The sequence below is a fragment of the Lygodium microphyllum genome, chromosome 21 (assembly GCF_053477565.2).
Source record: "Lygodium microphyllum isolate KBCC chromosome 21, Lygodium_microphyllum_v1.1.10, whole genome shotgun sequence".
NCBI classification, from domain to species: Eukaryota; Viridiplantae; Streptophyta; class Polypodiopsida; order Schizaeales; family Lygodiaceae; genus Lygodium; species Lygodium microphyllum.
In genome coordinates this window covers 99,517,540-99,661,718 of record NC_141155.1, presented here as the reverse complement: position 1 = coordinate 99,661,718, position 144,179 = coordinate 99,517,540, and the positions used below count along the sequence as shown (strand labels likewise).

The window sequence follows — 144,179 nt, the reverse complement described above, 5'->3', positions numbered from 1 at the left end:
CTAGTCACACTGACAGAGGTATAAAAGGTGCAAGAGACCTAGTTTAGGGTATCTAGGTATAATCAAGAACTAACTCTTTAGTTTATGCTTCAGCTCCCATGGCTTTCTCCTTCCTTCCCTCTCCTTTCCTATCTTTCTCTCTCCTCTCCTAGTCTTTCTCTCTCTTTTGCTTCCCCTCATTCTCTCTCTTCTTCTCATTCTCTCTCTTGTTCTTTACAATTGGTATTAGAGCATTAGGATTTGGTCCTTTCTCTCTTTGTCTTTTCCCAATCTAGCTTCCTTTTCAAATCTAAAATCCTAGTTACTCAAGCAACATGTATAAGTGTAGCAAGGAGTACTACATTTAGTGGCAACTTTCTTGAAGATAAGCAGGAGCCATGGCTAGAGCTTTTGACATATGTGGAGGTAAAATGGTTAATTTAGCAAGTCGACACTCTTTCCTATGCAACATGTAGGGGGTTACAGGACAAATATAGAGGCTTAGGAGTTAGAGAAGGAGCAAAACTCTAGTAACTTTTTACTTTTAAAGACCCTCTCCCTCTCTTCCTATGCAAGCTGCCATGGATGCCAAGAGCAAGAAATCTCACGATCTCTTTCCCCACTTACCTAGGACATCAACAACCTCTAGCACTTGATCCCTTATATCATTAGCTTTACATTGAGCAATAGCTTGATTAGTGTTTCCCTCTAGATAGCCCATGCAAATTGCAGTGCAATTTGTGCAAGTTGTTTTTGCTTGTCTAGCTTCCATCAGCAACTCCCTGAAGCTCTTGCAAGCCCTAGCTTGACTATTGGGCACCCATTTAGTACTTCGCCCCCCCTTGATGCTTCTTGCTTCTAGAGAAAACCTTGAAAGATTAGTAGCCGTTTGATAGTTGGGGTAGCCATGGATTTTTCATGTGAGATCTCTTCTACTGAAAGGCTTTAGCTCCCTAGCACTAGGTTCATTCCCCTACAAGCTCCCTTTATTAGTGAAGCATTGGAGGCTGATTCGAAGGATTGGCACAAGAATGTAAGGGGTTTTTCTATAGCAGCCATGAAAACTCCACATAAAGCTTTCAAATCTTGAAGGGCAAGTATGCGAGTTTCCACCATCAGACCATGTATCAATTACTTGAAGATTCCAACCCATTGAAGGTGTCTTGCTTCCTCGAGCTGAACTAATGGACAATTTGAGCTTCATTGATCGGTCAAGTCTCATTCATCTACTCCAATCATTAACAAGGTGTATTGATTAGAATTTAATATCTCATTTAGTCCATTTAATTAGCTTAATCCTCTTGTTGGAGAGATCTAAGGTTGTATATTGCCTTATACTTAGAGTCCTTCATTGAATGCATGATGTTCAATTGAATTAGTAGCTTGCTTAATTTCTCTACTACATTAGAATTTCAATAAAAAATGGGAACTCTATTCAATTGGTTAATGTTGACCCTAACACTTCCCTTGTTATGTGTGTACTGATTTGATCCCAAGAGAGTAATAAACCATTGTAAAAGGGTAAGTGGTAGCCATGAGTCACTGGACTACCAAGGTAAGCCCTCCATCCAAGCTGTTGTCCAATTCTTGCAATTCATAAAAGACCCAATGTTTACTTTCCCACATGCATCTCATGATGGCTGAGCAATTAAAAATATTTTCCATGTATACTCCCATCGAGGAAAAAGGCCAATGCCAGGCGATGTGGTAAGCCAAAAGAGAGGTGACCCTCCCTTACCATTTAAGACCTTGAAGGGGTGCACAACCCAGACCGAGGGGAACTTTGCCCATCTCCTGGTGATTTGGAGGGCCTAGAAATTGGTATGGAGGTGTAGGTATACTCTATGATCACCCCATTTCTGATGATATACCCCTAATATGAGGCACATTCATTGATCAAGATACCCATATATGGCACTTGACATGTATGTAGTCAATGCAATTTATATGGCACTAAGGCTTCCATATACAGTGTTGATAGAGTAAACTAATGATTAAATGTGCTTGGGATCATGCTCAATATGCTATGTATATTGATTACCATGATACTTAGGCTCCTTAGCCCTTGAGCCACAAATACAATGTGAATTTGGACCAGGATAGGTAGTGTTTTAGTTGCAAGAATATCAGGAATAGTCATAAAAAGCTTGCTATAGTAAATTTTGTATTGAATTTGGGAGGAAGCCCTATATATCTCACTTCGAAGAGGGCATCATCTCCTTTTATTTGAATAACAAACTCCCTGATTGGAGTTATGGTATAAAAGATATAGCCATTTTTGTACACCGAGGTCACTATGGACAGGGTGTAGACTAGATGGCCATAGAGATTCACTTGCAAAAATCTTAGATCATTTTCTATCACAAGGCTTAACAGCTCATCTTGAAGAGGGGTTTGTTACCTTTGACTTGAATAAAAAATATCTACAATCAAAATTCCCTACTAGAAGCTACATCTGTTTTACTAACATTGGGTCCTATGGAGGACTGTACTCATATGACAAGGCAGAAAGGCAAGAGTAAGGCCCATAATGAGGTCTAGAGGGAGATTAGAGACTCCACGACCTCAATGAATGAGGAACCCAGCTCAACAAAAGATTATAATGGTGACATGCACGAGGAGGTGCTCGATATGGATCCCTACAGTATACTCAATGACACCCTTTGTCGGCATGAGCTTTGGTCGTCACATGGAAAGGCACAATGATATGGATGCTAATCATTATTAGGTAGTACTATCAAAAATTAATCTTGTGATCAAGATAATGGCCCTCTTCAATGCTCCAACTCAATAGACCTTAGAGCACCCCACCACTCTTGTAGCCCAATTAGCCACCACGACCTCGGCACAAGATAATGCAAACAAGTCCAAGTGCAAATCATGATGCCCCCACCATTGGAATTGCTTTATGCCATAGGGTATTCGTAGAGCTAAGGGCATTCCCCCTACTACCATATATGAGGTCGGCAAGCCTTCTCATGTTCATGAGGTTGACGAGCCTCTCTTGAGCTCTTCCATCATCCATGTAGCCAAAACCCCCCTCCCCCCATGAGACCCCCGCCCACCATGGGAAAAAGCTCCCTCACTCTCCCTAGGAGCCCCAATGGCACTCATATGGCTTAGCCCAATAATGGACATCATCGTATTACTGGCCAGCATGGTAGCATGGTACATAGAGGCTGCATGGGTATCATGGGCAGCATGGGGTAAATGCACAACATAGCATGTATGGACATCATGGTATGTATGGGCAGCATTGTATATATGGGCATCAAGGCTATCATGGGCAGCAAGGCCCAATGATCTTTGTGACAAGATCATTCTTACCAAGTAAACAAGTAATCACCATCCCCTTCGGATTTGAAAGAACGGGCCTCTAAATTGGAGTCATACTTTAATATTTACATGTACACCGATGATCATAAAATTCTCTCTGCCTCTCTCTATCTAGAGGGATTTGTCCACACATTGTAGTTCTACGTCAATCGTGAGAATCGTCAGTTTCTCGGTTGGGAAGACTTTAAGATGCATATGCTTCAAGTTTTTGTATTCTTGGTGGAAAAAGAGCAGTTGCAAGATGATGGTATTAGCTTGACCAATGCAATCTCACACTGAGGGAGGATACAAATCAGTTTATGAACTTGACCAAGTATATTGAGAGTGTTACTGATGATGCAAAATTGTGTAAGTACACCTATGGGTTAGAGCCTAGCTTGTTGGTTGATATAATGGCTCAAAATCCTTCTACGTTATTTGATGCAATTGAATTGGCTATAAGATATATAAGGAAGTACTGTAAAAATGAGAGTTTTCAACAAGGTTTTGGACAACCTTGCATCCCAATTAGGCCAGATTGATGGTGTTTTTAGAGGCAATCCCACATCTAATAGCAGCCCCAAAATCCCTTTTTATCTCCTTGTAACGTATCCGCCTTTATCACGTGACGAGTAACGTTTTAGTAGTCACTTAAAGTTTACCTTCCAGCCATCGCCATCTGTACTCTAATCAAAATGATCGGATTTTGTCCGGCTCTATAACCCTAGGTCTAGCCCGCAAGGGTTGCATCCTGCTGTTACCCATGGAGGACCGTACTTGAAGGTCCCTAATTGACCTAACAGTCACCTATCAACAACTAGCTCACATTTAGAGGTGTCCTTTGAGAGGCTTCTCATTCGGAAGGAGCGACTGCCATTACCCTTGGTTTATGGAGTACAACACTTTTTTCCAGTAGCAAACTAAGGATTTATGAAATCCCTCATAGTGCTTTGGCATAGCCGCTGTACCTTTCCCTTAAGATAATTTACAGTTCGGGTTTTGAGACCAAACCCTAGGTAAGCCAGTGAATTGATCATTCCTAGAGTTTCTTCCTAGTGTTTATTTTTTGGGAAACCTCTCGGCTAACCAAGACCACCTTGCCATAGGACTTGATTCATCGGGAATCCATCCACTCACTTTCCTCTATGGAAGTTCTTAGGTATCTAATTACCTATCACATTACGTGAAACATATAAAAACAACTTCATTAATTAAAAAGAATCATTTTATGTAGAGTTGTTCGTTTGCATAATTTACTCACGGACATACAATCAGAATAAAACAAATTCATTGATTATATTCCATAATGTGTGTTCTCCCGCCTATACAGGAGAAAAATTACAATTTCATGTACTGTCTCATCCGACGCTTCTGCACATCACCAAGATCAAATCCACCTATAGCTAGCATTTTTAGGTGTCCCAAGTAGAACTTAGGCCATATAGGGGACCAAATAGTTCCTAGGTGCATAAAGGATTTACTAGCCAGAGCCCCCCTGGCACCTTAACCACCTCCTACTTAATACGATCCCTATTGGGAGACCTCTTGCCATCAGAGTCGGTCCATGCTTCCATGGCAGTAAAAACATCCCCTCTTGGTATGGGGGTTCAACACCTATCCTTGGGGGAGGTATAGGGCTCCTCAATTTATATTTGGTTCAATACTTAATTCAATCAAGATCTAATCTAGAAAATCACAAACATGATTGAGGTCTTCAAGTAATTATGACTTCAATCAATCATGCAACTTTCAAGTGATGATAAATTTATTAGCAATTGATACTTGAATTTCACATAATGAAATCTTCCCCTTGGAATTTAACTAAGGGCATCTAGATTTTGGGGTCTCTAACTTTCCAATTTAAGGTTTATTATTGTTACCAAGTTTCTTGGCCTTAAGTCAATTTCTTTAACTTAGAGACATTTTTAATCTTAAAATCTTCTATCAAAGCTTCTAGATTAAACTATATCCTTGACTAATTTCTTCAAGGTTCGTTCTTAATAAATTCGTCTTGAAAAATTCCTCATGATTTCTCTCGAGTTCTAGAATTTTGTAGTTTCTCTAACACTTTCTAGCCTATAAGATGTTCTAATAATTTACCAAGTGAATACTCTAAGATCATAGTATTTCTTAAGAGACTTATCTTATTTCTATTGAATTTGGATAGAAATTTTTAGAAAACAAGTGGTATCAAAATTGGTAAAGGGTTGTTATCCGCGCCCATGATTCCATTAATGACCCCCGTGCTTGCAACTCCAACTGTTGATTCCACGTTAGTAGGGTCATTCGCGATTTTCGCTTTTGAATTCTTTTTCTTTGGGGCCATGATGGAAATATGATTCATAGAAGAAGAAGAGCACGACAGTCATATTGGTTGATAAGGGTGTAAGACTCTCGATGATGATGATGGTTATTACTCGATTCAATGAGGTAGGCCTCACGGATGGTTTTTCTTGCCTTGTGGAGAGCAATACTTCTCTCTCACTAGTAGATGGAATAGGGATGAGAGTAGAGGTATGACTTCTAATCGGATCGATAGAATAGAATAAAGTACTTTAGTGTCTTCTGTTCTCGGATTAAAGTAGAAGAGGATGAGAGACCTTCAGCGTATCCATTTCTTTGGGGTTGAATGTAATGATGTCTCTTCGTCTCATGGAATAGAGTGTCTTCCTTCCGATCGATGTCTCGTCCTCGTCAAGATTGCTCTTATCCCCCTTCCTAGTCATCGCCAATGCCTCAATTTATAGTTTGCAGGGGGGTAAAAGAGAGGACGCTTGCTTTTTAGCGTTTTTCGATGATATCATCGATGCCAAAAAGAGAACACTTTCTTTTAGTACTTCTAATGACATCAGAGAGGGAGCTCCATTTTTGTAGCATGAAGATAAAAATTTACAAACATGTGGTGAGCACTGCGTGGCTCAGGCAGCTGTCACTCTAAGGCTTACAACCAAGGCGATGACCAAGGCATAGACCTTGGCATCTTGGCCTTGGCATACTTGGCAATAGGCTATGAAGGGTTCATTGGCGTCATTGGTTGCGCGCAAGAAGCTCCCACTAGCTTGTAGGAAAATCTTCCCGGGAGATCACCCATCTCAACAGCGTTGTCAACCAAGTGCACTGTGACTATCCACTAGGCTAGTTCTTTTTGTTATTCTATACTACAAACATAGTTTTAATAAGCTAGTCTTGGGAGGGTCTCCCAAGTCTTTCTTCCATGAATTGGCATATAATACCTCATTAATAATAATAATAATCTTCATAATGAGAGTCAGTTTCATAATTAGAGCTAGTTTTTTTTAAAAATGTGCAACATAAATCAATTTTCTTTGAAATGTATACACACATTAAAATAAACTAAGTAATGGGAACATCACACTCCCCTAACATGGCAGTTTTGGGACAACACTTAACCCTAATAGTGAGGGTAAAGATGCTGAAAACAAGCCCTGAATTGCATTATCTTTGAGTGGTCCCAATAGCCAAAAATTCATTTCCCCACATGTTGTGAAGGATAAGAAAGAAGAAGGCTTATGTTTTAAGTGTGGTAATAAGTACACAACAACCATGCCTCCAAATGCCCCTGCAAGATAGCAAAGGTCAAAGCTCATAGCATATATGTAATGGAGGATTGGCAAAATGATGATGAGAAATTACATTGCTTGAATGTTGTAAATAACCATGTTGAAAATGAGGATCATAGAGAGGACTTGGACCAGGACGGTTCTGTGATCCAAAGGATGGGTTTTGCTTTGGCCTTAGTGGCTGCCCACCTCATGATATGGGTTTGATCACCTCTAGTACACCCCTCTCAACTACCACTTCTCTTTGCTCTATCTCCATGGATGCATGGACTAGCTCTAGAAGCCCCATCACTTTGCACATCCAAGGAAGCATTAAAGGAAAGCATGTATTTATCCTAGTGGATAGTGGTCGTACAGACAATTTTGTCAATAAATCAACCATTGATCGATTGAAATGTATCCCTATGGAATTATATCACCCGCTAAAATTTCAAGTAGTAAACAATGATGAAGAAATTAGCACACATGTATGCTCCAAGGATTCCCTATGCTTGGCTAAAAGCTATGTAACATTAGTTGATCTAATTCTATTAGACATGGGCCCCATTGATGTTGTCTTGGGTTGTGACTAACTGAAACACTTTGGTAAAATTACTATGGACTTCTCTCATCTCTACATGGAGTTTGTTATGCATGGATAGCTCATTCACTTAGAGAGAGTGATAATGCTGATTTTCAACTAATTGCAGCCAAGAAACTCAAAAGGGAGTTTAAGAAATGCTCATAGCTCTTTGTTTGCACGTGAATAAGAAAACTGACCAATAAACTCTTCTAAAAAGATATATCTTAATGTCAAAGATTACACATTTCAAAGGGTTTTATGATATATTTTTGTGAGAGGAGTATACCTAAGGTAACACAACAAATTATAATTTAGAATATAATATTAAAACTAAAAGACTACAATGGAAATGTAGGCCTTAGTTTTTTATATGATTTAAAATGCTTAATTATTACATCAAATAGGTTAGATTAGTGCATGACATATCTTGTTACACCAACACATGTGCACACATATAAATTTCATTATCGAAGGACTTGTTATCCTCTCAATATGTACTTGTGTTCCTCTTAGACTCTCTTAAACTTTTTTGCATGATTAGACATATATCTTCAAGGATATATACCTTATTGTATCAACTCACATTTCATACATGTTTTTAGTAATAAATACAAGATTTTATCACAATTTTTTTTCTAAAAATCCCATTTCATACACTAATTACTAAACTAGCATAAATTGTGGAATTAGAGAGAAAGCCCACAACATTGATCTAAGGAAAAGAGAGGGTATTATGTACCAGCACCATCATGTTAGAAAGCCATAGTGTTTACTTTGACAAATTATAACAAAAATATTAGTTTCCTTATTGTGTTTTTATAGTTTTACATGTCTTTTCATTAATGGTGTGAGATTCACATGCAAATAAGGTTTCCTCTCACTTTCTCATACTGGATGTAATATCCTTAGGTATCACTTGTAAAATGAGATAAGCTATAATAGTGTCACACACACACACACACACACACACACACACACACACACACACACACACACACAAGAGTATGTTTTTTTTGGAAACCTCTATCTATTCTATTAATGCTATGTGGCAAGAGCACCGAATTAATCTAAAACCTTTGATTTTTAGATTTTCCAATGAGTAGACTTCTAGTAAATGGAGATTGAATGTCTTACACACCAAACATGTTCTATAACTCATATCGCATAACATGGATATTCTCCTCCTTAGAGGTTAGCAATATCCAAAATGGCCATCATTCTAATACTTTGTACCTAATATATACTATAAAGAAGTCCATGTACAATCAACTCCAAACGTCTTCTAGTTAAGAATACCCACCAATAGGATAAATATGGATTCCAAAAGGACCTCATAAGGAAATGATAAAAAAACCTTAACTTTGGACTAGACCCTTGAGTATGGTCATAATTTCATGCATTTTTGTCCCTTGGACCCTCTACATTCCTAGGCTTCACCCTACTTTTATGGTGGACCTGACCCCAAAAGAAGGTGATCTCCCTTTCTTTTCACCCAAGCAACAACCCTTTTCATCCTCCAAGATGGTATCCACCACTCTTCCAATAGTGTCATATCAGCAACTCAAATTTATTTTTTCCCCAAATAATGACTAGTTTTATTTTTTCAGAAAAAGGTTTTCTTTATCTTAAAAGGTATCCAATCATATTGCAAGTTGAAATACCATTTTAATATTTTATTTTACAATTAAGATTCCTCCAAATCAATTTAACTTTGTAAAACTCAACATATGTGGTGCTTGGGATCCTCTAGAGGTAGCTACATAAGTATTTTATACCCCACTACTTCCTTTGAGTACCACATCAATAAGATAGGTTAATTTTGGCCCCAAAAATGGACTTTTTTGTCCTAAAAATTTATTCTTTTTCATTTGTAAAGGTGCTTAACCATATTATATGTTCATTTAAGCAAATTTCACTCTTTATTTTGCCTTTTGGTTCTTATAAACCAATACTACACCAAGAAAATCAATTTTTACAAGTTCCTCTCCTAGCTTGCATTTCTTAATGGAACTTCTTAGAGACATAAGCCACCATAAGAGGAAAGTGAATTTCCATATTTGTGTGGATGAGGAGTATGCCCTGATAAATACCTCTTAGAGTAAGTGTAGCCTAGATGCAACAACAACTTCCCAATGTCATGCATAAGAAAAGAAAAATATTGATATTTGGGTTGAGGGTTCCTTGTATCCAAATGACCCTTATACTAACCTAAATTCTCCTTTTAATTTTGTATCTTCATTACTCACTTATGTTGGGAATGGTAAACATGGTCTATTAGGTTATTGCAAACAATCAATATTATATAACACTCATCAGTATTTCTTATTGTCACAAGGTTCTTTGAATGAATTTCAAGAAGCCTTGCATGACCAAGAAAATAAAGTGCTTGAGTTAGAAGAAGAAATGAAGCAATATAAATAAGCGTCTAGCATAAGGAACAAGCAATGATAGAGAAGGTGCAAAGAAAATCATCCATGGAGGAGAAGTGTATACCAATGTTATCTCTATCAATGAATACTGAAACTCGAAGAGACACACGAAAGCTTTGAGGATAGTAATATCCCATTAGTAGACTATCTTGATTTACTATATACCTTGACGTTGTCTATATTTCTTTTTTAGAAACTTTGTTGATGATATTGGAGGCCAAGATGAGACTCAATAGTTCAAGCTTTTAAAGGCATTCTTGAAACACAAATATATTATTGTAATTTCAAGAGACCCTCAACATCAAGCACTCCCCCTTACTGCATTGAATGAGGGTATTCTAGATGCCCTTAATAGTTTATTCGTGGAAGAAGTTCAAATAGCATGTGATATAGCTAGGTTTAGTTGGCAAGCCTACATGGTAATGTACATTATAATAGAAAATACATTGGCTCATAGAAAAATAGAGCATATGATTTTGCATAATCCATTTTGGTTTAGAGCTATGAGCATGAGTATGATGAGTTCAATAAGATTATTTTTAACCTAGTTAAGTTACAATATGCCATGGCTTGTTTCTACAAGGTGCAATGCTCAAAATGATGCCAGGAGGCAAATTCCACGGTGGATTCCGTGAGGTTTTACGGTGGATTCCGTAAACTTAGATGACCGGGGCTCATACACAAAGAGGATTCTTTGTGCGAGAAGTTGATGGGGACGCCTGTCCTTTTCGGGCGTTTCATTAATTTAGTGTGTACATGGGTGATTCCATAGCGGGTGATTCTGCAAAATGCATATTAAATTAATAAACGTTTATGAGTTTAGAGTGCGCACTCGTAATAAATTAAGGTTAGGATTTATTTCTAACCAGTTGATTTATTTATGTAGCTGAAGACTGCTAGGTATTCACTTTTGTGGGTTTAATTGTATTATTTTACTAACGATTGTGAATGCTTCAGTTGATGTGTAGAGATAGCAGCAGTGGCGGAGGAAAGCATTGGAGTCTAGCGAGTATTCGACCTTTGGATTATATTTTGATAGGCGCTACGCCTATATTTTGTTATGTCTATTGAGACATCGATAATTGATTATTATTTTGTATGCGCCTATGCGCACAGATATGTTATTTCTATTTTGGACATTGAGATTGGGCGTGCCAGACTCTATGGGCACCGTCCATTAGCTTTATTTCCTATTTTTGTAGAAAGCAAACTCAAAAGCTAAAAGCTTGTCATATTTTTGTAAATTGGGCTATTATTGAGCATGAAGATTGAAATATACATAAAATACATGCTTTGTGAAGCGCTCACACAAGGCATGGGCGGAGATTGAACCCAATTGGTCTCTTGCTTCTTGTCGTTCATGCTTTTACATTGTTTTTTGTGCAAAAAGGTAGAGTTCATTGTTCTTGGGGACCTTCCGGGATTCACTATGTGAGCATTCTGCGACCAATCTGCGCACCAGTGGTATCAGAGCGGAGCTGAGATCAAGAGCTTCCAATCGCTATCCATCTCGAGCAAAGGCGGAGCTCCAGGAACGATCGGGCTCTACAGTCAATCTCATCGCGAACCGTCGATATAGGCAGACTTCTGGCGATCAAGAACCCCTGTTTCTACTCTCAGATCGCGAAGGACCAGGCTGTGCAGGCGGAGGACCACGCATCCATCTCCTTCATCAAGTCGTGGTTATACAGTAAGAAGTTCATATCTATTTTCTTCAAAAGCTTAGTCATAAAGCTTAAAAGCTTAAGGAAATTCCACAAATCCTCATCGAGCAGCAAGACGGCCTTCCGAAAATCACGCGGCGTGGAGAAAAGCCCCCCCCCCCCCCACGAAATCTGACGACTGAGTTAGATTAAGCTTCTCAAGCTTAATCACTTAAGTCAAAGCTAAATCACTGCAGTCACACAGGGCAACAAAGTCACCAAACTCCGGGTCCTGCGCATCAGAAGTCAAGTTCTGCAAGTTGATTGGAATCAAGTCCTGCAAGTTCATCAAGTCGGCTAAGTCTGCAACTCTGCAAGTCAGACTAGTCAGCTGGAGTTAGAACTGACTAGTGCTCAAAACTCCTAGAAGGGCTGTTCCTATGCAAAAACTCTGAATTGGAAAGTTGTTCGTGACAAAGTATTCCACCTATCTACAGGTTCGTTGAAGTATTTTCAGCAAATGAAGAAGGAAATATTGCAGATTTTTTGAAAATTGAGAAAGAAATACCCACAAATACATAGCCTTGTAACCCCAAATTTGAGCTACGCTCATCCCGCTAACCTGATTTTGAGTGAGAAAGGTTTATTGAGTTTTACAGGATGACGACTCCACATATGGATGATCCTATGGCTGAAGACGACTTACCTGAGCCTACCATGGAACAAAAGATGGATCTAATCATGCTGCAATTGGAAGAAGAACGAAGGGCTAGGCAAGCATTGCAAGCGCAATTGATAAAATTACAAAGAGCATCCACCGACAAAGAAGAACCTCAAGCTGAAGATTTGATTTGACGTACCATCGACGCCACTCTTGAAGCACAAACCATTCGTAAGGAATCAAAGATAAGTAAACGAAGTTTCAAATTTCGCACTTTCAATGGCATACGAGAAGGAAAGACTGTTTTATCATTCATTAGCCAGTTTGATGACTATTTCCATGAGGAAACTTATCCAGAAAAAGATAAAATCAAGTGTGTTACTAATCATTTGGTAGACAGAGCATCACTTTGGTGGACTGTAGTACGCAAGAGCATAGAATGTCCTACTACTTGGGAAGATTTCAAGAAGAAGTTCATGCAGAATTTCCTTCCACCGCAATTTCATGAGAAGGCTATCAAGCAATGGGATTTACTTCAATAACGGGATCGTGAGCCTATTCCACAGTATACAGAGCGTTTTTGGAATGCACTCCTACAGTTACGCATGCTTGAAGACGTACCAGAGACGACACATAAGCGGAAGTATATGTCTGGACTCCTTGGACATTACTACGCTGAAGTGAACATGTTCAAGCCTGCTACCCTTGAAGACGCCATCTCCCTAGCTCACGACACTGAAGATAAGTTACGCGGAAGGGACAGACAACCACAGCAATTCCAAGCCAATGGTAATTATGGATCTAAACAATTCAATTCCAATTTTAGAAGGTTTAATCCAGGTCGTTTCTCTTCACCATCTTTCCGCAAGAATTGGGCTAAACCACCTGCATTACCATCCAATGTCAATCCAAATCCTAAGCCTATTCCACAAGCAAATCCAAATGTACCCAGACTTCTAGCCATTGCAAATAATGTAACCAAAGCCAAGCCAATAGTATGCTATAAATGTCACCAGCTGGGGCATCTCGCAGCAAATTGTCATTCAAAGAAGCCACCAGTACATATCAACTATCTTGGAGCCATGGACGAAGACGAGCATGAGGATATGCCTGATTTCACTGAAGATGAGGATGATACTACTACTACTTCCGACACTTTACCAGGTATGCCTACTTCACATTCATTATTGACTATGAAATGTTTGGTGCATGGAAAGGAAAGAACTATCTTGCATGATGACGGTAGTACTCATGACTTTATTTCAGCAAAATTGGTAAAGGAATTGAAATTACAGACTGTACCTACGCATTATCGCATAAAAGCTGCATTTTTAGGCACTAGGTACAATGGCACACAAGAAGTACAAGATTTAAAAATTCAAATTGGTTCATACATTGAAAGAAGAAATTTCTTAGTTGTCCCATTACAGTCAAGTGACATTATTCTAGGAATGCCTTGGAGAAACCAGCATAACCCAAATATAGATTATTCCACGCACACAATGAATATTAATTTTCAAGGAAAATCTATTACATTATATGGTATGCATGCATCTAATATTTTTACACTGCTTTCGCATACTCAAGCAAAACGTGCATTACGAAAGAGTACTAAATCATATCTCATTTGGGTGAATGAATTGCAAGCAAAGGAAAATCATATGCACCCTAGGCATAAGGAATTTCTTGCATATTTTAAAGACTGCTTTGCAGAAGACCTACCACCAGGTTTACCACCTTCACGACCAGAAGACCATAAGATTGATTTAATCCCTGGCACACAACCACCTTGCAAAGCACCATATAGGCACAATCAAATAGAGCAAAAAGAAATCCAGAATCAAGTTGAAGAATTACTAAATAGAGGCTTAATTCGACCTAGCAGTTCTCCATTCGATGCACCTGTACTCTTAGTTAAGAAAAAGAATAATACCTATCGTATGTGTATTGACTACTGAGCTTTAAATAAGATCACTGTAAAGAATAGGTATCCTATACCTAGAGTTGATGACCTTATGGACAAACTACAAGGATCTTCTATATTTAGTAAAATTGACCTTAAGTCTGGATATCATCAGGTGAGGCTAGATAAATCTGACATATTTAAGACTGCATTCAGAACACAGTTTGGCCATTACGAATTCTTAGTCATGCCATTCGGATTGACTAATGCACCTGCCACTTTCAGTAGAATGATGAACCGTATCTTTCTGAAATATCAATATTGTGTAATTGTTTTCTTTGATGATATTTTGGTGTTTAGTCAAAGTAAAAAAGATCATTATGAGCATTTATCATTAGTTTTTCAATTACTGAAAGAAAATCAATTGTTTGCAAATCCTGAAAAGAGTGAATTCTTTAAGACAAAAATTGAGTATTTAGGTCATATTGTATCAAAAGAAGGAATTAAAGTTGATCCTAAGAAAATTGATGCAATATTGTATTGGCCTATTCCTAAAAACATGCATGAGTTACGCTCATTCCTTGGTCTTGCTAGTTTCTATAGGAAGTTTGTACGTAATTTTTCATTACTTGCTTTACCATTAACTAAACTTCTTAAGAAAGGAATTGTTTATCAATGGACTGAAACTCAGCAGAAATCTTTTGACTTACTGAAACGTGCATTAACAAATGCCCCTGTTCTACAGTTGCCTGACTTTAATAGACCATTCTTTTTAGTTGTGACCGATGCTAGCGGATCAGGAATAGGAGCTGTACTAATGCAAGACAATCATCCAATAGCATATTCTAGTTCTAAGCTGAAACCCTCTGAGCTGAAATATTCCACTTATGACAAAGAACTATTAGCAGTTGTACAAGCATTAAAACAGTGGAAACACTACTTAATGGGTTCAGAATTCATGATAAAGACCAACCAGCAAAGCATTAGACATCTACTTAGCCAACCCCAAATTTCTGACCGTCATATCAAATGGCCTTCCTTCATTCAAAGTTTTCATCCTATCATTCAATACCAACCTGGAAAAGAAAACGTAGTTGCTGATGCATTGAGTAGAAGACCTGCAATTCATAATATTTCTGTCATATCTTTTGATTCTTTGATTGCTATGAAAGATACATATCACCAGGATATTACTTTTCATTCTGATTGGCAAAAATTAGTTCAAAATAATTTCATTCCTGTTGATTCATTGTCATATAATGATGGATTTATGTTTTTTGAAAAGAGACTATGTGTTACTATTCAATTCCGATCTTTTGTTTTGAATGAAATTCATTGTCCCCCATATCAAGGTCATAGAGGTATCATATCTACATTACGCATGTTAACTGAAGATTTTTATTGGCCGCATATGGATGCAGATGTATCTAATTTCGTTTCTGAATGTTTGATTTGTCAAAGAATAAAGAGACATCATGGTAAACAGTATGGATTACTAATGCCTTTGTCTATTCCATCTAAACCTTGGGAACATATTTCTATGGATTTCATTACTGGTTTACCAAATACTAAATCTAACCATGACATGATTTGGACAATTGTAGATAGATTTAGTAAGCAAGCTTATTTCATTCCATGTAAGAAAACTTTAACAGTATCACAAGCAGCACAGTTATTTTTGAAAACTGTTTTTACTAACCATGGATTGCCAAAAGTGATTATTTCAGATCGTGATTCTAGATTTTGTAATAATTTTTGGATTACATTGTTTGCAAATCTAGGCACAAAGATTGATTTCTCATTTGTATTTCATCCAGAAACAAATGGACAAACGGAAGCCACAAACAGCACCATTCTAGATCTTTTACGTGCATATACTATCTCCAAACCTCAAACATGGGATACTCATTTGCATTTATTACAGTTTACATATAACAATACACCGCACACATCTACAAAGAAAGCACCTTTTGAAGTCATTTATGGATATAGATTATCTACACCTGTTGCATCTTTGTCTAATAGAATTCAGAGTGCTGATGATATTGCTACTATGCATAATAGTATTTTTGATGAGGTTAAGGATATGATTGCTAAAGCCCAACAATCATATAACAAACAAGCCAACAAGAAAAGACAAGCCATGAATTTCAAAATTGATGATTATGTTTGGCTAAGAATAGAAAAACGTAGACTGCAAAGTGTAGATAGACATCCAGTTGTCAAATTAGCTCCTAGATTTTATGGACCATTTAGAATCATTCATAAGATTAATGATAATGCATTCAAGTTAGAATTACCATCTCATTGGAAAATTCACAATACATTTCACATTAGTTTATTGAGACCATTTAGAGGCCAATTACCTATCCACCCTGTTTATGAAAACCCACCTTTATTAGAGGAAGAGACTGAAATACTTGAACCAGAAGCCATCATAGACACTGACTACATGACCACTAGAACTGGTCGAAGGTATTCTAGATATCTAGTAAAATTTAAGAATCATCCTGTAGAGAAAGCACAATGGATGCACGCTAGAGACTTAAATGCTTTCCCCACTCTGTTAGCTCCACATTGAGCTAATAGCAATTGAGGTCAATTGCTATCCCACCCCGGGGGTATGATGCCAGGAGGCATATTCCACGGTGGATTCCGTGAGGTTTTACGGTGGATTCCGTAAACTTAGATGACCGGGGCTCATACACAAAGAGGATTCTTTGTGCGAGAAGTTGATGGGGACGCCTGTCCTTTTCGAGCGTTTCGTTAATTTAGTGTGTACATGGGTGATTCCATAGCGGGTGATTCCGCAAAATGCATATTAAATTAATAAACGTTTATGAGTTTAGAGTGCGCACTCGTAATAAATTAAGGTTAGGATTTATTTCTAACCAGTTGATTTATTTATGTAGCTGAAGACTGCTAGGTATTCACTTTTGTCGGTTAAATTGTATTATTTTACTAACGATTGTGAATGCTTCGGTTGATGTGTAGAGATAGCAGCAGTGGCGGAGGAAAGCATTGGAGTCTAGCGAGTATTCGACCTTTGGATTATATTTTGATAGGCGCCACGCCTATATTTTGTTATGTCTATTGAGACATCGATTATTGATTATTATTTTGTATGCGCCTATGCACACGGATATGTTATTTCTATTTTGGACATTGAGATTGGGCGTGCCAGACTCTATGGGCACCGTCCATTAGCTTTATTTCCTATTTTTGTAGAAAGCAAACTCAAAAGCTAAAAGCTTGTCATATTTTTGTAAATTGGGCTATTATTGAGCATGAAGATTGAAATATACATAAAATACATGCTTTGTGAAGCGCTCACACAAGGCATGGGGGGAGATTGAACCCAATTGGTCTCTTTCTTCTTGTCGTTCATGCTTTTATATTGTTTTTTGTGCAAAAAGGTAGAGTTCATTGTTCTTGGGGACCTTCCGGGATTCACTACGTGAGCATTCTGCGACCGATCTGCGCACCACAAAATCTATTGACTTGTTATAATATATAGTTATGATTTAATATTATACATTTATTTCTAGTAAGTTTATACAAACTATACTTGCCAAGTGCCATTTCAACTATACAATTATTTCTAGTAAGTTTGTGCCAACTATACTTGCTAGGCGCTATTTCAACTTTAGAGTTTATTGTTAGCTTGATCATAAGGGATGCAAGTTGGAGAGAGTGGTTTTACAATGATGAACTAGACAATGCCTATGCAAAGATAAGACACTTGTTACATGCTATCCAAAAGGGAAATTTGGTGGCTAGTAGCAATTGAAATGCCTAAGGCCGACCCATAATGTTCTCTCTTGAGTTTCCAATGAATTCCATATCTAGCTATAATTTCTAAGCAAGCAAGTGGCAAGAAGCTTTGTGGAAGGATTTTGAGAATTAAATATTAATTAGCACTTGGATGAAAATCTTAAGACATTGAAGTGTATGTTTAATTATGATACTAAAGTATTACCATCATTGCCTTGTCCATTCTTCATGAAAGTAAACAATTCTTCGAAGGCCTCACATGATGTCATATGGAATGGAGGAGCATTGGCCGCCAATAGAAAGGCACTACCAAATAGGTAATGTATGATAATAATTGGAAAGCCACATATTTCTAGTTGACATTGAGAATGTCCATTTTTACACTTTGCAATTTCCACACACATATTTGACAAGATAGTGAAATTGTATGATGCTTATATGTACACAATAAAGCCTTCATCTAGATAAAAAGTACTATTGAGAAGCTTGAGGAGCTATTAAATTCATTAGATATAGGAAGGGTTAAGATTCAAAAGGTCTAGAAAAAACATAACTTATAATGTAGCATAGAAAATATCAATGAGTGGGACAAAGACAAATAGATTCCCTTCATCTAGTTAAAAAGTACTATTGAGAAGCTTGAGGAGCTATTAAATTCATTAGATATAGGAAGAGTTAAGATTCAAAAGGTCTAGAAAAAACATAACTTACAATGTAGCATAAAAAATATCAATGAGTGGGACAAAGACAAAGAGATTCCTATTGGCAAGCCATCAAAGTTAAAATGGGACTTGTAGAAAGATTTGTGAAAATATAGTATAGATTTGGGAAGAGATCCCAAACTTAAGAATGCTCATGCCAAAGTTTGGCATTCTTTTGATAAGCTGGTGTGTATAATGCTAAAAATATCGACAAATCATTCAACTCAAGCTAAACTTTGTAAATTAGTCGATAATTTTATAAAGCAAGTTATTAATGCATGAGGACAAAACAACATCACCCACTACATGGTATGTTTTCAACTTTACTACTTACGTATTCAAATTTACTACATGAGGACCATACTTTGACATCACATATTATATGGTCATGGATCATATTTTTTAGAGAAATATGGGTCTTTGGAAATACGGAGCACCCAAGATATGAAGGAGTCTCATTACCACATGCTTATGGTGCATATTTCAAGAACACTGTTCATGGAGGTGCTCGCATTAAGGGAAGCTACCTCACAGAAATGTTCAATTGGTTTACAAATGTACCTTTGACTAGTCCATCACATTGAAGAATGTGAAGGCTAACACATTGACTAAATCTCTTAAGCAAGAAATTCAAGTATATAACAAAGAAAGGTGGTGAAACACATATTTTGTGAATACACATATAATATGGCATATGACAAGGTGAAGAGAAGGGTCAAAATGAGCCCTATCCAAGCAAATCGGATGACGACATCCGCTACCAGGCCAAAACCCAGGGAAAGGATTCACTAGTGCAATATTTATAGGAAAGGAGATCCCCAAATTTACCCAATAGACCGACTTCAATATCATAAATTTCTCATCTAGTCATCTCCCTCCCCTCATTGAACCAATGGCTTGAAGACTCTCCCTCAATCAACCTTGGAGACTTTGAAAATAGCTCATGAGTAAGAAGACTCTTTTGAAGATAAAAAAGTAAGCCACAATGAGGAGGGTGACAATAACAAAAACTAGCAAGATAGTGGCGAGGGCAACATATCTACTAATGAGGAAGGTAACAATGATGATGGTGAGGGCAACAATACTAGTTTGGGCAATAATAGTGGTGAGGGAAAAAATGGTAGTGGAGGTGAAGATAGGGAGGAAGAGGACCATGATATTGATAGGCCTCTGAGAAAGATAGATATGCATGAGGCAAATGCAAAAATAACTAGAGGGCACTCCATAGGTGGCAAGGGCCTTATGTGGCATCCCAATTTGCAAATCGAGTGACCTAGAGAACTTCCTCTTTTCTATATTTCCTCCCACAACCTAGGTATCTATATGCATATTTGAGATAGGGCCATCTTGTTGCACAATAGAAAGATCATTTATGTGTTGAATCTCTTCTCTCTTTTTGGTATAGTTTGCCATAAAATGGGCTTAATTTCCACAAGTGAAGTGATGTCCCACAAAAGCTCCCCATTTGAGACTAAAGTGTAGGGAATTCATACTAAGAGAATTCACACACAACCAAATGGGACGCTTTTGTGAAGTATCCTAGAGGATGCACATTCCATTTCTAGTGTTAGGTCGAGTACTAGGAGGAACCAACACTTTGTCAATCTTAGCCATGTCATCAAACAAAAGAGGCAAATACATAACTGGGCAACCCTCCACTTCCATCCAAACTAGGAATTCTTGCTTGAGAGTTTCATTAAATCTACCATTGGCCTCCCTGGAACATCATGCACCAACTTGCGCTCATAAAACAATGGCACCTTGCCTAAAAGTACATCGAGGTGATGAGAATATTTGAGAATGACCTCATAAAACCCGCTTGGGCTTACAAATATGTCCTCAACATAGTGCTCTTACACGATAGCCTCAACAACACCATGAAACATCATAGAAATTTAGGGAGTAAAACATAAGTTGACCTCTTTTTCACAAAAGGAGGAAAATGAGTGCATCTCTTTCTTCATATCCACATTAGTATCAAGAACATCATTTGCATCGTTTGGATGATTATTTTGATTATGTTGCACATGTTTCTTAAGGAATGCATTTGAAAAATCCAAAAGGCTCACGATCAAAGTCCGGGGAATCATCTAATTGCCTAGTTGCTTTAGCATAATCTTTGACCAATTGCTTGAACATAAGATAATGTTTGAGTTTACACTAAAGATAATGCATTTTTACAACTCAGTATCTTTGGACTACTTTACGAGCTCAAGATGTTTAGAATTAGAGTTTGGAACCATTTCATCCTCACCCATATTAGGGTCCAAGGCTTTGACTACCTCATCAATGAAAGTTGTATTTAGCTTAGATATAGAGATATCAGATTGATCACCAAAAATTGTGCCAATTACTGGCAAAACGAAACCCTACTGATTGCATAAAAAGGCATGTTACCATGCAAACTATGAATATGCCTTATGTCCTTGTCTACAGGGCCTCCATCTAAGTTTGTTGTAGTTCACTTTAGTTCCCTAGAATGTGCTTGCAAATTCATTAACCTTTCTCTTTGTTTGAGAGTGTCTATATGGAATACTAGGTTGTTTTACATGGATGAAAGCCACCACCTAGTGGTTGCACTCACTAGACAAAAGGGTAGAAAGAATACTTCTACACATGCAACAAGTTGTTGGCACTAGTAGGATGAGTCCCAATTAGATTGTTTGTCTTTCCATGTTTACCCTATCCATGTCATGTTTACTTTAGTTCTCTATCATGTCATGTCTCTGTCTATCATTGCATGTGCCATTTTCTTGAACTATTGTGCAAAGACCTAAATTGTATCTTGTCTCATGGACACTCTCAACTAAATTGCCATGTCCAATTAACTCCTTTGGGTTGCATGTAGGAGTCTTCCAACCTATGGCTCTCCAAGTAGCTATGTGTGTGTGTGTGTGTGTGTATACATGCTACAAATGTGTATTGGAGAGACATGGATCTAAATATTGAAGGACACACACTGTATCAGATAGAAAAACATGCAAGTATGGACTCTATCCTACACAAAAACATGTATGTAATATTCTTTTAACAACGCCATGCACTTGCAAGTAATGTGGCTCACTTAAATAGTCTTCTATGTGTATTCTTGCTTCCTCTATATCCATCCTTCAAACCATCATGTAAAGAACACAAACATCAAAATGAAAATCATCATCTAAATGGGAAATGATAAGCACCCTAAGCATACTGGAGCCTACTCTAATGCACAGTGTCAAGTGTTTTTGCGAAAACTGGAAACCCCTAGTAACATTGTAGATAGGTTTGATTTTTGTTAGCTTAGTTGTCTGCGTGATTGTTTGCTTTGTTGTTTTGTAGTTGGATTTTCTGTGTTTGTCTAGCTTAATAAATGTTTTGTCATTTTGTTTGGATATTTTTGGTGTAGAAACTTGATAGCCTTTGTTGAGTTTGGTATTTTTGGACAGGTTGAGCTAGAGTTTGCTAGTAGCTGTCAAACATCATGGAACATGTAAGATTTCTTGCCGAGAGTCTTGCACAATCATGAGGATTATGGGTTCATGAGCACTTCATATTACACTTGTTTGATGCACTACACTCCGAGATCGTCTCCTAATCTTATCAAATACTTCCATGCCATGGGTTGGGTTAATGCATGTTTTGCACCATCGTTGAGCACTAGCATGGCATGAGGTATGTTGTAGCTATATACAGTAAATCTTTAGGTGCACACATACTTGAGAGAGCACCATTCAATGAGCACACACTGTTTCTTGCACACACGAGAGTTGGGATATTCATAACTGAGTTAGGAACCTCTAGTTGAGTGGGAAAGGTGGTTGGCTAAGTTCGAGGGTCATGTAGAAGGCCGCTAGTTGTGAGATGGGTTGTTTTCTTGGTCAACATCTTGAGGACCATCATTTTACTTGAGCGACAGAGATATTTTGGGTAGGTGGAGTGGAGTATGACATTTTATTTTCTGAGTGCTGAGAGGTGAGGATAAGGATCTTAAATAGGACACATTGCATAAACAAAACTAGGTACATATGAATAAAATATAAGTCTTTGAAGACTTAGGGGGTGTGAGGACGAATTGGAAAGATTCACGTTTCTAGATAGTATAAAAAAGGAGAATGGTCAGAAGGTTAAGGGCATTGACCACATAGACTTCCTTGAATACACCGTTAGTCAAGGGATTGGTGTTGTTTCTCCTAGCAAGTCAAGGCAGAGTTTTATGGTGATGCAAAGATGGATCAAGTAATATGGATTGCAACAAGTGATGCAGTCTATGTAGAATGGGACGTGTTTTAGCTTGGGTAAGCTACTCAGAATATATGTGTGCATCACGTGAGTTCAAAAAATGGTATTTTTTGGTGCGCAGATCGGTCGCAGAATGCTCACGTAGTGAATCCCGAAAGGTCCCCAAGAACAATGAACTCTACATTTTTGCACAAAAAACAATGTAAAAGCATGAACGACAAGAGGCAAGAGACCAATTGGGTTCAATCTCCCCCCATGCCTTGTGTGAGCGCTTCACAAAGCATGTATTTTATGTATATTTCCATCTTCATGCTCAATAATAGCCCAATTTACAAAAATATGACAAGCTTTTAGCTTTTGAGTTTGCTTTCTACAAAAATAGGAAAGTAAAGCTAATGGACGGTGCCCATAGAATCTGGCACGCCCAATCTCAATGTCCAAATAGAAATAACATATCCGTGCGCATAGGCGCATATAAAATAATAATCAATAATCGATGTCTCAATAGACATAACAAAATATAGGCGTGGCGCCTATCAAAATATAATCCAAAGGTCGAATACTCGCTAGACTCCAATGCTTTCCTCCGGCACTGCTGCTATCTCTACACATCAACTGAAGCATTCACAATCGTTAGTAAAATAATACAATTAAACCCACAAAAGTGAATACCTAGCAGTCTTCAGCTACATAAATAAATCAACTGGTTAGAAATAAATCCTAACCTTAATTTATTACGAGTGCGCACTCTAAACTCATAAACGTTTATTAATTTAATATGCATTTTGCGGAATCACCCGCTATGGAATCACCCATGTACACACTAAATTAATGAAACGCCCAAAAAGGACAGGCGTCCCCATCAACTTCTCGCACAAAGAATCCTCTTTGTGTATGAGCCCCGGTCATCTAAGTTTACGAAATCCACCGTAAAACCTCACGGAATCCACCGTGGCACGGAATCCACCGTGAAATATGCCTCCTGGCATCATACCCCCGGGGTGGGATAGCAATTGACCTCAATTGCTATTAGCTCAATGTGGAGCTAACAGAGTGGGGAAAGCATTTAAGTCTCTAGCGTGCATCCATTGTGCTTCCTCTACAGGATGGTTCTTAAATTTTACTAGGTATCTAGAATACCTTCAGCCAGTTCTAGTGGTCATGTAGTGAGTGTCTATGATGGCTTCTGGTTCAAGTATTTCAGTCTCTTCCTCTAATAAAGGTGGGTTTTCATAAACAGGGTGGATAGGTAATTGGCCTCTAAATGGTCTCAATGAACTAATATGAAATGTATTGTGAATTTTCCAATGAGATGGCAATTTTAACTTGAATGCATTATCATTAATCTTATGAATGATTCTAAATGGTCCATAAAATCTAGGAGCTAATTTGACAATTGGATGTCCATCTACACTTTGCAGTCTACGCTTTTCTATTCTAAGCCAAACATAATCATCAATTTTGAAATTCATGGCTTGTCTTTTCTTGTTGGCTTGTTTGGTATATGATTGTTGGGCTTTAGCAATCATATCCTTAACCTCATCAAAAATACTGTTATGCATAGTAGCAATATCATCAGCACTCTGAATTCTATTAGATAAAGATGCAACAGGTGTAGATAATCTATATCCATAAATGACTTCAAAATGTGCTTTCTTTGTAGATGTGTGTGGTGTATTATTATATGCAAACTGTAATAAATGCAAATGAGTGTCCCATGTCTGAGGTTTAGAGATAGTATATGCACGTAAAAGATCTAAAATGGTGTTGTTTGTGGCTTCTGTTTGTCCATTTGTTTCTGGATGAAATGCAGATGAGAAATCAATCTTTGTGCCTAGATTTGCAAACAGTGTAATCCAAAAATTGTTACAAAATCTAGAATCACGATCTGAAATAATCACTTTTGGCAATCCATGGTTAGTAAAAATAGTTTTCAAAAATAACTGTGCTGCTTGTGATAGTGTTAAAGTTTTCTTACATGCAATGAAATATGCTTGCTTACTAAATCTATCTACAATTGTCCAAATCATGTCATGGTTAGATTTAGTATTTGGTAAACCAGTAATGAAATCCATAGAAATATGTTCCCAAGGTTTAGATGGAATAGACAAAGGCATTAGTAATCCATACTGTTTACCATGATGTCTTTTTATTCTTTGACAAATCAAACATTCAGAAACGAAATTAGATACATCTGCATCCATATGCGGCTAATAAAAATCTTCAGTTAACATGCGTAATGTAGATATGATACCTCTATGACCTTGATATGGGGGACAATGAATTTCATTCAAAATAAAAGATCGGAATGGAATAGTAACACACAGTCTCTTTTCAAAAAACATAAATCCATCATTATATGACAATGAATCAACATGAATGAAATTATTTTGAACTAATTTTTGCCAATCAAAATGAAAAGTAATATCCTGGTGATATGTATCTTTCATAGCAATCAAAGAATCAAAAGATATGACAGAAATATTATGAATTGCAGGTCTTCTACTCAATGCATCAGCAACTACATTTTCTTTTCCAGGTTGGTATTGAATGATAGGATGAAAACTTTGAATGAAGGAAGCCCATTTGATATGACGGTCAGAGATTTGGGGTTGGCTAAGTAGATGTCTAATGCTTTGCTGGTTGGTCTTTATCATGAATTCTGAACCCATTAAGTAGTGCTTCCACTGTTTTAATGCTTGTACAAGTGCTAATAGTTCTTTGTCATAAGTGGAATATTTCAGCTCAGAGGGTTTCAGCTTAGAACTAGAATATGCTATTGGATGATTGTCTTGCATTAGTACGGCTCCTATTCCTGATCCGCTAGCATCGGTCACAACTAGAAAGAATGGTCTGTTAAAGTCAGGTAATTGTAGAACTGGGGCATTGGTTAATGCACGTTTCAGTAAGTCAAAAGATTTCTGCTGAGTTTCAGTCCATTGATAAACAATTCCTTTCTTAAGAAGTTTGGTTAATGGTAAAGCAAGTAATGAAAAATTACGTACAAACTTCCTATAGAAACTAGCAAGACCAAGGAATGAGCGTAACTCATGTACATTTTTAGGAACAGGCCAATGCAATATTGCATCAATTTTCTTAGGATCAACTTTAATTCCTTCTTTTGATACAATATGACCTAAATACTCAATTTCTGTCTTAAAGAATTCACTCTTTTCAAGATTTGCAAACAATTGATTTTCTTTCAGTAATTGAAAAACTAATGATAAATGCTCATAATGCTCTTTTTCACTTTGACTAAACACCAAAATATCATCAAAGAAAACAATGACACAATACTGATATTTCAGAAAGATACGGTTCATAATTCTACTGAAAGTAGCACATGCATTAGTTAATCCGAATGGCATGACTAAGAATTCGTAATGGCCAAATTGTGTTCTGAATGCAGTCTTAAATATGTCAGATTTATATAGCCTGACCTGATGATATCCAGACTTAAGGTCAATTTTACTAAATATAGAAGATCCTTGCAGTTTGTCCATAAGGTCATCAACTCTAGGTATAGGATACCTATTCTTTACAGTGATCTTATTTAATGCTCGGTAGTCAATACACATACGATAAGTATTATTCTTTTTCTTGACTAAGAGTACATGTGCACCGAATGGAGAACTGCTAGGTCGAATTAAGCCTCTATTTAGTAATTCTTCAACTTGACTCTGGATTTCTTTTTGCTCTATTTGATTGTGCCTATATGGTGCTTTGCAAGGTGGTTGTGTGCCAGGGATTCAATCAATCTTATGGTCTTCTGCTCGTGAAGGTGGTAAACCTGGTGGTAGGTCTTCTGCAAAACAGTCCTTAAAATATGCAAGAAATTCCTTATGCCTAGGGTGCATATGATTTTCCTTTGCTTGCAATTCATTCACCCAAATGAGATATGATTTAGTACTCTTGTGTAATGCACGTTTTGCTTGAGTATGCGAAAGCAGTGGAAAAACACTAGATGCATGCATACCATATAATGTAATAGATTTTCCTTGAAAATTAATATTCATTGTGTGCGTGGAATAATCTATATTTGGATTATGCTGGTGTCTCCAAGGCATTCCTAAAATAATGTCGCTTGACTGTAATGGGACAACTAAGAAATTTCTTCTTTCAATGTATGAACCAATTTGAATCTCTAAATCTTGAACTTATTGTGTGCCATTGTACCTAGTGCCTAAAAATGCAGCTTTTATGCGATAATGCGTAGGTACAGTCTGTAATTTCAATTCCTTTACCAATTTTGCTGAAATAAAGTCATGAGTACTACCGTCATCATGCAAGATAGTTCTTTCCTTTCCATGCACCAAACATTTCATAGTCAACAATGAATGTGGAGTAGGCATACCATGTAAAGTGTCGGAAGTAGTAGTAGGATCATCCTCATCTTCAATGAAATCCGGCATATCCTCATGCTCGTCTTCGTCCATGGCTCCAAGATAGTTGATATGTGCTGGTGGCTTCTTTGAATGACAATTTGCTGCGAGATGCCCTGGTTGGTGACACTTATAGCATACTATTGGCTTGGCTTTGGTTACATTATTTGCAATGGCTGGAAGTCTGGGTACATTTGGATTTGCTTGTGGAATAGGCTTTGGATTTGGATTGACAGTGGATGGTAATGCTGGTGGTTTAGCCCAATTCTTGCGGAAAGATGGTGATGAGAAACGACCTGGATTAAACCTTCTAAAATTGGAATTGAATTGTTTAGATCCATAATTACCATTGGCTTGGAATTGATGTGGTCGTCTATCTCTTCCGCGTAACTTATCTTCAGTGTCGTGAGCTAGTGAGATGGCGTCTTCAAGGGTAGCAGGCTTGAACATGTTCACTTCAGCGTAGTAATGTCCAAGAAGTCCAGACATATACTTCCGCTTATGTGTCGTCTCTGGTACATCTTCAAGCATGCGTAGCTGTAGGAGTGCATTCCAAAAACGCTCTGTATACTATGGAATAGGCTCACGATCCCGTTGTTGAAGTAAATCCCATTGCTTGATAGCCTTCTCATGAAATTGTGGTGGAAGGAAATTCTGCATGAACTTCTTCTTGAAATCTTCCCAAGTAGCAGGACATTCTATGCTCTTGCGTACTACAATCCACCAAAGTGATGCTCTGTCTATCAGATGATTAGTAACACACTTGATTTTATCTTTTTCTGGATAAGTTTCCTCATGGAAATAGTCATCAAACTGGCTAATGAATGATAAAACAGTCTTTCCTTCTCGTATGCCATTGAAAGTTTGAAATTTGAAACTTCGTTTACTTATATTTGATTCCTTGCGAATGGTTTGTGCTTCAAGAGTGGTGTCGATGGTACGGCGAATCAAATCTTCAGCTTGAGGTTCTTCTTTGTCGGTGGACGCTCTTTGTAATTTTGTCAATTGCGCTTGCAATGCTTGCCTAGCCCTTCGCTCTTCTTCCAGTTGTAGCATGATTAGATCCAGCTTTTGTCCCATGGTAGGCTCAGGTAGGTCGTCTTCAGTCATAGGATCATCCATATGTGGGGTCGTCATCCTGTAAAACTCAATAAACCTTTCTCACTCAAAATCAGGTTAGCGGGATGAGCGTAGCTCAAATTTGGGGTTACAAGGCTATGTATTTTTGGGTATTTCTTTCTCAATTTTCAGAAAATCTGCAATATTTCCGTCTTCGTTTGCTGAAAATACTTCAGCGAACCTGTAGATAGGTAGAACACTTTGCCACAAACAACTTTGCAGTTCAGAGTTTTGGCATAGGAACAAGCCTTCTAGGAGTTTTAAGCACTAGTCAGTTCTGACTCCAGTTGACTAGTCTGACTTGCAGAGTTGCAGACTTAGCCGACTTGCAGAGTTGCAGACTTGCAGAACTTAGGCCGACTTGAGGAACTTGCAGGACTTGATTCCAATCGACTTGCTGAACTTGTCTTCTAGTGCGCAGGACCCGGAGTTTGGTGACTTTGATTATCCTGTGTGACTTGCAGAAAGCTTAAAGCTTTGAATGACTTAATGGATTAAGAAGCTTTAAGCTTCTTAATCCGTCGTGGATTTTTAGGACAAGAGGATGTCCTTCACGGATTTGCGCCGCCCTGGACAGCCTCACGCCGCTTCGATTTCAATTTGCTTAAGAGAAGGCTTCTTAAGCTTCTGATAAAATTGATTAAGTTGTAACTAGAAGCTTTGAAGCTTAATGAAGAAAAAGAGTTACTCTTTTTGTCTGTTATCCACGATTTTGGTGAAGAAGATGATTGCGTGGTCCTCCGCCTACAGAACCTGGTCCTTCGCGATCTGACAGTAGAAACAGGGGTTCTTGATCGCCAAAAGTCTGCCTGTATCGACGGTTCGCGATGAGATTGACTGTAGAGCCCGATCGTTCCTGGAGCTCCGTCTTCGCTCAAGATTGGTAGCGATTGGAAGCTCTTGATCTCAGCTCCGCTCTGATACCATTAGTGCGCAGATCGGTCGCAGAATGCTCACGTAGTGAATCCCGAAAGGTCCCCAAGAACAATGAACTCTACCTTTTTGCACAAAAAACAATGTAAAAGCATGAATGACAAGAGGCAAGAGACCAATTGGGTTCAATCTCCCCCCATGCCTTGTGTGAGCGCTTCACAAAGCATGTATTTTATGTATATTTCCATCTTCATGCTCAATAATAGCCCAATTTACAAAAATATGACAAGCTTTTAGCTTTTGAGTTTGCTTTCTACAAAAATAGGAAAGTAAAGCTAATGGACGGTGCCCATAGAATCTGGCACGCCCAATCTCAATGTCCAAATAGAAATAACATATCCATGCGCATAGGCGCATACAAAATAATAATCAATAATCGATGTCTCAATAGACATAACAAAATATAGGCGTGGCGCCTATCAAAATATAATCCAAAGATCGAATACTCGCTAGACTCCAATGCTTTCCTCCGCCACTGCTGCTATCTCTACACATCAACTGAAGCATTCACAATCGTTAGTAAAATAATACAATTAAACCGACAAAAGTGAATACCTAGCAATCTTCAGCTACATAAATAAATCAACTGGTTAGAAATAAATCCTAACCTTAATTTATTACGAGTGCGCACTCTAAACTATAAACGTTTATTAATTTAATATGCATTTTGCGGAATCACCCGCTATGGAATCACCCATGTACACACTAAATTAATGAAACGCCCAAAAAGGACAGGCGTCCCCATCAACTTCTCGCACAAAGAATCCTCTTTGTGTATGAGGCCCGATCATCTAAGTTTACGGAATCCACCGTAAAACCTCACGGAATCCACCGTGGCACGGAATCCACCGTGGCACGGAATCCACCGTGGAATATGCCTCCTGGCATCATTTTTAAAATACCCTTTTAATACAATTTTTACATATAGAATGGTATAATATAAAGGTGTTATTTACAAATTGAATAGAAAAGGGTTATGTTTTATTTAGAAAAAAATCATAGATAAGGATATTTATAAATAGGCCTTGAACACATGTGATGTAGAGGATATACATATAGTAACTTCCTCGAGTGTTTTAGAGATCAATACTATTCTTTTGCTAATTGGTCTTGGATATTGTCAATCACAACAAAGCTTCAAAGATAGGTTATTTAGCTATTTTATGCGATGATTATTGTGAGGCCTACATGAGTTGGCTAGTGGCATGCACGCTGAGGCCAAAGAATTGCAGTGTGATGGAAGTTTGGCATGCTTTGTCAAGTTGGAGTTGACATCCTATGTCATTAGAAGGACAAAATTTTGACAAAGTTTTGGTTGCTATTGCCATTGTGATCTTAGTATTATCATTAGATGATGATTGTAATTGATTCTTGATCATGGCTATAAGCAAGTCAAAGCTGGTCAAAGCATTGATGGATTGAGAGCCGTTGGCTTAATGGCTGAAGGATATGAGAATTGAACATGAGCAGAAGCACAGATTTTTGGATGACAAATATGAACATGAATTGCATCGATGACTTGGCTTCATCCTTCCATGGGCGAGATGAGGATGGCAAGTACGATTTAACTATTGGGTAGACAATGGTGGACACAAAAGTAGTCAAACACTAAGAACGAATACCCTTTTTTAAGGATGAGCATACATGCATGGTGGAAGGTGGCACGCGGTATCATTATTGTAGTCCACTTTTGGAAGTGGCCTCACATGCACTCTCATATGAGCTCCAATGTCATCTCTCTCTCTATACACACACACACACACACACACACACATCTATATATATATGCTTGAGTGGTTTTCCTAGTGGTATTACACATGCTTTCAACAACTTGTAAACATGGGTTCAAATCTTTCTATTTTATTCCTTGTGACTAGATGACTATATGGATATAGGACCTTGGTTGATTGACTGGCCCAACAATTTGTCAACATCCACATCCCTAATACCTAGTGTGATCCCTATCTAGTTTCAAGGACCACCTCTTGAGCAACAATCTTATTGTATCTACATCACTAGCAATCCATTTTCAAACCCCTCACTAATTCAATCCACATCTTGTTGTTGGGTTACATGAGAGTGAACAAGGGTCTTGAAGAATTCAATGATGGGGAGGAGTTTACTTAGATCACAAAAGGTTGTTAAATCAACAAGCTTGGTGTTATGTCAAGGAAGAATGAGTTCATTGGCTACTCAACTTGGGGAAAAAATAAAATTTGTTTCCATCCAGCAACATTCTTTTTAGAGGTCTTACATCTATAGTAACACATCCCTTTTTTGATAGGATCTATGGTATTATGGTGTGGGTAACCAAACTTTGCTAGCTCCACTCCCACTCCATCGTTCCCCTTTGTAACATGGTGATAGTGAGGTTATCCCACCTACAATCCCACCACTATACCTTGATTGTGATGGGACATTTATCTTTTGGGCACTCCCTAATATGATGCACTTTTTGATAACTTTCATTTGTGCTAAAATGCTTGATTACAATCTATTTGATTATCATACATCCGAGTAATACTTAAACATTAGGTTGTTCACTCATATGACCATTTTCATTGATGAACCTCTTATGTGTCAACTTACATCCCCACTTAAATACTAATTTTTTTATTCTTATAGTCCTTCACATTGCTTCATTACAAACAATAGCTAGCCTAGTTGGCATTGCTGACTAGGCCTATTAAATTGCACTTTGCATGATTCACATCATTGCAAAGCATGTGATGATATGCCTCACTTGCTTCACATTTTTGTGAGCAAAGGAAAGCAACCATACAATCCCTTTCCTCACAAAAACCCAAGAAAAAAAAAAGCACAAAGGGCATACTCTACACCTGTGATGTAATTTTTATAGCTACTTGAAATCAATAACACAAATTCTTAAATAGTATCTTTCATAGCCCACCCCTTCACAATTTCCAACAGAGAGTGGAGTTGGAGATCAATTTAATATCTTGTGGGTTCTAAACTATAGGCTTCTCTTATTATAAGGCATCCTTGCAATGCAAATTTCATAGAGCTATTGCATATATCCTGCAATAGAATATTTGGGTATTCTTCTACCAAAAATGGTTTTCTTGAAGAGTGCTAAAGGGCCTTTGAGAAGTAAATATTTTCAATCTTCTTGATGGATGACAATGGTTGTGGGGAAGAGAAGCAAATCACACAAAAATTACACACACACACACACACACACACACACACACACACACACACACACACACGCACGCACACGCACACGCACACGCACACGCACACACACACATGCACAGACACACATGTAGATGAAAGTCTTCTCTCATTCACAAATAAGAATTCATTGATTGCTATGTACACACACGTATTCGCACACGCACATGCATAGACACATATGTAGACGAAAGTCCTCTCTCATTCACAAAGAAGAGTTCATTGATTGCTATGTGTGTGTGTGTGCGCGCGTGCGCGTGTGTGCGCATGTGCATGTGTGTGTGTGCGTGTGTGTGTGTGTGTGTGTGTGTGCGTGTGACTATATTTCGCTCACAAGAAGAGGACAAGGATGCCCTTAGGCTTTGGACAATTCCAGCTAGTTGAGATGATTGCAACCACATGAATCCAAGGGAATTTTTGAAATAGGAAGATGTAGAATCATTGCATTGAGCTCAAGAAGATGGACTTGGACTAGTAGGCTAAGATCATATGGAAAAGATTGCACTGTAGGCATGTCATTCATTTCACATGTATTGCAACCACTTTCATTGTTTCATATCTATGTGGTCCTCAAATGCTTTTACTCAGTAATGACTTCTATTGTTGTTGTTATGGTCCTCAAATGCTTTTACTCAGTAATGATTTCTATTGTTGTTGTTTCCTTTAGCTATCCTTAGTAATACTATATTTAAAGGTTGATTGAAAGCAAAAACAAATGGAGGTGCCATATTGAACCTTGGCCAATTCAATTTTCCGTGGTGTTAGTGCATAGCACGTTTGCTACATAAATTCCTCTTATGCTCCTCATAGTGGCATAATGAAATGATCAATGTGGATAAACAAGCTTTGGATCATTGTATATGTGAGATGCAACTTTAGAGTCCAATCCTTCCTTGAGCATTCCTGGTGAAGCATTATTAGGTGATATTCTCAACACCATAAACTCGATGTTGTTGTAGTCCAACTTTTTCAAGGAAACTCAAAGTAAAAACACTTTCCATTCACCTTTAAAGGTATAGGAGGGGACACATTTTATGTTATTAACTAAAGTAATGGCTCACTTTTGTCAATGCTCTAGCCCCTTACCTACATCCTCTCCTAAGGTTGGTCTTTTATGTGTTACGACTCAAGTAAGAAGGTAAACACACAATTACCATGAACTTCTCCCTTTATAGAGCTTTTGCAGTGGTGTGAGGTAAGCCTATCTTTTACTACTCGTAGTTTACATTTGTGCTCTTTTTCTTGAATACATAGTCCACCCATGCTCTTGCCTCTTGCACATGTTATCTTGTTTGTTACTTGTGGACACTTTGGTTAATATGCTTATTCTTGTTGGTGATATGACCATTTCTTAGGAACAACAAAAATTGTTGGTTGAAAGTTACACTTTCACTTTAAAAAAGAACTTCAATCATAACCAATTATAAAGTTCTTATTTAGGAAATTTGATGGCTAAGTAAATTTTTAATAATGCTTTATAGATTTCATAGAGTTGTTGCATATTATACTACATCAAGGGTCTTAATTGTAATTTAGTCAAATATTGATAGTGACTAATGATCTTATTCATTTATATGCACCCCTCTTAAAATATACTCCTCCCTCTTAACCATGCCAAGTTATTTCCCACAATTTCACAACGTTCACATGAATGTGTATGGAAATCACCTTTGAGTTTATTATTTCAAATTTCTTAACTTGAATATGAACACAATGTCCTAAACTAAAGTCCAAACGCAAGTCATTAAAATCAAAGGGTTAGTGACACCTTACGAATGGCCAATATGAAGATGAAAGTACAAAAAAGTTTTACTAGAAAGTACAAAAATTAAAAACAATTAATGATTTATGTACTTGCAAAATCAGCTGTGACACTTAGCGTGGACCACCCATGCCTCAATTTGCCCACATGTGCATCTCTAGCTCATGTACATGGCAACTCCATCATAGCCCAATCCTTGTAGTCTCTAGTTTGTCAGGGCCAAATCCTACAATCTCTTGCAATTCCACTCCACTAAAGGCCATTCCAAAAGATTCATGTCTTTTAGGATTACTCAACCTAAATTTTATGAACATAAAAAAATTTGTGATGTTTCACAATATCTATGCCATGGCACCCCAATGATAGCCATAAGTGCTATCCCAAATGCACACAGGGACCTTCTCTTGATAAGTATTGTCTTGTTAACACATGCAGCTTATTAGGTAGTATGAATTCCTTTAAATGACCTAAGAAGATAAGCACGTGTTTCTTGATTGTAGAGAAAGTATCCAATTGTTGCCAAAATTCTAAGCTATAGCAATACCTAGGATGTTATATCCATGGACATCCACATGGGCGCTAGTAGCATTGGTCACAGTGGTCATGAAGCAACTTAGTGTGAATGCACTAGGGGCACTTCAAGGTTAGGGTAGCCGAGTCCTATACATGAATGTGGACGATAGGGCCTTGAGTCCTATTTAGATGAATGTGCACAATAGGGCCTTGAGTCCTATAAATATGACTTCGTTGCCCTAACCCCAACATGCCCTTAGTGCATTCACACTAAGTCACTTCTTGACCATTGTGAGCGATGCTACTAGCACTCCCATCTAGATGTCTAGGGACATAATACAAGGGGGGTATAGGGTGGTGTGGCTGTCCACAATGACCTCATCCACAATCTTGGAGGACCTACTCCTCTATGATAGACCTTGATGGCAAAAAGGCAAGGGAGAAGATAAAGAAGATGATTCACATTAGGTAGATGATTTACATTAGGTGCTTTGTACTTTGATGTGCCTCGCTAGCACAATTGCCGCCAGGATCGAGAGCAAAGAGAAGACAGGAGGTTGCGGCTTGAGGGCAAAAGCCAAAGCTGCCACAAGGATAGAAACATCTCCATCCGCAGTTATTTGAGCTTAATAGAATGAAGGCATCTCCTCAGAGAGACCATAATCTCGACTGCTGGGCAACCGATGTTCAGATGGATGATGCTCTGCGCAATTGATGTCGCGATGATGGCTGCACGCACAAAGACTGGCGGATGGCGCATACATAAAAGCAAATGTGCAGACGTTTGCAAGCTTGCCGATGGACGCTGCACCTACCACAATCAAATGAGTCGCTTGTTGCTGATGGCGCGCCTCTTTCATGTGATGGAGTATCCGCGCGCCTCGCTTCTAGTCCTTTGCCAACACTATCAATAGCGCCCCCCCCCTCCCTCTCCCATGGCCAACATTACACACATCCTCACCACCATGCCTACTCGAGCTCCTCGCGACTCGTCCACCCCTTATCACGACCACCAACTCGACCATGTCTCCGCCATCTGGCTCGACGACATCGAGCTCCGGCATACTGGCGTTATCGAACCCACCTAGCACACATGGCTCCAACCTGAATGACTTCAAAGTTTGTCGTAGCTCAAGGTAGTGACGTACAGTATGGAGTATGGAGCTCTGAGAGAGAGAGAGATTCTACATGAGGCCATGTGGCCTATATTAATGTACTGTGTATTTCTGTCTGCTTCTATATATATATATATAGATAGAGAGAGAGAGAGAGAGAGAGAGAGAGAGAGAGAGAGAGAGAGAGATTTTTAACATTTTTAGTTGAAAAGAAGAGGAGGCTAGGGGTGCGTTGTAGAGATGATAGGTAGGTTTGGTTTTAAGTTTGTAAATACATAAATTATAATGTAGTATAGATAGTATAAAAGTGTAGATAGTATAGATAATATAGATAGATGCCTAAACATGACCTCTCACCCTCCTCTCACCTTGCCCTTCATATCTTTCCACCCAAAGCTTTAGATAATACAAAGTCTAATGTGATTTGGCTACAAATTTAGACCATTGTCATCACAAAGTATGCCTTTATCGTAAGACTAACTAACTTTGAGCATGCGTTTATTGTAGCTCTCCAATACTTGAAGCAAACCTAATCCTTGTGAAGTTGGATTTCACATCTCAATCCACTTTGGCCCTTCATGGTCATTTGTGTAACCTCTATTCGCTTCAAACTTTGTCGATAGTACTCCACACAATAAATTTTCCATGCACATTGAAGTTCACATATATATGTAGTTGTTCTTGATAGGTAGCAAACAATTAGGTATTAGATTTCATAATCATGCAATACAAGCATAAATGTTTTGCTTAAGCATGGATTGCATGTAAGTCTTGTGAACCAAAGGTCTAATATAGAAATAAATGTTTCTCCTGTGTGTGTGTGTGTGTGTGTGTGTGTGTGTGTGTGTGATTGTGATCTACTTGGGCTAAAGAAGAGCTTGTTGGTAGTGCAATCAAAGTTGCTAATTCACATGATTCATAAGATTGTAATTCATAGGTTGAGGTCCAAAGCCATACCTCTCTACCTTCTATTTCTTAAAGCATTGGCATACTTTTGGGGCTAAATATCAAGCAGAGATTATTTTTGTGCTTCATGTGAGGATTTAGTTAATGCATGTTTCTAGGTAGATTGTTGATTATAGGTGCTTCTAGGGTTATTGGACTCAACATGGGATCCTATGATCATAGCTTGGCCCTATTCAACAAAGATGTATTAGATTTCTAATCTTTGCTCACTTCAATATGGAGATCGAGAAATAAGAACAACCTTACAAGCCTACACCTCTCCCCCCACCATAAGAAGCATCTGCTTGGTGCATGTGAGAAAAGACAAAAAAAACGAGATGTATAGGTAGCCAAGCTTGAAATCTAGAGTTGTGTGCGTATGAAATCAATAGAAGTAGAAATTTAGAGTTAGTGTGTGCATAGAAAAACGAAGAGTGATGAAAGGGTATATATTACTTTTGTTGTTGCATAGGGCAAGGAAAGTGTATATTCTTCTCTTTGGAGCAAACATGGCAATGGCTATCGCATTATTAATTGATGTCCCTCCAATGTGACCCAATGATAAATCTTGTAGATGATAGGAGAGTCAAATCCTCTTGTATACTTTGATGCGATCATCACATTGGCTTTTAGGCGTGTTTCCTTTTTTTTATATAATAAATCCATGATAACCATACCATGGATTAGATATACTTATCATTTGGTCTCATAGGCCATTTTGCGTGGGGGGGTTTGTGTGTAAAAGGGTAATTGTGTTAATTACTAGAGAAGTATGAAAGCCACAAATCAACTAAATAGGTAGTAGAGGAATTGAAGAAATGGCCATATGCCAAGAGATCACATCATCCTTGGGGAGAATGCTCGCATACTGGATGATACCGAACTACCATGGAAGAAAGCCTCTCAATTGAGCAATGCGACTTTGCACTCTAGAATGGGCATAATAAATTTCATGTAGTTCAATTATGCCAACAACCCTAGAAATGTAGGAAGTGAAAGACAATCTTCATATGCAATTACAAAGAATCCAAAATTTTAGGCTTTCCAATAATATGATTGGGATGCATAGTAGTTCCAACCACATGACACCAAATCTTAGATAAAAGGGACCATATCTTTCTTGCCATTAGGTAAGATATAAACCAACAACAAGATGTCTCCATGCTCATGGTACAACATAAGCATGAACCATTGGAGATATTGTCGAGGCAATAGGGGCCACCCACCAAGATACATTCAATAAATACTTTGTATTTAAAGGGAATTTTATTGAATCAACCTACCATCACCATTGATTTCTACAATTTTATACTTTTATGAAGCTCCATTTGTCCTAAATGGAGCTTCTCGTGTGTTAGTATCCAATCATGATCTTTGATAAGAAAATGATAAATTTGATTAACAAATGCATGCTCCAAGTGCAAGCATCCATTATTTCTCCAATCTTGCCCATGGACTATCCAAAACAAGTCTAGGGAAGGACTATGGATCTTGCAAAGATGATGATTTAGTTTCCCATAAGTCATGGTATCATGTGGGAACACAAAATATCCTTCAGACTAAGCAAATAGACATTAAGATTTGTCATCTGGATAAAATCACATTAGCAATAGAAATCAATCCAAGCCTTGTTTCACATGGGTCTAGCTTGTTCCTTCCCATGAAACAATCCTTGAGATAGCTAACAATTTAGTTTGCATATAATTCACTTGCAAATAATCATCACTTGGATGATTTTTGAAGCATCATAAAATCACATTAGCAATATAAATTAATCCAAGACATGTTTAATCTGGGTCTAGCTTGTTACTTCCCTTCCCATGAAACAATCCTAGAGATAGCTAACAATGTAGCTTGCATAGAATTTGTTTGCAAACAATCATCCCTTGGATGATTTTTGAAGCATCACTTTCCATGAGCGAAATCAAGTCAATCAATAAAATAGAAGATTTTAGACTAACAATCTCATCAACATTGATTTCATACCATCATGAGCTTCATATTCTAGTATTTCCATCCATGATACCCTTATCTTCAAGAAAGAATCACGCAATGGACACCCAAGGGTGTTGACCAAGGTGCATGGCTTCAAACAATGATCATCTGAGTGCCATCATGTGAACTTTCACAACCAAGATTGTGTCATTCCCCATTCTTTTTTGTGCAAATATGATTCTAGGATATCCAAGAAATGCACGAATGCATAAAATCGTGTTTCGAAAGCACAAAACAAATAGATTGAGTAATGTCCCTCAAACTAATCTTTTTGAACAAGGTAACAATGGAAAATAATATAAGATCATAGGTAGCACGATTGTCTAAGTGCCCACTTTAAGGACCACATGAAAAGGCCATGCTTACAATTTTCAATGAAAAATTTTGTCAACCACACATGAAGAGATCCAATCCAACAATTGCTTAAAGAATACATTTGCACCCAAAGGACAGCATACTTTTTAGGTACTACCTCCCCTTGCGACCCCAAAGTCCACAAGCCTTGTTCCATGCGACTAATGAGGGCGCATTTGCTAGTATTAATATGTAGCCTTGAAGCATATGCAAACAAATCCCATATGTCTAAATGTTTGCAAAGGTTATCTTGATTAGCATTTAAGATTGTAAAGTATCATCAACCAAGGCTTAGCCAAGAAGCTATTAGTTTGAAGGAAGGGACAAGCCTTGGCTCCTCATTGGCAACCAAGTGCAATAACATTGTCAAGATAGTGTACATTGCAAGAGCCAAAAAAGGGGACTCTAAGGGCAATCTTGTCTCTAAAGATTAGGAAAGAACAAACTTCTCTATAACACCACCATCGAGCATGATTCTTGAGGACGAACCCCTGCTAATAGTGCATATCAAATGATACATTCTAGGCCCAAATGCCATACTTTTTATGAGGTAGGCAAGAAAAGACCATTGAAGGTAGTTGAGGACTTTCTCCAAGTTCCAGTTGTGAATCAACACTACGTTTATATAGTTGGCATAATCAATGTCCATTGAAGGTAGTTGAGGACTTTCTCCAAGTTCCAGTTGTGAATCAACACTACTTCGTTTATATAGTTGGCATAATCAATGTCCATTTGCACATTCAAGATGTTATGTTGAATGTTCCTTCTTGTAATAGAGCCATACACAGAAGGATGCATAATATCAAGAAGATGTTCATGCAATTGATTAGCCAACACCTTGAAAAATAAGTTATATATTATCCATGAGTGAAATGGGTCTCTAGTGCTTACCCATCAAAGGTGAGGAGACCTTCAAAATGAGCCTCTTAACATTCTCTTTCCATGAGGGCAATTACCCAAACTTCTTGGTACATAATGATCAAAGGTGCTACTAAGCAACTGACACATGTCTCAAAAAATTTTGTTGGTGAGACCATCCCAATAACTTGGACTCTTATCCTTGCATAAATGAGGCAAAACATCCATTGCCTCATCCTCACAAGTGTCAACCTCTAATCTTGTAGTTGTATTAGGGGAGACATGATCATTGATTAGCTCAAAAGACATAGATTGAACAATGGAAATTATATAAAAAATGGATTGCTACAACCTAAGTAGACCTATGAAATACTTTTGATACATTTACATAGTAGTCTAAGGATTTGTAACCATTTGGTGAATAGAACTTTGTAGCTTGACCACATTCTCCTATGCGAAAGAGACATGTAATCCCTAATAAAATTTTATGTGATTGACAAGTAATATCTTGTAATCCCTCAAATAAAGCAAAAAGTTGTTTGTTTATATGGTTGCCTGTGAAAGTGTTTGATGAGGTTTGGTAATTGTATAGTGTTGGGGGTAAAGACGCCTCTGCCTAGCCACTCGTGTATTACTACACTAACAGTACCCGCCATTGTACACTGTAGGTGGTGGGTGCCTATCACTGACACTTTATTCTTTATTCTTTTAGTGACAGTTTGAATAAAGGAAAGCATGGTCACACATTGTGACTGTTGGAGTTCCCATTTGTGTCTCTCTCTCTTCTTGCTCTTGCTCTCCATCATAGCTTACTTCCAAGCAAGCTTCGATCCTTCTCACCTTTCAACTGGTATTAGAGCTTGATCTTGGAGCTTGGCCTGGCATTACTTCAACCCAGATTAAAGACCTAGAGCTTGGAGCTTCAATGCCAGCCATGGCTTCTTCCCCCCGAGGTAACATTTCATCTCTCGCCTCTCCTCGGCCCTCATAGGCTCTTAGTAGGTGTTTCTTGGCTTCATTGGGCACCTTGTATGCCCCCATTTTCCCCCTTATCCTCAGCATAACTAGCAGGCCCCACAGTCAGCTCACGTTTTTTTTGCGCATGTTTCAAAATCTAGCTCAAAAATCCCATTTTTTCTCATATCTCGAGCTTCCAGAACCCGATTTAGACAAGGTAAGAGTCTAACTTGAAGTTTTAGCGCGCTCCAAACGCGATGGCAATGTCAGATCTGCCAAATTCTGATCATAGCATTTTCTGCAACAGATCTGAGTTGATTTATAGCAAGAAAATGTCATGCTTTTAGCTTATGTGATGCTCTCGAGGCTTGGTATTTGATACCTGGATACTTTGGGGATGTTTGTCCAATGTTTTGAGATGCTTTGGGACTTGGTTTGAGCTTCCATAGCTCGATTTATGCAGGGATTTACTGCTGTACATTGTTTGGGCAGCAAGGTTTTATCAAGGACGGCTTATGCATAATGCTCTTTGTTGACATTCGGGTGTCCTGTTGGATGTATTGATGCTTGATCATCCTGGTTTATGCCCGGATATGCTATTTGAGAGCTATTGAACCTTGATTTGGATGTGGACACTTCGTTGTTGGTTGGGATTTATGCTACCTTGGTTGATAGGTTATTTTACCTCCAGTTTGGTTATGCCTATTGGTTTTGGGCTATGTCTTTGGGATATATGCAATGAAATATTGACCTTCGGGGTACGACATCGAGCTCGTCTTTGGTTTCGGATCTTCATTTGAGCTTCAGCTCGGCTTTGGAATGCATTTGATGCTCCGTCTTGGATGTACATATGGCATGGATGTTACCTATGTCTGACTGGTCTTGATATGCTTGGCCCATGCTAGTACTACATGCTAGTTACATTGTTTGGAGCCGATTGCTACTAGTGCCTTGTTTTGGCTTGCATCTAGATTCCCAAAACTTACTTGGGATACTTCTTGGCCTACTAGAGTTGTATTTGGGATACAGTTGATGTCTATGGATGCTTTAATTGGAGGCTACAGAGCCTATATGCTCATGATATTTGGTCTTGGATCTTTTGTCACTAGTACTCTCATATGCCCTTCTTGAGCTTCTTGGCTTGATCCATACAGCTTTTGTGCTAGTGGGAACATCGTTGGATGTTTGACAAGACATTGAGTAGGTGGTTTATGCTATTGAGCTTTGAGTCTTCTGAGACTGGAATCTTCTTCACTTGGATGTTGCATGGTTGATATGCCGTGGTCTACATACATGTACTTGGGCTGATTTGAGCTTCGCTCTCCCTGAGCATACACCACTTTGTGTCAGGTCTTGCCAATGTTGTGTACACTCTGCCCTACTACACAAGGGGTGTGCTGGCTTACTAACACATTTGTTTGACATGCTTGGGTGTTTGCTTGATGTCTGTATGACTGTCATATGCTGATTTATGCCCACTTGATGCTCGTTATGCTTTGACAGTTGGTGGTTGACTTAGTGCATTGATTTTGCATACAATTTGCTCTCATTATACATAGCTGTAATTTATTACAGCAAGCAGTTGTGTATGGACTAATGTGAAAATTTCATATTGAATCATCTTGATTTTATGCATTTTTTATGGTATTTGGTAGACAGCATCATTAGCTATCAGTTTGTGGTCATTTTGCCTTGGTTTTGGTGGTATTTTGACTGTTTACAGTAAAAAACAGCAAGTAGTTTTGAAATGTCTGCGCTATTTTGGACTGCATTATGGGTTCTTCTTCCATTGATAGTGCTATGTTTAACATCACTAAGCTTGATGGTACGAATTATGCCTATTGGAAGAGCCAAGTTTGGCAGGTATTGGTGTAGAAATCGCACCTAAAGCCACTAAGGATGCATGGCGAGCAACCGGAGACTATGACTAATGATGAATGGGATGAGCTCGATGAGTTATGCAAGTCCACCCTCATCTTGTCTCTCACTGAACAAGTGCATTACAATGTGGTTGAGGAAGCACAGAGTGCTTGGTAGCTTTGGGATAAAATTAAGAACCTCTATGACAAGAAAAGTTCAATAAGTCAGATGTATTGACTGAAACAGCTTATGGACCTGCGCATGAAGGAGAATATGACAATGTCTGCTCATTTGAGCTAGTTCCATGCTATTCTCAAGAACTTAACTTTGCAAGATATTACCTTTAATGATGAGGTTACTCCATTGTTTTTGCTTGGGACTCTAAGTGAGTCATGGGATGTATTCCGCACTGCCTTATGTGCTCCTACTACTATTTTGAACTTGCTTGATGTAGAGAGTGCTCTTCTGTAGGAAGAGATCAACCGTAAGAACTTGGATGCCTCTTGTGTGTCGCATGCTTTGACTGTTAGAGGCAGAGATGGTAATGGCAAGAATGACCGTGGGAATGGCTGTGGCAGAGACTCGCAGAAGTCTAAGTCGCATGGTAAGTCACATAGGAAGTCTCGTGGGAGAAATGCTAACATATCATCATTGCGGAAAAAAGGGTCATATACTCCCATAGTGTCATGAGTTGCGCAAAGAGAAGGGGAAAGACAAAGTACAGGAAAAGTCATTTGATCGCAGCATTATGTCTGCAAAATCCAGTGTGAAAATCGAGGAGATAAATGTCATCGTTGATCGATGTTCACTCTATGTATGCGTAGTGCTGGCTTTTGGATTCTAGAGCTTCATTTCATGTTACACCATGCCGTGAGTGGTTCCACTTCTTCTACACTGTCTCTGGTTTAGTTCGCTTGGGTGATGACAGATCACTTGCTATTGTTGGCATTGGGGATGTATTGCTACAGTTCTCTACTGGCAGTACTTTTTTGCTACAGGATGTACGTCATGTACCCGGGCTTATACGCAGTCTTATGTCTGTAGGAGGGCAGCTTGATGATGCTGGGTTTCATGTTTATTTTGGGGATTCTGCCTGGAAGATGGAGTGTGGTGGGGCAGACTTGTGCTTCCTAGAGGTGCCAAAGCTCGCAGCCTCTATCCTCTTGTAGTTGATGGGTCCTCTGTTGACCATGTTTTGTCAGTGGGTTCCATCCCACATGTAACTGTTTGGCATGCCCGTTTGGGACATATGTCCTTAAAGGGAATGAAAATGCTTTTTGGTTTATAGTACTTATCACCCCTTGACTACGCATGTTTTGATTTATGTGAGCATTGTCTTTATGGCAGACAAACTAGGAATACACATAAGAAGTCTGGTAGGGCATACATGAGTGAGCCCCTGGCATTGGTACATTCGAATGTCTGTGGGCCCATGCCCTGTCAGTCTATGGGTGGTACAAAGTATTTTGTGAAGTTCATTGATTATTTTTCGTGTAAAGTATAGGCTTACCCCATTAATCTTAAGTCCGATATCTTGATTGTATTTCAGAGATGGCTTGTATTTGTTGAAAACCAGACTAGGCATAGGCTAAAATGCCTTAGGACTAACAATGAGAGAGAATATGTGTCACGTGCTTTTGAGAAACTATGTGACGAGAGGGGTATTAAGCGTCAATTGACCACCCCCTATACCCCACCCCAGAATAGTTTGGCTGAGCGGATGAATAGAACCATCCAGGAGCTTGTACGCAGTATACTTAGCCATGCAGGCTTACCACGCAGCTTTTGGGCTGAGACAGTCAATACAGCTGTGCATATCATAAATAGATCACCTTCTAGTGGTTTGGATTTCCAAGTTGCAGAGGAGGTATGGACTGGGAAATCTTCGTCTTATGCGCATCTACGTGTCTTTGGATGTGAGGCATTCTACCATGTGCCCAAAGACAAGCGTACTAAGTTGGATCCTAAGAGTATCTAATGCATTTTCCTTGGCTATGGGGATGCAGGTGAGATGGGTTACCGCCTCTGGGATCCGCAAAGCACAGAAAGCCATTTGCAGTCATGATGTAGTTTTCCATGAGAAGATAAGATACATAGGCAGCCTGAGAAGGTGGTAGAGATACGCATGGTTATATTCCAAGAGGAGCTAGGTGCTCCTACATAGCCAGTTGGAAAGCCTGCAACAACAGTTGGTACACATGGACAGGGTATTGGACCAGCCGCCCGCAGAGCCTGCCATGAGACGGTCTACTGGAGATAGACGTCCACCCGATAGATGTGAACCCTCGATGCATTATGTCTTGGTTACAAATGCAGGAAAACCTCTCACCTATGATGAGGCTAAGCACAAGGGTGACAAATCACTCCTGGGAGAGGGCTATGTAGTCTGAGATAGACTCCTTGCATAAGAATATGACTTGGGATTTGGTTGCATTGCCTCAGGGCAAGAAGGCTTTGCCATGAAAATAGGTGTACAAACTAAAAAGCATCCCTGGGAACCCCAAGCCAGCTTATAAGGCAAGACTTGTCGCTATAAGGGTTTTAAATAGGAGAATGGAGTTGACTTTGATGAAGTTTTTTCTCCTGTGGTCAAGATTTCTATCATATGCTTGGTTTTGGCCTTAGTTGCACAGCTTGACTTGGACATGTATCAGATGGATGTCAAGACTGCATTCTTGCATAGGGATTTGCATGATGAGATATACATGGAGCAGCCTAAGGGCTTTGTAGAACCTGGCGGGAAGCACCTAGTGTGCAAATTGAAGAAAAGTCTTTATGGCTTGAAGCAAGTACCTAGGAGTGGTATCATAAGTTTGATACCTTTATACAGTCATAGGGCTACAACAGGAGTGCTATGGATTTGTGACTTTACACAAAGAAAGCCCATGATGGCTTCTTGCTTATTTTGGTACTTTACGTGGATGATATGCTGATAACAGGGAAAGCTTATGATGAGTTGGATGATCTTAAATCTCAGCTAAAGAAGAGCTTTGAGATGAAGGATTTGGGATAGGTCTCCCACATTCTTGGTATCATGCGCATTAAGCACGGCAGGCATCATGGACTACTCTACCTCTCCCAGAGGGAGTACATTCATAAAGTCCTTGAGCGTTTCTGCATGTAGAACGTCAAGCCTATTGGCTGTCCATTACCTTCTTATGTGAAGATTTCACAGGCCGATTGTCCGTAGACGGATGAGCATAGGGTCGAGATGGTCAAGATCCCTTATGTATCAGCCGTGGACAGTTTGATGTATACCATGATAGCCACTCGTCCAGATATTTCCTTTGTAGTTAGTATTGTGGCACGTTATATGGCTACACATGGCAAAAAGCATTGGGATGCCGTAAAGGGTATCATGAGATACCTAAAGGGCACAACAGATATGTGTATTTACTATGGCATCCAGTATACATGAGTTATGGGCTACACAGACTCCGATTATGCAGGACATGCAGATAGTAGGAAGTTCAGTTTTGGCTATGTCTTTACCTATGCTGGAGGTAATGTTTCTTGGATGTCCAAGGCTCAGAAGTGTACGGCTCTCTCTATCACTGAGGTTGAGTATGTTGCGGCCACTGAGGCTTCCAAGGAGGCCATATGGTTGGGCCCTTTGGTTCATGACCTTGGGATTGATACTATACCTACATTGCATTTGGATTCTATGAGTGCTATTCAGGTAGCCAAGAATTCGGTCTTCCATGTGAAGACAAAACACGTTGAGGTGAGATATTACTTCATACGTGGGATCGCAGAGGATAAGTTTGTTGACATTGTCAAGATCTCCACTAATAAAAGTCCTACGGATCTGCTCACGAAAAGCCTCACTATTGAGCACTTTGCATTCCTCAGGAGATTGATGGGCGTTGGATGAGATGACGTTTTTCCTCATCCTGTTATACATGTGCACATTGTACTGTCTTTTCTTTTTCTTTTCACTCCTCACTAGAGTAGATTCACCTTTAAGTGGGAGATTGTTGGGGGTAAATGCACCTTTGCCTAGCCGCTCGTGTATTACTACACTGCAGGTGGCGGGTGCCTGTCATCATCACTTTATTCTTTATTCTTTTAGTGACAGTTTGGATAATGAAAGGCTCAATCACACATTGTGACTATTGGAGTTTCCATTTGTGTCTCTCTCTCTTCTTGCTCTTGCTCTCCACCATAGCTCCCTTCCAAGTAAGTTTCGATCCTTCCCACCTTTCATATAGATCGCAAAACCAAAAGAGAATCATGTGGAGAATCAATCTGAAGAGATCGAACTAGTGCCAATAGCTTCTCAATAGCATGCAATCTTTATCTGTGAATGGAAACGTGCTAAATTGCACATATGTGGCCACTCATTGCACATTACAAATTGAGAGGTCAAAGGAGGCTATCCCCTTGCATAGAAACTCTAAGAGAAAATTGATCCAACAGCTACATCATGTATCAATTAAATATTTCATATCAAAGAAAAGAAAAATTCAAGTGTAAGGGTAATCTATCTAAGGAAACATGCTAAAATGCAAGTCAATTTCCTATGCATTACAATGGAAAATTGTCAAAAGTACATACTAGTGCAAAATCTTCATCTCTAAGAACTTTGGTGAGAAACCATCATCATGTATCGTATGCATACAATCAATCAACCCCAAGCTCCCAAATGTTTAGAATGGAAGGCATAGCCATTAGAGGATGGGCACAACTAAGATCATAGATCTTGCTTCAAAAAATGCATCCCAATCATGACATTTAGGTACGTCCATCACACAATGCCTAGAGGTAGAATGGGAGGGCTCCATACATATGTTGAAATCCCCCACTGGTAAACCATGTCTACCAAGAGAAAGACATGATTGCAAGGGAAAGACATGATTGCAATTGCCTTCATAAATCACGATGATGTGAGACATCATCGGGTGCATAAGCACTAACTAGCCATAAAATCTCACCTTTATGTGATTTCAACTGCCAAAAATCTACTAGATGCATCCTTTTTAACTAAGACAAGCTCAAACTTCTTATGAATAATCATTAACACATTAGAATGCAATACTATAGAGACTCTCACATAAAGCAAGTTAAACCCATGATACTGAACAATCCTTCTAGCTTCTTTATGACTTTTAGTTCAAAGAGAATCCCAATCATTATCATGCAAAATTGACCACATATCATGTTGTTTGGTATGAGAGCAAATACTAAGAACATTCCATGTTGTAACTTTTATTCACAAGAAGGAGAAACTCAACTTTGAGGTTTGTCTCGCCTCCCCTTGTTCTTAGATGCCAAGGCCTCTTGAACTCCATCATTTATGGAGTCAACCAACATTGCCTTGCTCTATTTGTCAAAGATAAGGTATGAAGGTGGATCACATGATTGATTTGCTTAGGGTTGTAACTTATAAGCTAGGTTCAATCTAGAGGGACCTTTTGTCATTCAACCATTTTGTTTTCCAAAGAATTTGTACTTTTGATGTACATATGTGCGGAAGGAATCTTGGGAGCTCACTAAAGTGCCAACACATCATACATCATCATGCTTTTTGGCTTTCTTGATATGCACATCTATGCAAACAGGTTCAATATTAAGCGATGGCAAAATTTGTTATTTACCTTTTGCAAGTCTCACTCAACATAGGAGATGCCAAAGCCATCATGCTACATGTCAACACCACTATTCAACTTCTCGTGTTGTTTATTAGGACATTCCGCCATACAGGGATCCAATTTTCCACAAGAAGTGATGGCCAACAAATGTTCCCCATTTAAGTCAAAATCACAAAGGATACATGGCTTTAGAATTAATGTGCCATCGATAGACCTCTTTTGTGATGTGCCCCACACCATTCAGATATGGTCTTTATTAGCTACCCAAATATTTGGAGGAACCAATACATTTCATATGGTAGCCATGGCCGCTTTCAACATGGACTGGAACATGCTCATCAAAATCTGGAAGATTATGTTGATTATGCTCCACACATTCTCCAAGTAGAGTATTTGCAAAGTCCCGTAAATGTTCCCGATCTAAATCCTGAGAGAGATGTTTAACTGACTAGCAGCTCGAGCATAAGATCGGAGCAGAGGAGCCGTTAACTCCTTGTGTACGATCATCCGCATCATGCTCACTGCACTGAACTACTGGCTCCAAATCCATACATGCCACCATCGATTCTTCCTCCGCCCAAAGCTGCCATTGCTTGGTCGATAAAAGATATGTTTAGGTCAAGCATGAACCGATTCAACCCATCTAACTCTTGACTTACTATTGCTCTACCTTTACGTCTGCAAATCTATCCACCTGCACAAGCCATTGCCTGCAAACCCTACACCAATTCCAGTAAACTGTGTTGTACCACAAATAGCAATATGATCAAATCCCCACTACAGGTCACTGCCTGCACATCCCCCACCTTGCCTATTTCCTGTCCCGTTTAGGGTTCACACTTTGCACAGGAAACCAGAGACTTGGCTGCACACCTCCCTCTCCGTCTCTGACATGTTGATGTGCAAATGACACCTCAGGTCTGCAAACCACGCAAGTTGGTACGTCACGTCTCAAGCCCATAGTTCATGTAGGTGACCTCTTGTCTGCTATTCACGCAATGCAGCTTTAAATATCCTTGTCCAACGTCTTAGATTGTTGCCATGTTGCTATGCTCCCCCGGCCCTTCTCTCTCTCTGGGCTCTCTCTCTCTCTCTCTCTCTGGGCACGCAAAAGGCGTAATGACAATGTTTGTGTTCATGAAAAACCAAAACTTAATGTAAAGTAAATTGTAAAAATTTTCCAAAAAAAACCTTCAAAATTTAAAGAATTAGATCTAAAGCCTTTAAAACAATTTTAGTTATAAAAATGACAAATACATGTAATTTGATTTAGATATCCCTCCAACTTTTTGACCTACAAGTTTTCGTATTTGCTACCAAAAATATATTTTGTAAACACTTGCATAGAGAAATAAGAATATTACATCTCAATGTAGTCACAAGAGGCCTGAAGAGGAAGGAGGAAGGAGGAAGGAGGAAAAACTAGCCACCACTTTAAAACACACCTCCCCAGTAGAATGTATCGTGTGTTAAAAAATTTTGATGAGTTACTTTTCTAGTGCTGCAAAGCCTAGTGCAAAAAACAATAAGTGAAAGCATGCAAGAGATCAACTTTGCAAGCTACAATAGTTGATACCTTAGAATGCAAGTTGCACAAGTCCTTGACTCAACACATGGGCCAAGATACACTACTCATGTCTTAATATCCCACACTATATCGGATGCTTCAACCACAATTAATTCCCTCTTCTAAATTCAATTATCCTATGTGATACAAGTTACATGGTCATGATATTCTACATATAGTAGTGTAGATTCCATGATGACTTCAAACAAACAACTACTCATGTTTATACGTTCCATATTGTATTAAACACTTCCAAGCACACTCAATGCCTCTTCTAGCTTCACATATTACACATTGTGTATTTGGTCATCCTAGATGATTTAGGTTAAATGGACATGATGGTTTGTAGAACAATGTACTTTGTTCAAAGACCTTTGCATAATAGGTAGTGATAGTACAACTAGACCTACACAAAGCTTATGATAATGTTAGGTGCTCATAAATCTTCCAATTGTGTGAAGGGTGAGTTTTCACGTACATTCAAATTTTTAAAGTTAAGTGAAACTAGAGTAATAGGGATCCAACATGGATGTGAGTTCTTGCTTGCAAATGTCATCAAGTTGTGATGGTGCCAAAAAACCAATTAATTTAATACATGGTAGTGTTGTGAAATCTATTAATTTCATGCACAAAGAGCTCTCTTTTCCTTCTCTCTCTCCCCTTTTCTTGTCCTCTTCTCTCTCCCCCCCTCTCTCTCTTTCTCCTCTTTTTTCATTTTTTCTTCTCTTTTAAAATTTTTTTATCTTTATAATTCTCTCTTTAGTCTCTCCCCCCACTCTCTTACTATTATTATTATTATTATTATTATTATTCTCTCTATGCCCCTTCCAAAAAAAGGTTTTCCTCTCTTTTCCTTCTCCCCCTTTCCTCTTCTTTTATTTTTTTGTTGTTCTTCGTCTCTTCATTCTCTTCAAAAAAATTTGTTCTCTTTTAAATTTTATATTTCCTCTATAATTCTCTCTGCGTTCATACTCTTTTCTTCTCTCTCTTTCTTTTTTTCCTCTTAAATTTTATATTTTCTCTGTAATTCTCTCTATCCCCTCCTCTCTCATCATTCTTCTCTCATTGTATCTCTTGGTTTTTTGTTCTCATTTTTCTCTTTTTCTCTATCATATATTTTTATACTCTATTTTTCTCTTTCCTTGTCCTCTATAATTAAAAAGGGGGGGGGGGGGGGGGGGGGGTGTGTGGGAGGGAGAGGGATGGCAACACCCGCGAGAGAGAGAGAGAGAGAGAGAGAGAGAGAGAGAGAGAGAGAGAGAGAGAGAGAGAGCAAAGTCATTTAGTAGTATAACCAAACTAACATAGTAATATACATTGCACCAAATTGTGAGACTAAAAACAATGTCATAGGATTCAAACTCTATTCATTAATTCATGAACCATTGTATTTTTCTCAATTGCAATCAAAATATTATTTATTGATGGCTTTGCGCCCAAAACCTTTCTCATCTTCAATTTAAGTTAGAATGCTTGTACAAAGTGAAGCTTCTTACAAGCCACAAGACAACTAATTTTGTTAGATCAAGTGCTCCTCAACTCACAAAAAGCAAGTAACTTGGGCAAAAGGCAACCGACAATTCCTACTATAAAAGGCAACTTTTTAAAAAAAAGGGTCTAGGGAATGGTTCATTTGGGATTCCCTTGCCTTGAAAAAATGGTTCCCTAATATTGTTACATTGAAGGTCCACAATTAGTATGAAGGAGATACAATTGCTTTTGGAACCAAAGCGCGAGTAGCATCAAAGTATAGATTCTCTCATTGAACGTACAGCCATTATGTACACATGCCACATCCACATGCCCGCGCACACATGACATATCTCCACAAGATTATAAAGACCAACAAAGCAGTACAATGTCTAATACATATACGATGCTTGATAATGAGCAACATTGCAAACCCTCAAATTTTGATGATCTCATTCAGAAATTTAAATATGCCACCTTTCCAAATCCTCTCTCAAGAGTTCCACAATAATTTCTAAATAAAAATCATACTTAGGTCCACTTTTTACACATTGGAGAACCGTGTATCCCAAGTAAAGAAGTCCACATACACAGTCTGCTCATTTGCCATTAGAGATCCATAACCCCCCCTAATTAGAAAAACACTCATCCTCGTCACTTGTTGAAGATCTTTCCAAATCATCATCTTCAATGTAAGTATTTAACCTGGCCCACCATCCAACACGATTTGATTAGAAGAGAGAGCTACTCAAGAACATCACAAGAAACATATGCTCTAGTTCTAAGGAACATAGATGATAGGTAAGCGCGCCTGCTCTACGGATTGACTATGTTTCCTAGGAACATAGATGATAGGTACATGTGCCTGATCTACGGATCGTAACTTTTATCGTCAGGTAGATACAAATGGGTTGTATTGATGATTATCAATCATGTACCTTAGCTCAAGTAAGGACTGACATGAGTTCCTTGATTCAACGCTCGGAACACCAGAGGGGTTAGATTCAAAGGAAGTGTCCCTGAAGCTTCTTTCCACGTCCATGAACTCATTGTAGCATGTTGACCTTGCTGAATTGAGAGATGCATTCATCCCATGGAGCTCCATTATCTGTTACCATCACTCAAGAGACATTCAATCAGAACACAGAAACTCATTTAAGCAGGAAATTAGTATCTGAAATGCGGTCTAAACACCCCCCTCCAAGAGTAGGAGACCACCCATTGCAAAAATGGCAGCCGGCAAGTTTCCTTCATGGTAACATTACACACACCACATATCCCTGCAACACCCTTTGGCCTGAATGTAGGAGCTTCTTTCAAAGTAACACAAATCCTTGCATACATCTCTACAACCACCTTTGGCCTGGACACAAGGTGCCAATGCAAATCTACAAACATAATGAGACAGAAACACAGAGACAAGAAGAGATATACCTTCTTCTGTAGTATCTCATTTTCTTCACGAAGCTCTCTCTCCTACCATTATGTACAGGTAAGTGGACTCTTGTTAGCAAAATTTGCAGTAAAACAAAGGACTGATCTATCCACCTTATTTGATCTGTATATCAGTTCCCCACACCTTTTGAACAAGGCTCTCAATGCGCTCACGGATAAGCTGCTCCTGAATTTGCAAAAAACCAGACCATAATTTTATCACTGATGAAATCTAGATTGAGGCGGCCCTTAAAAGCTATGCAGATCTACAAGAACATACTTTTCTGGCCCGGATGTTCTTCAGACCTGTGGTCATCTCGTCTTCTAGCTCCTTGAGCTTCTCATCTGAAAGTAGTCGCAACTCCTCCATATCCCCTTTCCTCTGCCTGCATGCAGAATATTCAAGAAAACAAAACATCATGAAGCCAATGTGATGATATTGACCATGACACATAATGACCAATGAACTTGAGGGGATAATCATGAACCAAAGCAGAACAAGATTTACAATTGCTCCCGCCGAAGCCGCTCTATCTCCTCTCTCAAGTTCATCCTCTCCTGCATCACAAGTAAAACGTCTAAGATAAACCAGAACTCAAAATTCATCCTCTCCTGCCTGCCATACTGTAAACAAGAAAATGTTGGCAAAGCAACTCAAACAGAAACACAGATAAAAACAATATCATTTTTAGAACAAGAACAACAATGGTTAGAGCTATCGAAAAATAAACAGTGCTTGAAACTATCAAATGGAGTGTTCTTGGGTCTGATCTACACCTCTACCATTGTATTGTTCTGGCTGTGAACACCATTGGAAAAGAAAACAGCAATTGCCAAGTTATCTTAAAGGTTCACGAATGTTCGTAAATGTTCTAAAAGCCACATTGTTCCCGTAGAGGCACCATCTATTTGGTCTTCTCCATGTGACCCCTGATATCATTGCTTGTGGTTTGTTGTTCAACTCCTGCTGCAAATTTATTCCCATGCTGCAACCTGGCCCACTGATTATCTTGTGTTCAAACAATCATGATTCATTGTTCATCCAGAAAAATGGGTTAACTTTAACATTTTACATAGGCCTGCAGATCAGGTTATGACCGTATCATCCCTGGTTACTGCACAACATATTAGTGAATCTGCTGAATCTGCTTATTCTCTGCTCCTTTTCTTTTGCACCCCTATCATCCTGGCGGATACAAATCTTGTGTGACAGAGTGTGCATAATTCTTGATGTAGCCAGGAGATTTTTATGAACTGTTGAATTTTTTTTCTCTACATTTGTAGCAAACAAAAATCAATACAGGATTTAGATACATTAAAGATGCAAGACACCAGGATTGGATCTCACTGAGGCAATCCATCGAGGGATGGAAGGGCTGGTTCATCACACCATTGGAACACTCCTAGAAAATGCAAGCGATGGAGGGCTGGTTCATCACACCAGTAATGAGGGTAGCAGTGCTTGCTCTATTGGAACACTCCTAGAAGATGTAAGGGAGGCAAAGGTGAGGTGCCTAGTCCTTGCATCCATCTTCCATGTCTCTTACACATACTTGAAGTTTTCATACAATCAAGGAAATTCCAAGGAATCACCCCTAACAAGCACCACAAAACTTGACCTATTGGACTACTTAGAGCCTCAAGTATCCTAGAAGGACCTCTTGTACCTGGAAGTAATCTTCAATTGGAACTCAAATATGAAATATTACCCTCAATGTGGGTCGCCTTGAGGGTAGATTCTCAACATTTGGGCGAAACTACCACAAGTTCCACTATTTCCTTCCCACATGAGGCACAAGACATTTGACCTCATAGAGCTTTATATAATTCTAAAAGCACCTCCAATCTGTTGAGAAATGGTAATGCAAGTGGGAGGAAACACAGTTTACAGCAAGCACTATGAAAAAGAAACTCAGAAACAATGAAAAAGAAAGATGAATGAAGAACACTGAATCATGCTGAATGAATCATGTTGATACAATGGACTGAGCTCAAAGATGACTGCATTATCCTGTCTGATCAAGTGGCAGTACATGTGGATGAAGATGCTCTGTGGAGGAAGCGAAGCACAGTTCTCCAGGCAGTGGGATGTCAAAGAAGACAATGGAAGATGATGGACAGCAGTGAAGGGAGTGAAACACAGTCCTCAAAGGCTGTCAGTGAAGACGGATCTGCTGAAATCTGTCCGTAATGATGCTGTTATCAAGACGACTACTGGGCAACCAACTGGAGGAAAAAACACAGAAGTGTCAGCCAGCATCTGTCCAAATAAGTGGCTGCAAACAGGTGACTGCTGGACAGATGCTGATCACCAGCAATACAAAAACTGCTCCAGGTGCAGGATTACAAGAGGACTGCATACTGAATATACCCATACGCAGCAGTAGCAGATGGAATCAGAACCTGAAATTCACAAACACAGGTCAGTTGCTGTAGTAACTGCCACAAAGAGAGAGAGAGAGAGAGAGAGAGAGAGAGAGAGAGAGTGTGTGTGTGTGTGTGTGTGCTGGGGTGGCAGCCAGCACAGCAAAATGCAGCCTTGGCAATAGTGTTTGTGACCAGCAGTAGCAGGGTGGCTCTGCACAGCAAAATGCAGCAGATATATTCTTGCCTGCAGCATATACTCCTCCAGGAATGGTCATGGCTGGCTGCCTCAGGAAGAAGGGAACCACTTGGGAAGAACCCACAAACTGAGATGTCCACTGTCTCAGGCTGTGGGCAGCAGTGGAGACTGTTCAGAGTGAAGTAACTGATGAAAGGTGAATGAGATGATGGGTAACAATAATGGCCAACCTTATTTATGGGAAAAAAGGGGGCATTTGTCATATTGTGCACCAAAAATGCCAAGTAATACAAAAAAACCTTTTTGGAGCTGTAAATGGAGACCAAAATAGAAAATTAACGTAGTATATTATTTGTTAATGCACTTAATGACTTTGGTTCCTCAGCCAAATTATCCTTAGTACTATGCAAATGAAGGCACAAGTTCCTTGTACAAATCACATTGAGAAGCTCAGACATTGGCCCCACCTCCAGCGTAGACCTTGATTCACCTAGACAAGTCATGGCTTAACCCTAAGAATACGAAGATGACCTAGTTACACAGTAGCTTGAAGTTGGACACTAGTTGGCTTCTCAACCCTAAAGTTGAGGATAGTAAGATCTTTTGAGCTCAATTCACATCTATACCTTGACTAGCATGAGTCCAAACAATGTTTAGACGAACATAGATGTTAACAACACTAGTCCAAAGATATCACGATTCATAGCATCAAGAGACAGTATTGAAAAGACAAATTCAAAGAAAAATGGTCATAAATAAGTCAATCCAAAAGTTCATACATCCAACACATAAGTGACAATAAGTCAATCCAAAAGTTCATACATCCAACACATAAGTGACAATAGTTGACCCAATTCAAAAGTTCAGATATCCAACTCATAAGTAGTAAGCTCTAGACTCTAAATAGTAGATACTAGACTCCAAAATTAAAGTTTGGACTTCAAATTCAATATTTGATTTTGCCTCATTCAAACTATAGAGCTATTATTAGTTGTTAGTATTTACTTCTTCAATCATGGCTCAATCTTCCAATTGGCTTCCCAAATCCTAGTTCAAACAAAAGATCATTTCTTTAGATGTGGTCTCTAGCACCATCAGCATGAAATAGGGATACCATCCCTCCCCTATTTTTGGACTCTACATTGACAAGATAGAAGACCACATCACACAAGGAGGAGGAGACGTAGTGGACATAGTAGCCACACTAGTCTCTATTATGCTTTATGCTAATGATACTATGAGTCATAGGAGGGTCTACAATGGCATCTCCATGCCCTAAATGAATTTCACAGGAGTCACAGGAGGGTCTACAACAACATCTCCATGCCCTATATGAATTTCATACACAACGTGAATTTGCAATTAATCTTAAGAAAACCAAGATCTTGATCTTCCATACATAACCCTAGTGCGGAGGGGATTGGTCTTCACTCTACGAGTTAAACAGGTGGTAGTTGTGGACTCATATGTTTACTTTGGGATCACATTACTGTATTTGTTGGGAGATTTTCCATGGCACAAGTAGTCAAAGATCCACTTATGTGAGTATTTGCAACATTGGGCATGTTGGAGGGAGAGTGCTATTGAGCATACCTCCACAAGCCCCACACACAAAGGTGGCTATTTGACACATTTGTTATACCAGCCATGATATATGGTGCACCTATTGAGACCCCTAGCTTGGCTTTTTATGGACATAGATTGACAGACCATAGACTATCATGCTCTCATGGATGAACCTAGATACATCTTTGAAGCTTCCAAGGAATTAGCACGTGCAAGATATGAGAACTCATGGTATGCATAGGTCGAGGAGTGGCTCGCAAGATATGGGATCATCATGAGCCACCTTGCCTCCTTTTAGTATGACCCTAACTCTCCCTCCATACACCTTTCCTCACAGCAGTCATGTGATAAGATCTCTACTAGTTACACGTATAGCATACATGGATCTCACCTCAATCGTCCCTTCCCCTAGGCTTCCCCTAAAGATGTTAATAATACAAGAGCCCCTTTATAAGCATTATAATAGATGGTTTCATTCAAAGACTTGTGTGAAGGCTACTTAGTTGGTAAGACGCAACGATTTTCCTTTCCCAAGGATTCTCACATCGATTCTCCATTTATTTTGGATCTTCTTCATAGTAATATTTGTGGTCCTATGCATACCAAATCTCTTGATGTATTCCTCTATCTAGTCACCTTTGTTGATGGACAAATCCTAATTCTCTTGGATACATGGACTAAAGTTTAAGTCTAAGTTTTTCTCTTGCTTCGAGACTTTTAATGCCATGGTGGTGAACCAAAGCGGCTCTCGCATTCAAATCCCTCATACCGATGGGGAGGTGAATATCTTTCTAAATAGTTTTCATAGTCTCTTGCATCTTGAGATATTCATCATCAGTGCACTATCCCTTACCCCCCACAAAAAAATGAATTGGTGGAATGGAAGAATAGATTGCTAATGGAGATAATAAGATGCATGGTAAAAAATAAATTACCGAATTCTTTTTGGTTCCATGCTATTTTATGTGCTACTTATGTTTTGAATAGTTGAATGACACAAGCTTTGCCCACCATTACGCCTTATGAGGCATTGATTGGCTCCAAGGCTTCTATCTCTCATATGAGGACTCTTGGTTGATTAGCATATACTCATCTGCCTTCCCAGAAAAAGGCACAACTTGGATGTCAAGATTTTCACTATACATTTATTGTGTATAGTGTTGAAAGACATGCATACCACATTTATTAACCTTTTACTAGTAAGATTATCATCACCCAAGATGTTATCTTTGCTGAAAATGTTTCTCAGCCTTTGCTTAACTATCAAAGACAGCCTAATATTGATGATTAAGATATCTTTGATAGCTTATTTTTGCTCTTCCAAAATGGTTCCAGGGCTAGCCCTTCTATTCAACTTTAATTTCTACCCCTTATAGGTTCATTCCACTAGTTTAATCAACATGATTTATAGCCACAATAATAGTTCAATACTTGTCCCATAAACCAACACACTATCAATGATCATTTGAAGCACATTATGCTTGAAATTTACAACCCAAAAGAGTGTTGGCCTAGGTGTGATGTAATTGTGCAAATCAATCAAAGAGAATAAATTTATTAATCAATGCACAATTATACTTGATTACAAAAGAGAAAAGCAATGTATTAATGAATGATAGAGAAATAATGCTTAAGGTCATCACAACGAAAGTGCCACACTTATGTGAAAATGATGCATGAAGTGTCATCTTATACTAAAATTAAACCCTAAATGGCTCAAATTTCCTAGGAAACCCTAACTAGGATCCTAACCCTAGTGTCACTTAGTGTTTAGGATACTACGGGCAACAACTGCATTTAGTTGACAGTTTAAATGCCTAGGGAGCATGCATAATGGATCAAAGAGCATCAATATATAGCCCATGAGATGACCTACCAAAATCCCCTCCATAAAATGGGTGGATTGATTTGGGAATAAAAATAAAATCCTAGAAATGATGATATATGTAGTCATGGTTACACATATTCATCCTAAACAAATCACATTTTAAAAGGTAACATATGTAGAAATAGTTGAATAGCTCAAAACTTATGGAGAAATATGATATGCTGAGTAGAATGAAAACGTGGAAACAGGTAAAAACCCAACTCACTAAGATTTGATTTTTTAGATGAAGAGTGACACGAGTCCCGCTTCTCCTCCCAGCCTTGCCTAGATAATTGCTGGCAACTTTCTTCGTGATCTCACTGCCATTCGTCAACCTTTAGTGGGTCCTACTATTCTTGGACTCTAGTTCATTCTAGGCTCCCCTTAACCCCGTTCGGGCGCCCAAGGCCCCTGGACGGTCCTCCCTCACGCCTGTTTCCCGTAATTTACCTTATTAATATAGCATTTCCTTCCCCTTAAGAATCGATTTCATCCTCGAAAACGATACTTGGAAGGTCTAATTGTAAATTGGGAAACTTTTTTCTTAGGGTACTTACTCGCTTTCATGTTGAGCTTTCTTCTGAACAATCTTTCCACTTGACCAAACATTCTTGATAAACAGTATTCCTTGTTCGTTTGTTACGAACATTTAATATTCTTTTTGGTTCATGTGGATTAGATTGGTCATCTAATAGCTCCTCAATGTTATCATTTAAGATTAAATTATCCAAATCACGAAGCTTCTTCCTTAACTTACTTATATGAAAAACTGGATATATTTTACTACCAGCAGGTAGTTGGAGCTTGTAAGCCTGTTCTCCCACCTTTTTAAGTATTGTGAAAGGACTACAATACCTGGGTGAAAGTTTTGGACATTGTCCCGTTTTCATGGTTTTAGTTTGTTCAGGCACTTTAAGATAGACCCATTCTCCTTCTTCAAAGGAGATGTCTCTTCGGTCAGGATCTGCATAACCTCTAGCTCGATTTTGAGCTTTCTTAATATTTTCTTGAGCAAATTTTAACATACTATTCATATTCTCCAAAAATTCTTTAGCTGCCTGAACCTTTTCCTTATGCAGTCCTACTGCATGAGGAGCTTTGGGCTGAAACCCATACATTAACATGAATGGACTATATCCTGTGGAAGAGTGCTTAGCACTATTATATGCAAACTCGACTATCGGTAGATACTCTTCCCAATTAGTTTGCCTTTTACTTACATATGCCCTAAGCATATCTTCAAGGATTTGGTTAACCCTTTCAATATTCCCATCTATTTGCGGGTGGTCCGCCGTACTCATGCTAAGTTAGTATCCAATTTCCTAAATACCGCACGCCAAAATTGACTATCAAATTTTCTATCCCGATCAAAAACTATATTTGCCGGAAGGCCATACAATCGGTATATGTTCTCTACGAACAATCTAGCCAATTTTGGTGTTTTAACATCCGTTGAAGTTGGAATAAACCTAGCCATTTTGGTTAACCTATCCACAATCACCCACACGGAGTCGTGCCCCCTCTGTGTTTCAGGTAATGCAACAATAAAATCCATGGAGATACTCTCCCATTTTCCTGAAGGAATCTCTAATCGATGGAGAAGTCCTCCCATTTTCAATCTTTCAGCTTTATTAACCTGGCATTTATTACATTTGACCACATAGTCAAGGACGTCCTTATTCATTCCAGGCCAATAGAACTGCCTTTTAATAAGATTATAAGTCTTATTAACTCCTGGATGTCCCGCGCTAGGGATACAATGACACTCAAAGAGTATCTGGCGCCTTATTTCTTTATCTTTCGCGACACATACCCTACCCTTGTAGAGTAAATAACCATTATCAATGGTAAAATTCTTCCACTTGAATCCGGTTTGAGCAACCCTTGATGCTCCATTTCCTTGTTGAACATCCTTAGATATTCCTTCCTCAGTGGACGCCCTTCCATTTGGATCCCCATTTTCTATTGCTTCCCATATGTTGGAATATGCTGGATCAACCTGGCATTTCGCTTTTAAGGATTCAAGCAAATCGAAAGTGAACTGAGTAAAACTCAATTCATTTATGATGGGCATTCTGTTGAGTGCATCAGCCACTATATGATACTTTCCTTTTCTATACCTTATCTCATAGTCGAACTCTTGGAGGAGTTCGGCCCATCTGGCTTTACACCCTTGTAGATCCGGTTGGTCATTAAGCCACTTAATGCTTTCATGATCCAACAAGATCAAAAGTTTAGCACCGTACAAATAGTGCCTCCATTTCTTCATTGCACGTACTATTGCATACAACTCCCTCTCATAAAAAGAATAATTTTTTTTTGCACGGTCTAATTTTTTGCTTTCAAAAGCTACTGGTCGACCTTTTTGTAATAAGGCCGCGCCTATCGCCTTATCACTGGCATCGGCTTCAACCACAAATGGTTTATTGGGATCCACAATTAATAGTACTAGAGCTATAGCAATAGCTACCTCAAGTTTTTAAAAACTTTCATTTTGGTCTGTTTTCCAATTAAAGCTCTTTCCTTTCCCTTTAAGTTGGTCTGTCATTGGAACACCTATTTTGGCATAATCTCGAATGAATCTACGATAAAATCCAGATAAACCTAGGAAGATCTGCAGCTCTTCCAGGTTCCTTGGAGATGGCTATTGAATAATTGCCCTTACTTTTTCTGGATCCATCTTGATTCCCTCTTTCGAGATAATATGCCCCAAATATTTGACCTCTTGTGCGAAAGATTCAAATTTAGTTTTCTTCGCATAAATGAAATGTGTTCTTATTAGTTGGAATACCAATTGTAAATGTTCCAAATGTTCTTCTCTTGATTTACTAAAGATCAAGATATCATTCAAGAAGACTACTACAAAATGTCCTAGATAGGGCCGTAACATACTATTCATCAGCTTCATAAAGGTAGCTGGTGCATTAGTGAGGCCAAAAGGCATCACCAAAAAATCATAATGCTCGTATCTAGTACGAAATGTTGTCTTAGGAACATCTTGTGCCTTAATTTTTACTTGGTGATAGTCTGATCTTTGAATCTATCTTTATGAAGAATTTTGCCCCTTGTAATTGATCAAAAAGATCTTCCATTCTGGGCATAAGAAATTTATTCTTCACCGTTATCTTATTAAGTGCTCTATAATCAACACAAAGTCGCATAGAACCATCTTTTTTCTTTACCAATAAAATTGGCGAAGCCCAAGGTGAATTGCTGGGTTGTATAAACCCTTTATCAAGGTAATCCTTAATTTGTCTTTCAACTTCTTAGTGCTGTGTTTCACTTAACTTATAAGGTGGTTTAGAAATAGGGTGTGTATCCTTATTTGTGTCGATTGGGTGATTTATATCACCCCTATCTGGTGGAAGGCCACTTGGTAAATCAGAAGGAAACACATCTTTAAATTCATCTAACAAACCACTTAATTCATTATTTACATTCAACTCACAAACATAAGAAAATTGTTGCTTTATATTACAGGAAGTAAAAGTGTTTTGTACAGGAAGAGACCATAACATATATACCTCACAAGCTTCCTTCTTTATCAGCTTCTGAACCTCAGTGAAACACAACAAAGGATTATCAGATACTTCATGGTCACCTTGAATCACAAAAGTCTTACCATCCCTTTCAAATTCCAGTGTATTATGATGATAATTGCGTTTTAAGGATGGTTCCAATCCCCATAGCCACTCCCTCCCTCAAGCAATATCGGCTCTTTCCATAATAATTTGGAAATCAAGTTTATCTTTATATCCTTGGATCTCAATTTCCAAATTGGATACCGTTGTATCCCATATTTTATCATCTTGACCTTGCATCATACGAACAACATATTGATGCCCACTCTTTTGTTGGGGAAGTTTCAATTTTTTGATAAGTGCATAATTTATGAAATTGTGGGTAGCAGAGTCATCAATCATGACTCTAACCCTCTTTCCAGCTATCAATCCATGCACTCTAACTAAATCATGTGGCCCAAAGGTAGGCTGCCACATAGAAGTTGACATACAACACCTATGTTGTACGTCCTTGTGCAAAACCTCTAAAGATTTATACTTTTCATGCCCCTTTAATTCTAGAGTCTGCACTACATGGATTTGTTTTTCTTTTCCCTTGCCCTTGTCCTTATCCTTTCCTTTATCTTTTCCCCTTTTTCCTTTGAGGGCAGTTCCAAGCAGCATGGTTAGGGGATAGGCAATTGAAACATAACTTTTCTTTTTTGGCCTTATCAAAGTCATTTGGACTTAACTTTGGCCTTACAAATTGTTTCTTTTCAAAAGGTTGTTTCTTGCCCTTAAAAAATGGCATTTTCCTTTTAAATTTGCTTACAAATTTTGAGGTTTCCAATTCCTTAGTCTTAGGCTCCGTATCAGTGAGACTAGTGAGTGTACCTAGACATGTACTATCTTCATTGATTAATGCAAATTTAATTGCCTCTTCAAGCGTCTTAGGTGAACTCCTTTTTACTTCCTTTTTACAGGCCTTATCTAGTCCCCTAATGAATCCTCTTGTCTTTTGAAATTCATCTATTCCTTCCAATTTGAGGATTATCTCACGATATTCCTCCAGATATGTCAACAGGGGTCTTTCCTTTTGTCTGACATAATCCCAATCTTCCCAATTTCTTTCCATTTCATTTTCAGGAAGAAATTCTTTCAAAAAGACCGATTCAAATTGAGCCCAAGTTTCAGGTATTTTATTTGCCTCCTTTAAAGTTCACCACCATTTATATGCCTTCGGCCCCAAAGTTAAACTGGCCTCCAGCGCTTGGAGATGTGGTGGAGTATTTTTAAGTTTGTGCAAATCTTCCCATTTTTGGAGAAAATTAAAGATAGTATCTTTATTTCTATATTTTTCCTCCCTGTGAAACTGAGGGGGTTTCATATCTTTTAAAACTGGATTATCCCTCAACTTGTGGTAGGGTTCCTTAGGATCTTGCATAGTCACATCAAATCTTTCAATGAAGATGGGATATCCGACGTTTCTAACTTATTTTTATCCCTTTCTAGTAATAAAGTTAATTGAGATTTTATTTCAATGAGTGTTTGAGTTAAAATTTCCATTTGAACCCCCTGTGCTTGCACACGAGCAATTAAATCATCAAATTGTTCTCGTGTGGCAAAAAATTCTTCCCAAAATTCTTCTTGTATCTCCGTTTCATGGGGATCTACCATAGGGCGGTCCCCCGAACTAGAACCCTCAATTACTCCCTCTTTCCCTTTCTCTTCCATTAATACACTGGAATTAGAAAGCAAATATAAGAAATTTGCGTACCAAGTAAAGTACTTCCCTAGTTATAGTGACAGGGCAACTGTTGCTCGTTTTAATAATAACCCCGAAGAGTGAGGGATAACTTGTCTTTCCCGAACTGAGCCGGTCACACTGGAAATGAAGCTTATTCGCAGAAACAGCTAGTAAGGAGGGGACTAAATATACCCCTTCTTAATGGTCACGTGAACCATCTATACGCCTTCTACATATGAGATAGGTCCGACTGGCTTCGTCCAGCTGGTGACGGGTTTGACTGCCGTCCAATTATTGCGCTCCGAAATCAGTCGTATATGAGTCCCTACGGCCGTAAAACGTATGACGTGTGACGTGTGAGGTACCGTGTTCACCCTGTATGACTCCCTACGGCCAATTATGACAGATGACGGGTGACGTGTCTGTCTTCACGGCAGTTCCGTGTAATGTATGGAGTACCGTCTAGTCGCCTTAGTCGCCTGACCCGTATGACGCCGAAGAAAGCCTTCGTGAGAAACTGACGAAATGGCTGAAACACGACCCAACAGCTCCAGCGACTGTAGCAGAACGCGACGGCGGCTCTGATACCAATGATACGCTGAGTAGAATGAAAATGTGAAAACAGGTAAAAACCCAACTCACTAAGAGTTGATTTTTTAGATGAAGAGTGGCACGAGTCCCGTTTCTCCTCCCAGCCTAATTGCCTAGATAATTGCTGGAAACTTTCTTCGTGATTCAACTGCCAGCCGTGAACCTTTAGTGAGTCCTACTATTCTTGGACTCTAGTTCATTCTAGGCTCCCCTTAAACCCGTTCGGGTACCTAAGGCCCCCGGACGGTCATCCCTCGCGCCTGTTTCCCGTAATTTACCTTATTAATATAACATAATAGCTTTCATAAAAAGATATATCAAAATGTCTTCTAACTAACCAACCCAATCATGATCCATGAATCCATGCATAAGTGAAGAAATGACTTTGAAGAAAAGCTTAAACCCTTTGTGTCCTTGAGGTATGTGAAGACATTCTCCACTACTTGCCACAGGTCCGCAAAAGGACTATGGTTGCTCAAAATGATATCGTAATGTTGCAATTTGGACATTAATGATCCCAGTAATAAACAAATAATAAATATATGCAATAAAAATTAGTAAATCTAAAATATGTCACACAGAAGGAACATGTGTTATAGGATTACTCATTGAATGAGTTTGATAAAAAAAAATTATTGCTTCATCAAAATTAAAAATTGTTCATGAAGTCCTTTGATGCCAGTGCAATAGGCATCCATTTTACCTCCTCCTTCGATGTGAGCATCTTCTAGTTGCTTATGCAAGTAAGTAACTCACACTTCATTGTGTAGTTGATAGATGTAGACAAGTTGATCCCATGCATCCTTGGCTATTTTGCATGGTCAGATGAGTGCAATGATACCTCTCTTCATAGATAAAGTGATTAAGGCATGCACTTGGACATCATGGTCATCCCATCAAAATTTCTCTTGAGTGGGAGGGATATGTGAAAGAGGAAGATAATCATGAGAAGCATGTCACTATGGAGGCGGTAGGCGGTGCCACTATTGGAGAAACCATCCCTTCACAAGGTGCCATTTACAATATACCATAGGTTCTTTGCAACAAGAACATGTCACATCATATATACCCACACTAGATAATAGTCGAGCTTGTTATTGTCGCCAAGCATGCCCAACAGATCATTATTATTGTTGGCCATGAGTGAAAATCAGCAATAAAATAGTAATTACCAAGTGAATATAGATAAAATAAGTGTTTGAAAAACGATAAACCATTGATATAAGAGATGTTCAATGGAGTCAAATAATGTGATATATAATACTTTTCTATTCTTGTTTTTTTACTGGAGGAGAGATGCTCGAAATAAGAAATGCTTGAAATATAATAATAATACTCAATTAATGCAACAATCAATAATACGCCCAAATTAGGGATTAATGGCTGAGAATGCTCCAATAATGTAAACAATAGTAGAATTTTAAAATATTCACCCACTAAATGGGTCGAATAATAAAAATTGTCTTGACTATCATGAATAAAATATGGCCATCAGCCAATTAATATGTTTTTTCAGCACTTTGAGACCAAAGAAAGTAAATTGAGGTAAAAGGCCAAAAAATTGGGTGCTTTGAAGTCAAAATTAGGCAAAACCCCCCAAATTTTACTTTAAAATTCAATAGAAATTGAATAACAATATCACCCAATTGATGTCAAATGTTACACTTGGAGTAGAGTAAAGCCTCAATTTTAATGAATTTTGATGAATCTTAGAAAAGCCCCGAATTGTTTGAAGAAATTTGGGTGAAATTGGGTCAGAACGATGAAAAACCCCAAATTTTATGGAGAAATTGAAGAGAGATTTAAAAAAACAAAGTAAAATTTTAACCAAGATGATATCAAATAATGAAAAGACACAAATTTGGCAATCAATTTTGTGTGATAATAATTGGAGCAATAGATTAAAAGCCCCAAGATTTTCTTCACATTGGAGATAAATAGGGTAATTTTAGTAAAGCCCTGAAAATTCACCCCAAAATGTGCTTATGAGGGTGCAGTGCATGTAAACATGGGCGTATTGACATGGAATAAATGAAATAATTAGCCTTTTGGATGAAAATTAAGAGAAATAATGTGTCTTGCAAAGCAGAGACAAGGCAGCATTATGATTTGTCAAGACGCGATACGTTGACGTGAAGCAATCAATATACATGGCAAGGCGACAACTTTTGATGTTGATAGAAAGGGTGGTAAGTTGGTGTATTGGTCTACAAAACCAGCAAATCCCAAGTGACATGTTAATGATGTGTGGCAAGGGCCTGATCAACAAAGTGATGCTTGGGGTGGCGATAGGAGACAACTTGTTAGATGTTGATGTCACATCCTTAAGACATCCATATTGGTGATAATAGCATTGGTCACAATGATCATGAAGTGATTAGTGTGAATGCCCTAATGGTGCTTTAGGATTAGGGTAACAAATAGCATTCAAGGCCCTATCATGCACATTATTGTTTGATCATCACTCTTGGACTCTCGGGGCTGATGTTAGACTTTTGGCCCATTGGGTGACACATTCTTACACCAGGTCGGTGTGGATTAGGGGTACGGGGGATGCTAATCCTTGGGATGTGATATGACCTAAGTTGCTACTAGCTCACAAGCTCATGGTGAGCCCCTTTGGCTCTATGATGGTTCAACCTATAATTGGACGCAAGATCTAATAACATGCACAAAACTGCTTTTGCCCACAAAACCATGATGGTTCATGCCTGACAAGTATGCTTTTATCTCATTTAGGGTGGTATAGGACACTACTAGCGGGAGGGGCATGTGTTGGGGGTGGTGGATATGACAAGGTATGTTTCTTGTCCAACACTCGTATTCTTATGTTTTTTGAGTCAAGGTGATGCATATACATGGGAGTTTTTAGTTTTACAGATGAGAGAGCCTGAAGAGCTACCACTCCAAGGCTATGGCAGACCGTCATTAATTAGCTAAAATCTTGATTTGTACTATGCAACGTTTGATTTGATGTTAATGTTATTATTAATAATATCATTATTATGATAATTTAACACTTAATGTTTATGTTGCTATTATTGATAATCTTATCTTAACATCAATTTTTATTCTGGTTTTGGTGTCATCTTTCAAAGTAAAAATTTTTTAATGTTAAAAGTGAAAGAAGAGAGAGAAGATCATGTTAAAGTGAGAGAAAGAAGAGTCACTTAATAGTTGTATAGGTTATATTTTAACCATGGAGGCTACTTGGAGGGGGGGGGGGGGAGAAAGAGAGAGAGAGAGAGTGTGTGTGTGTGTGAGAGAGTGAGAGAGAGTGAGTTCATGGTTGTGTATGCTTTAGCTAAGGCACTTGTGAACTAGGTGAGAGGCAGTTCCATGTTTAGGTGGCCATGGACTACGTGTGAGATAGCTCGATTACCTTCTTCTGTGACATTGAGGGATTTGCTTATGGTGTTCCCACGTGGGGAAAGCGAAGGATCTAGATGTGCTCATACATCTAGTATTCATAGTGTCAAGTTAAGGGTTGTGTCACAGCATAGATAAGTACTCTTTGACCTTTTTTTCATGTGCTATGCATGATCCACGTGCACAAGGAATTACTTGATAGCCTCATCTCATGGAGTACCTCCTTTGGATACATCTATTCCTACCAAACCTCAACGCATGGAGGACGCCCATCCAAACCTAAACACAGGCACATTTAACATCCCAAAATGTTTCCTTCCATCAATTTTGAGGGAGATTGTTTGCTAGAGGCAATTCTCGAAGCTCAAATCAAGGACATGAAATGGTAATTAGTTGAGGTGTGCACTCCACATTTTTTACTTGTGCTTGCAGCCTTGAGGATGTTGCATCTTCAATTCTAGCTTGATGCCTATAAAGGAGAGAATTAGGAATCAATTACACTCACTCGAAGTCATCTACAAGTATGCAAATTTTTTTGATAACACTCTGATTGTGGGTAGGGCTAGCCAGTCGATGGGTGGCTCTCATTGAGCTACCTCCACCTTAAAGAATGGTAAGTGAAAAGTCACTTGTAGTAGTGAGGATCACCTGAAGGGTCGTTGATTTCTTGCCACTTTCATAGTGGTACAGAGTGTCTCTAGAATAAGAAGGCAAAGACTACTTCAAAGACTTTAGTAAACATTGTAGAAGATCTAGATATTTCTTCTAAAATTTTATTGGAAAACTAATTTGTTAATGTGAGTAGTTGCAATGATTACTCCCCAAAGAAAATTGTAATTGGCTTGGACGATCTTTTAAAGGTTATGGGTATATTAACAACCAAGAAGTTATAGTTTTATTCAATAATGGTTGTACTCACAATTCTTTCTTGTTGGTTGGTGCAAAAATTACAGCTTCGGATGGTGCATACTAACCCAGCTTATCATTGTCAATTATGTAGCGGGCCCTATTGTGGATGGCTGGGATTGGATAGTATCATGTTTAGATCTTTCGATCTGCTAGTTCCATAAGATTTGACACTTTTGACTCATGATTTTTGACCATATTGATGTCATTCTTTGCATGCCATGGCTTTTTTAATAAATATTTATATCTGTACATTGACTATAAAACTCATGTACTTTGATATTTTGAACTTGATGGTCATTTCCATGTGATCAACAACTATTTAACCTCTTGAAGCACACAAACTAACGTACATATGGTATACCTTAGATTTTGGTAGATGTTTTTATAATCCAAATATTGTTATTTATATTTATTTCATTGAAAAAGTTCAATTTCGATTTTCAATTGAACTCAATTGCTTTTAATAATAATGTTAAAAAGAATTTAAATGTGAGTAAATATTTAGATGCAATTCTGCATGAAAATGTTGATATTTTTTCATTCAAATTACCCCAATAGACACACCCTCGCGGTTATTCGCCACTTTTATTGGCCGCACATTAAGACTATGGTTGAGTCTTATGTACATGAGTGCCCATAGTATCAGCTTAATAAAGCTAAATACAATGATAAGTAGGCATGTTACATCCTTCTCAAATTCTTGAAGGAAAGTAGACTAGCATTTTCTATCATGGTTGTCAAGTACGAAAAGTACAGTATGGTTTATTCGATAAAATGTGGTACTAAATGGTACCCTAAGATTTTTAAAGGTATGGTGCGATAAAAATATGTTACTCTATCCTAAAAAAGCAACCGAAAACCTAGTTCGAGAAATAGAGTATCCATTAAGTTCGTACCTTATGATACTAAGACATAAGGTGTTTGTTAACCCGGGTGCATAGAAAGCGCAAACAAAGTAAAGAAAATTAAAAAGGCGTAGGGCCAAGTGAAAAAATGTGGCCCAATGAAAAAATAGGAGAAAAAGAGCCAAAAGCACAAGAAGCAACCCCAAAAGTCCAAGGTAAGCACAAAAGGAAAAATACACATTTTAAATATAAAAGCGCATCCTAAATCCTTGTAAAAGAGTGACAGGCTCTCTCCTCTGTAATTTGCAAATATAGGCGGGAAAGGGTGAAGGAAAAATGTAAATAAGAAGGGAATGCCTATGCTTGAGGGAGGGAGGAAGTGTCAAGGAGTGAGTGTGTGAGGGTGTAGGACCGTGGTGGAGAAGCTCTCCATCTTCTCCTCTCTTCTTCTTCTCTTCTCTTCTCTTCTCTAGTCTTGCATGTGGCAATGGAGCTTGGAGTTTAGAGCTTGGAGCTTGAGGAATTGAGCTTGCACCTTGGATCATAGAGCTACTGAAGAGCTTGTGGGAGGAGGAAACTCGATCATGCATGAAGGTAAACTCACTACACTCGTAGGTGTAAGAGTGCGCACGGCTATGTGAGAGGTAGCCATTGCACTTGGCTTGAAACACTTGAGTGCGCACGGCTATGTGAGAAGTAGCCATTGCACTTGGCTTGAAACACTTGAAACAATAAGCAGTTTGTGGGTCTTGGTGGTCAAGCGAGAGCTTCCACATTTTGATTCCATTGTCGGGACCAACGGATTCAAGCTTTGAGTGCTTGCATACTTTGAATTGAGCATTGGAGTGGGGTTTGCCCCAAACTGGTGCTTGAGATAGGTAGGAAGTGAGTCGAAAGGCATTCGATCTCTTTTGCAAGTAAGTCTTTTGGTTTTTTAGGTTTAGGCAAGTAGGTTGGATCAACCAAAGTGATGTGATTTGGATGCATTTAGGTAGCAAAAACTTAGGAAAAACTAAGAAACAAACAGTAGGGTTATTACTGTAAACTGGGTGATATGTCCATACCCTCGACCATGCTAGGTTGGCACAATATGATGAGTATGTATAAGAACTACTACGCATGCTCGAAAGAGCAAGAGAAGAGAGGAAGTCACCAATGGCGGAGTTGGAAACTAAGAGAGACACATTTTCAGCCTACCAACGCACCAAATAGCCATCCAGCAAAAGGCATATAAGCAACTTGAGGGAGAAGTTAGAAGCCAAACAGGTGCTAGAGAGGAAAATGGAGGAGAAGGTTGCAAAAGAGCCCCACGGTGAGGAAAGAGGAGAACAAGTGATGCTGGAGGAGGAATTTTCGTTCCTTTTGCAGTAGAATGAGCAGATGCAAGAGTGCCTTGACGAGCTCAAGGAGATTAGAGACCAGCTCACTAAGGAGTTGGAATGGATTAGGACCCAAGTCTATGCAAAGAGTTGAAAGAGCAAACAACAAAAAGGACAAATACTCAAGGAACTGCGTGAAGCTAAGACACAAAGAGACAAAGTGTCAGCCAAAAAACTAATAGGGGCGGGCAAACCAACTTTAAGTGGGTGGAAGCAGTGAAGGCATGTCTCAAGATCCAATAGCACACCTTCCTAAACATGGTTCTGCATGTGACCCAAGCCGAAGGCAAGGATACGATAGAAAGGCTGTGGAGGAAGTTAGAACTTACGCGACGAGCCTTGAAATATGGCCTCCATGAAAGAGTACCGAAAGAGAGTACTAGCCTAACTAGGAAGCAACAAGGATAATTCCTGAGGCAGGTCGGGCTCTCAATAAAGGAGTTGGAAAAATTAGGGTTTGGAGAGCCAAAGCAACAAGCTTAACCACCCACCGCAGCTCCAAAAGAATCACCAAGAGAAGAAGGGTCAGACAATTCGAACAAGACCAAGATGAATAAGCGTAGCCACGAGAGCCGAGCCCAGCACAATAGGTGCAAGCACAAATCGAAGAGTAGGGTCAAGAAGTTGTCCCTGAGAGGGTTGCGAAAAGGAGTATTGAAAGAGAGCACTATCCTAAGCACAGAGCAACGATGACAATACCTGAGGCAGCAGGCTAGGATATCAACAAAGGAGCTGGAAGAATTAGGGTTTGGAGAGCCAGAACAACAAGCTCAACCATCCACTGCAGCTCCAACGGAACGGCCAAGAGGAGAAGGGCAAGACTTCAAACAAGGCCAAGATGAATAAGAGCAGCCACTAGAGCCAAGCCCAACATAGTAGGTGCAAGCACAAACAAAAGAGTAGATGAGAAAGCTACCCCTAAGAGAGTTGTGGAAAGGAAGCTTAAGGTGAGAGAGCAGGTGGAGCTGGCATACAAAGAAGACGCCAAGCAAGGCCACAACAAGTTCTTGAGGTCTAGATTCCGTAAACAGAGGAATGCTATCCTGGGGATTGGGCCCAGGAAGAACTAGTTGATCCTTTAAGTTCTCCTTCCACTACTCTTGTTCCTTAGACAGAGTTCTATCTCTAAGGATGGTGGAGAAAGTCATCAGGCTCACTCAAAGGCTGGGGAATAGATGGACAGAGGAAAAAGCAAGACACCCCATAAGGTGGCAGAGAGAGCCTGTGGATTGTTGGCAAGAAAATGTTTGGGAGATTCCTAAGACCGTTAGTGGATATGAAGCCCAACTAAAATGGCGGCGACGCGTTTGGGACACCAACCTTGGTGCTTGGATGGCCTTCTATAGCACCATACCAGATGAGTGCAATGATCCCACCTACATGCCATATCTGCAGAGAATAGCGGTAGATTGTAACTCGTGTATGCATGGTAGGTATGACTTTCCAAGGATGTACAACGTGAATGTAGAAAGTCTAGAGGAGTGCCTAATCTTCACTGAGTGGGACATCCGCCCATCGATCACACACTTCCTTGACTAGTTCTCATCGTCGCCCTTAGGATTTTTCTCAAGCAAAAGCCAATGACAGAAGAGGCCCAACTCCCACCACTCTTTTTTTAGTTAAATGCAAGAATCGATAGTTATGCGATGGCTCATCTCATGATGAGGGCCGCGCTCTTGCCTTCTTTTTGCATGGCCACTTCACTAAGTGGAGCCACCCCTTCCTATCAACACCTCCTCTGAATGTACGCATTAACCTAAAGGGCTACTTATAGAGTAGACTCTTCCTTACCAAGTTCCTTAGGCCCGCTCATAGTGTAGCTCTTGAAGAGCATAGGGATGACGTCTAGCATGCTCCCTCCCATATATTTAGTGTCTTAAAAAAAGAAGAAAAAAAGAAAAGAAAGAAAATAAAGAAAAAACAGAGACGAAGCACAAGAAAAGGAAGAAATGGGTTTCTCCTATACCATTAGAGTGCCACCGATACTACACCTAGGGACAATTATATCCCTATCCCCTTTCCCCACTTCACAAACTTAGGACACATTAAGGGCACGACACACCTAGGGAGCTCCCACTCGCCTATGGTTAGACTTGTCTCCCTAAGTCACACCCACATCACCTCCCCTTGTACACGAATTGGGTTCTCACGTGTGGGATAACACCATGGGTGCCTGAGGTTGACCCAACTCCCAGTTCCATTAGCACAGATACTTTGCACTGCACGGTGAGATAGACACAGCCCTAGGTAGTACACTTCCTTTTCCTTGTCTAGTACACTCGACAACCCATGATCAACCACCAACATTGAAGGCCCCCATCACCCACCCAATCCCTCCGCAAACTCTCATCCATTTTGTTATGCTTCTTGTCCACAACCAATCTCTCCAAAGCCCCATCATTGACCTACATGGAAAACCTTCAACCACCACATGAGCCCTCACCACCAAGTACCATGGGACTAAGACTTTGCTAGGAGGGGGATAAATGTTAACCCTGGTGCAAAGAAAGCACAAAGAAAGCAAAGGACATTAAAAAGAGTAGGACCAAGCGAAAAAAAGGTGGCCCAACGGAAAAACAAGAGGAAAAGAGCCAAGGCAACCTCAAGTCCAAGGCAAGCGCAAAAAGGAAAATGCACATTTTAAATATAAAAGCGCAATCCCATATCTTTGTAACAGAGCATCAGGCTCCCTCTTATGCAATTTGTAAATATAGGTGGATATGGGTGAAGAAACAATGTAAATAGGAAGGGAATAGGGAAAGAGGACCTAGGCTAAAACCGCCGGTCATGTAAAGAAGGGATGGGTGCCCAAGAAGAGTAGAGCATCTATAGAATGCAAAAAGTGGATGAAGAAGATCATTCATGTGTGTGGCCAAAACTAGCTCTCTTCTCTCTCTTCTTCTTGTTCTTACTTGTGCTTGTACTTGGGGGAGGGAGTGTGAGGGAGTGAGTGTGTGAAAGTGAGAGACTATGTTAGAGAAGCTCTCCATCTTCTCCTCTCTTCCTCTTCTCTTCTCTTCTCTTCTCTTACGTGTGGCAATGGAGCTTGGAGCTTGACGATCAAGCTTGCTTGAGCTTGCACCTTGGATTGTGGAGCTACCAGAGAGCTTATGGGAGGAGGCAACTTGATTGGTCATGAAGGTAAGCTCACTACACTCATAGGTGTGAGAGTGCGCACGACTATGTGAATGCACTTGGCTTGAAACGCTTGAAACAACAAGTTGTCCCTGGGTCTTCGCGGTTGAGCAAGAGCTCCCACAGTGTTAAGAAACCCACTTCTTCAGTTCACACACTTCATTTAGGGTTTCGCAATGACAACCCCAAAAGCGCTAGTGTCCACATTTTGGTCACTTTTTCAGTGGGTGGCCACACAATATGCCTATAAATAGGCAATCAGTTCATTCATTCTTCACCACCCCACCACTTTTAAGACATTCTTCATCCTCTTTCTCCGTCATTAGACACCCTCCACTTCTCTCACTGGCCCCTTCCATTGCCCTCACACCCCTTTAGGATGACATTGTGGTTCGTGGCTCATGGCTGCTTTCACCCTTCATCATCTGCTTCAGGCGCCTTATTCCATCAGCAAGCCTTGTGTTCGGAGCATCTTTCACCTAGCGTACCCATCATTTGCTTGGCGTTAGCACCCTTCTCCATCACACCCAACCTTTACCTACTTTTTTCAGTCTAGAGGCCTTCTCCTTGCCTTGCGTCATCATCTCCAGGTTGGTGTCAACATCCTAGCCTTTGGCGATAGTCTCCATCATCGAGCATTAGAGATTTCATCACTCCTCCATCATATGGGCTGCTAGGACCTGCGTTTTTGTAGCATGGCTTCTCCTTCATCATCTGGTATCACTCATCACATAGGTTGCTAAGACTTGTAGTTTTGCAAACCAGCTCATTCTCCATCTCGTATCATCATTATCCAGTTGGCATCAACATCTGGGTTACTCTCTCTATGTTTGATAGCTTTGACACTGGGATTTGTGTTTTGCTGCCCATGTCACTCCCTGGCATTAGGGGATTGTGGTTTACTCCCTTGATAGCTAGTGATAATCTTCCAACAACATCACAGAATTGTGGTTTACTCTCTCAGCAGCTGTCCTTGATAGCCCACTACCCAAAGGAGTACATTTCGCTCTCTTTACTATATAAATCCCCACATGTGCTGCTGCTTGATTCAAACAAGACAGTGTAGTTATTTTCTGAGCTTCAGCTCCATTGTACGCGATTTCTTCTCATAGCATGATTTAGTGCATCATCTTCGTGACCTTCTGTTTTTGAGTTTTTTTTCTCTCTTAGTATCCGTCGTACACACTCTATATTACTCCTCATCTCATAGACCCTACTATCTCTCTACACTATCACTTATTTTGACATGGTATCATACCTGTTATTTTTTATATAAGATATGTACCTAAAGTACAATATAGTATCAACCCTTTTGTACGTGGTATTAGTGCAAATATGATTTCTACAGATTTGGTAGTGGAATTTGTTGAGAAACCACTTCTTTAGTTCACACTCTTCATTTAGGGTTTTACACAGATAGCCCCAAAAAGAGTTGGTGTCCACATTTTGGCCACTTTTTCATTGAGCGCCCACATAGTGTGTGCCACCCTAGACAACTTATGCCTATAAATACGTAGTCACTTCATTTATTCCTTACACTTCTACTAGTCTCACTACTATTCAATCATTTTTCACCCCTCTTCCTTCGTCATCAAACACCCTTTCTTCACCGTCCCCTTCCACTTCCCTCACATATCTTCAAGAGGACATTGCGATTTGTGGCTCGTGGCTACGTTCACCCTTTCTCTTCTGATTCAAGTGCTCTATTCCATCATTAGGCCTTGCCTTTGGGGCAACTTGCACCCGGTGTCACCATCCTGTGCTCGGCATCTTCCACCTGGCGTCACCATCCTCTTCTTGGCATTAGCACCCTTCTTCTTTGGCTCCGCCTTCACCTGCATTTTTTAGCCTATAGGCCTTCTCCTTGCTTGGCATCGTCTCCAACTTGGCGTCAGCATCCTAGCCTCTAGTGGTAGTCTCCATCATTGAGCATCAGTGATTTCATCACTCATATGTCATAGGGGATGTTGGGACCTGCGTTTTTGCAACCTGGCTTCTCCATCACCCAGTGTCACTCATCTATCATTGCAGAGGCTGCTCGAATTGGGTTGTTGTAGCCCAACTCATCCTCCATTATCTAGTATCGTCATTATCCACCCGTCGTCAGCATCTAGGCTGCTCTCCCTATGTTTTGACAGCTCCGACACTCTCGGATTTGTGTTTTGTTGCCTAGGTCACTCCCCAACAACAGAGGAATGTAGCTCGCTCCCTTAATAGCTAGTGATTATCTTCTACATCTTCGGCGGCAATAGAGGACTGCGGGCATTGGGCCACCTGATTCAGATAAGATAGTGCAATTATCTTCTAAGCTTTAACTTCGCTATATCAGCCTTTCATCTCATAGCATAATTGAGTGCATCATCACCATGTTCTTGTTTCTCTTCTTCACACTGTTCTCTGTTGTACTATAGACTCTTTGTTACTCCTTGCATACCCTACTATCTCTTTGTGCTATCGCTTACTTTGATATGGTATCAGAGCATACTCGTTATTTTTGGCATGATATCAAAGTGCAAGAGCTTAGAGAGCTAAAGACTCTATTCATCAGAGAAGGGAAAAGACACGTTGCGGGTCCGTGGCATCCTCTACTAAATTTTCCCTTCATTTTCGCTCCATCACTAGGAGATAGAGATACCCTTCTCTTCCTCCCCCACCCTTTTATAGATTGCCCTTTTGGTGCTGTGACTTCTCCACAAGCAGGTAGACAATTTGGGTGCTCCTCTTTTGGCATCATTGGAACCCCCACTGATGCTTGTTGACATGGACCTTTGCTCCCTATCCCATCGCAATATATGCGTCTACCCCTAAGCACTCGTCATGCCACCTCTCCCTTCTAGGCCATAGAGTTTATTTTACATTGGCTTTCAAATTTTGATGCTCAAGGCAATAAAACACATTCGATACGCACTAAGCCATTTCGAGCCATAGGAGGATTGCTTGGTACAACAGCCTCCTCACAAACACCGCAATGCGCTATGGAGGTTGCCTGTACTTCTTCTAGGATTTTAGGAATGCCACCTCGATAACCCATGGATTCGCAGTACACTCCCTTGAGAGAGAATGATTGTTGGAAACCATCCCCTGAGTAGTCCACCCCTTTGAGAGAGAGTGATTGTTTAAACTCTTCTATTACTTCGATTCCATAGTTTGCTTAACTAAGAGAGACCGATTGTTGGCCACCCATGGCTTAGTTTGAGCCTCTCTTTTCCCCACCCTTGACTACTCAGGTTCAAGAGGCCACCTCTAGGAGTTTAACCCCCTAGATACCTTCTTCGGCATGATCGGCCACACTTCCTTCATGATCACATGATTCGGAGTCCGTGATCCATGAGTTTTTAGATTCCCTCTCCCTCACAGAGGATGATTTAGAGGGGGATATATTCTCTTTGCCCTTAAGAGGGGGCTTCTATTTCTTCGGCTTCAAAGGGGCCCTTGCAACTCCACCCTCAAGGGGGGCACCTACTCATCATGAAGTTCATCACCTAACATTTACTCTTTGGGCATGGTTGTCTTCGAGCAGTCATTTCTCCTATTTATACCCAAGATCTTTAGAGATCGCCTAGATCGGAGCCTTTGAGGTTCAACTTGACTTGGTGATGAGGCCTTCGAATTCCTTCCGACATGGATTTAAGAAGCTAGTGGCTTCTCTCTTGAGGTGGAGTCAGATTCTATAGTTCATCCAATCTACTGTTCCTTACTACATATTACCTTTCAGGTGGAAATCTTAGATCTCTAAGATCCTCTACTTCTTCATTGTATCTCTCTTCGCTCCTCTTTCTTCATCCTTTTTTGGGCCGAAGAGGGGGTGTTGAGAAACCACTTTTTTTGTTCATACACTTCATTTAGGGTTTTGCATAGACAACCCCAAAAAAGGGTTGGTGTTCACATTTTGGCCCATTTTTCAATGGGTGCCCACACAATGGTGTGTAATCCTAGATAGCTTATGCCTATAAATAGGCAGTCACTTCATTCATTGTTTACACTTCTACCACTCTCACCACTCTTTAAACATTCCTTTCAAGATTACCAAGAAGATAAGTAGTAAATCCAATGAGATGGATTTACCGATGTAAACATTAAGCATCAAGATTACAATGATATATTTAATGTTACATTAATATTAAAATTAACTATAACATTAACATTAAAACTATAATCAATTGCAATTCTGATGCTTATCTGGGCCACAAGGTTTTAGTTTCAACCGTCAATTTTCCATAGCCTTGGAGTGGGAGCTCCTTGGACTCCAATAGTCAGAACTAGTGAAAATCCTTGCACACAAGCACCACCCCATCACAAAACCCAAGTATGAGTATCGAACAAGAAAAATACCCTTCAACATATCCACTACTTGTAACATGTGCCCCCTATGCATACCCCTCTCACTAGTAATGTTCAATACCCACTCTTAACAAGATAAATGTATACTTGTCAAGCATGAAACATCATGGTACCATGAGCAAAAGTGGTTTTGTGCACATCATTGGATTTTGTGTCCGGTTGCAAGTTGACACTTTGGAACCAATGAAGTATCCCCCTAGGATCTAACCTACACACGAGACATGATGCAAGTCAAACTCACAGTAAAATGGATTGGACATCAGACTCACTTCCTAGCCATAGAGTCAAATAAGCTCATCCCCAAGCTTGGGAGCTTGTAGCATTCCGAGCCATGATTACATCTCAAGAATCAATATCCCATACCACCAACCCACACCATCTTGGTGTATGGATGAGTTCGTCAATGGGCCAAGAGTCCATGAGTGGTGACCACACAATGAATGTATAGAATAGGGCCTTGAGTCCTATGAGGAGGACTTAGTTGGCCTAACCCTAAAGTTCCCTTAGTGCATTCACACTATGTCACTTCATGACCATTCTGCCCAATGCTAGTAGTGCCCATCCAGATGTCCATGGACATAACATAATCACCCTCAAAGTACTGGATAGATAGAGAGAGTAAATCAAGTCTTCGAATAACATATCTAATGGACAATCAATTATCATCAAGATAATTGGGTGGATTTACTTTGCTCGACTGAATTCACCTATAATAATGCTAGTCATGCCTTTACTAGGTAAAGGCTATTCTTTGTCGACTATGAAAGACACCCCAAAATGGACATTTAAATAATTCACCTAGTAAAGAATCCAGTAGCTATCAATCTAGCTTAACACTTGTCAAAGATCAATAAGGACTTAACACCACATATTCAACAAGCCCAAGAAAGATATGAAGACAATACCGATTGACAATGGATGTAACATCTAACTTAAAACATTGGAAATCGGGTTTCAATTTTCAAGTAAGATTTATATACTTTTCACCCTTCTTAAAAGCTAGATTATCAAAGATTGGTCCATTCAAGATCATTGGCCAAGTGAATCCAGTCACTTATTATCTCTAGTTATCCCAATCTATGAGAATTCACCTAATATTCCATGTCTCACTCTTGGGGCCTTGCCATACATCCTCAATAAGCAAGATGAACTTACCACAACCACATGCTGAAATTAAAGGTCACCCTCAATACGAAGTCAAGACTATCCTTGATTCCATAATCTCCTCCAAAAGGCTTGAATACCTTATTCATTGGAAGGGCTATGATGCTAGTGAGCAAGTGTAGAATCAACCTTCCATGTTCACTGAGCACCATGGAGAAAATTCTAGAAGATTCTAAGAAGGTTCTAGAGGATTTTTTGAAAGGTTCTAGAATAAAGTTTTCATCAATGATTACATTTGCTCTTATGAGGATATGTATTTTTATGCCTCACTTGACATGTGGATTAAATTTTTAATCACATGATTAAGTAAATGTTGCACATGTGAGGTGCAACTAGGGCTAAAGTAAATTTATGAGCATGCGACCCGAAGAAATCACGAGATGTCAAAGGCAAAAGTTGCTATAAATTATGCCACACAAGTACTTGGTGGTATCTGGTGCCAGTTGTTGATCTAGGTCATCCATTTGGCCATAGGTGACACTAGAGAAGTGGCATTTAATGGTACCTAATGCTAATTTGATGGTCAAAGATAACGTAGAGACACTCGAGAATGGAAGTTGCCTAGCCAATTTAATTATTGGCCAGTCAGACTGGAGAGAGGCATTTTTATAAATTCAGTCTGCAAGAGAGAGGGAGGGGAGGCTGCTGGTCTGATTTGCAGCCATTGGAGGACATTTTGAGGTTGCCAAGGGTAGGAGAAGACCAATCAACAGTAGGAGACGGCATCTGCAGGCTGTTGAGACAGAGAAGTAGCTGTAAATGACTGATTTTCTTTAGTTCTTTGCATCTACAAGCTATTGTGGCAAGGCAATAGCTACATTTGATAGATTTTTAGTCATTCTTTGCAACAAAACTCTAAAATTTCTCTCTCTACAGCTCTCCATCTCATCTCCCAGCCATTTCACAGCCTTGCTCCGAAGATCTCATCATTTGGACCCCTCAAGATTGAGAAATTTTAGATTTCTTTGCTATAAACCGTAATCTGCAGAGCAGAAATTAGGGTTTAGCAACAGCCTCGGGAAGCATGCTAGAAATTGGAAGCTCCAAGACGGATTCAATAGGGCTGAAGTTGGTTTTTAGCCTATTTAAGTGGAGGGACCAGCAAATAATTGAGTTTGGGGCATTTTCCATCTCCATCAAGGCTTCATCAAGGCGGGTGAAGGCCAATTGATTGCCCGAATCAAGGGGCAAATCGGAGTAAAGACTTGATGGTGATTCATCAAAGCAAGGGGAGTTGGAATACCGAAATGGATTGGAAGAATCCCATTGTAAATCAACTTCTTCTTTAATAAAGCTAAAGAAATACAAAAAAGAGCGCCAATTTTGGGACCAATCGAGTGTGCATTGTCCAAGATCAATAGGTAAATTTGTATTTTCAGATTTGCACTAATTGTTTGCTGCTGTAATTAAGTTGTAATCATGGATTCACCACCCATCCACGGAAGGAAGGCTGATTGCATTTGCATTACTTATGTCGTTGCTTATATCAGCAATGCTTATGTCATCAATGATAGAATCATCTAGAACCTTCCCTCAACCTCCTCAACTCTAGTATAAATAGCGGTTTTAGGCTACAAGTGCTGTAGTCTTACCAACATCAGCTGTGAGGCTCCTACAAGGGGTAAGTCCTCTCTAGTTTTAGTCGAGCCATGTGTGTCTAGTTTTTGCCTTCTCTTATCTTGTCTTTGATCTAGACTTGAATCTAGGTATTCGTCTTGTATTAAGAAATATATTATTACATATCATCCTTTCATAAGGAAGAAAAATGTTATTTTTATTAAAATTTAAAAATGCTATCGGTAGTGCCCAATGTTTCATTTAATTAGTTTGCAATGTGAACACAACTAAGTTAATAAGTTTTGTCATCACATTCAAAGTTAGTTCTAGAGTTAGCTAACTTCACTGGAGTTAGGGGTTTGGTCTACCTTAGACCTAAGCTTGTACTTTCATGCTACCTCTTTTAGTTTAGCAAGTTTTAGCTCACATTGTCTACTCCACCGTCTACTCTCACTCTCTCATTTCTCTCTTCTCCATAGTTAGTTTAATTTCCAACATTTGGTATCAAAGCAGCATGCACGTAAGTTCTACTAAGCCCCATCAGCCAGTGTCGTTCTACCGAAGGTCCTAGATCCACGAACTAGCCCATCAGCCCACAAGGAAGAGGAGGAGTTTCTGCTTAAGCGCCACTAGCTCAGTTAGAACCATCTGGTCGTACAACACCTACTGTGTAACCCCTGCTTGCCTATTAGAAAACAGCCTGCTTTGCCTCAGGCATCTTGCAGTGTCTCCTAGCCTACCAGGCTCTCCTATTCTACACACCTTTAACCAGTGCTACCTATAGTAGATATGCCACCAATCAGTCGGTCGCTGCCACCAAGCCACCTCCTGTCCTGCATCTGTTAGCCTTGTTTGCTAGGTTGTGCGCTTGCCCTATCTCCCAAATCCCCGCCACCAAATGTGGCTCCAATTATCGCCAACTCAACCCACAGTGCTGCCACCTGCCTATTTTGTGCTTACCACCTACCCACCACTTGCTCCACTTGCGCCAACAAATTCAGCCCTGCCGAAAGGTATTTGAGTATCACTCATAGTCTGCTTAGCAAAGTGACGGTGCATTCAGAGTCCTCACACGCTATGCTTCCTGAGGCCACAAAGTCTTTAGAAATTTGGAGCTTTTTCTCGAATTCGAGTCCTATGTGTGTTTCGTCACTCAAAGTGTTGCCGTTGTGCAATTTCTTTGAGATTTGCACAAGAAATTGGGACCTTTTGTGATTCTTGCATTCCACACGCATCTTATGTCTTCAAGTTGTTCATTACTCTTGGCATGCATCCTGTGGCAACATTCCATCACATTTTCACGTTGTAGGTATAAATCTTTGGAATTTCTCCAAATTTCTTTTTTCAAGTTTGGGGCTTTTGCATAGCACGCATCCCAAAACACCAAACAGGTACTGCAATAGTATTAACTTGCTATTCATGTGGCATTGGGTAGAGAAATTTTCTTAAATCTGAAAATTGCACTGAGAAATTGTGAATTTTTAGCATTAAGTTGTTGCATTTAATGTTGGGGATGCATACAAGGCATATGCAATTATACATCATTGAATTGCTGTACATTGTAGATTGGGTGTTGTTTATGTAGTTTGGGCATGTTTTTCAAGAAGATAGGATAGTTTTGACGATTTTGCACTTGTTTTGGTATCCCATGTTGAAATTTTGGTACCCATTTGAGTACACTTTACACTTCAGCTTGGAAGTGTTGGCTGCTTTGTTTGTGCATAATTTGCAACAAAGTCAAATCACAAAAGTTGATATCACACCCTATAAGCTTTGTCCAAACTTGATCTAGTGGGCAAATGTCTTCTAATGGTACAAAGAAGTAAGCTTTGTCCGCACATGCACTAGGACAGAATCCTGTAAGCTCATAAAGAGAAAAGATCAAGCTCTAGAGTTGAGCCAATTCCATAAGGCCACACGATCCATCGATGATCCAACTATGGGACCCTCTACTGGACGAGGAATAGAATAGGTAACCAACTCCCAAAGATCAAAGGTATCAAGGATACACTCCATCTTACATGACCAAAGCGCGTACTTGAAACCATAAAGTTGGTCTTTTTTGGGCAAAGAAGGGAGTACATGCACCTGTATCAAGGGTGCCATGAATGGCATATGAAGGCCAATAGAATGAGCCTTCTGTGAAATATGGAGAGAATAGGGAGGAGAGGGATCCCATATAAACGGACTAGGTGACCTCCGTTCGTTGCGTGAACTAGCACAAAAATCTCTCCATCTCTTAGAGGAAGGAATAGAGTCCTCATCCTCTAAGTTAGCAAAGAACTCGTGATAAGACATCTTTGTACATACCTACAAACACCCACAAAAAGTTGCATTTGGACAACCCTGAAATAGGAAGAATTGGCTCCACAGGATAAAGCGATCTTAATGTGGAAGCTTCGATTGAGGGAAAAAAACTATCGTTCGCTAAGAAATAGATGCAAAAACACAAAACGTTATAGAAGATCCTATCTCTGATGGTAGAAGTAGTCACCTGGCCAAAGAAAGTGTTGCTTTGCAGGCAAAAGCCTGTGTTTTCAGCAAAATACTGACCAGATACTATTGCTTGGCACTGTAGAAGGTCGTCTCCATAGTAGGACCGTCAATTGGTGGCAGAAGGTGGACACTTGACATGGAAAGTTGAAGCCTAGATGCCAAATGATATTGGCTCTGCATAGATACTCCACAAAAGGTTGTGTTTGCAGTAAACATAGATGTGGATGGTCTTTGTTCAAAGAATCAGGTACTCTTGTCTCTCTCCGACAATGATATTATGCTTTAATATCATGTGAGAGGGTGCAACGAAAGAAGGAACTCGATCACACAAGAAAAGAGAGGGACAAATTTGCAAGAGAAGAAGAAGAGAAACCTGCACTAAACAAGGAACAAATGCTGAATATAGAAGGATTGATCAGTCCTTCCACGTAGCCCACAGTGTTAATGAGGGCATCAAATTAGGCTGATGATGACAACAGCATCGGAGACGGAGAAAGATCATGGAGTCGGAGTATGCACCTGCCAAAAAAAAGGAAGAAGATGATTTGTCGAGTGTTGGATGAAAGATGAGAAGGATCGAAGATTGCTTGGAAGAGCTATAGCGGGAGAGCAAGAGCAAGAAAGAGAGAGAGACAAAATGGAAGCTCCAACAGTCACAATGTGTGACCAGGCCTTCCTTTATTCAAACTATCACTAAAAGAATAAATAATAAAGTGACGGTGACGAGCACCTGCCACCTGCAGTCTGCAATGGCGGGTACTGTCAGTGTAGTAATACACGGGCGGCTAGGCGGAGGTGCCTTAACCCTCAACAACCTCCCACTTAAAGGCAAATCTGCCCTAGTGAGGAGTGAAAAGAAAAAGAAAAGACAGTACAATGTACACATGCACAACAGGATGAGGAAAAACGTCATCTCAACCAACGCCCATCAATCTCTTGAGGAAGGCAAAGCGCTCAATAGTGAGGCTTTTCATGAGTAGATCTGCACGATTTTCGTCAATGGAGATCTTGACAAGGTCAATAGACTTGTCCTCCACGACCCCACATATGAAGTGATACCTCACCTCAATGTGTTTCGTCTTTGCATGGAAGAACGGATTCATGGCTAGCTGAATAACACTCATAGAATCAGAACGTAGCATAGGTGTGGAATCAATCCCAAGGTCATGAATCAAATGGCCCAACCATATGGCCTCCTTGCAAGCCTCAATGGCTACATCATACTCGGCCTCCGTGGTAGAGAGAGTTGCACACTTCTAAACCCTAGACATCCAAGAGACATCACCTCCATCATAAGTGAATACATAGCCAAAAGTAGACTTCTTGATATCTGCATGGCCTGCATAATCAAAGTCTGTGTAACCCATAGCTCTCGTATTTTGGCTGCCATAGCAAACATACATATGTGTTGTGCCTTTTAGGTATCTCATAATACCCTTCACGGCATCCCAATGTTTCTTGCCAGGTGTAGCCATATAGTGTGCCACAACACCAACTGCGAATGCAATATCTAGACAAGTGGCTATCATAACATACATCAAATTGCCCATGGCTGAGGCATAAGGGATCTTGGCCATCTCGGCCCTCTGCTCATCTGTCTACGGCAAATCAGCCTGTGAAACCTTCATATAAGAAGGTAATGGACAGCTAAAAGGCTTTACGTCTTGCATGCGGAAACGTTCAAGGACTTTATGAATGTACTCCCTTTGTGAGAGGTAGAGTAGTCCTTGATGCTTATCACGCTTAATGCGTATACCAAGAATGTGAGAGGCCTGTCCCAAATCCTTCATCTCAAAGCTCTTATTCAGCTGAGATTTAAGAGCATCCAGCTCATCATGAGCTTTTCTTGCTATCAGCATATCATCCACATAAAGTACCAAAATAAGTAATGAGCCATCACGGGCTTTTTTCGTGTAAAGACACGGATCCATAACACTCCTGTTGTAGCCCTGTGACTAGATGAAGGCATCAAACTTATGATACCACTCCCTAGGTGCTTGCTTCAAGCCATAAAGACTTTTCTTCAACTTGCATACTAGGTGCTCCTTGCCAATTTCTGCAAAGCCCTTAGGCTGCTCCATGTAAATCTCATCATGCAAATCCCCATACAAGAATGTAGTCTTGACATCCATCTGATACATGTCCAAGTCAAGCTACACGACTAAGGCCAAAACCAAGCGTAGGGTGGTCATCTTGACCACAGGAGAAAAGACTTCATCAAAGTCAACTCCATGCTCATGTTTAAAACCCTTAGCAACAAGTCTTGTCTTATAAGCCGGTTTGGGGTGTCGAGGGGTACTTTTTATCTTGTACACCCATTTGCATGGCAAGCAAGGAAACCAAATCCCAAGTCATATTCTTATGCAAGGAGTCCATCTTAGACTACATTGCCCTCTCCCAGGAGTGACTGTCACCCCTGCACATAGCCTCATCATAGGTAAGAGCCTCTCCTCCATCTGTAACTAAGACATAATGCATCGAGGCCTCAAATCTATCAGGTGGACGTCTAGCTCGAGTAGACCCTCGCTCTGATGTCCAGTATCTTGCCCAACACCCTGGCCATGTGTATCAACTATTGTTGCAGGCTGTCCAACTAGCTATGCAGGAGCACGAGGCTGCTCCTCGAATATAACCCCGTGGATCTCGACCACCTTTTCAGGCTGCCTATGCATCTTATCTTCATGGAAGACTACATCATGGCTACGGATGACTTTCCACACTTGCGGATCCCAGAGGTGGTAACCCATCTCGCCTATATCTCCATAGCCAAAGAAAATGCATTTGACACTCTTAGAATCCAACTTAGTCCACTTGTCCTTGGGCACATGGCAGAATATCTCACATCCAAAGACACGGAGATGCACATAAGATGGAGGTTTCCCAGTCCATACCTCCTCTACAACCTGGAAATCCAAACCACTGGAAGGTGATCTACTGATGACATGCACAATTGTGGTGACTGCCTCAGCCCAAAAGCTCTGTGGTAAGCCTGCATGGCTAAGCATACTGTGTACACGCTCTTGGATGATTTAATTCATCCGCTCACCCAAACCATTCTGGGTGGGGTATAGGGGGCGGTCAACTGACGCTTAATACCCCTCTCGTCACATAGCTGCTCAAAGGCACGTGACACATATTCTCCCCTATTGTTAGTCCTAAGGCATTTCAACCTATGCCTAGTTTGGTTCTCAACCAATACAAGCAATCTCTGAAACATAGCCAAGACATCTGACTTAAGCTTAATGGGTTAAGCCCAGACTTTACACAAAAAATCGTCAATGATCATCAAAAAATACTTTGCACCACCCATAGACTGGCAGGGCATGGACCCACACACATCCGAATGTCCCAATGCCAAGGGCTCACTTAGATGTGTCCTACTAGACTTCTTATGTGTATTCCTAGCCTGTCTGCCATAAAGACAATACTCACATGAATCAAAACATGAATAGTCAAGGGGTGGTAAATATTACAAACCAGAAAGCATTTTCATTCCCTTCAAAGACATATGGCCCAAATGGCCATACCAAAGAGATACATGTGGGATAGAACCCACTGACAAAACATGGTCAACAGAGGACCCATTGACTACAAGAGAATAGAGGCTGCCAGCCTTGGCACCTCTAGCAAGCACAAGTCTGCCACATATGATCTTCCACGCGTGGCAGAATCCCCAAATGAAACATGAAATCCATCATCATCAAGCTGCCCCCTGCAGACATAAGACTTCGTGTAAGCGTAGGTCCATGAAGTACATCCTGTAACACAAAAGTACTGCTAGTAGAGAACTACAGCCGTACATCCCTAATGTCAACAATAGTAAATGACATGTCATCACCCAAGCGAACTGAACCAGAGACAGTGCGGTAGAAATGGAACCACTCACGGCATGGTGTAACATGAAATGAAGCACCAGAATCCAAAAGCCAGCACTGCATATACATAGAGTGAACCTCGGTCAACGGTGTAACATCACAAGAACTAGCTGCAAGTATGTACTCCCTATCAGAGTCATCAGTCTGCATAACATTTATTTCCTCGATTTTCACACGGAATTTTGCAGATACCATGTTGCGATCAGAGGACTTTTCCTATAATTTGTTCTTTCCCTTCTCTTTGCACTTCTCATTGCACAACTCATGACACTGTGGCCGTATATGCCCCCTTCTTGCCACAATGATGACATGCCACATTAGCATTTCTTCCACGAGGCTTGCTGTGCCACTTACCACGCTACTTAGACCTAGACTTCTGCGAGTCTCTGCCACATCCATACCCACGATCATTCTTTCCATTACCATCTCTGCCTCTAATACTCAAAGCATGCGACACACAAGAGGTATCCAAGTTCTTATGATTGATCTTTTCCTGATGTAGAAAAGCACTGTCGACATCAGGTAAGTTCAAAACACTAGCAAGAGCACATAAGGCAATGCAGAATACATCCCATGACTCACTCAAAGTCCCAAGCAAAAACAATGGAGTAACCTCATCATTGAAGGTAATGCCCTGTGAAGTCAAGTTTTTGAGAATAGCATGAAACTGGCTCAAGTGAGTAGATATCGTCATATTCTCCTTCATGCGCAAGTCCATAAGTTGCTTCAACCAGTACATCTAACTTACTGGACTTTTCTTGTCATAGAGGTTTTTAATCTTATCCCAAAGCTACCAAGCACTATGTGCTTCCTCAACCACATTGTAATGCACCTGTTCAGTGAGAGAAAAGATGAGGGTAGACTTGCATAACTCATCAAGCTCATCCCACCAATCATAGTTTCAGGCTGCTCGTCATGCATTCTTAGTGGCTTTATCTACGATTTCTGCACCAATATCTGCCAAACTTGGCTCTTCCAATAGGCATAATTTGTACCATCAAGCTTAGTGATGTTGAAGATAGCACTATCATTGGAAGAAGAACCCATAATGCAGTCCAAAACCGTGTAGACAGTTCAAAAGTGCTTGTTGTTTTCTGCTGTAAACATCCAAAATACCACCAAAACCAAGGCAAAATGACCACGAACGGATAGCTAATGATGCTTCCCACGAAGTAGCATCAAAAGTACATAAAATTAGGATGATTCAACATGAAGATTCTACGTCAATCCATGCATAATTGCTTGCTGTAATAAATTACAACTAGGTACAATGAGAGCAAACTGCAAGTAAAATGAATGCATCAAGTCAACCACTGACTATCAAAGCATAACCAGCATCAAGCGGACATAAATCAACATGTCGGCCGTGTAACATCCGGACATAGCATCCATAGACATCAAGTACATCCAAACTGTAACTTTGGCAAGCCAAGAAATAGCCAACGTATGCTCCGGGAAATCAAATGTCAAGCCAAGGCAAGGCTCACTAGCATCCAACTCCAGACAATGTAACAGGCATGTAGTGGTGCAATAGACCAAGCATGTCAAGACCGGTTGACATAAGCAAAGTACATGTCATAAGTACATCAAATATGGAGATCCAAAATGCTATGCGAAGCAAGCTCAAGCTCAACCAATGATCCAAAGCAATATCAAGCTCAAAGTCGATCCCCGATGATCAATATATCAAAGTGCATCTCCAAAGCATGTCCCGATTCTAAGAGGCTAGGCAAACATGAAGTAATAGACTTCAGCCCACTGTTGTACAACATTGATTTACTGTTCAAAGCTGAGATTTTTCAGCCTAAAAATGAGTCCAAATGCATGGCAAAACACTAGCATTACATCCACCAACCAATAGGCATCAATGGCCTAGTATACGGGCATCAAGTGAAGTGTAGATGAGCTCCAATCTTCATGTAGAGATCTGTGAAAGACATAAACGATAGGTCTGTTGTATACATAGTCAAACTGGAGCCGAATATCAGTGTCCCAAAGTCTTTACAAGGCTCGAAGCATGTCAAGGATCAATGCAAGCAGTGCCACAATGCCTAAGAGACCAAGTTTAATCATCAGCAGGAGCAAGGGAGCTATCCAAGGGCAGTGTCCAGGGGCAGTGTCCAAGGAACAGACGCAAATCACATTGATTAGTTGATGGGTTCTGCTGCTCCTATTGAGGTTAAACCAGATGAAAGAGAGCTCAATCTTGAGCCAATGAAGGCCTAGTACAAGCCCAAGCTGGTTTAGAAAGGCTTCAAGCAGGATGTAGTGAGAACAAGCTCCAATGGTGGGAGCTATGGCTGCCCCTAATTTTGCAAACCGTGATATACCTCTGAACATCAAATGAAACCCTAAAGCAAGTGAATGATTACCTTTGTTGGAATGCCTTGAGGGTGTCCAAAGGGGTCGGGAAGGTGCTGGGGAATTCGAGGAGTGACGAGAGCTCAAGAGAGTCTGCTATGGATGCCGGGAAGGAGACCCAATTGGTATCAAAGCAAGGACTTCCTCTTTGCAAGAACTTTTCTAGGTGACAAGATCTTTAGGCCCAACTTTCTCACCATGTCAAGAGGCGAAGAGGAGAATTTTAATGAACCACCATAAGGCTCTCGACACCCTATATCTGTATGCTTCTTTGATTATGAGAAGATACAAAGATACAAGGAGTTGAAAGCTGATCCAAAAATTCAAGTTTTGATGGAGAGAAGGACTAAAGCACAAGCTGAAGCGAAGGTCTTTGAAGATTTCCTTACCAAGAAGGCTCTTGAGATAGATGGTATTATGGCTATGCATGCCTATCTCAACATGAAAGGTATCAATGTTATTCATGCAACTAAGCCTGTGAAAGGTAACATATCACCTATCATTTGAAGATCTACCCAAGTGGTGATTTCAAAGTCTCATCATACATGAGCTACCTCCTCGTGTCCCAAAAATCCCTCCATGGAGAAGGGCAATGAGAAAGTCTCATTATACAAAAGTTGCCTCCTCTTGTAAGAAGAATCCCTCCATAAAGGAGGGTAATAAAAAAGTTAAAGAACCGGCTATTTCCATGGTAGCTGAATCTCCAAAGATGCTTTTAGCAAAGCAAAGTGATGTTGAAAGAGACTTTAAGCTTGGAGAGAAGAGCATCAAGTTTGACATTTTCTATGGTAAGAGAGATTCTTAGAAAGTTGTGTCTTTTACTATATAATTTGACACTGCTTTTGGTAGTGAAGATTATACATAAAAATAAAAAATTAGAATGGTTAAAATGCATTTGAAGAATGTTGCTTTAAATTGGTGGCTCAAAGTTATTTAAGAGGAAAAGGAATCCAAGTCTTGGAAAGACTTTAAGAAGATGTTCAACAAAAAGTTTCTGCCTTCATCCTTTCAAGCCAATGTACAGCAAGAATGAGATGAATGAGATGAGCTAAAGCAAATCCATGTAGACAATGTTGAAACATATATAAATAGGTTTATAGTTGTCTCTCTTAAATTTACATCTCTTAATGAAGTTCCTTCCAACATGGAGATGAGAAAGTTATCCATGGATTATATCCAATGGTATAGTGAGTTGCCAAGATGACAAAAAACCTGATACTTTAGAAGCAGCCTAAGATGTGGCCTTAGAAGTTGAAGCATTGCATATGCCATGGATCTTTGGTGAAGCCTCAAAAGAAGTATCACAAAGGAAGAAGACCAAGCTATTTGACCAAAAGAAGTTAGATAAATAAGAACCAAAGCATAAGGATGGAGGTAGACCACCTTTGCCATCCAAAAAGAAGCTAACATAGCAACGATTTGTAGAATGTACAAGAAAAGGACAATGTTTCTCTTGTGGAGAAAAATGACACATGGTTGGTCAATGTCCTAATAAGGCAAAGAAGGAAAACCAGCCATAAAATATACCTCAAGCAAATGTTGTACTTAAGGAATCCTTACAAAATAGGATGAAACTCCAACAAAGAAAAGGAAGCTTTTTATGGCTTGGGATAAGATTGCTAATCAGCGTGTTCTCATTCATTTTGATACACGGGCTACATATCATTATATCCATCCTTAGATTTTTGAAGCTCCACATCTACCAAAGGAGAGGTTTGGAATACTAGAAATGTCTCGTGCTATATTTCAAGAAATGGAGTCTGAAGTTACTCCTATTCTTGGGAAACTACAAATTGAGATAGGAGACTATGTAGATCATGAGAGTTTTGTCATGGAAGATCTTGGTCATTGTGATGTTGTATTAGCAATGCCTTCGCATAGAAGAATATATTGCCACCATTGATTTGAATCAAAATGTGTGTAGATTTCCTTTCAACGGTAAAAATGTATATTTTGATGTGAAAGTGGAAGGAAACACTATTTCCATCTTATCCCATGTACAAATTTGTAAAGCAGTGAAATAGTCAATTTTCTCGTACTTGATTTCTCTCAAAGATTCCAACAAGAGTCTAGAATGGAAGAGTCTATCTTAAATATGAAAGAGCACCGAATAAGTTTCTTAAAGGAGTATGAAGATTGTTTTGCAAACACTTTATCTGAGGAGTTACCACCAAAAAGGCCAGAAGATCATCACATTGATCTCATTCCTGGGAGCTTGCATCCAAATAAGCCACCCTATTGTGAGGGTCCAACACAACATGAGGAGATTATGAAGCAAGTAAATGAGCTCTTGGAGAAGAGTCTAATAATACCCAGTTCCTTACCTTTTTGCTATCCAATCCTCTTAGTATAAGAGAAAGAAGGATCTTGGCGCATGTATATGGACTACATGGCCCTCAACAAAATTACAATTTGGAATAGGTTTCCCATTTCAAAATTCATGATATCCTAGATAGATTGGATGGATCCGAAGTATTCAACGAGATTGACTTGAAGAGTAGCTACCATCAGATAAGGATTGCTCTTAAAGATATTCACAAAACAACATTCATGACAACTTTTGGTTTCTATGAGTATCTTGAGCTACTATTTGGTCTCACAAATGCTCTTGTAATCTTTAATAGAATGATAGAAAGAATCACTAGAGCACATTGGAAGTTTATAGGTACTTTCTTTCATAATACTTTGATTCATTCAAAAGATGAAGAAAAGCATAAGCAACACTTGAAAATAGTATTTCAAGAACTCCACAAACGCAAACTTTACATGAATGGCAAAAAGAGTAAAATTTTCCTAAAAGAGATTCACTACTTGGGCCATATTGTATACAAAGTTGGGAGTCTTGTGGATCCAGAAAAAGTCAAGGCTATTGTAAAATGGCTAGAATTAACTAGTGTTCATGAAGTTCAAAGTTTCTTAAGATTATGCTCTTATTATAGGAGATTTACGAAATGGGTTGTACTGGTTGCTAGACCATTGCATGATTTAACCAAGAAAGCAATAGCATTTCAATGAACCAAACTAGAGAAGAGAGATTTTAAAGTTTTAAAGTTTTAAAGTTTTATATCAGCAAAGGGTCTGTTTTGATTGCATCTAATTAGTTGAAACATTTCTTTGTGGAATGTGATGCTTCACAAGATTGCATTAGTCTAGCCTTAAACTAGTAAGTGCATGTAGTTGCTTATACAAGCAAAAGGTTACAAAATGCAGAAAGAATGCTACTACCTATGAAAATGAGTTAATTATCATTGTTCAAGCTTTAAAATATTCGAGACATTATCTTTTAGGTAGAGAATTTCTCATCAAGACAGACCATGATAGTTTGAGACATTTTCTCAACCAACCAAATATTTCTAAAAAGCATATTCAATGGGACAATTATTTAGCTCAAATTAACTTTCAAATACTGCATATTCTTCGAAAGCAACATAAGGTAGTTGATGTGTGTTAAAAAGACCTCAGATTCATATAGTGTCCATCATTCATTATACAGATTTCATTAGTACAAGGAACATGTATGCTTTTGATGAAAATTTTAAAATCATTTGAAAAGTTTACAACTTGGAAACTCTTATGTTATCAAAGATGGATTTCTTTTCATGGAGAATTTGTTATGTGTTAATAAATATTTCAAACCTTAAGTAATGAAAGAATGTCGTGTGGCTCCTTACATGGCTCATTGTGGTATTTTGGCCACAACCAAGGCACTTGAAATGTATTTCTTTTGGCCAAGTCTTCGATAAGACATCAATTTATCAAAGAATGTCTTGTAAGCCAAAAGATTACATTTGATCAGCAAAAGCTTGTAGAGCTTTTGCAACCATTACCAATTCTGAGCCAACCTTTGAAAAGCAATGCTATGGATTTTATTTTGACTTGCCAAAGTTAGGAAATGGCAATGATGGCATATGGACTATTATTGACAGGTTTAGCAAATAGCCTCATTTCATTCCAGTTAAGAAAACTATCAAGTCTCAACATATGCCTAGAATATTTATTCAATAAATCTTTAAGTATCATAGGTTACCATAATCCATCGTGGGGAATAGAGATCCACAAACCACTAGTCTCTTTTGGCAAGCTCTTTTCGAAAATTTGGGTACAAAGCTTACTTTTTTTTAAAAAATTTTCCTTAAACAGATGGTTAAAAAGTGAGGTAGTTAATCTCACAATATTGGATATGCTAAAGTGCTATTGCCATAAGCCAACTAACAATGGGAAAAGTATTTGCCTTTGGTAAAATACACCTATAACAACACAATTTATACTTCTACAAGTAAAGCACCATTCGAGCTTGTAATAGAGGATCCATCTTAAGTAAATGAACATGAGGAGATACTTCAACTAGAGCAAATAGACTTTCATATAATGAAAATCAGAAATAAACATTTTTAGAAAATTTCTTTTAAAATTTAAAAGTAACTCACATTTAAATTCTAAATGGATATCAAAAGAGTATTTTAAAGACTATCCAAAAATACTTGCAACTTATGAAGAAGTTGTAGGATCAAAAATACTTCAAGCAACATCTTGAAAATAAGATGGATTTCAAGAGGAAAAAATATAATAAACCTTTTATATATCAATTGTTACCAAGGCATATTGACTCAATGATTTCAAATTAATTTCATGCTCATGTACTTTAACATGCGATTTATATTAATTAAGTATTTAAAAATATGATTAAATGTTTGTCTTTCTAGTTAAGGGTGGCCAATAGCTAAAACAACCTATAATTATACTTGGGTCTTCATTGACAAGATGCCTAAGAGAAATTAAAAGTTTAGTCGGATCAGATTGATTAGAAACTTAGATAACTTAGACTTTTACATAGATAGTTACAGTGGCTAAAAGCCCATATAATGAGTGGTTTTAGAAAGTCAAATTACATACTCATAATCAAAGAAACATGCAATGAACTAGTGAACCTATATAATGAAGCTTTCCAGAAGCTAAATTTGGTAACTTTTAAAATTTAAGAGGATACTATTTTTGAAAGTTTCTCAAATGGAAATTCTGTTTGTGTCAAAGACTTCGGCATTTTGCAAAAAACAATTTTGTCTTTAGCAACTATCTCAAATTCTTAACCATTTGAGAGATTTTTAGAGTAGAAGGTTTGAAAGCTTCTTTCTCTAGAAAAGTCACACGTGGCATCTAGAAAAGCACATGTGTCATTTTAAAGAGAATTATCCCTACACTTATCATTTTCAATAAACACTTATCATTTGCAGTCTCTACTTTACACTTAAGAGCACCCATGCTCCACACCTAAAGAGACAATTATCCCTACACTTGTCATTTTTGGCAAACATTTGTTATTTGTAGCCTCTATTTTTCACTTTTGAGTAGTCAAGCCCCACACTTATATAATGGAGATCTCTACCTTAATTCGTAATAAGGTCTCATGTTGAAATTTCAGTCATATGCTTTGTATTCTTCTATCTATCTCTCATCCAAGAAACACTTTCTACTTAGTTTGATCTAATCCAATCTAATCCAATCTAATCCAAGCACTAAGAAGAAAATCATCTTGCTATCTGAGTTTGTAGAAATTAGGGTTTCAAACCCTAATTTTTAAAATTGTAGCAAATCAACACTTTTGTATGTGGTTCATGCACTTGGTGCCTATAGTTTTGCTTCAATAAATTCCTGTAAAGAGGGAGGGGCCAGTTCCCTTATCAATGTGATATCGACTCTATTTTTTCTCTCTTTCTCTCCCCCTTTATCTTCTAATTTTCATGGTGATAATTGATCGAGTCAATTTAGTTCAAAGTATTGTCATTCTCATGTTTTTCCATGTTCTTACATTCGTACATTCTCTCTTTACATATCTTCACCATGTGAGAGGAAGAGGGAGAGGGAGAGAGAGAGGGAGAGGGAGAGGGAGAGAGAATAGAAGTATATACATATATGTGCACGTGTTGTGGAAGAGAAAGCCTACACAACACATAGACCTACCACAAAACTAATCAAAATATTCACAAATATACACTCTGAAACCATTATGCCATTAGACATGATCGGATGTGTTGTACTAGATAGCATGGATTGGATGAGTTAATTTATCTCTTCAAACATGGACAACTAGGGTTGTGCTTTTTTCACTCTACATCCTTTACCTTGTCCTTATCTACATCACTAGGTTCACCTTCTTCAAATAGATCCCACACATCTTTGATATACTAGTATCCATTTTCCATGTATAGAATCACTCCTTATTAAACTTAAGAGATACTATCTATCACTATTTGACATATTTTAAATGGATTTGACAAGGTCTTATCTCCTTGCTACTAGCTTGGGGCCAACATCTAATTATGATTATAAGGTGAAAAGTGAAGCGAAAGTGGAAACATGAGCAGAAGCAAGGGCTATGGAGGTTCAAGCAAGAAGAGAGAGCGTAATATATGCAAACTCCAACAGTCACCATCTGTGACCTACCTTCCCTTATTCTCTTGCCACTAAAAGAATAAAGAATAAAGTGAGATAGATGGGCGCCTATCACTTGCAATCTACAAGTGTGCAAATACGGTATGGGAGTAAATGTAGGCAGCTATCCAAAGGTGGCCTTTAAGCCCCAACAACCTCCCACTCAAAGAAAAATGTGTCTTAGAGTCGGAAGAAAAAAGGAAAAAAAAAAGAAAAGTACAACGTATACATAAGTATAATTAGATGAGAAAAGACATCATATTATCCTATGTCCATCATCTTCTTAAGGAAAGCATATCATTCCACTAAGAGACTTTAGTGAGAAAATCTATAAGATTTGTATGCATAGGAATCTTGAAAAGCTCAATGGACTTGTCTTCTACCATCTCTTTCATGAAGTGATAGCGCATCTCAATGTGCTTTATCTTCACATGGAAGATCAAATTACGGGCCAACTGAATGGCACTCATTGAATCCGAATGCAGTGTAGGAGTCACAGTCATGCCAAGTTCTATAACTAGACAGTCTAACCATGGGGCCTCCTTACAGGTCTCAATGGTGGCTATAATGTATTCTATCTGGGTAAGGTAGACAAAAGCCATGCATTTTTGCACTCTAGACATCCAAGAGAGCACCTCCAACAAAGATAAATACATGCCCAAAGATGGACTTCCTACTATTTGCATATCAAGCATAATCTAAGTTAGTGTAACCCATGACTCTTGTATCCTATCTACCATAGCAAATGCACATATCCATAGTGCCTTTATGGTATCTCATGATACCCTTCACAACGTCTCAATGTCACCTGCCATGTGTAGGCATATAACCTACCACAACTCCCACTGCAAATGCTATATCAAGTTGAGAGGCTATCATAGCATACATCAAATTGCCCATTGTGAATGCATAAGGAATCTTGGTCATATTGGCCCTCTCATCATCTTATAATCTTCCTGACTAACCTTCACATAGGTTTACAATCCTACATATAAAATTTGCTTAAGTCCTCTATGAATGTATATATTTTGGGACAGGTAGAGAAGTCCCTTAGAGTGATTGCGTGCATAATATGCATAACAAGTATGTGGGAGGTCTATTCTATATCCTTCATCTCAAAGCTTTTCTTGAGTTGATTCTTAAAGCATCCTGCTTTGCATAAGCACTCTTGGCAATACACATGTCATCAACATAAAGTACCAACATAATAAAACTATCATAATGGGTCTTCTTCGTGTACAAACATGAATCCAATAGAAACATGAAACGGGTAATGAAAATGAAGAATGGGATGGTGACGGTGACGGTGACGGTGACAGGGACACCAAACTTAGTGAATGGGAATGACATTAAAATTTTTAAAATTAATTTAAAAAATAATATTTCATTCATAATTCATATAGAGTACTAAAGTCAAGGTCTATAATCCACAATGACAAATTAATATTTCAATTAATTCATGTGGTGCTATGGGTAGAGCCAAGACATGCACGTGAGTGAGAGACATGCAAGCTACAAGCGACGTTGGTAGGAGACACATGCGTGATTCAACAAATGGTAAATAGGGGAAATCAACTGGTCACTTTGCAAGTAATTTTTGTGCTATGTGGCATTCCCTGTCATATTCTTGACAGGGAACGCAGTAGGAAACTCCCATCCAAAACAGGGATAAGATTTGAAATGAATTTCATATTAAAATGCCATTTCAGCATCTTGGGGGGCCATTTCAACCATTCCCTATCACTATGATTATGGGGCATTCAACTAATGCTTAATATCCCTCTCATCACAAAGTTTCTCAAAAGCCTTAGAAACATATTCGTCCCCGTTGTCAGACCATAGACATTTCAGCCTATATCTAGATTGGTTCTCAACTATGGTAAGAAAGCATTAAAAGGTAGGCAAAGCATCCAATTTTTGCTTAATGGGATAGGGTCAAACCTTATGCAAAAAATCATCTATCAATGCAACAAAGTAATTCATACCACCCAAGGATTGACAATGGATGGGGCCACAAACATTTGAATGTAGAAGAGCCAAAGACTCACTTACACGTGTAGAATCAGACTTCTTATGTGCGAGTTACGAGTTTGCATGCCATATAAACAATGATCATATGAATCAAAATAAGAATAATCCAGGAATGGAAGATACTACAAAGGGGTCAATACTTTCATTCCTTTTAAAGACATGTGGCCAAGGTGACAATGTCATAAAAATACATATAAAACATCCGTTACAACCAAAGCATGCTTAACATATCCAAAAACAAGCAAAGGGTAGAGGCTGCCAACCTTGACATCTCTAGCAGAAACAAGATTGCCACAGGTGATCTTCCACGAAGAATCACCAAAAGATAGATGGTACCTACCTATCATCATCCAACTATCCAAGTAAAATAAGGCTTTTATTCAAAGCTGGAATATGACGTACATCATGAAGCACTTTTTCTCAACTTATCTTCAAGTTAATCTTTGTCTCCCGCCCATATAAGAGAAATCATGTATCCCTTCTGTCCAACAGAAGTATCCCTTTTGCCCTCTGCAGAAATAACTGGTCCAAATCACATGGCACCACAAATTCAATCCTTTATCTAGAATATGATCTCCCAACATGCCCAGACAATGGGGGCCACAGAGGTCTTCAACTCCATTCTAGACATAGCAAGGGGTGTTCAGAGCTCCATTCTAGACATAGCAAGGGGTGTTCAGAGCTCCACTTGACCCACAAGCTATAGCAAAACATCATTCCCATGGTTGGCCTTTTCACCACTCAACCTTTGGTCCATGAATCGAGCAGTGCCCTCTTTGGGTTAATCTATGGTGCGATCATGGAGGTGATCCACCCGTGCAATATATCCTTCCTTAATTAAATCCTTTAGGAATCTAGCACAACAAGGCATTCAACCCTAATATCATTTTCTAGGAAAACATTCCTTTATCCCCATGGCAACTTGTCATCACAGACCCTTGCCATGCATTTCGCATAAATCACAAGAACTTGGAACAATCATCCAAACAACAACTAACAACCAATTGAATGTAAAGCATTTAGAATGTTGTTAGATCAACCAACAAAAAACCAATTGTATTCTTACCAAACAATGCAAGAATATTCGCGATAACATTACCATCGCATATATGTTCTCCTCCTTGGGATCAAAGAGCGATTCTATGTAAAATTTACTTAACATTTATATGAATAATTTTTAATGTCATGATTATGCCATTCATAACCCTTGACCGATTCCTCCTTGTAATTGCTCTATCAACGAACAAGCCATATGCAACTAGGTGCAATTAGCTTTCCTTAATACATGCACTTTGCAAGCTTGATCTTCTGAATACATGAGATAAAATTTATCCCTTCCAATGATCTATACTTGTGCATCATAGTATGGGGCCTAACGTATCTCATACGAGAATTAAAACAAGCATATATTAATTTGGAAATACATTACTTACGATCAGAACTGCAATTGGATTGACAATGATGCTTTTGTCCGAAGCTTCGTTTCTGGTTGTGGGATTGCCATCCGCATGCAACATTCTTCGCTTGGAGGCCATCGTCCGTAAGTAGATTCAAGAGATAACGAAGGCGGAATAGATTCGAGATGGGAGAGTGTAAGAGAAGATGGTTAAGTTGAGGATCCAGATAGAGGGAATTGTGCAGACTTTCGGGGTAACTACTCTCTCTCTCTCTCTCTCTCTTTCAAGCTCTCTCTCACAACCTCTTGGAGGGGTATCCTTCTCTCTACCTCTCTCTCGCAGCCTCTCGGGGTCTCCTTATGCTTCTTGTGCCTCCCCATGCCTCATATTTATAGTGGATTAGAGAAGAGGCTTGTGGGTGAAAAGAGGAGCTCTTTGTGGAGGGGGATCTTGAAAAAATTAGTGATCTGATGCTCAGATCATAAATCTGATGGTTCCATTGGCTCCGAAAGGAGAGTAAAACCCCAAGACACTTGATTAGAAAGCTCTCAGCTCACTCCTTATTCTTTTCTCTGTTTGAAGCATTGTTTTGTTAGCAGAGTATTTGTCAGCTCATGTGTGAGTCTGAGCTTGATCTGGACTGGGCATTTTTATTAGGTATTTTAGGTATTTTTCTGGTGTGGTATTTTATGCCAGTGGAGCATTTTATGCACCAGTCGGCTAGCATTAATGCTGTCCGACCAGCATTATTGCTCCCTACTTTTTTAGCCTATTTATACTCAGTGGCTCCTCCTCAGTCAGGATCATCATCTTCACCATCTGCAAACTCTGTGGAGAGAGGAGCCAGTGCCAGTGCCCCCGCAGCCAGTGACTCATTGTTGTATGTGACTGTCTCGTGTTCAGATATATGGATTCCATTTCCTGTGCATACATCTGAGTTCTCATCTGTATCATGTTCTTTTCTTTTCTCTTTTTGTCTTGTGTTTCAGCAGTTTATTTCAGCACATGTTTATGCTTCCACCGCTGCTCCACTTCTGACATGGTATCAGTTTTCAGGATGTGTGTTTCTGCTGTGTTTTCTTGCTGATTTCAGGACTGTTTTGTACCCCTGCTGATCAGACGACTGCTGTCGCAACCAGGCGACCTGTTTTGGGGCTGTTTTCAGCCTGCGTTTTTTGCAGTTTTGTCATCGCCTGCTGCCTACGCACCCTCTATTGCCTGCGTTTTTCATCTGCAGCTGCTGGCGACAGTTTTCTACCTATTTTTCTTCAGTTTATAGCCTGCGTTTTGCTGATTCAGCGTCTCTCCTGGGTGGGTGACTGTTAATTCAGGCCGTTTTTGCTGTTTTTGGCAGTTTTTTACTGATTTTTTAACTTTCTGTAGCAGATTTTGTCTTCTATTGATCGGCTTTTGGGTTATATTGCATGTGAACTCTCATTTTCTGCCGTCTGTGCTTGTGTTTTGGCTATGTTTCCTCTCTACATTCCATCTCTTCTCTACTTCTCTTCTTATCCTCTCCATATGGCTCCTCCGTGCACTTCCACTGATGATAAGTTATATGGACCTGATTATCTCACATGGAGTGCTGTCATGAAAGCTTGGTTTGTGCAGAAACGGTTATGGTACATCGTCTATGGAGCTACTCCTCGTCCTCTTCGTCCTTTTCCTCTTCCTGAAGACTTTGATGAGGACAACCATCAGGAAGCGGTGCTCACATGGGACTCGGACGATGCCCGTGCTTACTCGGCGTTGCTTCGGTGTATTTCTAAAGCAGTCTTACCGGCGATTACCTCCTGTAGGGCATCTCCTGAAGTATGGCAGAAGTTGCAGCAGATGTACGAGGCACCTTCCACCATGCGGGCAGTCACACTTTATGGCCAGCTCCAACAGAGGAAGTTTGAGCTGAAAGATACTATTCAGTCTTTTCTTCTTCGTGTTACGCAGGTACAGGACCAGCTTCGGCACATGCAATCTGCTCTTCCCAAGGTGCATCTTGTCGGGACGGTCCTCTACAAGCTCCCCCCGGAGTTTGATGGAGTGGCCAATGCTTTGCGGGCGCAGACATCATCGACTCCTATCAGTTTTACACATATGTCCTCGATACTTCTTGAGCATGAGGCATCCTTGAGATTACAGGGGCGGCTTCCGGCACATTATGGAGGTGAGGCTTATGTAGCTTTAGAGAGGGGTGACGGGAAGAAGAAGTCGAAGGCCCAGTATTACCACTGTGGCAAGAAGGGACATTTGCAGAAGGACTGCAAGAAGTTAGCAGCTTCCAGGAAGGAGGAGCAGAAGACGAAGCGGGATGCTGACTCTACCGATGAGTCCTCTCCTTCATCAGACTCCGACTCCGATCCTCCGACCAAGGTGAAGTCCAAGGCGCGGAAGGGATCCTCTTTTTCGGATCGCGGGAAGGGCTTGGTGGTCCCTTCCTTGGCTGCTTTCTAGTGGTGGTGATGAGGTCCTCCCTCACGACTCTCTTGTGCCAGAGAGGGAGTGTGAGCGGGTGTTCAGATGGGGCAGCCGCGCCTCATCTATATTTTTATACAGGTGCACAGGTTCCAGAGAGGGACGTCCCTGACGCATCGACTTCAATCTGGCGGAATCAAATCCTGGAGCTGGGATTGACATCCAGGTTCATGCTGAGCTGGTTATCTGACAGAGAGCGGGAGGCTTTCGTCTGGAGCTCACATGAGGGGACACTTTGGCGGTCTGGCCAAAGGCAGGGACTCCATGGTCACCTATGTTCAAAGGCATTTTTGACAGGATGGTCTTCTATGCTACTGTAAGACATTGGTGACGGACACAGAAACATGCTATGATCTTCTCTATTTTCAGGTGTTTGGTACAATCGACATCGACATCAGGTTCTCTCCGAGGCACCTTGGTGGTGGCTTGATCACCCACTGCTTGGGTATCCATGGTTCTACTTGGTGGTTCTATGTTGTATAGTTTCTGATCCCTTTTCATTGTACTATTGTACTGTATCAGATCACTCATGATCTGAGAGAGGGTGTTAGCAGAGTATTTGTCAGCTCATGTGTGAGTTTGAGCTTGATCTGGGCTGGGCATTTTTATTAGGTATTTTAGGTTTTTTCTGGTGTGGCATTTTATGCTAGTGGAGCATTTTATGCACCAGTCGGCCAGCATTAATGCTATTCGACCAGCATTATTACTCCCTACTTTTTTAGCCTATTTATACTCAGTGGTTCCTTCTCAGTCAGGATCATCATCTTCACCATCTGCAGACTCTGTGGAGAGAGGAGCCAGTGCCAGTGCCCCCGCAGCCAGTGACTCACTGTTGTATGCGACTGTCTCGTGTTCAGATATATGGATTCCATTTCCGGTGCATACATCTGAGTTCTCATCTGTATCGTGTTCTTTTCTTTTCTCTTTTTGTCTTGTGTTTCAGCAGTTTATTTCAGCACATGTTTACGCTTCCACCGCTGCTCTACTTCTGACATGTTTTCTGTCTATGGATTGTGATCACGGTACACACGATTTTACAAATCCCTCTCTTTATTTTTTTTCCTTTTGATAAAATCTCAAAAACTAACTAAAACATCACTTGTCTTTTCTTTTAAATGACATCCAATTCTAGAAATTTCCATATCTTTTTAAGATAATATCTAAAATATACTAGTTTTGCCCAAAATCTAATATTTTTGGACCATCCAAACTATACACATTAATACTAATGATTAATATAGGTCACAAGTCTCGTTCACGTTGTAACTTACGTGAAGGGTGGCTACGGTCCTTGTCAATCCAAGAAAAATATCAGATTTACGACTCTCGATCTTTTTAACATATATTTTTTAATTAAATAAAAATCCTTAATTATTAATGTTAGTTTTTTTTCTTTTTTAATTAGTCTTTACTTAGTAATCTTACTAACTTATTAATTGACTAACTTTCAAACTAACCAACTAACTTTCATTGTGTGGAAATATTACAAGCATGGATAGTCGCCATACGAGTAGTAGGCGCAAAAGTATCATGGAAATTAACACCTGGGCACTGAGTAAACCTTTAGCTACAAGGCAAGCCTTCTGCTTGTTCAAAGAGTCATTACTATGGTACTTGGTGTTGAAGTCCCATTTGACACCAATCACCTTATGAGAAGGACAAGGCACAAGATACCAAGTGCCATTCCACTCAATAGCCTCCAACTCGACTTCCATCGCTTTTCGCCAATGATCAAACTGTAAAGACTCCTTCATAGAGATAGGGTCTCTATCCTACATAACACGGGACATCAAACAATAGTTAGAGCATACAAGATCCATAGAATGTGCCTTGTGCCTCCGTGACCTCCGCGGTCCATCTTGCGGTTGCCACTCCTTAGGGACCCCCTCGATCCCTAAATCTCGAAGCGTGTCACGGGCCCAACGAGGAGGAGACCGAATCTTGCCTCCCTCGGTGCTCTTCATCTGCTGAAGTTTCTGGAAGGTCCACTGACAAACGCAGGACCAATCAATGAATTCAATGGGTAGAAACTAGGCTTCTCATCCAAAGAAGAGTCCTCAATAGACATAGGCTCAAGAGGAATAGTTGCAAGGGCCTAGCTATCACCAAGATCTTCAAGAACAGGGTGGTCCTCACCCCCCTATGGGACATGAACCTCCACAAACCGAATGTCAGGGCTCGTGTAGACACCCTGCTTAACAGGATCATACAATTGGTAGCCTTAAGATTGTGAGCTATAGCCCACAAACACCTATCTTCTAGCACGGCTCGTGTAGATATCCTGCTTAACAGGATCATACAATTGGTAGCCTTGAGATCGCGAGCTATAGCCCACAAACACTTATCTTCTAGAAGCCGCTTCAAATTTGTCACATTGTCTTTGTGATGTGAACATAAGCATCACACCCAAAAACCCTAAAATAAGAAACATCGGGCATGGGCCCAAAGTATGTCTCATAAGGAGTCGTACCAACAATAGTAGAAGTAGGGAAACGATTAAGGATGTGAATTGCAGTAGCCACAACCTCAACCCATAGACATTGAGGTGTCTGACGATGCTCCATCATGGTACGAACCATCTCGATCACACTGCGATTCTTCTGCTCCAAGATGCCATTCTCATGAGGGGTGTTTGTATTGGCAAACTCCTGGTGAATATCACAATATGCACAAAACTGAGCAAACTCATTAGAAACGAATTCTCCACTCTTATCAAATCGTAAGGTCTTTAGCTTCCACCTTGATTGGTTCTCCTCAAAGAGCAACCAATCCTCAAAGTTGGAGAAAGCCTTCGGCTTCAACTTCAAGAAATAGGCCCATGTCATCCTACTGTAATAATCTATAATGAGCATGAAACACAAGCTCCCTCCAAGGAATTGCGTCGGCATCGGTCCACAAAGATCGGTGGAAATAAGCTCCAGGGGTGCTAAAGCCTGCCGCCTCAAAGCCTTGCTGGGAACAACATCATAAGTATGCTTCCCACAGATGCAAGATACACAAGGCTGATGACTCACCACAATATCCGACAAACCTCGAACAAATTGGTCCTTAGATGCCTTCCAAAGGCAATCATAATTGAGGTGGCCAAACCAAGCATACCAAGGCTTATACTAGGTTTGAGTGGTAAGAAAAAGAGAAGTCAAGGCAGAAGAAGATTGTACAACTTGTAGACTCCATTCTCCTCATAACCTAAAGAAAGAACTTGTCTTGATCCTCGATCAAGAATCCGAAAAGAATCCATATCAAATTCGACCAAAAGGCCAAGTGCACCGAGAGAAGATGATACCCTAAAGCCAGCACATGAAGTACCTCAAATGCATGGGCACCACCACACCCATGTGGAATAAGATGCATATTGCCACGTCCCTGAATAGGGATAGACGAACTATCACCAATGAGAATCTGACCATGAGAAGATTGCAAATGAGTAACACCTGTAGGAGAAGGAGTCATGTGCCGAGAGGCATGGTTGTCAACAATCCACTCTTGAGTGAACAGAGCCATCGACGTAGCATTAGAAGCCGTCAGGGTTGAATCCTCAACCACCTCCAAATGGAGGAAAGCAGCTGATGAGGGAGCAACGACCCCTTCGGAATCCTTTGAAGATTTCTCCTCCTCCTCCTCCTCCTTCTTCTCCTTGTCGGGGAAAAATTCTTCTTCTAGTGACCTGTTTTGCCACAAATGTGACAAATAGACTCCTTGTCTTTGTCCTTCTTAGATTTTCCTCCTCCTCCTTCTTTTGGTCCTTCTTTTTCTTCTGAGAGGATTGACCAACCAAAGCCTCAGATTTCAAATCATTTGTTCCTCTCAGTTGCTCCTCTTGGTCCAAAAACATAGGAGCCAACTATTCCCACCAGAGAGTCTTAGACAACCCTGAAGCAATCAAGGCAGAATAATAATCACTAAAGCGAGGTGGTAACTGTGAAAGGAGATTCATCGCTATGTCTTTAGAAGTGATCACCTTCCTTGCATTTTGAACTTGCATTTGAAGCTGCCTTAGCTTATTGATATGCTCCCGCATGGATGATGACTTGTTGACACTCATGGTCGGCATTTGCACTTCCAAAGAGACTCGCTTCATGACGGTCATCTGATTATACATTTGATCCAACTCCACCAACTCTAGCCATATCTCCCTAGCCACCGTCAAATGATCTATATGAGAGAGAACAACTATACTACATGAGAGAGATAAAAACGAGCGAATGCAAGCATTGAGTTTATTCCAATGTGCCTCAACCTTTCCCAACTCCACCTTCTCACTGAAAGAGAGTCTGGACTCGTCTTGTGAAGAAGGACGATTGATAACCTCTTTAACAAGATCCACTGAATCATAAAACCCCAATATGGCAAGCATCATGACCCGCCAGATGTGGTACTTCTCCCCATTGAGCTTTTGATTTGTAGGAAGAGCCGGTAGGAGGGGCACCTTTTGGTCCATGATCTCCTGCAACTCAGTCTCAGTCTCAAAAGACATCTTCACCTTCAATGCCTACACAAAACACAAAGAGTAGTCCCCCCTCTCACTGTGAAAATACAGTTGCTAGGGCTATGGTTCATGTCCTGCTCTACCGCTTGTTTCACTTCTTTTTCACTTGCTAGAGGCGATGAAAAGGTGAAATCTGCACTTGGAAGGCCCAAAACACAACCTTCTTCCTTCTCTAATAGCAAAAATCAACAATAGCTTTAGAAAATTTGCTGCTTTTTCACATGCCCATGCTCACCTTAGCCTTGTTTTGATACACAGCCCTCCTACTCGCCCTTGAATGCTAAAAATGCAGCCTTGTGTCACATTGAAATCTCCTCTTTGAGTAGGTCCTTTGATGCTCTAAAACCATGTCTGAGTGAAGCAGTGTGGAAGCGAATGACCAAGACAAAGAGTGGAGAGAGAGAGAGAGAGAGAGAGAGAGAGAGTGTGTGTGTGTGAAACGTAGAAAATCTGCAGTGAAGAATGTTGTATAAGAATGTAGATATATACACGGGTGCAAAGAGAATGTCTACGTATGTCTCCACCTTGAAGATCTCTCTCTCTGTGAACCTATTGGAGCCAATAAATAAGCCACAAATAATACATCAAATAATGCAGATCGGCTACATATTGGACAAAAACTATCTGCCTTGCTCTACAAGCTATCTGACCTACCACATGTCTCCCACCCTGCCTATCGCTTGTTGATGTCAACTGCTTGCCATATGGACTGCTTGGTACCGCTGCTGAAATTTACTTAGGTCTGCACCTGCTTGTCCAAGGAATGTCAATCTCTATAACTCCCACTACGAGGAATATTTGGGTAGCAACCATAATAGATAGAATGCAACTAGCAATGTATGGGTGGTTGTGAATATAGAAAAACAGTCCCAAAATTGAGCCAAAGGGGAGGGTAAGAGATAGGGAACAAAAAAGTATATAGTTATCCACAAATAATATAGAGCGCTCAAACAAGATGTATGTGCTGAAAGAAACTACTCATAAACAATATTCAACATTATTGTCCATAAAATTGGAGCAAATGACCAACAAAAAAAGTTCCCATTGCTAGGAATATTTGGATAGCAACTGGGATATACAGAATGCAACTAGCAGTGTAGCAACTAGGTACCAAAAACTGTTGAAACCATATAGAGTGTTAGATATATAGATGCATTCAACCAATGTATGTTAAGCATCCACCATCGACAACCCACTGACAATGATAGGTATTGGATATCCAAATGCTCAAAAGAAAATTAGCCCACAAGAATCCATATTTGCAAGAACAGTGTATGTTTAGATTAACTGAGCATGTATATAGGCAAGTGACTCCCACTTCTCCAAACAACCAAGCTTTGCAAAGAAAAATACAAGTGAGTCCCATCGAAAGTGAATCCGATATGTTCAAGAGCCAAGAAAAGTTCAATACATAATGCTCATAACATTTGGCCAACTAAGATACATGATAAGTACATTCAGGAGTTATATACATCCAATATGTCTTCAACCCATAAGTGAAAAATCATTGAAACAAATGCCCAATTCATGATAAGTACATTAGGGAGTATGTACATCTAATATGTTTTCAACTTGCAAGTGAAGAATCACTAAAGCAAATGTCCAAAGCCTATATGCATCCAATGGAGCTTAAATACAAAGCTCAAAGTGCATCATAAGTATACCAGGGCACATACATTAATGCCAAGCATCCATATAAGCATGTAGAATACCCAAAGTGCTTATAGGCATTCAAAGCATAAAGCTTCATTGTTGTATGCTTGTTGTCCAAACTATTATTACAATAATAAACCCTACTAAAACTAAGTTAAATGAGCTCTGTCCAATCCAAATAGCATCTCAAAGTATCCCCATAACATCCAAGCATCAAGAGAGTATCCCCGAAGCATTACAAAAGCATTATGGAACTCATGGTATGCTATATCTAGTGTATACATCAAGTCAGTACTAAACTATGAGTGTATGGCTAAGGAAGAACCCTTCAAAGAGTGCCCAAGAACAAGCTAAGCAATGCTAAGATGAATGCCAAGTGGTAGGAGAAGCACCCAAGAGCCAATGATGGGACTGAAGTTTGAGTTGCCAAGTATGGAACAAGGGCTAAAAAGTCAATGCAAAATTTGATGCCTATTCCTGTGCCTTCTATTGATGTTTCTCAACTCATTGATCATTAAACAATGCTCAATGGGTCGCCCCAAGGCCCTAGAACAAGTCTTGATAGGTTAGGAAGACTCAATGCTTACCTTGGAGGAAGGGGGGACTACCAGGAAATCTTGAAGTGAATCTCTTCTTCTTGGGCTAAAGCAAGTAATGATGAAGCTCCATGAATGCTTGCTTTGATACCAATTGAAAAGTAGAGTGAAAGTGGAAGTAAGAGCAAAAGAAAGAACGGAGTAAGAGCTATGGAGGTTCAAGCAAGAAGAGAGACCAATGTGTGAGAACTCTAACAATCACAATGGGTGATTTGCCTTCCCTTATTCTGTACCATTAAAAGAATAAAGAATAAATTGATAGTGATGGGCATCTGCCACTTGCAATATGCACATGTGCAAGTACAATATACAAGTAAATGTAGGCGGCTAGGCATAGGTGACCTTCAATCCCCAATAGAGAGAAAAATGCAAGTATGTTTGATAAATTGAAATCCCACATAGAGACAGCCCTTTTGCCTTTTACAATATTCAGTTTCAAGTTTTAGACAAGTGGGAAATAATCCTTTATACAAAATTGATTTCAGATAACAACTGTGTGAAATGAGTTTCAAAATAACCAATTTGATATTTACAATGTGAATATATCAAACCATTTAAAAGGAGATAAAAGTGTGAAAAGGGTTTTATAGAAGAAGCCTTTTTTAATCCTTAATGTAACGGTTATAGGGGGATTAAATAAAAAGAAACAAGCCTCATCTCTCAAAAGTAGCTACTACCAATGAACTATGTGAAATGGCACATGCCAATAGTATGTTTTAGTAGCAGTCATTTCTAGCTTGAATGTCCTTTTGTAGTAGGTGATATTGCAAGGTTGAATCTTCAAGCTAAAATAAACAAGAAAAAAGTCTTCCCTTTCCTTCCTTTCTCTATCTGACTACTTAAGTGCCTTAGCTTCTTGTTGAAAGCAAGCTATCGACTTGTTAATAGGTAGATTGATTCAAGTAGCCCCTTTAAGCTTCCCCCTTTCTTTTGAGCAATGAAGACCTCGAACAAAAAGTGGATAGAATAATGATTGAATGGAGATGATATACCTTAATCCTTCACTTTTGTGATGGTGGCTTTTGACTTTGCTTTGAGACGACTCTACTTGCTTCATTCTCTTATCTTCAATGGTTTGCTTGTAGTGAAGAAAGACTCCCAACCTCATGGCCTCAAGGATAGAGGCTATGATACCACATGTAGCATAAGACATTCAACAAGGATCATAAACCAAGAGAGCCATAAGTTTGAGAGAATGAATAATAGCCATACTTTCATAGACACCTTGCTACCTTGCCACATTTAGTACATTACATTTGGTATCTTTAGACTTGCCAACTCATATGCTTATCCATCCACCTCACTCGTTTCATCCATTCACTCTCTAAAGTATAGATCATATTGCCTTTGCATACAAGAAAGCCACCACACATAAGCACAAGCATACAAATATTGTAACATTATGATCTTGATCCTTTGCGGATGACATGCTTATTCCTAGAAAGACAATCATGGATGTGAATGCATTGAAGAAAAAGTTACATGAAACCTTTAATATGAAGAACTTGGGAAATCTAGATCATACCCTTGGCATGAGAATTATGAGGAATAGAGAAAAGAAGCTTCTTTATCTATCTCGAAGTGCATTTGAAGGTACTTGAGAGTTTCAATATAGGTGGGGAAAGACTAGCAATGTTTAATTGCCTTCATATTTTAAACTTAACTAAGAGAACCTATGGAATGGCCAAGTGATCTTATCCACCATCGGTGCTTGGTAGCTTGATGTATGCTATAATTGCCACACATTTGGATATTGCCTATGCAATGGGAGTGGTTTTTAGGCTTATGCCAAACCTTGGCAAGAAGCATTGGGAAGTAGTGAAGAGACTTGAATGGCAGTCGAGATATGTGCTTTTGCTTTGAAAGAAAGGATGCATATATCCTTCGATATGTTGATTTTTTAGGGAATGTGGACTCTAGGAAGTCTATGGCAAGTTTCGTCTTCACACTTACAAGAGGTACAATCTCATGGGTCTCTCGATTATAGCCATGCATGGCCTTATCTACCACTAAGGTTGAATATATTACAACCATTGAAACATGCAAGGAAGCCATACGACTTACTTGTTTAGTGGAAGATCTAGGCATTACTAAAGATGTGTCCATTTTGCATTGTAATAGTCAGAGTGTCATCCAATTGCATGAAATCCTATCTTTCATGCAAAGACAAAGCACGTCGATGCTTAAGGACAAGCAAATTGAGCTTGTCAAGATTCATATAAATGATAATCATATAGATCTTATCACAAAGAGTTATCTTCTGAAAATCACTTTGCACATTACTAAGTGCTTATAAGCATTGAACAATATTGTCACTTGTAATTATCTTATTTTACTATAAAGGCACATTGGCCTTTAAGTGACAGGTGGTTGGGATGAAGATCAATGGCCAAAAGTTGAACAAACTCCCCTTGTATACACGGACGTACTATATAGCCATATATACATGGAAATAATGAAGAATAAATGTAAATGAGTATCCACAAAACCTTTTGGTATCCTTCCTTTCTCTCGTGCTCTTGCACTCTCAACTTCACATCCCACCATTGCTCTCACTCAATAAGGTGACCATCAAGAACAAATATCAATTACCTCTTAGATGGATAAATGATCTATTTTACCCATATCTCAAAAAGTGGATTGTTGTTCTCATTGATAATATATTTATTTATAGTAAGTCACTTGTGTATTGTCTTACATCTTTTAAGGCAAGAACGGTATGGAGGATATGTTGTGTACAAATCGTCTCCTATATAAAAATTTAATTGGGAGCATTATCTTCCTTAGATTGAGTTTGTTTATAATAATGCATAAGTATTCAACTAATGGGTATAGTCTATTTAAGTTGTATGAGCCAACTCTGATTCAATAACTAGCAGAAAATGCTATGAGTTATCTTTGAGGTATTGTGATTCTTTCCAAATTACTAAAATTATAAGTAGCATATCTTACGAGCTTGATTTATCTTTGAAGATATTAGTTAATACAATGTTCCACATGAGTCACTTGAAAAAACAATATGAAGTCCCATGGCTCGAGGATATAGCTCATGTTCCATTCAAACCCAAATTGATTCTTGATTATAGGACTAAATGATCTCGTTTATCCTAAGTATTTGGTTAAGTGAAACAACTACCCGGAGATAAAGACTACTTGGGAATCGATACATTCATTGAAGAGTTACTTTTCTCATTTCCTTTTTAAAGATATTGTCGAGGCCAATAATCATTCATAAGGGGAGAAGTGTTGCATTGGATATTTGGATGAGTGCTGACAACATTGGTCATAATGGTCATAAAGTGACTTAGTATGAATGCACTAAGGGCACTTCAAGATTAGGGCATTTGATTCCTAACTCTTATCAATAGGACTCAAGGCCCTATTGCACACATTATTGTGTAATCACCACTCTTCAAATCTTGGCCTAAAGGCCAATGCATTCGTACAATGGGACAATCTAATCTAGGCTAGTGGTATGGGACACTAGCTCTTGGGATATAGTCATGACAAAGTCTGTTGCTAGCTCTTAGGTTTGAGGGTGAAGCTCGATTGGCTCTATGGTTGGGAGATAAGTTTGAAGTCTATTACTGTATGTTTGTGGATATAGATTGTGCCATGTCATGTGTGTAGGTTGAACCTTAAATGGATGTTTTATATCATGCTCCAAAACTTTATTTGTGTACATTATATGATCTTCAAGGATTTCTTGCGAGATTTCTTGGAGGTGTTTGTGGATGACCTCAATGTAAAATCCAATTGAGAATAAAATAATCATGGCTTCATTTTAGGGCACATGGTGTCTAGAAATGGCATAACCATAGACATTATAAAAGTGATGGTTGACCTACAATCATCACTTCTAAAGGATTTCATGATTTCTTAGGACACAATGACTAGTAGCTACTGTAGGAGCTTTTGCTCTCAATTACGTGATTATTCCCAAACCTTTATGCATGCTCTTTGAAGTATTCGTGCATACCATAGTAACAAGGGATGGACATCTTAGCCAAGTCTTGCCCCTTGAGAAATTGACACAATGTTTTGATGAGATTTCTGGAGGGGATATCAAAATGGGATAGGGAATAGTAATCTCCCCATCTTGGCAATACTTATCCCATCCCCTCGTTAAGGATGATAAACAAGGGACCAGTTTCATAAAGATTTTTTTGGGGGTTAAATTTGGATCTTTCTCATAAAAAAGTTGAAGATCTTAGTTATCTTTACTTTTTTACTTTTTCAAACATACATGTGCATACCAAGTCTAAAAGGCTCACAAAAAATAACCTATGATAACACATATCCACCCACACCTTCACTTATGCATACATGTAGTGAATATACAAGTTAAAATGTTGTGTATGTAGAATGTCATCCCACCCCCTATACTTGTCCTTTGCTTTTTCCCCTTCCCTATCCTATCCTCATCCTCATCACCTATCCCATATTACTATGATATCAAGGAAAGGATGTTACAAAAGCATATGAAATATCGAAGAAGACCCTTATTGTTGCACCTGAGGTAATCGCCAAACGTTTCACCATAGAAATGTTTCACCCCTAAAACATGTGTTTCATCCCAAAACATTTCACCTTTGGGTAATTCCCAAGCAAAATACCAAGAAAAACAATTGAATAATACATATGAGATGGTTTTCTATATAAACAATGTGTTACAACTTATACATTTATTCCATGCGAATCCTTTCATATAAGCAAATCATGTGTGTTATATTACATGGAATGTTATTTATGGGAAACACTCGAGGGATGACCGTTCGGGGTCCTTGGGCGCCCGAACGGGGTCAAGGGGAGCCTAGAAATAAGTGAGTTTGAAAAATAGAATAGCTCACCTCAAGTTGACGGCTGGCAGTCGAGTCACAATAGAATTGGGGCCAGCAACTTTCTAGGCATGGCTGGGTGGTGAGACAGAAGTATCTCTCGTGTTGTTTATGAGAGGACGGAGGGTCGACGCACAGTCTGAGGGACGTAAAACTGGTATTAGAGCCACGTCGTGTTCGGCCCGACTCTAACGACCCACAATTCGTCTACCCAACGTTTTAGTTTTCACCCGTCTCCTCTTTTGGTGGTCTTTAAAAAACATAGGGGCCACGTTAATCATCACTCCGAATATGGCCCATGCTAATTGCCTTGTTGGCTACATCTCGCTTTAAGACTGGTTACACTAGCAACTACTCCAACCACGATCTGGTGACCTATTTTGTCACTGCATGATAGGCCTTGTTTTGTGTGCCATGCAACCTACACACAACCAGTGCAGATTTGAGGAAAAATACATCGATCTTTGCGTTGTCTCTACCACTAAGATATAAAGGCCATCGGCATCTGTCCTACCTTTGTAATCAGGGAAGTACCTCATATTTGTCTGCAAATTTCTTATATTTGCTTTCCAATTCCAGTGTATAAATGGAGGAGAAAGAGAGAGAGGGGGTAATCGAAGGCTCTAGTTCTGAGGACCACCCTATGGTGAATCCCCATGAAACGAAAATACAAGAAGAACAATGGGAAGAATTTTTTGCTACACGAGAACAATTTGATGATCTAACTGCTCATGTGCAAGCACACGGGGTTCAAATGGAGTTGCTAACTCAAGCACTCATAGAAATAAAATCCCAATTAGCCTTACTACTAGAAAGGGATAAAGGTAAGGTAGAGACCTCAGATATTCCATCTTCATCAAAAGATGTATATGTAACTATGCGAGACCCTAGGGAACCCCACCAAAAGCTGAGGGATAACCCAGTGTTAAAAGATATGAAACCCCCTCAGTTTCATGGGGAGAAAAAAGACAGAAATAAAGACACTATCTTTAATTCCCTCCAAAAATGGGAAGACTTACACAAATTAAAGAATACTCCACCACATCTTCAAGCGCTGGAGACTAGTTTAACCTTTGGGGCCAAAGGCATATAAATGGTGGAGAACTTTAAAGGAGGCAAATAAAATACCTGAAACTTGGGCTCAATTTGAATCATTCTTTTTGAAAGAATTTCTTCCTGAAAATGAAATGGAAAGAAATTGGGAAGATTGGGATTTTGTCAGACAAAAGGGAAGACCTTTGCTAACATATCTCGAGGAGTATCGTGAGATAATCCTCAAATTGGAAGGAATAGATAAATTTCAAAAGACGAGGATTCATAGGGGGACTAGACAAGGCCTGTAAAAAAAAAGTGAAAAGGAGTTCACCTAAGATGCTTGAAGAGGCAATTAAATTTGCATTAATCAATGAAGATAATATGCGTCCAGGTGCACTCACTAGTCTCACCGACATGGAGCCCAAGACTAAGGAATTTGAGTCCTCAAAATGTGTAGGCAAATTTAAAAGGAAAATGCCATTCCTTAAGGGTAAGAAAGGACCCTTTGAAAAGAAAAAATATGTAAAGCCGAAGTTAAGTCAAGATGACTTTGATAAGGCAAAAAAATAAAGGTTGTGTTTCAATTGCCTATCCCCTAACCATGCTGCTTGGAATTGCCCTCAAAGGAAAAAGGGGGAAGATAAAGGAAATGATAAGTACAAGGGCAAGGGAAAAGACAAACAAATCCATATAGTGTAGACCCTGGAATTAAAGGGGCATGAAAAATATAAATCTTTAGAGATCTTGCGCAAGGATGTACAACACACGTGTTGTATGTCAACTTCTATGTGGCAACCTACCTTTGGGCCACATGATTTAGTTAGAGTGTATGGATCGATAGATGGGGAGAGGGTTAGAGTCATGATTGATAACTCTGCCACCCACAACTTCATAAGTTACGCACTTGTCAAAAAGTTGAAACTTCCCCAACAAAAGAGTGAGCATCAATATGTTGTTCATATGATGCAAGGTCAGGATAATAAAATATGGGATACAATGGTATCCAATTTGGAAACCAAGATCCAAGGATATAAAGATAAGCTTGATTTCCAAATTATGAATATGGAAAGAGCCGATATTGCTTTAGGGAGGGAGTGGCTATGGGGATTAGAACCATCCTTAAAGTGTAGTTATCATCATAATACACTGGAATTTGAAAGGGATGGTAAGACTTTTGTGATTCAAGGTGAACATGAAGTATCTGATAACCCTTTGATGTGTTCTCTTGAAGTTCAGAAGCTGATAAAGAAGGAAGCTTGTGAGGTATATATGTTATGATCCCTTCCTGTACAGAACACTTTTACTTTTTGTAATATAAAGCAACAATTTTCTTATGTTTGTGAGGTGAATGCAAGTAATTAATTAAGTGGTTTGTTAGTTGAATTTAAATATGTGTTTCCTTTTGATTTACCAAGTGGCCTTCCACCAGATAGAGGTGATGTAAATCACCCAATTGACATAGATAGGGATACACACCCTATTTCTAAACCACCTTATAAGCTAAGTGAAACACAACACCAAGAAGTCGAAAGACAAATTAAGGATTACCTTGATAAAGGGTTTGTACAACCCAGCAATTCACCTTGGGCTTTGCCAATTTTATTGGTGAAGAAAAAAGATGGTTCTATACGACTTTGTGTTGATTATAGAGCACTTAATAAGATAACAATGAAGAATAAATTTCCTATGCCCAGAATGGAAGATCTTTTTGATCAATTACAAGGGGGAAAATTCTTCATAAAGATGACTTAAGATCAGGCTATCACCAAGTAAGAATTAAGACCCAGGATGTTCCTAAGATGGCATTTTGTACTAGATATGGGCATTATGATTTTTTGGTGATGCCTTTTGGTCTCACTAATGCACCAGCTACTTTTATGAAGCTGATGAATAGTGTGTTACGGCCCTATCTAGGACACTTTATAGTAGTCTTCTTGGATGATATCTTGATCTTTAGTAAATCAAGAGAAGAACATTTGGAACATTTACGGTTAGTATTCAAATTGTTAAGAACCCATTCCCTTTATGTGAAGAAAACTAAATGTGAATTTTTCGCACAAGAGGTCAAATATTTGGGGCATATTATCTTGAAAGAGGGAATCAAGATGGATCCAAAAAAAGTAAAGGCAATTATTGAATGGCCATCTCCAAGGAACCTGGAAGAGTTGCAGATCCTCCTAGGTTTATCTAGACTTTATCGTAGATTCATTCGAGATTATGCCAAGATAGCTATTCCAATGACGGACCAACTTAAAGGGAAAGGAAAGAGCTTTAATTGGGGAACAGACCAAAATGAAAGTTTTCAAAAACTTAAGGTAGCTATTGCTACACCTCCAGTACTATTAATTGTGGATCCCGATAAACCATTTGTGGTTGAGGGTGATGCCAGTGATAGGGCAGTAGGCGCGGTCTTATTACAAGAAGGTCGACCAGTTGCTTTTGAAAGCAAGAAATTAGACCGTGCATAACGGAATTATTCTGTTTATGAGAGGGAGTTGTATGCAATAGTATATGCAATGAAGAAATGGAGGCACTATCTGTACAGTGCCAAACTTTTGATCTTGTCAGATCATGAAAGCATTAAGTGGCTTAATGACCAACCGGAACTACAAGGGCGTAAAACCAAATGGGATGAACTCCTCCAAGAGTTCGACTATGAAATAAGGTATAGAAAAGGAAAGTATAATATAGTGGCTGATGCACTCAGTAGAATGCCCATCATAAATGAATTGAGTTTTACTCAGTTCACTTCCGATTTGCTTGAATCCTTAAAAGGGAAATGCTAGGTTGATCCGGCATATTCCAACATATGGGAAGCAATAGAAAATGGGGATCCAAATGGAAGAGCCTCCAGTGAGGAAGAAACATCTCAGGATGTTCAACAACGAAATGGAGCATCAGGGGTTGCTCAAACAGGGTTCAAGTGGAAGAATTTTACCATTGATAATGGTTATTTACTCTACAAGGGTAGGGTATGTGTCCCGAAAGATGAAGAAATAAGGCGCCAGATACTCTTTGAGTGTCATGATACCCTTAGTGTGGGACATCCAGGAGTTAATAAGACTTATAGTCTTATTAAAAGGTAGTTCTATTGGCCTGGAATGAATAAGGACATCCTTGACTATGTGGTCAAATGTAATAAATGCCAGGTTAAAAAAACTGAAAGATTGAAAATGGGAGGACTTCTCCACCCATTAGAGATTCCTTCAGGAAAATGAGAGAGTATCTCCATAGACTTTATTGTCGCGTTACCCAGAACACAGAGGGGGCACAACTCTGTGTGGGTGATTGTGGATGGGTTAACCAAAATGGCTAGGTTTATTCCAACTTCAACTGATGCTAAAACACTAGAATTGGCTAGATTGTTCATAGAGAACATATACCGACTGTATGGCCTTCTGGCAAATATAGTTTCTGATCGGGATAGAAAATTTGATAGTCAATTTTGGCGTGTTGTATTTAGGAAATTGGATACTAAACTTAGCATGAGCACGGCGGAGCATCCACAAACAAATGGGCAAACTGAAAGGGTTAACCAAATCCTTGAAGATATGTTGAGAGCATATGTAAGCAAAAGGCAAACTAATTGGGAAGAGTATTTACCGATAGCAGAGTTTGCATATAATAGTGTCAAACACTCTTCCACTGGATATAGTCCATTTATGCTATTGTATGGGTTTCAACCCAGAGCTCCTCATGCAGTAGGACTGCATAAGGAAAATGTTCAGGCAACAAAGGATTTTTTGGAGGATATGAATAGTGTGTTAAAATTTGCTCAAGAAAATATTAAGAAAGCTCAAGATCGAGCTAGAGCTTATGCAGATCCTCACCGAAGAGACATCTCCTTTGAGGAAGGGGAATTGGTCTATCTTAAGGTGCCTGAACAAACTAAAACCATGAAAATGGGACGATGTCCAAAGCTATCACCCAGGTATTGTGGTCCTTTCACAATACTTAAAAAGGGTGGGAGAACAAGCTTACAAGCTCCAACTAATTGATGCATCAAAATGACCATAGGAGTAGAATTATGTCAACTTAGTCAACATAGCTTGCACACTTCCCCATGAGCCTTACTAGATAGGACACCTATGCTAGGATGGTCAACTTAACCATCGAAATAATTGAATTTGTCTTTTCAATGGTTATGACTAAGGAGAGGCAACATAATAAGGTTGATTGCATTAGTAGAAAAGTGGCAATTTGAATTACTAATAGCCTTTTTGACACCTACTTGTTTAAGATCAAACAAAAAGCTCAAATTTTTAAGGCCAATATCACAACTTCCTAGATCGATGATAGAATGCAAATACTAGCAAAAGGACTTTTGAGTTAAGTGTGAGTGAACTAAATTGACTTTTGTTATATATATATATATTTATTTATTTATTTATTTATTTATTTCATACATGATGCCCATATATAAATAAAGTTGTGAAAGTCAAAAGATTTGCATATCAAGAAAAAAAACCCTTTCAAAGCATTACATGTGATAGACAAGGAATTACAAGAAACTAGGATACCTAGAGAACACCTTAGGGCCTCACATTTTAGGGTACCGTGAAACCCTAGGTAATAGTAGGATTTTGCAATTAAGCCAAGTATATAAAATCCTTGGCCTCATCTTCATAATCACTTACAAACACACACACACATACACACACACACACACTCTCTCTCTCTCTCTCTCTCTCTCTCTCTCCTCCATCCCCCCTGCCTCCACAAAACTACCATCCCGTTGCTTCTACACTTTTGGAACCACATCCAACTCTTCGATCAAGTAAAACTTTCTCCCATGATTCACGAATAGTACAAGAGAATATGGGAACCACACTCATTGTAGCATGAGGCCTTCTTCCAGTAAGTCAATATTCACACAGGTTGTGGAGCCTCCCAGAACATAGAATAGACACTCTAGACTTGCACTAGAGTCATTGTAGCACAAGGCAATAAGGATTCTTAGTATCCATAGACTAACACCTGGTTATAGCTATCAGGCACAAATGAACCATCTCTTGACCATGTAATAGAGTCGAGTCAAAGTGAGCTCAACAAAATCACCTAGATGGACATAATTAATTTACTCACCTCGCATATGGGTCACATTGACTATGTCACTACTAGGGATAAAGATGGCTTTCTACTAAAAGCATCTTCTCTTATTATCTCTTGATGGCTTCGCTATCTAGCCTAGGTATAGGGACAATCTACATATCCTCACACTAACTTAGAGTAGAGATTCACCAATATGGGGCTAGCCCCTTGCTCTTGAGGATTGAATTCGCTAGCTATACGAATTAGAGTCAAAGACTAAGGAGCACTACATATATCACTGTCCAAAAGATCTTATAAGATTTGAGGATGATTTTATTCTCTCTTTCAAGATGAACTTGGCCCCTGTTACAATTGGGATATGGGAGGAGGCTCAAGACACAAGCCAATGCACTCTCATCAACTTCTTCAAAGTAACAATGATTCTAGACACATATTATCAATGAGCATCTAGACTAATTCAGCCACTCAAGGGGTGAAATGAGACACAATAAGATAGCTATCTAGAGCACAACATCCACAACAAAATAGATCAAGATACCACTAGAGGATCTAAGCAATCTTGGAAACGCCTCCTCTTCTCCCTCCCTCCCCCCTCCCCCCCGGCCCCCAAGATAGGCCTTGCGCCTCAAAAGGCATATGGACACCTATCCATTCCATGAAGTCAGATGCACTATCAACCAAATTCACACATCCTCACACCAAATTGAGAGTAGAGATTACCCAATATGAGGCTACCCCTTACTCTCGAGGGTCAAGTTTGCCATCTATGCTAATTGAAGTTGAAGTCTAAGAAGCACTACATATATCATTGCCCAATATATAATATAAGATCTAACGATCATTTTGTTGCCACTTTCAAGATAGTTTTGGCCACTTATCTAGTGTGACACACTTCTCAAACCAACACTCTATTGAGCTCTTTCTCATCGAGCTGCATAAACATTGAGACCACATGCTATGCTTGTGATATGTGGGCAAACTCAAGATAAACCAATGCTCTCTCACCAACTCCTTCATAGTAGTAGGAACTTGACATAGATGATTAGTGGGTAACTAGACCTATTTAGCAACCCAATGGGTCAACATAGACATAGTAAAAGAACGTATAGAGCATAACATCCATGAACTTTCGAATAGAGACCTAGATCGAGACTAGGCAACCTTGGCATGCCATCGTGCAAAACCACCTCTCACCCTCTCAACGACTCTATTTGACAATTATATTTGGATACTTCCATAGTTCCACCACATGATGTGATTTATTCTCTTTTTTCCCCTTTTTTGGTTTATAATTCTTTGTAATGCTCACAATATTTCATTTTCCCTTTTTAGTTTATACTTCTTTGTAATGCTCACAATATTTCATTTTCCCTTTTTAGTTTATACTTCTTTGTAATGCTCACAATATTTCATTTTCCCTAAGTTATTTAGATGTATTAGTACTTTATGAGACAATTATTTTGGATGTACCAATCCTTTCCTTCACCAAAGTAACACCTCGCAATGGGCTTAGTGTCTTGGACCACACATTCTTGCCATGAGGAAAGTACTATGTGTCTAATAGTCCTATTGATTAGGGTGAGATACTACAAGTCAGTGAAGGTTCATCGAGAGACCATTTTGTACATGACGATAGTCCACACTTGCAGTCCTTAGGGTTGTAAGCATTGACATGTTTAGTTGTTTTCCATTTTTCATTTTCATTGTTATCCTCAAGCTCTCAAGTCAAGACAACATGGTCAGGTGTACTCATCCATTTGTCTCTTAGGCCATTTTGGCTTTTTGGGGATAGATAGATAGGTACACACACACCCCCACCCACACCCCACATACGTATACACCCACACCCCACACGTATGTGTACGTATGTATGTATGTCATTCTACATGTATGCCACTAATAGTTGGTATCAATTTAGTCTTGGATATCTTTTGACTTCATCTACTCTCTTCTTATTTGCTCTATTGAAGCATTTCTAACCTACAAATCTATCCTATGCTAGTTTCACCATGTCATGATTCCCACTCTCTCTTCTCTAATCTTTAGTCCTTAATTGTCCCTTCTCTTCATGAGAGTCAATGTTATGACATCGATTGCTATGAAGTAGAGTTTTCAATGTATTCAACTCATCATAGATCTCAACAATCTACAATTCACATCCCTAACATGTTAAAATGGGTTGATAACCTGAATTGTATCCTCATTGCTTGAATAGATGAAAGATATATTTTGATGGTTTGCAAGCCATCTAGACAATCATATAGTATGGAAGTTAAAGAGGAGGAAAGAGAATGCAAGTTCATAAAGAGGACTTACATAAGGAGGTCAAGAGATGTCTACTAGTTGATTCATATTTACATTGACATCCAAAATATTTAAAAAGTTAAACAATGAAATTAATATTGGATAGTTGACACAATTATGAAGATGATTGCATAGAAGGATAATCAATAAAGAACTGATTCTTATGAATATTAAGAGGATAACCATCAACATGCCTCTATCTAAAAAGGACATTGACGTTTTTAGATTGATCTGCACGTATACGCTCCAATCTTTTTTTTTTCAATTGCCATGTATGAAACTACCGTTCTCTGGAGTGATAACACAATGTATGCTATATATGTTTTCATTTTTCATTAAGAGAAAAGAGGATTATTATTTCTGTCTTTGAGTTTTTGTATTCATTTTCGACCTTTGATATGTAATAGTTTCTAATGTGTCACTTTTTTACAGCAATAATTCTGCCTATGAGAATACCACAAACCCTAATGTGTCACCTTTTCTACGATGGCAATCTTGATTTCATCATCAATTTGAAGCGAATTATCCCTGCACTTATCACATCAATTTGAAACGAATTGTCCCTGCACTTATCAAAGCTTAGCGCTCTCACAGAACCACTTTTACATGTTCCTCAGCAAGGGGGGCCTCAAAAATGTGTTCTCAATCATGTCTGAAGATCTAGTGTTGGAAAATCCCAAGTAATTATAAAGTGAGTTCTTCCTCTAGTCCTTCAGCAATCAACAGTTGCATTTCCATTTATATCCGTCTTCAACTACTGGCCCTCTCTAAACGTTCATGCCCACGGATGAAATTTTGCTGTCTAATAATGCTCACGTGGTTTGGGACTAAGGGACATGCTTGTATGTGCAAACCTCCAAATCCATCTACGACATTATTTGGTGAATGTTACAAGCCAACACGATGAGCGAGAGAATGTTTGCGTCAATGAAATTGTGTGACATGCAAATCCCTACTACTGGAGAGAATTGACTAAACTTAAGTGCACCAGAAGAAGTAAAAGGCCTTTGGGAAAAAGATTGGCCGCAAATTATGGAGTTCAGAAACTCACTTGATCTTCGAAACTTGATAGATCATCAATTGCAGATACTGAAGCTTCCTGGGAGTTGAAGTAAGTTTCCAAAATAGCCTCTGTGCTTCTGCAGGCCAACCGCCATCATCATCATACCATGGCACCATTTTTATATAGCTAAGAGCTCACAAATCCATACGCAGTTGTGACGAAAAACCAAGGGATTATGGATCTAATGTAGAACAACTTGCAAATTTTCAAAAACTGATGAGTAAGGTTTACATCTGAAAATTTACAAAGCTTTTAGATATTAGTATGGCAAAACCGCCATCCAAAAATTTCGAGTTAAAAGCTTCTGTATCTGTTATCAAATATTTCATGCATAGATGCACATAATTCAAATGCATAATTGTATGATGAAGAAGGATGCCACGCATGTATGGCAACACCAGGACGTGTTCCTTCTGGAATCAGAAACAGACCTTTTGGAGCTGATGTATTTGTGAAGCTTGCCAGCACTGGAGAAGACGATGAGCGCCACGTCCACGTCGCATAGCACGGCCAGCTCCTCGGCCTTCTTCATGAGGCCAGCCCGGCGCTTGCAGAAGGTGACATTGCGGTTGGTGGCGTTGTCGATTCTCTTTATCTCGATCTTGCCGCGCCCCATGGCAGGAGAGGTCTCGGAGCCACAAAAGACACGAAGAAGAGAGAACAATTGCAGGCGAAAGGGAGGGACAGAGGGAGTCTCTCAAGTCGATACACTGTCCTTTGTATGACAGATATCCGCGCGCGCGCGCGCACACAGAAGAGAAGAGACTTGGACAGGAACAAGAAGTAGAAGACGAAGACGAAGACGAAGACGAGAGAGAGAGAGAGAGAGAGAGAGAGAGAGAGAAACTGGAGGTAACTTGTCCCTTGTCCCTTCTTCTTGCGGCACTAGCCCGTGGGGCCGAACTTAAGACAATACGTACCTGCGCAACAAAGAGTTTCTCCCTGCCCTTTCACTTTGCCAGGTACAGAAATAGAACTACCTGTTTCACACTCCCGTACACCATTTTACATACTGAGTACATGCATGAAAGAGCAATATAGAAATAGAAAATCCTTCTTCCCCGTGTCCGCACGTGACGCAGCTCAACTTGGAAGTTGGGAGAAATTTATCAAAATGCCTTTACTTTTTGACAAAGTATTCGCAAGTGTTTTCTATTTATGGATGGATATTGTGGTGTGCATGGATAATGGTATAATACGTATTTATGGATATTGTGGTGTGTGGATAATGGCACAGGACGCTATGGTATAACGTTGTGTGTGAATGAACTTATGTAACAACCAACATGTGTAAATGTCCTCATGTAATGGTATAATACGTATTTATGGATATTGTGGTGTGTGGATAATGGTATAATACGTATTTATGGATATTGTGGTGTGTGGATAATGGCACAGGATGCTATGGTATAACGTTGTGTGTGAATGAACTTATGTAACAACCAACATGTGTAAATGTCCTCATGTAACAACTTTAGTGATAATATAAGGAGGTGCTTGCACTTATGCAAGGCACAATTGTTCTTGGGTTGAAAATCTCTCTCTCTCTCTCTCTCTCACAAACTGGCCCATCCCATTGGTGGAGATGCAAGGTATTTCTTAAATTTCACTCGTCTCTTCTTGCCATTGTCTCTTCTCTCTAGAACCATGGTACGGTTCTAAAATGATTGGCATAAGAGAGTCTAAATCATTGCCTCCCTCTATTACTAGGCCACTACAAAACTCATGAAGAAAAGACCTACCTCGAGTGTGAATGCATTAGGATAGTAATCTAGTGCATTTCTAAATCTCAAAATGTCTCCCATGCCTAGAAGTGGTGTATGCAAGTGGAATAACCATCCCATCTTGAGATGCATCCAAAATCAGCATGTTGTAGCCCCCCTTTCAATCCAATCAAGTCATGTTCAAGTCATTTTAGCCCCACAATCGCAATTAAATCCAATTGCTTAAGCCCCTACAATGTAGCGGCTTGCTCCCCACACGAGGCATTGGAAATGTCCAAGATGAACTCATGTCCAAGTGTCGATTCGAGTCCTAAGTTTTTTTAAAAAGTCCATATTTTCTGCCATAAGGGGGGAGGTGTGGCATGTATGGTATAATGTTGTGTATGAATGTGCTTATGTAACAATCGGTCATGTGTGAACGTCCCCATGTAACAACCTCAATGAAAATACGAGGAGGTGCTTGCACTCATGCAACTAACGCTCATTCTTGGGTTCTCTCTCTCTCTCTCTCTCTCTCTCTCTCTCTCTCTCTCTCTCTCTCTCTCTCTCTCTCTCTCTCTCTCTCTCTCTCTCTCTCTCTCTCTCTCTCTCTCTCTCTCTCTCTCTCTCTCTCTCTCTCTCTCTCTCTCATGGTCCATCACATTGAGCTTGAGATGCCATAGTCCATAGGCACCTTCTATTCCTCACATGGTCGTCCATGGAAGTCAAAATGGTAGACTCTCCTTTTGCTATAGTAGCTTCTATCATGTGACAACCATCTATGCCTTCTCACAATTCAAGAAGATGGGAGCCCTTTGTACCTTCGTACCTTCAAAATATGAGGAGGTGCTTGCACTCATGCAACTAACGCTCATTCTTGGACTCTCTCTCTCTCTCTCTCTCTCTCTCTCTCTCTCTCTCTCTCTCTCTCTCTCTCTCTCTCTCTCTCTCTCTCTCTCTCTCTCTCTCTCTCTCTCTCTCTCTCTCTCTCTCTCTCTCTCTCTCTCATGGTCCATCACATTGAACTTGAGATGCCATAGTCCATAGGCACCTTCTATTCCTCACATGGTCGTCCATGGAAGTCAAAATGGTAGACTCTCCTTTTGCTATAGTAGCTTCTATCATGTGACAACCATCTATGCCTTCTCACAATTCAAGAAGATGGGAGCCCTTTGTACCTTCGTACCTTCAAAATATGAGGAGGTGCTTGCACTCATGCAACTAACGCTCATTCTTGGACTCTCTCTCTCTCTCTCTCTCTCTCTCTCTCTCTCTCTCTCTCTCTCTCTCTCTCTCTCTCTCTCTCTCTCTCTCTCTCTCTCTCTCTCTCTCTCTCTCTCTCTCTCTCTCTCTCTCTCTCTCTCTCCCCCAGTGACCCCACTGGCCCATCACATTGAGCTTGAGATGCCATAGCTAGCAAGCACCTTCTCTCACATGCTTGTCCATGGAAGCCAAACTTTGGCAAACCCTCATTTTGCTATAGCAGCCCTTCTATTTTGCAATAGCCATCTATGCCTTGTCTGCTTCAAGATGGGAGCCCTTTTGCATCTTCAATACTTTTGTGCCTTTCTAGTCATGCTCTCAACTTTGGTCACCTTCCTAAAGTTCAATGCCATAACCACTGTGGACTTCATCCTTTCTCATTACTTCACTTGCCTCTATGAGTTCTAGATGAGCCCAATATTCTCTACTCAAATCATTCTCAATATTCTTCTAAACAGTTGAGTCCCTAATGAGCATGAGAGGAGCATAATAAGTGCCCTAGATGTAAAACTCAGATAGATGCCTTGGGAGTTCTCAACACATGTAACTAGAACAAGACTTCAACAAAAGCAATAGCCTAATAATAAAATGACATGGCATGCTTTTGCAATAAGGCTTGTTTTCCCCAAAGTGAGTGTCATAAATAAGGTTCATATGCCCAAGAATTGTAAGGCCACTACTCAGAAGGCCTCGTCCACCACAAAAGCACTCTCTAAGAATTCCACCATTGAAACAAGAATAAATTTTCAACCAATAAAGAGACATCTAATCGATGCAAACAACTTCATTATTGTTATTCCAATTGCTGGAGAATAGAGAACATTGTTTTTGCAACTCCTGTCCTTTGTCTTTTTGCAAACTTTGCTATTGATGAAAAATTTCATCCCCTTTCTAAAAAGATCCATGGCCTTATGCTAAGTTGGCAACGTCAAAAGTCCCATTCAATCACTTGATGCAATTCCAAGCAACCAACATAAAATTCGATAATAAAATGGAGAAATTTGCACGATTTTCTTACATCAATCTTGTTTGCTTGTTTTAACATCAAAAGGATGTATAGCAAATTACAACAAAGAACAAGCCATTCCACAAGATCTGAGATCCTCTTAAAAGAAGAAACAAATCAATCTACTAACTCACAATCTTTTGTATATGGATGATCTAATGCTTCTCAGTCCACTACACCAACTTAGCCCCAATTATGCTTTCCTAAACCTTCTCATGAAATAAGGTTCCAACACCTACGCCAAACCCCTTCTAGGAGAGAAATGTATGGAGTCATCGAGCTTCATCCACTACAAAGTTCATGAAGAAAAGACCTATCTTGAGTGTGAATGCATTAGGATAGAGATCTTTACATTTTTTAATTTGGGGATGTCTCCCATGCTTATAAGTGATGTACATAAGTGGAATTAGCCACCCCATCTAGATATGCATTCAAATTTGGCATGTTTAGTCCCCCTTTAAATTAAATCAAGTCACGTTCAAGTTGTTTCACCCCCATAGTTTTCTTCAAGTTTTTTCACCCCATAGAGGTTGTCAAACAAATAGAAAAGTCAATGAATTTGCAAGCACTTTCTAGGGGACTAAAGGGAGTTGTTGTAGACTTAGATGAGCATTACAGATAGGGATGCAAGGCACATCTATAGTTTGCATGGTAGCATGCCTTTTTGTGCAATCACTAGGGTTTTGTTTTTCTAGTCGTTGGCATGGTATTTGGCAATCAATCTATATCTCTATTTCTAAGCTAAATGCAACTTTCATTAATGAGGTAGTCAAGGCCTTGTGCTTTGATATGGACAATGATGAAATGTTTTAAACTTTGATTCTAAAAAATTGGAGCTAGTTGTAAAGTGGTCCAAAGATGTTGAGGATACCCTTACAAGTGGGACAAATGCATCACCTTTTAGGGAAACTCAAACATTACCTTATGCTTAGACATTGTCTTATGCTCAAGTAGCTAGGTAGTCAGATGATTCCTAGGACTTGGATTGGGAGCATCTAGTGGATTTTGCAAATACATTACTCAGGGAGTATGTACAACATAATCAAAATAAATTTCTACACTTTAATGAGAATGTTGTTTTTGATACTAATGTGGATATAAAGAAAGTGATGTGCTCATTTTCCTATTGTCATAAAAAAGAGGACATCCTATTTTTTACTATCTAAATTCCTATGATGTCTTTTGCACAATCATGGTTGCTGATTGTTGTGCAAGAGGATTGTGTTGAGGAAATTTTTGTGGGCCCAAGAGGGTTTTCTGAGGTCATTCTCAAATCCCCTCATCACATGTAGTTTTAGTAAATCTACCATTGCTTTATGTCGTAGGTTTGTGCATCTTGTTCCATGGAGACCAATGGTAGATTTTAGAGAACTTCTCAAGCAAGAATTCTTAGTTTGGATGGAAGTGGAGGGATTGTGGTTATGTATTGGCTTATTTTGTCTAATGCCATGGCTAAGATTGGCAAACTGTTAGAAAGGCCAATTATTAGGTCATTTTATGGCAAAATATACTTAAAAGAGAGAAGAGACTCAACATATTAATGATCTTCCTACTATGCAACAAGATGGTTTTGTCTCACATATGCATATAAATACTCAACTTGTGGAAGGAGATATAGACAAAGGGAAACAAAATTTTTCATCCTCTAATGATGCTCAATATGGTTGATAGTGCATTTGAAGAAGGGTAGTTTCCTTCGATGACACACAAAATGTTTTGTGTACCTATGTGTCCTATCTTCCCATAGTACTAGTATGGCACCTTCTCAAGGGCACCTTTGAGTACTAATACAATCTCTAACCCAAGGTCTCGATAGGAATCATCACATCATCCCCCTAAACATCCCACCTTCAATACATGTGGTAAAGTGATTTCTCCATGGGACTATAGGTACCCACATTGTAGTATGATTGATGTGGATCAACCCTTGACTTCTAAAGTGCATAGTAATGGGACAAATGATTTTTGCTAATTTGGTAGACTTTTTGCATGAGATTTTTCTCATTATTTTGGAAAATAAAGTTGTAGAGAAGCAAATTTAGCCTCAAACTTAGTGTCCTTATTATTCATCATGCATTTGGCTACATGGAATTTTTTCAACATTTGCTCTCATAGCAAACAACATGGAATGTTTGTGACATTTGCTCTCATATATATAGCAAACAACATGCTATGTGGTAGACTTTGCATTCTAATGGTTGGGATCTTTTGTGTGTGAGGAAGCATAAGAGTCACAAAGAAGCAAGGAGAATCATGTACTATCATTGCTTAAAGCTTTTCTATGCTAGCATTCTTCTAGAAACCCATTTGAGTGTGTTGTTAATTGTCCATAAGAAATTTCAATAAGTCTCAATTAAGATAGACCTGTTGGGTAGATTCATAGTTGTTGAGACTACTTGTGATGGGGAAGTACTATGGCTAGTGGGCCTATATGACCCCAATGACATCTTTGGTTGTCATCAATTATGGAGGAAGCTACTGCGATCATGCCTTTCTTTTGGAAGATATGGACATATCATGGGTAATTTTAATATGAATGTCAATATAACTCATTTAACGTCCAAACATGGATTAATTGATGGGCCTAAATTCTAGGAATGGTATGCTTTTGCATCACTATTGTTGGAACAAGATCTATGGGCTTGGTTTTCCCCTCTTGACCATGATTATACCTTTCATTCATTGCAACGCTTGGAAACTTGGAACCATTTGTATTAGATCCATGTCATGCATGATTATTATTTCTAGCCACAAGTTTTGAAAACTTAGCTTTTGCAATGCTATATTCTTTTCGATCGGTCCCCTTTGGTTTTTGAGATGCACAAGCACCCTATCCAACATTTTCAATGTCTTTTAAGCACTTTTTGGAGTCTCGACATCAAAACACAACATCTTCTTGTGCTTTCTTGTGGTTTTTGTAGGTATTTGAAGGACACTGAGAGATTGATACATTGGCAAGACAAGGTAGACCATCAGTATGATGAAGAGCCTGAGGGCTAATAAGGTAACAACCAAGATTGTGAAGACTAGTGTTAAAACCACCTAGATTGCAAGGATTGATACGAAGACCATCACAATTATGGAGAGTGATAGGATTGTCACAAATAACAAAGTGATCCACATACCTCAACGGGCTTCCTATCATCCACTCTCTCTTTGTGTTTCTCAATCTGTCAAGTTCTCTATCTTTGAGTTTGTATGTTCTTGCCTTTCGGTTTAGCTCATTGTGTATATAGAAATTGCTTTGACTTTCTTCCATTGCATGTATCTCTTTCATATAATTATCTCACACCCCTACTATCACATCGACCAAAGTGACACAAGATTAGATGAAGTTATGTAATGAATCTTAGAAGAATGCATTACTATAGGTATATATGGTGGTTCTATAGTGAGGTTTGATGCTTGGAATAGTGCAATGAGATTATGAGGATGTTGACATGGTTTCTTAGTGGTAAATCTTAGTTGAAATGCAATGTCTATCGTACTTCTATGTATTTATGGACAATCAAATGATTTATGAGTAATTGATTGGACTACTTGTAGGCAATTTTATTGCAATAAAAATGCTTAAAATGTGTACACACATTGAGGATTTGAGCTTCTTTGAGGGAGATACCTAGCACATATGATTTGGTGCTATATTTCTAAAGTTATATTAGTTTTTGTATGGGTAGGACTTGTGGATGCGTTATGGTATATGTAAAGGAATGGTCTAAAATGAATAAATTGCCTCTTTACAATGTGACAATGTTTGAAAATGGTAGAGAATAAGAGTGTTGCAATATTAATTTTGATTTCTATTAATATTATGATAAAAATTATGATGTTTAAAACTATGGGGTCACAACTAGGTATTTAGAGCCAACACATTGAGTGCCATATGTCAGTATGCATAGAGGGGCATAAACTCTTGAAATTGTCAAGTTCAATCCATGAAATTGTCATGCTAATGTCATAACTACATAAAATTATGAGTTGATGCCTCTCCACATGTGTAGAACTCTCTAAGCTCGCTCTTGAACTCTTGAAGATTATCTATTACTAAAGCTTTTAGTAAAAATGTATGACGTCCATTGTAACTTTCTTTCTTACCATACATTTGAGGTGTAGGGTTTAATACATCGATAGGAAAACTGGTTCATTGGCCCTAGAAAAGTGAATGACATTATATAATGACACATATACAAACTTAGTCAAATATTCTATCTCAATATTGTAAAAAATCTTCTAGCCAGTGAGAGGAGCTAAGTTGCCATTGTTGTCTTCCAGCCCATCATCAAATCGGATGGCAACCTTGTGCTCTTTTTCTATCAACTTCAGTGTTGGCAAATGACTAACTATAAAATTTGGTGTTCCTTGGTACCTCAAGATAAAGCATGGCTTTGTTTGTTCCACTAGGTTGAGCTAAAGCCTAGATTATTCGCTTCAATTTTATTAAACATTTATATAAGTTGAAGGTCTACTTTAACTTCATTAAAATATTTAAAAATTATTAATATTTCTAAATTTTCATGTGATTTAGATACCATTTAAAAAATTTTATATTTCTCTAAACTTTGTTATTTATATACTTGTAATGTACTGCAAGATTTTGCAAAAGAGCTTAGGATAAGAATAATAATAATAATTTTGAATGACTTTTAAAAAAGAGAGATTTAAAAAAATTAATTTCATATTTATATATATACATGTTCTTATTAATATATAAATAAATCAATTGAATAAATCATTATGTATTGAGTTGACTCTACTTTAATACAATATTTAATAGAATATTTATATGTGGACACTCATATTTAGATTTCAAAAGGAAAAAAAGGTTTATAATGAATACTAATAAATATTATTTAAAAAATCAATGAAATTTATCTTCATTGAACCTATGATACAAGTTATTTAAACTTACAAAGGAAACAACTTTATTAAACTAAGTAATTTGTCCATGGTTTAGGGACTTATATTTGAAAATAAAATATTAAAAAAATCTATTAATTTTAACTTTAAACTCAATAATACTTATAGTGTGTTTCAATATTTTAGTAAGAATATATATATAAATAAGAGAAAATTGATTTATTTCATGTTTTTAAATTTTTATATTAGCACTGTTATGTAGAAACTTCCTTAAACATTATCTATCTCATGTTATTTATAATGATCAATTGCCCAAGGCTATTAAACTATAGTCCCATTGAAATTTCTAATGCTAGATGGCCTCATTGAAAATACCATTTATTAACTATAATCTTAGTTTACGATAGTCTAGTAATAATATTATGTAGCTTATAAGATGATGTACTTATTGAAAAGAGGAGATTACAAAACATTGAAAAGCATCCAAAGATCAATTTAGCTTCAAGATTTACATTCATATGGGGCATTCCTCCTCATTGATAGATTCATATTTTTACATTAGTTTGCTCAAGGGAACTTCACCAGTGACTTGAGTTGTAGATGATATTTCATAGTTAGAGAAATATTGATACGTAAAGTTATCACCACAACTAGAATTCAAAATGTATTTAGTAAAGTATAGAAATCATTCTATTCAATAATATCGGTGGATGCAAAAGTCAATGTTAACTTTGACTTTTGAGCATCCATTAGGGGAGCTTTGAGGTCTTAAAAATGCCTTTTAAGATGTAGAGAGAGAGTGTGTGTGCTCTAGACCAATAGGAGTAAAGTTTTTGTAATGAAAAGTTAATTTTTTTAAAAAAATATTTTCTTAAAAATAAAGATTTATAATTAGATTTTTTGCTTTGAATATCTACTTTCTACCCATTGTATTGGAATTATGGCAGCCTTTAAATTAATGACATAGGGTCTCATCCACTTAACATTACTAACATGATTGTGACTTCATGATAATCATATTAAGTCTAAATTTAAATCACAAAAAGTTAGGTACTTTAAACTTTCCACTTGTCTTTTCCCCTTCTTATTGGGCTTGTCCCTCCCTCTCTATGTCTATCTCTCTCTCTACCATGGATAGATAAATTCGATATTCAACCAGGCATCTCTTTCACTCTTAGCCATGGATGAAGAAATTTGATTTTCAATAATGTGCCCAAGTTGTTAGATCACATTCATACTAGTGTTTAATTAATTTTAAAATGATAAAAAATAGATTTATATTTGATTCAACTTCTTTAACAACAAAGATTTGTGTTAAAAAGTTTTGGATATACCAAAAAGGAGATTAAGAGTATATAATATAAAGATATTGAAGCAAATCTCTCTTTACTTTCAATACATTTTCAAGTGTTGATATTGAAGCAAATATCTTTGCTTTCATCGTAATTACATAGAAAAGTAGTTACAATGCAATATGAAAAAACTACTACTTTTTATGATGACTTTTTCTAGAAGAGACATCATTTTTGGGAGTCCTTTAGCCTTTCTTTGATACTTTAGTTGCCATAGGTGTTGAGAATTCCACTTATGGTGGCTAAGGTCTTTGTTTCTCCTAATAAAAAAGAGATATTGGCATGAAGATGGTATGGACTAGAGGATGTTGAGGATACCACTAAACATGAGGATGAAGTTGGGCAAGAATAGTTTTATGATTCTCATAATACTTTTCATTTTTATCATAGTGGTAGTATTCCTTATTATCCAAGAGAGATTCATGATGAGACACATGGTATCTCTATTTGTTCCATCTCTATGGATGCTTGGACAAGCTTCAAGACCTCTAATACACTTCATATTAAGGGTACCATTTATGGGAACGATATGTTTATCTTGATAGACAGTGGTAGTACGCATAGTTTTGTGAATAAGTCAATTGTAGATAGGTTGCATTATCTTCCCACTAATTTACAATAGCCCATAATAGTTCAAGTAGCAAATGGTGAAGAAGTGATCAGCACTTAGATATGTCCATAGATTTCCTTACAATTGGTTGAAATTTATGAAGCAAAGGTAAACCTAATTACTTTGGAGATGGAACACATAGATGTTGAACTTGGATGTGATCGGCTAATGACCTTAGGAAAGATTACTATGGATTTCTCATAGTTGTACATGGAGTTTTGCATTGATGGGTAGCTTACCCATCTACAAGGAATCCCTAGTAAATATGATTTTCATCTTATCACCATTAAGCAACTCAAGAAGTAGTATAAGTGTGGCGCTCTAAGATTTTTATTTTAAATATGAATAAAAAAGTTGAAGATCAGTCCTAGAATTCAGCTAAGTATCTAGCTTTGAAAGCTCTCCTTGAGGAGTATAGGGATTTGTTTGAGTGCCTACTTCATTATCTCCTAAGAAAACAATAGATCACCCTATAGATTTAGAGCCACATTCAAAGCTACTCAATAAGAAACCTACCAATTGTCTAAATGTGAGTATGAAGAAGTAGCTAGGTAAAGTAAGGAGCTTCTAGAGATGAGATGTATTGAGCCTAGTTTTTTGCCATATGCCTCTCCAATCCTGTTAGTAAAGAAAAAAGATGGATCCTTTAGGATGTGCATTAGCTAACTACAAGGATCTAAACAAGATCATAGTGAAGAACATGTATCCAATTCCTAGAGTAGATGACTTTCTTGACGAGCTTAAGGGGGTTAAGTTCTTTACCAAAATTGACTTAAGATCAAGATATCATTAGATTTACATGCAAGAGGGTAATGAACTTAAAACCATCTTTAGGATTGATCATGGATTATGCCATTTCTTGGTGATGTCATTGGGCTTACTAATGCTTCAACCTTCTAGAGTCTAATGAATAAGATTTTATAACCTTTCCTCTTTCAGTTAGTCCATGTTTTCTTCGATAACATACTGATTTACAACAAGATACTACAAGATCATCTATCACATACGAGGAAGGTTTTTGATGTATTGAGATATAATAGACTCTTTGCTAAGGACAAGAAGTGTTTTTTTATGTAGGCTGAGATGGAGTACTTGGGCCATATTGTCAGTGAGAAAGGGACACAAGTTGGTCCTAAGAAGGTGCAATATGTTAGAGATTGGCCAATGCCTACCACCACTACTTCACTTAGAGGATTTCTTGGTCTATCATCGTTCTACCAATGACAATGGCATAGGGGTTGTTTTACTATAGGAGCATGGAGATATTACATTTAAAGTCACAAGCTTATAGATAAGAAGATGGCTATGAATGTCTATGGCGAAGAGATGTTGGCTATTTCTAGTTAACAAATCGGATGCCGCATGCATACGTAGTGAGAGTCGGAAGGTCCCCAAGAACAAAGAACTCTAATTCAACCTCAAAATCCAAGAGAATAGACTTGCATGACATGAAGCAAAAATACCAATTGGGTACAATCTCCCCCCATCCTTGTGTGAGTGCTCCACAAAGCATGTATTTAATATTTTATTCATCTCCAAGCTCAAAAATATCCCAAATTTACAATTAGCGTGCTTTAGATTTTGTGTTTGCTTTTGTCCAAATAAAAAATAAAGCGGTTGGGCATCCCAAGAGTCAGGTTGTGCCCAAATACAATGACTAATAATGAATATTTAAATCGTGCGCCTATGCGCATACAAAATAATAAATATATGTCAAGCGCTTCAATAAATAAGTACGTCAAAATAAATATTAGTGCCACGCCTCAGACGCACGTCCATAAAAAATGATAATTTCTTTTAAATAACTTGAATACATGCTATCACCCAGTGCTTCCCAGCGCCACCGATGCTTGCTCTACACATCAACTAAAGCATTCACAATTGTTAGAAAATAATAAAATTAAACTGACAAAAGTGAATACCTAGCTATCTTCAGCTACAAAATAAATAAATAGGTTGAAACTCCATTCTAACCTTAATTTAATACGAGTGTGCACTCTAAACTCACAAACATTCATTAATTTGAATATGTAATTTGCGGAATCACCCCGTTATGGAATCACCCACTTGCACATTAAATTAAAATTACGCCCGAAAAGGACATGCATCCCCATCAACTTTTCGCACAAGGAATCCACCTTGTGTACAAGCCCCGAAAAATAAATATAATTTTACGAAATCCACTGCAAAACCTCATGGAATCCACCGTGGAATATGCCTCATGGCATCATACCCCCAAGGTGGGATAGTATTTGTCCTCAATTGCTATTAGCTCAATGTGGAGCGAGTAGTGAGGGGTAAGCACTTAGGTCACGACGAGTGTGCATCCATTGGGCCTCTTCAACATGATGATTTTTAAATTTCACCAAATATCTAGAATATCTATGGCCAGTTCTAGTGGTCATATAATCAGTGTGTCTAAAATTGTTTTGGATTTAAGTATTTCACTTTCTTCTTCTAGCAAAGGAGGATTTTCATAGAGAGGGTGGACAGGCAATTAGCCTTTAAAAGGTCGTAACAAATTGATATGAAAAGTATTGTGGATTTTCCAGTGTTAGGGTAGTTCTAATTTAAATGCATTGTCATTGATTTTGTGAATGATTTTGAAAAGGTCCATAAAATCTAAGAGCTAACTTTACAATAGGGTATTTCTCAACACTTTGTAGTCTTCGCTTTTCAATTCGTAACCAAACATAATCATCAACTGTGAAATTCATAGCTTTTCTTTTCTTATTAGCTTGCTTAGTATATGATTGCTCGGCTTTCGCAATCATATCTTTAACTTCATAAAAAATAGTAGCATGCATATTGGCAATATCATTTGCATCTTTAACTTTATTTAACAATGAAGTAATAGGTGTAGGCAATCTATAGCCATAAATGATTTCAAAAGGTGCTTTTCGTGTAGTTGTATGTGGAGTATTATTGTATGCAAAGTGAAGTAAATGCAAGTGTGTATCCCATGTTTATGGTTTTGAAATTGTGTATGCACGTAAAAGATCCAAGATTGTACTGTTTATAGCTTCTGTTTGTCCATTTGTTTTAGGATGAAATGCAGATGAAAATTTGATCTTTGTTTCTAAGTTTGCAAACAAAGTAGTCCAAAAATTATTGCAGAATTTAGAATCATGATAAAAAATAATAACTTTTGGTAAACCATGGTTAGTAAAAACAGTTTTCAGAAACAATTGAGCAACTTCAGATGCAGCTAACGTTTTCTTGCATGGAATGAAATATGCTTGTTTGCTAAACCGATATACAATAGTCAAATAATGTAAAACAATCTTTTCTTTACCATGCACAAGATATTTCATCGTTAATAAAGAATGGGGATTTGGCATACCTGGTAAAGTATCTGAAGTAGTGCAGTTATTATCGTCATCGTCTTCTGTGAAATTTGGCATTTCTTCATGGTCTTCATCTTCAGTCACTCCCAAGTAGTTAATGTGAATAGTTGGCTATTTGGATTGACAATTCATCGCTAGATGTCTAGGTTAATGGCACTTATAACAAACTATGGATTTGGCTTTAGAAACATTATTGGAATAGCGGGAAGTTTAGGAATGTTGGGATTTGGTTGAAGAGATGGCTTAGGATTTGGATTTGTGTTTGATGGTAAAGCAAGGAGTTGTGTTCAAGATTTACGGAATGAAGATGGAACAAAGCGGTTTTAATTGAATCTTCGAAAGCTAGAATTGAATTGCTTTGTAATGAAGTTACGATTGTTTGAGAATTTTTGTGGTCACTTCTCTCGTCCTTGAATTTTGTCTTCAATATTATGGGCCAAGGAAATTGCATCCTTGAGAGTCGTTGGCTTGAACATGTTCACTTCTACATCTGCATAGAAGTAACTAAGTAAACAAGACATAAACTTGCGCTTATGGGTCGCCTCAGGTACATCTTCAAGCATTCGCCTCAGGTACATCTGCAATAAAGCATTCCAAAAATGCTTAGTATATTGTGAAATAGGCTCGCGATCTCTTTGTTGTAGAAGATCCCACTGTTTGATTGCTTTTTCGTGGAATTGAGGTAGAAGAAAATTCTGTAAAAATTTCTTTTGAAAAGTCTCCCAAGTAGTAGAACAATCAATGCTTTTGTGAACAACAATCCACCATAGCGATGCTTTGTCCACTAAATGATTAGTGACACACTTGAGTTTGTCTTTTTCAGTATACTATTCTTCATGAAAATAATCATCAAACTGACTGATAAAAGCAAGAACGGTCTTTCCATCATGTAACCCATTGAAAGTACAAAATTTGAAATTTATTTTACTTATCTTGGGAATAGATTGTGCTTCAAGTGTCGCATCGATCGTGCGTCGTATAACATCTTTAGGTTGCGGTCCATCTTGATCGGCAATAGATCGTTGAAGAGTGGCCAATTGAGCTTGCAAAGTTTGATGTACTCTTCATTTCTCTTGAAGCTGCACCATAATTAGGTCCAATTTTTGCTCCATTGTTGGTTCCAGTAAATCACCTTCGACATGGTTCTTGTTAAAAAATAACCTTACACACTCGAAATCCTGTTAGCGAGATGAGCGTTGCTCAAAGTCGGGTTTATAAGGCTTGTTTAAAAAAAAAGAATTTTTGCGATCTTTTTTATTTATGGATACGGAATTTGATATCATGGTCTTCTTCCAAGCGTATACTTCGTCCGTGTATATTTTATTTATGGATATGAAATTTGATGTCAGAGTGCAGGTACGAACAGGGGCTTACAGAGAGGTTGAAACGAGTTCGGGAGTGATTCGAAGAAGAGCTCAATGTGAACTTCCTCTATGCAAGAGATTAAAGATTAAATCTTTAAGCTTTACAGCTTTAAGCTTTAGAGTAAAAAGCTTGATTTAATCCTTTCTATTTAACATAGGACGGTAGCATGGTGACGCCGCGATCGTCGCCAGTAAAGACGTCCTCCCGCCACAATTCGAAAAATTGTAGAGGCTTAAGCAAAGCTAAGCTTGTTATAATCTTAAAGCTAATCTTCATGAATGTGCTTACTGTTATCCCTGAGAAAAAAAAAACATCTTTATGAAGGAGCTTCTTGAGTGGTCCTCCGCCTCCAAAGAGTGGTCCTTCGCGATCCAACAATGTAGTAGGGGGTTCTTCACTGCTAGGAATACGCTGGTATTGACAGATTGTCGTGAGACTGACTATAGAGCCCATTCATTCTAGGAGCTTCGCCTTCACACGAGATGGTAAGCGATTGGAAGCCCTCGATCTCAACTTCGCTCTAATACCACTGGTGCACAAAATCGGATGTTGTATGCATATGTAGCGAGCGTCGGAAGGTCCCCAAGAACAAAGAACTCTAATCTAAGCTCAAAATCCAAGAGAATAGACGCGCACGACATGAAACAAAAAGACCAATTAGGTACAATCTCCCCCCATCCTTATGTGAGTGCTCCATAAAGCATGTATTTAATATTTTATTCATCTCCAAGCTCAAAAATAGCCCAAATTTACAATTAGCATGCTTTAGCTTTTGTGTTTGCTTTTGTCCAAATAAAGAATAAAGCGGTTGGGCATCCCAAGAATCGGGCTGTGCCCAAATACAATGACCAATAATGAATATTTGCGACCATGCACATACAAAATAATAAATATATGTCAAGTGCTTCAATAAATAAACGAGTCAAAATAAATATTGGTGCCATGTCTAAGACACGCACATATAAAAAATGATTATTTCTTTAAAATAACTTGGATACACGCTATCGCCTAGTGCTTCCCAGTGCCACCACCGCCTGCTCTACACATCAATTGAAGCATTCACAATTGTTAGAAAATAATAAAATTAAATCGACAAAAGTGAATATCTAGCTGTCTTTAGCTACAAAATAAATAAATAGGTTGGAACTCTATTCTAACCTTAATTTAATATGAGTGCACACTCTAAACTCATAAACATCCCTTAATTTAAATATGTATTTTGCGGAATCACCCACTATGGAATCACTCACTTGCAAATTAAATTAACGTGACGCCCGAAAAGGACATGCGTTCCCATCAACTTTTCACACAAGGAATCCACCTTGTGTACGAGCCCAACAAATAAATATAATTTTACGGAATCCATCTCAAAACCTCACAGAATCCACCATGGAATATACCTCTTGGCATCAATTCCACATGTGATAAAGAAATGGCACCATTATTTGTATGGCAACCAGTTTAGAGTTCAAAGTGATCACAAGGTCCTAAAGTATTTTCTTACTTAGTTAAATCTCACTCCTAAGTAGTGTAGGTAGATAGTTACTTTGTAAAAATTATGATTTTGACATTACTTATATAAGGGGTAAAGATAATGTGATATTCTCTTTCTAGAATATGGACGCATAAAGTTTTAACTTATGATTGAGCTACATAGTGATTGGATTGAGGAATTACAATAAGTCTATCTTTTGGATGATGAGCTCAGCCATGTTTTTCAAAAATTACAACAAGACCTCATGGAGAAAAACTCATATTATTAGCTTAAAAATGGCCTAATTTGACTTAATACTAAGATTATTATTCCATCTACTTCTTCTTTCAAGTTGAAAATTATAGAGAAGTTGCATTCTTTGCCTTTAGTTGGACATTTTGGAGTCTTTAAAACCTATGATAAGATGTAAAGCTTTTATTGAAAAGGATTGTGGAGAGATATTAAGGATTTTTGCTATGAAGTGTCTATCTTGTCAACAAAATAAAGACAATACCCATGAGCTAGGTGTTTACTATTTCTACCTATCCTTGGGGGAAAATGGATGCATATTACCATGGGCTTCATTTTACTGGCTTACCTATTACCAAAAAAGGGGTGGAACAATATCTATGTGGTAGTGGATGGACTCACCAAAGCAACTAATTTCATTCCTACCAAGATAATTTATTGCGCACTAGTGGCTAATCAGTTTATGGAGTAGATTTTTAAATTACATGGATTATTGTAGGTGTGCATGACAGGGATTCAAAGTTCATGAGTAATTTTTAGTAGGCATTATTTAGCTCCATGTGTACTAAGTTAGCTAGTTTTGCTACAACATATCATCCATAGACTGATGGGTGGCTAAATAGAAAGGGCAAATAAGTGATTGGAGGCTTACCTTCGCCATTTCTGTCATGATGTGCAGCATGCATGGAATTCTTGGTTGCATTTGGTTGAGTTTTCTTATAATAATTCCACTTGTACTAGTATTGGGATTTTATTCTTCGAGGCTATGTGTGTGGTTATAATATTCCCTTACCCACAGTCATTTTCAATGAGAAGATCAACCCTCATAGGAAAGAAGAATTGAAAATAATGTAGATTTTTCTCTAGCATTGTAAGATGAATCTTAGGAAGGCCCAAGATCAAATGAAGATGTATGTTGATGAGAGGGTTTCTATTTTGAGCAAAGACAAAGCACATGTAAGTATTTATGATAAAAATTGACAAAAAAGAGGCTATCCTCTAAAGGAATAAATTGATTGAGGAGATAAGTAATTATAGGCTTTTTGACTCTCTTCATAAGTTCAAGGATATCAAGGCAATGTTAAATGTTCCTTTCAACCTTCAAGAGCTTGTGGAGGATCTTACTAACAAGCTTCAAGCTTTATGAAAGATTATATTATATATGTATACAGCCTTACCATTTATCGTTATTATATATATTACACTAATTCAAGCAACTAGTACTCCTAAGATAACTCTTATTACCAGGTGAAACCTCATTAATGAGTTCAATCTCAAAACATATTGGAATCAAATGAATGAATATTTTGTTTGGCAAAGTAGAAAATTTATCTAAGTTCAAGTATATCAAGGTAAGGTTGAATTTTTCTTTTAACCTCCAAGAGCTTCTAGAGAGGATCTTACTAATAAGCTTTAAGTTTATAGGAAAGATTATGCTAGGTATATAGAGAGTCTTGTAATTAACGATTATGTGTATTACACTGATTCAAGTAACCAATGTTTCCAAGAAAATTCTTATGATAAAGTGAAACCTCATTGAAAGTAGGTTAACCTTTATCACAATATGTCCATGGACATGCTAACTAGCACAAATTTGGCATGTGAATTGACCAGATCTAAATATTATCCAAAATGTAAAATTATTATATCATTAAAAAGTTCTTCAAACAAGGAATCTTGATGTATAATTTATAAAATATTATGATTCGATGTATACTTTTTTTATCATATACCTATTTTCTCAATATGTTAATACTAATAAACACAAAAAGCATACTAGGTCAACTTGCTTTCACCATGCAACAACTTATCTCTATGTTTTGTTGATAAGTGATTCTTTAATCTCAAAATATCTTTCTCTACAACAAGATTGAGTTATATCCTTTAAAATCTTTATAATAATCACTAATACAACTCGTCAACAAAGAGTACTTGTAGAAAGGAGACATTAGGAGAGTTTTGAGGTCTCAAAAATGCCTTGTAAGCGATCCTAGAGAGAGAAAAGATTTTAGGAAATAAAATTATTTTTAGATTTTTTAAAATTTTTATATTTTGGTAAGTAAAAATATAAAAAATTGTTAATAAGTCATTGTTGTGATATTCTCGTGGTCACATCAAACCTAGAAATCTAAGCCGCCATAAAGGTGACAAAGATTGTCATAATGAAGATCTTACTTATCCTCATTAAAGTGAAAAATAATATTCAATTTGAATTTTGTTTGATATTTGATTACTTTCCTCCATTCTTACCACCTTCTTTATTTCCCATGATCACATCCCTTCTTTCTTTCATTCTCACTCCCTTACTAGTTTCTTCTTCGTTTTCCTTCTTATTTCTAATTCACATAGTTTTTCAATCCAATCTTCTAATCACATCCTTAGCTATGATCAGTCATCTAATGATCTCTGTAGCTCTAGTAAAAGACCTCTCTATCATCTTCATATTGAGTGGATAGTGAGTATGAACCAATAAGGAAGAGAACAAAACCCATTACTATTATAAAGTTTATGAAACATATACTCAGGCTTGAAGGAAAGAAGTATCTTGATCTTTGGTTAGATGGCAGGCTATATCCCAAAGATCCTAGCAAAAATAGCACTCCATCTTTTTATAATAGCTCTTCACTATTGAGGTTCATTGGTGATGGTTGTAATGGGTTTTTGGGTTATACACTTAACTTGGTTGCAGAAAAGGATGTCCTCAAATTGGAGAACCATATTTTATCAAAACATAACAACGAGTTATTGCAGAAGCTAGAGGACTGTCAATAAAGGATTCATTTGTTGGAGAAATGCATCAAATCTTATCAAAGAAAGCAAACTTTTTTAGGCCTTCGAAAAGGCTCTTAAAAATATTGAGAGTCTCAAATGAGGAGGAGGCGGTTGCAGTAAAAGAATCCAAGCAGCAATGTATATTTTTTTCACTTTAAAAATATTAAATATGACTTTGTTTATAAATAATTGTATTGATTTGTGATGTTGATTTTGTTTAGGTCTCTTCTTCAACCGAATGCAAGTGAAAGAGATTCTTTATTAAAATCATCTCGGTTTTATTATCATCTTCTTCCTTCAGTAGTTTCAAAAGATATTTTGGAGAAGATGAAATGTAAAAAGGCAAAGAAACAATGCTTGGAATGATTTATAAAGAATTGTTCTTTGGATAGTGAGTTAGTGTAGAAGACACTAGATAGTATTGGTATCAATCGAGATGCTTATATACAACTTTTCCAACTTTTAGAATCAAATATGAAGCAATGACAAGTATGCAATTGCATACTTCCAAGGCCATCTATGGTTAGAACTATCAGACAGAGAGTGAATAACAAAGTGATGAAGATTCTAGGTGAGCCTTTCCATATCAAGGCTAGCTTCAAGGGTAAGAAAAATGAAGTTATATTTAATGAATTTAACAATATTTTCCTTGACTTTTCCACCCTACAATATTTAATGATCAGATTTTATGACTTATCACTAGAAGAGGCATAAGGAGTGGCTAGATTTGTGGTTAAACTTGAT

At 38.8% G+C, this 144,179-nt stretch overlaps 1 protein-coding gene across 2 annotated transcripts; it reads right to left on the bottom strand.

Annotated features, from left to right (window-relative positions):
• Positions 1-51,808: 51,808 nt before the first annotated feature.
• Positions 51,809-124,365, bottom strand: LOC148018350 (MADS-box transcription factor 14-like). Of its 2 annotated transcripts, XM_087661904.1 has the most exons (8): positions 123,869-124,338; positions 123,426-123,513; positions 53,325-53,374; positions 53,097-53,202; positions 52,962-53,003; positions 52,817-52,858; positions 52,321-52,490; positions 51,809-52,087 (listed from the first exon to the last, which is right to left on the bottom strand). In XM_087661904.1, the coding sequence occupies exons 1-8, from the start codon at positions 124,051-124,053 to the stop codon at positions 52,012-52,014; spliced, it is 759 nt and encodes a 252-aa protein (XP_087518030.1). In that variant the 5' UTR covers positions 124,054-124,338; the 3' UTR covers positions 51,809-52,011. The 2 variants fall into 2 exon arrangements, with proteins under 2 accessions (XP_087518030.1, XP_087518031.1); XM_087661905.1 differs by lacking the exon at positions 51,809-52,087 and having other exon boundaries at positions 52,428-52,662; positions 123,869-124,365.
• Positions 124,366-144,179: the final 19,814 nt, after the last annotated feature.

Bases quoted from the DNA above. Each gene is read 5' to 3' on its own strand.
- LOC148018350 (XM_087661904.1), bottom strand. From the start codon at position 124,053: ATGGGGCGCGGCAAGATCGAGATAAAGAGAATCGACAACGCCACCAAC. The intron at 53,203-53,324 runs GTAAATCTTGTT...TTCTGCATGCAG, and splicing joins CGGCTTCGGCGGGAGCAATT to GCAGAGGAAAGGGGATATGG. The intron at 52,491-52,816 runs GTATATCTCTTC...TGATGGTAACAG, and splicing joins ATGAGATACTACAGAAGAAG to ATAATGGAGCTCCATGGGAT.